Here is a 134,994-nt window from a genome sequence, read left to right as displayed (position 1 = left end):
TCCCAGCTGAGATCCCCAAAGTCCTCGAAATACTCAAAAGAATAGGAGGCAAAGCATGGGAATAGGCTGCTGCTTGGGGACCGGCCCCGTCGTTAACACCGGTGTCCTAGGAAATGACATTGACAGGGATCATTAAAACACTGTGATGTTAACGGGGGGGCCGGGGGAATAATAAAATATCAGAAGTTAAGTATTAAAGTTTCACAGAGAAGTTCAGATTCATTGCTTCATCTTTTTGTATGCGTTTCCCAACAGTGACTGAAGTTCTAATCAAATGGTTGCTCTTTATTTCTTAAAAAGAAGAGGAAGAAAAAAAAAAAAATAGTTCCCCTTTTTTCTTAAATTTTGCTTAGCAATGAGCGCGCTCTCCCCAAAACCCGATGCCAGAGGAAAGTGTAACGAGAGTGAGCCAAGCCAAGCTTTCTACAAGGTGAAGGCGGCTCCTGCAGCTTTCGCATCAGCAAGAGCCGGGGTGATACAGGCTTCCCGCGGCAAAGGCTGCCTTAAGGGCTGACGCTCAAGGCCACGTCCGCTGTCGGGCAGCATATTAATGCCATTTCTTTCTTCAAACCCCATTAAGTCCATACGGCTTCACGGGAGAGGTTTGAAAATTAAGATTTTTGCGTTTGGTTTTTTTTTTTTTTTTTTTTGGGTCTTATTAATCCCTTTGCAGAAGGCGGACGCTTGGCGACGGCACGGGAAATAGATTAAGGCTCCCAATAAGCTGAATGAGTTACACGAGAATCAGGCAAGCGCGCTGACAGCCGGTTATTGCGACTCCTCGGCTTACGGGCCAAGGTACGAGTACGAAGGAAAACTGCAGGATCGAGTCAGATAAAACGAATACGTTGGTTTCGACTAGTCTGTAAGGAAGGGTCAAGTATCGGCTCGTTGGCGGGACCCGCTGCCAACGCGCAATGACGGGCTGAAGCAAAGGAGGACTGACATCACCTCGCCAAATTATAAATTCTGCTTCCCAATCTATCTGAATGGATTAACCTCAAAACATGAGATCCGGAATTTAAAGATTCAGAATTCAGAAGCTATTATGAGTCAAGAGCAGGAATTAGCATTTGAGTTATAAATATGCTCTAACAAACTGACAGGAGTCGGCTTGCCGTTCCTTCCCTTTCTTTTTTTTTTTTTTCTTTTTGAAGATGGTGGCATCGGGCTGGCAATATTTACAGATACAAACCTGGAAGTGATTTTCACATCCCGGCTGGATGTTAACGACGGGGCTTGTTGGAAGAACACCGCTCCTCGGCTTCTAACCGGTCCTACGGGGCAGCGAGCCATTATGGCCAGGGAGGGTGTCCCTTCCCGGCACAGGGGATGGGGTTTTTCCAAAGAAAAAGCACTTTCCCGGGACGCGGGATGCCGCCGTGAGCTCCTACAGGTCCTCACCTACCCAAAAGGCAGGCGGGAGAGAGGCAGACACAAGCACACCCTGAATAAACAGGAGCCACTAATATCAGAGAAAATCTCCAGGCAGTAAGTAATGAAGGCACTAAATAACTGTACCCGCTATTCGGATTTTCTGCCAAACATTAGCCAATTTAAAAGGCAGCAAGAGGCCTTTTACACGGGGAGAATTTCTTTTGAGCGCCGACTTAAAAGCTGAAGTTTGGCAGGAAAGTGTCTCGAGAAGGATGGGGGAGAGGTAAAAGCCAATTTTACCTGGTAATCTGCTACACTGTTTGTGTCCTGCCCAGACCACGCTTCATGCATTACCAACGCGCCGCGGCTCTGCCCTGCGCCGGGGGAGCGGAGGAGCTAATGGTTTCTATTACAGGCGGGAGCGGAGGGTGGCTGTGGCACGCACATCTGTCTGCAAAATAGATGTGAGCTTTGGAGGGGAGGAGGAAAAAAAAAAAAAAAAAGAAAAGAAAAAAAAAAAACAATAAAAAAATGCCGAAAACACCTTCGTTCCCCAGCAAACGGGGGACGGCAGCGGAGATTTTTCGGGCCCCCCCTCCCCGTCGGTGACAGGCGGGTGATTGACAGGGCTGGGAGCTGAAAGCCGGCACGTGCTCCCACTGTAAATAGTGATGCTTAAAAGCAGCAGCCCTAACAGAATATTGCCCAGACTTCAACTCAGTTTCTCTAATGAGGATTTCCACACACACACACACAAAGAGTCTACACATTCCCCGTGCAAAGGGAAAAAAACTACAGCAACCCCACAAAACAGCTAAATAAACAGCTGGTGAAGTGAAATACGAGGTTAGAGCCCTCTCTGATTCAAGAGAAGATTATTAAAACAGCTATAAAGATGGTGTTGGCATCTCTTGAAATGAGTTTGTTACATTCAGAAGAGGCAGTTACACATGACAAACCATTTTCTGTTTAATTAGAGGGCTCTGTGTGGAACACTTCCAGGCGGAGGAGGGGAGCAGATTGCTACCCAGCATCTCAATTACGGGACAGCGCCTGAACGATTCAACGTGCAAATGCTTTTAACTGACCGCAGAGAGAAGGAAGAGAGAAGGAAGGGAGAAGGAAGGGAGAAGGAAGGGAGAAGGAAGGGAGAAGGAAGGGAGAAGGAAGGGAGAAGGAAGGGAGAAGGAAGGGAAAAGGAAGGGAAAAGGAAGGGAAAAGGAAGGGAAAAGGAAGGGAAAAGGAAGGGAAAAGGAAGGGAAAAGGAAGGGAAAAGGAAGGGAAAAGGAAGGGAAAAGGAAGGGAAAAGGAAGGGAAAAGGAAGGGAAAAGGAAGGGAAAAGGAAGGGAAAAGGAAGGGAAAAGGAAGGGAAAAGGAAGGGAAAAGGAAGGGAAAAGGAAGGGAAAAGGAAGGGAAAAGGAAGGGAAAAGGAAGGGAAAAGGAAGGGAAAAGGAAGGGAAAAGGAAGGGAAAAGGAAGGGAAAAGGAAGGGAAAAGGAAGGGAAAAGGAAGGGAAAAGGAAGGGAAAAGGAAGGGAAAAGGAAGGGAAAAGGAAGGGAAAAGGAAGGGAAAAGGAAGGGAAAAGGAAGGGAAAAGGAAGAGAAAAGGAAGAGAAAAGGAAGAGAAAAGGAAGAGAAAAGAAAAAGGCTTTGTTTGTTCAGCGGGGTTAAGAAATAGGAGCTTTTTGCTAACCTTTTTGCAACCAAAGTTGGGCTTTCTCGCAATACATTATTGCGAAAGGTCTATTTCTGCCCCAAGAATGGCTCCGACTTGCTGGCTGAAAGCAACTTCTATGGGGGAAACCACGACAGAGATACCCCCGGCCGCCCAGACCCGCTTAAAAGCTTTCGATTCTTCCAAACCAGGTAAAATAATACGCGGTTCATGAATAGAGAAGGACCTCGGTATTCACACCAAAGCGCCGAAAGTAAGCAAGCGTGGAAAGGAAATTCTAGCTAATCCAAGTTAAATATAGGTTATGTTAGCTGCATTTTACAAGCACTGAGAATGTTATTGGAGAAAGCTGTCATTTTTAATGACAGCACAAGCTCCAATTACCAGATAGCTGATACACTTGGGATTTGGAAGGGTTGTTTTTTTTTTTTTTTTAAAATCACTTGAAATCTAAAAAAACCTTCATTATCAGCTTCTGAGCTGGATGTAAATAACTTCACCTGGTGCTAAGAAGTTTAACATTTCACAGGGCACACGAACAACTTAAAGCCATTTCTAAGTGTAGCTTCAGCTTCCTGGCAATTTAAACACCGTTTATGGCAACTTGAGCCGCAGCAGAGGAGGGGAGGCCGGGCTGGAAGCAGAACCAGCCAGAGAAGACCAAAGCTCCGGGTGATGTGGAGACCCAGAGGTCAGCCAAAACGACGGGGATCAGCCCCCCCAGGAACCTGGAGCAAGGCAGGAACACACACTGGGCTGCAGGTCATCTCTCAGGGCAAGGAGAAGATTCAATCATGCTGCTTGGCTTCAAAAAAAAAAACCAACCACTTTAGCTTGGAACAAACCCCACGTTATCACCTTGAGCCTCGACCAGAGCACACGCTCCCCGAGCGCGCCCAGGGGCTGCTTTAAAAACACAAACGCGGCTCCACCGAGAGGAAATCCTCTCCGGCATGGTACCCTCCCAGGTCAATCCGGGTGTCCCTTAGATTTCCCACGTTATCGTCGCTCGCCGAGATTCCCAAAACCAAAAGCGAGCCCCAAAAGTCTACAACCGTCCTTCCAAAAAGCTGGAAGAGTCCGGTTTGCCAGCGGCGAGGAGCGGCTAGACGGACGCTCCGTCTCCCAAATCTCAGGCGACGGGCAGCAAAGCTAAACGCTGGAAACCAAAGCTAAACGCTGAAAACGTTCATTTCTCCCCTCCCCTCCCCAGCTAATGTGAAAGCCTTACAGTCAGCAAGAAGAACGGCAGCCTCCTGGCTTGTGGCAAGCAGAAAGTGGGATTGAATCATTACTTGAAGAAGAACGTGTTTCGGTGGCTATAAATAAAAACCTGCGAGGCACGTTGCCAAAGAAGCGCAAGTCAATACAGCTTTTCTATATGCGCTGTCAAACTTTACTTTTAGACAGTATATTAATTACATAGTCAATAACTGTGGGTTTCATTAGTGTATTAAATACCTCAATCAATAATATTTATCCTTCTCAGAGACAGTCTTCACCAAAAAAATAAAAATAAAGGGAGGAGTGTTTTTTTTTTTTGATCCTGCAGTTCAAAAAGTCAGCGCAGCGTACCGGCAAGGCTTTAATGGAAAACATAAAACACTGGAAACAGACAAAAATCGGATTATTACTCTTATTTTTCAGCCTTTTGTACAATAAGCCATGAGGGAATTCCAAGAGCTAAACTGATGGCAAAAAAATTAGATTTCTCTCTCTTAATTGCTCAACGGTGATGTCAGAGTGGACATGACAAACGGTCACAGCTTTCATTTCTCCATCAGAGAAACCAGCAGCCCGGCTCCGCTCGGCCAACTTTCCGAGGAGAAACCCCGCGAAGAACCCATTTCTGGTGCCTCTCCGCGCCGCCGCCTGCTGCACTGCAGCTTTGCGGGTGCCTTTATCGTAACCTGGGAAAAATACATCCCGAGGAGAAATTCCAGACTCCGTGTGGGACCTTCACCGAGCCCGAAGGAAAATCACGTCGGGCAACAGAAAAGGAGCTCAGGAGGATTATTTTTTTTTTGTCTTTTAAAAATCTCCCTTTAAAGGGCAAGAGGTTTGGGACAAATTAAAAAAAATGCCTTTGCGAGTATCCAGTTTATTTTAAATAACTTGCAAGAACAGTTATACACAAGGATGGAAAAAGAGAAGTACTACAAGCAGCCCAGAAACACTCCCAAAGGCACGCTTTTGGCATGGCACGGAGGCTGAATTTAACAACAAATCAATGCACTATAAACAGGAAAAAACTAAAAACAAACAACACCCCACCCCCCAAACACAGACACCTAAGTATTCAAATAAAACACACAGAAAAATGCGTAACAGTCCTCACGAAAAAAAGAAAAATAATCCATCTGGCGAGTCAAACCACCTTTTGGGTTTGGTTTTTTTTTTTTTTTTAAATGTGCATATGAATGAAACGTAAAAATATAAACATGAAAAAACAGACTGGGAAAAAAAAAAAAAACAACAAACTAAGAGAAGGTCTGTGGGCCTCTTGCGTCCTTACAGATAATACATTAAAGAGAATTTCCACTCCTTGTAATGAGATTACTGATATTTACTGCGCGACTCCAATACTTGTAATGCGTAATGTGCTGCAGACCCCTCCCCTCCCCTCCACACGGGCTTTGGAAGTCGGCAGCCTGCTCCCTTTCACGTTTTCGGGAGCCTTTCCTATAAAAGCGATATAAAAAAATTTCTCTCTCTTTCCCATCTGAGCCACCTAAGCAGCCCCTCGGCTGCCCGCGAGGCAACTCCGGCCGTGGTGAGGACGAAGCCCTTCGGGGCGGCCGCTCTTCTCCGAAGCGGTTCCATCAAGGGCCAGGATAAAAAAAAAAAAAAAAAAAAAAAAAAAAAAAAGGCAAAAAGGAAAGATGACGAAAGAGGACGCGGAAGGAAAGTACGTCCTCCTCCCCCCCTCAAGATGTTATGCCGTATCTTGGGCAGCAGATGCAAATACCACCCAGAATCAAAACATCAGACTCATCGACTTCCACACTCATGCCCGGTGCACTAAAAGGACAATCCCGTGGTGCTGGAACACGGAAGCCCACACGCGCGCACACACACACACACTCATCCAAGCTGCCAGGCACAGCATACAACCAGCAAACACACGCACCGCGCTCGCTGCCGAGCCCAGCAAGACCACCGGTTATTTTTTTCCAACAGCTCTCAGAATATATTACTGCTCAAAGCTTTATTTGGGGGGGCGGGATACCCCACCACAACCAATCCTACCTGATGCACCTTAAAAACTCAAAGGGAATCTCCCCTCCAGAGACTCATAAGGGTCACTAACACTTAATTTAAACTTCCCGTAGGCTGAAAACATCGTTAAATCGTAACAGTGGGGGTTAGCACAAACAGCAAACTAGCCGAATGCGCGCTCCCCATCTTCCCTGGGCCACGCAGAACGCGCTGCTCTCCCGTAATTGCCCTCGCACCTGCCTGTTCAATCCCAGCAGCCTCCCCATTCCATCTTCGCTTTGCACGTTTAATTTAAAGCAAAACATCAGCAGCCACGGGAATCTTCACCTTGGCAGAGATCTAGTTGTGAAGGATTCCGGCATCCTTTCAATTGAGCAGATACACATTCAGCCATCCCGCCCGGATAATGGTTGAAGCCATCCGGCAATAACCTGGACGCTAGCAGGGGAGATTTATGATGAAGGGAAGGAGGACACCGGCTTGTTTGCCAATAATCCCAATTAGCATTGTGAGCCCACTCACTTCTCCTTAATTAGCACAGTCAAAAGAGCCCAGAGCATTCTGAAGAGTCCCGTTTGCCATAGCCGGTGTCAGCACCTACAGGGATATGCCAGGATTTGGCCGGTTGGCAATGGGGTGGGAGGAGAGAACGGAGACACCTCCACAGCCCCCCTGCCCTCGCTCCTCAGCTGCTTCGGAACCCCACTTTTTCCTGATCGACTATTTATTAACCTGTTACCTTCAACAGCGCTAGCCTAGGATGGGGGGAAAGGAAGCAAGAGTAGATATACGCATAAATATTTTATATAAGTGGGAAATCATATCACACACCACCCCCCCCCCCATCAGGATTCATCCTGCTAAATTAGCTCTTCCAGGCCCCTCCTAAAAAAAGATCTCCATTCTCCTACTCAGCGGTGTAGTCCTCCTCTGTGCTCGCCCCAGCTGAGATTCTTTTTTGCACGGATACGTAGCAGACCAGAACCGTACGCCGCATTCGAGATGAGATCTCGCAGCAGAGCCTTATATAATGCTATGGTGCTTGTATAGCTCTACTAGAAATACCTTGCCTTCCACAGCTTGATGTTTTTATCATATACTAGCTGATTAAAGCATGATTAAAACCCTCCAACTCTTCAGTCACTAATGAGCATCCACTTTATGGCAGAGGGTGGTGGGGGTTTTTTTTTTTTTTTTTATTAGTCCTCAAATAAATGTCTTTTCTCACAAACTGTTTTAAGTTGATTTTCTGTTCCAGCTCTCAAGGTCGTTCAGCTGATCCCGTAAAATACCTTAATACTCTTGAGTATTGATACCTTCCATCTCTCCTGCTCTGGCTGATGGGCACGGTAAACCCAGCCAGAGGGATGCAGAGCGATTCCCTCTGGGAGAATGAGCTGCCCCAGCAGAGGCGGGTGCGCGACATCGTCTCGTAAAGCTGCCAGCAAATCCCTACCGACAGGAACGCCCATAAAACCACTTCCTAGTCTATACAGGCACGAGAATTGGAAACAGCCTCCAGGAACATCTCGCGTTACCACTTGCTACCAGTCCCCTCAAAGCGGGATGGGGGGGACAGGAAGGGAGGAGCAGAACCAAAAGACTGGTTAGCAGAGTGGAAAGATAGATTATCACCGCTAACCTACCATTTGTCAATCCAGAACCGTGCTGAGGACTGTAATTTTCTAGTCAACGCTTTATAAGCAAGGTCAGAGGGAACAAATACTTCCATAAAAAAAAATTCAAGACATCAGCAGAAGAACCCAGTCGTGATCCTCAGAATCCAAAAAAAAGAGGAAGGGGTTGTTTGTGCAATTAATGGGCCCAGAATAACGTCCTTCACGTCCATCAGTGGAAGTGGCATTTACAGTTCCTAAACATAAAGACTTAAGATGACAAACAGGAAATCAGGGGAAATAAAAGGGCACGAACTGAATACATGAAGAAGCACTGCTCCAGAGAGCAAAATAAATAAATAAAGTTCAGCTTTGCTACCAGAGACCCACTGCAGTATTGCCTGGATGCTTGGAGCTGTGCAGCAAATGCCAAGCTGTGAGCTGCAGCCAGGGAACACATAATTAATGTGATTAGGAGCACACAGAGCTAGCATGCTCTGCTGACTGAAAAGCCCAGTAGCATAATTACTGTTTTCTGTACTAGCTCTATGTCTGAACAAATCTCAAAGCCTGGTTAGTTTTAGACTGCTGTGTAAACGTCAATAAAAATCCCAGAAGTGCCAGCTCATCAGCATTCTCAGGCACAGAAATGGTGAAAATATCACTGCGTTTCCATGCTGTTAACATCAGGCAAAGAAGTCTCCATTCTTCAGCCTAACCTTAAGAGTTTGTAATAAGGTAACATCTCCCCCAAGTGAATGCTTATTATGAAAGCTAATTAATTGCTTTCCGGTAATGAGAAGTCTTTGGTGTTCAAAGAAAGCAAAATTCACTACACAGGAATTAAGCAGTGTTTATTGAAACAAAGCTCCCCCCATTTAAAGACCTGTTTCTGATTAATGTCATTACAAACAGAACCCAAGAAGCTGAACATACAAACATACAAAACACGTATAGGAAGGAAATGTATGCTCAAACCAGTCAAAAACCCATAGTATTAATTGAAGAGAAAACTAAAGCAATGCTTTGTAGTTGCCTAGATTTCCCTGGGGGATGGAGAATCAATGCTTATCTGCCTTCCTCAGAAGAGACAATTTTGATTAATATCAGACCCATCTGACTCAGTCTATTAAACCCTGAAGGAAGGATATTCTTCAGATATAAGAGATAGGTCTTTGATTAATAATTCAACCATATTGCCATTCCAAGCATTAACAACTGCATGGCACCTGTGGAAAGGGAAAACCTTTGAATTCTATGGAAAGGAACTAACTTGCGCTAATAGACCTGTTCTCCTTCGTCCATTATCCGAAAGCTGCGCCGCACTGTTCCTCCTGCCCTCTGCTGAACAAGTCAAAGTGTCGAGGTTGTCATTAATTTCTTGCAAAGACGGCATGATGGTTATATAATTCAGCTTTACATACAGTAAGAAAGCAAAGTTACTTCAGACATGCTGAATGCTTTGTCTAAAGATCCTGGCTATCTGTCTAAAGACTCCTCTTTAGCGCTGTAGTAGAGCACAGCAGTCTACAATATCGTGGCCGTTAAGAGTGCACTCTTACCTACCAGGGGCATATCTTCAGAGAAGTGCATTAAATCACTTAGCCCACTATGCTGGTCTACCATGCATGGTGTAACTAATGCCAAGTTGTCACACACAGGGTGGGGAAAAAGTCAGCGTAATATCATCTATTGAGTTTTTCCTGGAAGCTCTAGCTTCTCTCAGTCAGCAGCAGCCTCCTCACTATAGCTGAGCATTTCTCCTGATGCTTGCGATCAACCTCTTGCTGTAGTCTCTGTAGTTCACAGGTTTGACGTCCACTGCTGTAGCCTTAATACGGGATTCATCCTGCGAAAGAGAAACACGGCATGTAAAAGAAGAACGCGAAGCACTCCAGGCTTTTGGTTCTAACCTCCTTCTGCCCCAAGTGACTTATTGCTCTCGGTATCGGGGTTGGCTGGGGGCGCAAAGTTGCCTCCCAGAGCAGCTGTGTTGTTTTCATTTGAAACAAGCCAGGCTTGATGAACCTGAGAGGGAGCAGTGTTAACGACAGCGCATCCCTCCTTCGGTGCTCAAGACTGACGGTATTTGTGTGAGCAAGTATCTCTGGAAACTTCTCCCCACAAACAGAAGAGGAGGAAGCCACCTCCCATGGAGACAAATAAAACTACAAAAGCCACATGCTACGTTCTTTGTCTTTTGGGGGATACTTACGTTGTAAGTCTCCTGTTTTACTCGGATCTTGAACTCGTACGTGTTGAAGTTTGCATTTTGGAACACTTCTTCAAATGCCTGCTCGTTCTGTGAGGAGGACAAAGACAGCTATCAGCTGCAGACACTCCCGGCTTCCAGCAGTACCGCGAACTTTCAGAACAGCTCACCTTTTGCTGATGTTGGCAAAACGGTGGAATCATGTAGGCAGAGCTGAATCTTCCAACAAATTTTAGATGCCAAAACCATAAAGTTTTTAAGAAAAAAAAAGTGTAGTTCAAGGTGAAAAGGTTTGAGCTACCTAAACAAAATAACCTGCAGTTGCACCGAATCTGCAACCAAGCGTACAGAATGAGAATACCACAAGTCTACACAAGATCCTCTTATGCTGCTGAACTGGCTAATTCTGATGCTCTGGTATCATCACAAACACTTGACAGAGTTAAATATTTCCCTATTAATTGTCTTGTTAGGCATTCTGTTTCTCTGCTTCTCCATCAAGGCTATACGTACCCTTCACATCCTGACACAGACCGATTTAAGAGAATGTTCTATAAAAAAGTGGATGCGTGTTTTGAACGTGCTTTTATAACCACTAGAAGACTGTCATATTTATAACATAAGCTGCTTCTAATTACCATATGAACACTAAACATCATTGTCATTTATAACAGACAATTTGTCAAAACAGTAGAAAAGAAGCAGGCAAGTTTTGGAGACTGTGGAAAAAAAGTTTATTTTTGTAAAAATACGGATTTTTTAAAAATTTTTTTTACCAAAAAAGAAGAAGTAAAAACCTTTGGCATTCCACAAAAATCCTGCAGCCCCATGATGATCCCGACAAGTAATTATTAATGCTGTAATCTACCAGATGCACTTGACTCGATCAGTCACTCCAGCAGCAGACAGAGCATCTGATCTGGAATTGAACCCATCTCAGTTTCACTCCTATTTCCAAGTGTTACATCTGCTGTTTTTAAATGCGCACAGCACTATTTTACCCTACACAGCGATCCTCCGAAGGTTTGGAAAAGCACAACAAATGAAGGTGAACAGGAGTAGCTAGTTTCATAGACTGCAAAATTTAGGCATATCCTTCCTGAATATCAAAAACTCCTCTTCTTCTGACCATCGTATGGATTAGAGGATAAAAAAACCAACTCACTCAATAAAGCATTTGGCTTCTGTTGCCAGCTCTGCCACAAACTATGCTAACCATTAGTGAGGGGAAAATGCCATTAGCATACCAGTCGCTGCCACCCTACGTTATCTCCTTTGCTAACACACACAGTGGAGAAGTAGATGAAAAACCGTGCATGCGTATCTACACTGAGCGCGGTCACTGCCTGTATGTGGACTCAACACCTACTGTGAGCAGCGGAAAGACTCCCACCATCTTCACAGGACACTGCATCAGGTCTTCAGAGAAAAAAACACTACGAAAAGCTTACTGAAAACGCATCAAGTACCATTTTTAAAGGCTCGTAAAAGTGTCAAATCAAAACCAATTTCTCCTGGAGCACAAAGCATTCCCGCTGAAGGGCTCATTCCATATTATGTTCCATTTTCTATCCTCAGCCATTTCCATTAGGCAGCTCTTCAAAAGACATTACATGTTTGTACTGCTACATCGGATCTGCGGTATCTCCTTCCCCATCCAGTTCTCTTCAGCATTAAAAGCGACTATGAAATTTTGTCTGAACTCTAGCAGAGATTAAGCATGAAGTACGAAAACATTGACAAGTTAAGAATGTCTGAAAACGCAAAAGCACAAGCATATCTAATTCAAATGCCCTAGCAATACATCTTCTTACAGAAGAGAGGTGTCCAGCCTTCGTAATATCACAAAGCCTTTTAGCATCCCCAGAACCTCAGACAGCCAAAGAGCAGGAAATTTCCTAAAAACATTCTTGTATGCGAGCTACGGGAAAACCAGCCCTGCTTTGCAGAAGCGGCTCACGACAGTGTCTACCAGGGCTACAGCCTCAACAGTCCTTCCTGCTTCATTTCCTTCCCACAGCCAAGGACTGTGTTAACCGACAGCTGCTGTACCTCTGGAGCGCTGGTGTCAACCACCCTTAGCCTGGCAGCACAGCAACGCTCATGTACTTCAAAAGCTTATTATGCTTTCTAGATCGTCATTTCCAAAAAAAAAAAAAAAAAAGGACCACAACAAGCCCCCACAGATTTTATATAGCAGACAACTTAAAAAAAAAAAACACAAACAAAAAAACCCAAACAACAAAAAAAAAAAATCAGGAAAATATTTTGGTAGGAAGAAAGGAAAATGCAGCAAAGAAGCACATAGTGACAAAGGGAAGAAAATACTGTCTGTTAGTCTTTAATGGCTTACAACCTTAAAAGCCATTCTAATCTGCCAAAGAAAGATCCCTTAAGCATCTCTGCCAACGACTCATTTTACATGTCATAGTTTTCATATGACCCACAAAGTTTCTAATTATATTTGGGGGGGGGGGGGGGAAATAGAGCCTTCAGAAGTGGGCTAACACACATCAGTTCAAAAAGCTTCCTGCCTACTTATAAAGATACATACAAAGCGTTCTGGGACTTTTTGGTTTGGTAAACAAATTTTTGGAACACATTAGGGCTAATGTTGTTAGCATTTCTTGGCTAAAACAGTTTTTTTTGCAGATTCTTCCAATCTAGGTAGAATGATAAAACAGTCTGTCCTTTCTATTGGAGTCAACGCGTGTTAAAGCTGTCAGCCCTCTAAAGGCTGTAGTACTACCGACAATTAATCAGCTGTCTTTTGAGGTCCAGGTGATAAGGACAGGCTGATCTCCAGCTTCTAACAGCCAAAAGAGCTCAGAGGTAGACAGACTGACTGTGGGAGCAAACTAGGGGGGAAACCAGGCAAATCTCTGTTCTCCAGGCAGATGGCCCGTGGAAAATAATCCTGAGGAGAGTAAACAAGTCCCTGCCAAGAACTTCAGGCTGGAGAGAAGCAGCGATTTGTGAACTTATAAAAGATATTGAAGTCCAACATCTGGAGAACAATCTGGGGCTGCCAGGCCCCTGAGCTGGCCTATCACTCAGGGAATGGGCAAGATCAAATTCCTGCCAAACAAAGCAAAATATCCCTTCCTTTTATCTGGCACTTCTGTATTTGTTTGAATCATTGAATCATAGAATTGTTAGGGTTGGAAGGGACCTTAAGGATCATCTAGTTCCAACCCCCCCTGCCACAGGCAGGGACACCTCCCACTAGATCAGGTTGCTCAGAGCCCCGTCCAGCCTGGCCTTAAAAACTTCCAGGGATGGGGCTTCCACCACCTCTCTGGGCAACCTGGGCCAGTGTCTCACCACCCTCACGGTGAAGAACTTCTTCCTAACGTCCAGTCTGAATCGACCCATCTCTAGTTTTAATCCATTCCCTTTAGTCCTACCATTACCTGACATCCTAAAAAGTCCCTCCCCGGCTTTCTTGTAGGCCCCCTTAAGATACTGGTAGGCCACTATAAGGTCTCCTCGGAGCCTTACCTTCTCCAGACTGAACAACCCGAACTCTGTCTGTCCTCATAGGAGACGTGCTCCAACCCTCTGATCATAATGCTGTTAATTTCCACAGCAACTACATGAACATAACCCCCTGCCTTTGCCACCTCTGCTGGCTTCGGAGCGCTATACGTGCGCACACGGGGATGAAATCATGCCCTCTCATGGATCAGCACTGGCGTTCCACACACACACACACCTCTTACATCTTTCTTTAAGTTGCCTTCAAAGTCAAGATTACAAGTGTATTTCCTTACCAGGTGGATCAAAAAAAGCAAGACATTTCAGGGCAGCCCAACAACAAGATGTGTGAAACACAGTTCAACTTCTAGACATTTACTAAAAATACAATAAGCTAATTGACTGACCTTTTCCTTCAGTTCTCCCAGGAAAGCTGCGTTTTGCCCAAGAATGAGTTCTGCTGTCTCTTGGAAACATGTCAGCCACTGATACTCTAGACTGTCTGCAATGGTCACCTAAAAAAACCCAAGAAAAAACCAAAAGGTCATTTCATCCAGTTGCCTCTTCCTCAAGGAAGACAGTACAAAAGAAACGTTCATTTTACAGCTATATAAAGTTGTAAGTCTCCGATAACTATCAGAGCCCTTTACACTGCAGGTACTTACCATCACTGAGGGTGGAAAGCAGTGACTTCCTACCTTTTTTGGGTTTTTTAAGCTCCCTAGAATGTCACAGTTAACACAAATTAATATTGACTTCACACAGGAAGAGGCCAACACGATCACAGTGGTACACTCTGATGGCTATTCAGCTCCGTGCCACTGTCGCTGATGAGCTGTGAGCGAGAACACGTAGCCCAGAAACATCTACCAAGGGGGACACCAGCAAGACTGCAAACTACATTTACTTTGTACATACCTGAGTACTTGAGCATAAACACACGTAATACTGTTACGAGGAAACTATCAAAACATTCAAGGACAAGACAGAGCAGTAAAAAGACCAAGTACTAGCCTCACATGCATCTCCTGGCTGCTTTGATAATTAGGGATGAGAAAACAGGAGAGACACGCTGTTCTGAAGCCCTTGATTGTACCCTCAGTATCCCCTTTATATTCTGCAAGAATGATTCTGCTATGTAAAGTAGTTCAGGCGTTCCTCGAAGTTATCCGCTAGAAATTATTCAGAAGCAGTTTGTGTTGTAGTGAGACTGCAGGGATGGTTCCCTTCTCTCTGCATGCCCACCTGGCACAGCATTTCTAGAGAAGCAGATACAACTCTAATTTATAATGTAAAACAGAAGAAGGTTCAACACTTATGGTGTAAGTGGGCATCACGATAATAATCCTCAGACAACTTTCTGACGCAGGCTCCATTAAAGCATGAGACAGAACAATACCTACCCCAAAAAAAAAATGTACTAAATATAGGTAGCAGCTGTAAAAGTGCAATTACTGCTCTCCAGAAATGCCATTTTACTTCAGTTTATCTTCACTACTGAAGAGGCGTAGGCCATCTGTACTCTGCACTGCATAGTACACTTGGAAACCAGAATCAACTGAGCTAGCATCAACTTTTTGGCAAAGAGAAAAGCTTTTAATTGGAGCACTAGGAAAACAAACTGCTAATCAGCTCAATGAAACATCCCTCACCCAGGTACGGCACGCAAGCCGTTTAAATACCCTCTAACCCACAGGCACCGCAGAGAGACAAGCAGCACTCTAGCACCCCGTTGTCTCCACAGATTTCTATTTAGACTGTACAGGGAAAACAGCGAGGAAACACGCTCTCCTCTAATCCATTTACTTACCAGAAGCATCATGCGGTACTTGAAGTTGGGGAATTCACGATCACACTTCTCACAACGATACAGCCCATTTTGTTGGTCTATCACTTTCTTATTGCAATCCTGAGAGGGACATGCCTGGTACATACAGTTCTCTTTGCGCAGATGTACTACTGTGGCCACACAGCTAAAATAATCCGCCTAGGAGAGCGAGTGTGCAACATTAGCCTCAAAATACTCAATGTCTTCCAATTCTGAATTAATCGCAAAGAAAGGCACCCTTACTTGGATATTTAGGATTAGAAAGCTTAACAGCTATGGATTATTGGGAAACTGTAAATCAACCCCTCTGTTGCAATCATTTTCAGGCTCCCATTATGTTAAATAAAGCCCCTACAGCAAGATTATTTTGTGTTTCCATTGCAGGAAACTCCAATTGCTATGTTTTCTTTAGATAAAGCATATTTGCTTCTCCATTGTGTCTGCTCAAATCTCTACTTTTTCACAGGATTAAGATTCTGCACTTTCCTATGCTTCTTTTGGGAGCCAATACAAAACCCAGAAAGCCTACTGTGTAGCATTACAGATAAGCGTTTGATTAAACTATAGCCCACAGAACAAAATACCCATTCACCATACCAAAATAATCATCCTAATGGTTTAAGAGCACGGCCAAGACTTTCAACAGATCAACAGAGGTTGCTTAAGAAGCACGTGCAAAAATTCTCACAGAAAATAGCTGAATTACAGGTAAAGTTTTTTTTTTTTTTCCCCTTGGATAGAAGTTCTTGTGTATCCCAAATGGCTTAGCACTTACGTTTGAAAAAAAAATATAATAAAATTTAAAAATAAGTCACGAAACAGTATAAGCCTAGAGAGGTTACTGGACGGGAATGCCAGAGACCTGGGTTTTATTCCTAGCTTTTCTATTGACCAAGTGTGCACCCTTGAAAACCACTTCCTCCTAATGCACCTATTTCTCCTACAACACTTTGTGCTATTTATATAAACATCTTTGGGGTGAACTACCCCCCTCTCCCCGCTTTATACAAGCCTTTGAATTCTCTTGCAAACACAGTATCATGTTGCAACACCAGCAACAAGCTTGAATTTATTGGAAATAAAAAAATAAATATTATTTAATAGCATAAATTCTGAGACATTAAGCACATACTGCTCAACAACCAGACTACTCCAATAAGCAGAATGCCTGCGTAAAGTCTAGCTTTTTATTTTCTCCCCAGTGCACAAGGCTTGTTCTCGGTGGCCACGCTTTACCTTATCTCCTTGTCCCAAGTTCTCAGATTTGGCTTCAAACAAAGTTTTCCAATTGGTATTCATCCCAGACGCCGGCCCACCCCTCACATCGGAGATTGAGGCACATTCCAGAAGCTGGCCCTCGGAGTCAAACCTGGAACCACAAAGATGCACGGCTATTTTTGGATAGCAGACCATGCAGACCTATCAAAAGCTTACATTTAGTTTCATGTACTTAATACGTGAGGGATTATTTTTTTTTTTTTATCAATGATTGCAAAGGAAACAATTACAGTAATTTGTGTATATTGCAAACAAAAATAGCATTTCAGAGTAAGTTAATAGTCCAACTTAATTAGCACAGTATTTTATAAAGCCACAAAAGCAGGACAGCTTTGTTCTATATAACTGCAATTTGTTTGCCAGCTAGTGGTCAAAGCACGCACTGCATGCTTCTTAAAGGCAGTCAGATAACAAGATTTAAGGGCATCAAGATATTTCCATAATTAAAATTAAATTACATGGTACCATTATCTTCGCAGCAGCTTCAAAAGCAAAAGCAAATAGCATTGAACAGATTACGCTTCCTCTGTTAAAATAAGACAGCACTGCTTTTCAGCACAAGGTTGTACTGCCATCCCATTCTGGTGTTTTTTGCGAGTTGAGAAACACACCAACAAGACTCAAAAACTGAACTTAATTAAAGTGTGACAGTAATAGCTAAGATCCAAAATCAATTTTATCTTCAACAAGCCTCTGAAGTGCGGGAGAACCACAGCTCGACGACAAGTGGAGAATGCCATTATATTTTATCCATGTTTGGGTGATTTTACCAGAACCTGGAAATCCAGGATTCACAAATCTGATGCTGTCAGCACTTAACCCTATTCGTACATACGCCACAGCTCACCACATTAGTACTTACAGACAACAATTTATCATCTACGAAGCAACAAACCACCAAGAAATCACTTTGGTTTCCTGACAACAATAGAAGTGTTATTTTGCGATCTGGAAAATATCTGGTAAGGAATAGACACTGGAAGAAGTCAACATAGTTCCTCCAGTCCATGCTAACAGAATGCATATCAGATCGCACACAATGGAAAAAGCCTGTGAAAAAAAATACCGTTCTCTCAGATAATGCCTCAGAAAGCGGAGCTGGTCAAGTCTGATTTCATGCTGCCTTCCGAGGCTTTGGGTCAGCATGCACTACTCCTACTTCAATTTTTCAAGGTCTGTCATGGAATTATAAGTTTTTTGAATTGAACAACTTAAAAAGGATAGCTGCTCGGGCTCTAGCGCTTTCGAGGAGGAGAAGTTTCTATAACCCTGGAACCCATTACCCTCTGCTACCTTTCTTTAGTATATACAGACTGACAAAGTACAGACAAACAAAATAAAAGAAATACTCCGCAGCAGGCTGGAATGAATCAACATAAACACAGGCTCATACCATCCTCGGAGCTTAAAAGCCTCTGGGCTATCAGGGTTGATGACAACTGTACTTGAGGACAGGACAGACAGGCTTCTACCACCAAAATCAGAGACTCGGGCTCCTTTGATGGCTATCACAGGTTGTCTAGAACCATCAAATTGTTCTGCCTGCATGTGTGAAAAAACAGAAAACATTAGTAGCATGCTACAGTAAAGGTACTGAACTTGCGGTCAGAATTCACAGATTATGACAAGAGACCAAACCTGAACCAAACTATCTCACTGTATTTAGAAGGTAAGGTTTTAAACGGTATCACTAGGAGTTTACGAAAAGGCAGCTAACAATTAAAGTCATAATCCGAACACCCCAATTCCCGAGGAACCAGAGAATCCTTAAGTCACACCACTGGTTTGGTAAAAAAAATAAAATAAAATAAGAAAATTGGTCCCCTCCATTAGGAGTTTTACACAAGGATTTTAGAAAGGGAGATGGGTTATGGGAATGTAGCTTTTTACAAACAGAAGAAATTATTCGGTCAGCTTAGACTCTTCAGGAGATGAAACAACTCAGCTTGACCGAGCCAATCATGTCTATTCTACTACAACTTAAAAAGCAGAAGTGTAGGTATGCCAGCCAAATGCTTTTCCTCTACTTTCCATTTTCTGTTATTAATCTCATAAAGCTGCTATAATCCTGTTCAATCGCCATCAGTTTGTTATCTGAGTAAAGCCTGACACAAACAGAACCTCTTGGCATGAGAGAGGTTTTGAAAGGTATAGATTTTCTGGACCCCGCATCACTTTGCAAGCAAGGGCAGGATCATGTGCTTAAAGATTACACATGAGCTGGAGTTAGCAGCGCCATTCGCTGTATCCATGAGATACAAATAGACCACAAAACATATCCCAGCACTCAGGGCAACGACTGTTACGAAGGAGATACAGGTTCTAACCCTAACTGTGCCAGCTGCAAGCCAGAAGTCACTTCCCCTCAATATTTGTTGCTGTCTCTATTCTACAAGCAAGCAAACCGACTGAACTTTGTAAAATGCAGACCCTGATCTCTGTTGGAAGAATTATATCAGGAATTAATTACCAGTAGCCTCTCCTACAACAACGTGCTTCAACCTCAAAACTTTGTGATATTGAGCTCCAGTTTACTTCATTTATATCAGCAGATGGTTAATGCTGTTTAGCTACCTACAGTATCAGCGCACTCGATCATTTCGCCATAAAGCATCACTGTCAAGCTGGCAGGATCACTCCCATTTTATAGACTGGGACATAAATCCCTAAGTATCTACAGCATTGCTGGAAAACAAAGTAGACTATTAAAAGGACAAAGAAGCAGTTTACTGCAACTACTCAAACTTTCAATTCCAAGGCTCTAATGCTATAAACTCCTAGTCTGAGATACAGCCTCTCAAGCCCCTAGTTATGCAGCAATTTATGCAGGGTAACGTGTATCCCACCCTACGAATACAATTCATCTCAAATGAGACAGCTGTAGCCACCGGGCTTTTCCATAATCAAACTGCAACTCGGATCCTTTCCTAAACTAGGAGCCTGTTATCTTCAGTCTTTGGGCTTGAGACATAATGTCTGCAGTTGTTCAGAACACATTAGTCAGATCATGTCAGCAGTTTGTCAGAGAAAGGTTAAGAACATCACACCTGAATGAAACCAGACAGTCTTTCACCTTCTCTCTGCCCCTGATCCTTAAACGCCCAGGACTCTGTCTCAGCGCTACACCCATCTCAGATGACAACAGCACTCTTATTTCCTCACCCTACACAAAGGAACCTTTGCTTAAGAACAGGTAAGAGAGCACATACCTCGTGTCCCCATAGCGTAGCTGTCACCAGTTTCCCTGATGTATCCATCAGATGCACGTTCCTCTTCGATACCTCCCTATTGTTAGCTTTCACTATAATTTTAGTGACATCTTCATAGCTCTTACAAATTCCAATTACATCTGAAAAACAGTTACAATTTAGTTAGTTACACAAGGGTCACAATCGGGGAATACAAGATCACAAGAGAAGAATTCAATCCTAGTGTCAGATTTTTACCTTGTATCCTAGCTCCCTATTCAAATCAAATCTGATATGGAAATTAAGCGTATTATGGTAGGAATGCTCCACTACAGAACTCTTCAGTGCTTTAATTTTGTTGACGAATTCATTAAGATATTCATGAATGCAAGCCTCACCGCATTAGCGAGATCAAGGCATTGTACTATCTTTTCCCATCACATTCTGTCAAAGGACTTTAGTCCTGATCCTGTAACACACACTTTTGCTGTTTAAGCCCAAATGTCTCAGGCAAGGGGTTTCAGAGTGACTGCAACACAATGAAGCAAGTGGCTAGAGCCTTCACTGTAGCTCCACGATTGTAACCTGCAACTTAAACAAGTCTGCGTGTTTGGGTAGTAAGAGTAACACAATTCCCTTTGCACTCGCTAAAAATATATCGGTTTTAATATTACAGATCTACCTTTAAAATTCCCAGCTGAATGCCTCTGAATCACAGGCATCTTGTGCCTGTGAAACCTGAGAACCCTCGCCCCCACCCAAGCCTCTGATTTTTCCGGAGTACTCTGCCCAACAAATTACAGAAAAACAAACCTCCGATACTTCACAAAGCAAGCCAAAACAGTCATGCAACTTGGACTTGAATGCAATGAATTATGCCAGAATCACTACGGCGATAATTAGATAGTGAAAGAAAGCAAGATCACGGAAGGTATGAAATGCACACGTGCTGAGCAAGGACATTTTTCTTTCAGCCCTTTTCTATGGAAAACAATGATCATAGTACAATAAACAAGTATCATTTACTGCCTTTAGTCTGAAGCACAAGTTTGAAGAAAAATCATTATATATTGTTAGCAGAACTTAGCAAAGACATCTTAACAGGAAAACTGCCTGAGGTATTTTTAATGGCAACCATGACTGGATAACTTCATTTAAGAGATCATAACCCTCAAAGCGCTGTATGCTCGCTACCTCCCCAGCATTCAGGACATAAAAGTAAAACTTGAAAGCTTTAGAGCTTGCCATTTTGTTACTTAGACTGACCAACAATTGAGTCTTTGGGCTTGTTCTCCAAGTCAGAGATGGATACAAACTCAAACTGAACAGATGGAAGATGCTGGGCATCATCACAGGGCACAACTGAAGTCTCATTAGTGAATGTAATCTCATAGTCATTCTTAACAGCTGTATATTGCTTGTTAGCAGTCTTCAAATTGCCTTTGGTAAAATAATATACCTACAGGAGAAAGCAACGAAACAGAGGATATTATCAGAAGTCAGACAGAGAGAATAGATTGTGTTCACCTTTAAAAATCCTTGCTATGCTGAAGTTCCTCTTTTCTAGCTCACGTCAGTCTATGAAAGCACAATGCTACCGTACCTTGTTCAATTCAATGAGTGGAAAGAACTTGTCTGCTTGATCATTGAATGCAGTCGCTCTAATCTCACCCTGCAGGAAAATAGGAGAGCTGGTCAAAACTGAAATTCGGCATGGAAAAAAAAAAAAAAAAAAAAGCCTTTGCAATGTTAAGTGTCATCAGTTCTACAGACGCAGCGTGCTCTGCCAGGCTAGCTCCAGGCATGCGAGAAACAAACAACACTCTCCTCGCATTTGTAGTTACAGCTAAAACAACATATTCTACACCTGACCATCAAATGTCACGTTCAAGTCTCTCATTAGCGCACCTAGAGCTTCAGAATGAAATGCGTAAGAACTACATATATCCCAGATACAACTCTGAAAAGTACTCATAAAACTGGCGTTAACTGTTTTTACATGCAAAAAATATTTCAAACAGATCATGCAGCTCGACAAATTAGGACAGTGATACTTCCTGCTCATACATGTCAAGTCTTTAAGTAAGAATTAAGAACAATTATAAAACCACTAGATATAAATATTGGGTTTTTTAACAAAATGAATACAGACTGTATGCAGAGAAAACAAATGGCTGATGACAACATGTTACATTATTAACCTCACATTTTATACTAAACATAATCTAGCAGAATCTTGTTTGTTTTCACGACAGAAGGCTGTAATTTGATAAGAGGTTTGACAAACTGCAAGTTTAGTTGGATTAACCAGATACCGCTCCCCAAACAAACCACAGATGAAATTTCCCAGTATTACAATAATTTGTACTCCGATTTCCTCATGAAAATGAAAGTTTATAACTTGGAGGCAATGCTCCACATCACAAAATAACGTGTATCTAAGCCAGGATGAGATCTCATTCTCAATCTACAGGAAACCACCACAAACCTCAGTATTAGGTTGTCAGTTTCCATAAACGACTATATTTTGAAGCAGCAAAAATTTAGTCACACACTATAGACTTTGATGAAAAATAATCAGTAATGCCATACATTTAAGACTTCGTTCTGGATGAAAACTGGGTCGTTGATGCTCAACTTAATGAATACAGGAATACGAGCTTCAGTCGTAATAAGAAAACATTTCCTATAATACACTTTATTTCCTCTATTCTGTCTTTATGAAGGATTCATCAGCATCTGGCATACATTATCTTTCTCTCAATATACGACACTTACACTTTCATCAACTAGCTCTATAGAAAAGAGCTTTCCTTCACCACGGGAGTTGCTCCACTGGCGGATCTGGCCTTTTTGGGTAACACGAGCACAAATGGTCCACCTGAAATCGTGCAAGAAATCAGCGGTTTGAGTCTTTTTTTTTTTTGAAGAAGAAGAAGAAGAGATTGAATTGACAAACCTTTGGAACCGGAATGTCACTATTTAAAAGCCAGAATCTTTCCACTGCACCTCAGCAACTCTACCTGCTTTTCTGCTGCTTTCTATTTTAATGGCCTCCACCATTAAAGGCAGAAAGTTGTAGAGAAAGCAACAAAGCCAGCTATAAAGCATCTAGTACGATAATAGCAGCGAACAATCCTTCTGCACAGACGCAAGGCCTCAAATCTTTTACTCTTCTGGGGTACATTTCTCATACAGCAGTTTGCCTGTTCTGAAAAGCCATGCTAGAACTCAAGAGCTTCAATTATAGGATTCGCATTTAACTTGGGTAATCAAATCAGTTTGCATAACTTAAAAATGTCATTCACGAAATAATTACATCCTCATGCTTTTCAACAGAACAGTAGCCGAAGTGAATAGCTTACTGAGCTATTTTGTCATTAAGTTACCAAAAAGAAGGTTGCTTGAAGAAAAAAAGAGAAGTCAATTGATTTTCAACTAAAATATTAAAAACCTATCAAGCTCAGCAGGGTAGCTTCACCAAGACAATGCAAAGGCAAAATCTCAGATTGTCAGTGTTGATGAAATTAAAAAAAAAAAAAAAAAAAAAAAAAAAACAAAACTCACCACCAAAAAAACACCCCACACAATAAAAAACCACCCACAAAAACACCACCAAAAAACAAAAACAAGAAACAAAGAACAAATCAAAACCTATACAGTTGTTTTTATGGAGAGGGTTTTTTTGTTGTTCATTACTTTGGGGTGGTTTTGTTGTTATCGTTGGTTTTGTTTGTTTGAAGTTAACCAATAAACTCAAAAGAATTCAAAGAATGATTTGACAGAGGTTCATACATGAGAACGCAAAAAGAAGCTATTGTTCCTTCATGCCTGTGACATTGAGTAATCCCCGGCAAGCCACGAAAACTCACTTAGATTGGTATGGGTTCAGGCTGGCAATCGGCACTACTTTGGCCTGCGATCCCCCTGGTGTCTTCACCGCACTCAGAGCACTCGCTTTACCGAACTGGTTTGAGGGAGCATGGTACTTCGGAGCAGCAGGACCTTTCAAAAAAAACCACATCAAAGCATACAGAATTGCAGCCTTGCAGACAAGAGCCAGGTTAAAACCAACTCGTGGTGCAAGGTCAGGCAGAACTTTTCCCACCACGCTACGGGGAGCTGCGCAGAAGGTTATACTTAACGCTGGGTAGGCACTTAAAGTTCCATTTGCCGTGCTGTGTGGGCACCACAGAGCGGCCAAAGTTTGTTAAATCACTTCTGCTCTTGGTCACAATTATTTTCTAGGCTGCAAGCTGCTGCGGAAGAGGCACTCTCAGACCTTTAGAGCACTTACATTGGAAGTGGAGATGTGCCCCGAGTCAATCACTTAAGCACGGTCTAAGTGGGAAACAACTAGTTAGCAGTAAATTCTCTAAAATACGGCACATCGAGCTTTAGATCTAAACCATTTGGGCAAACAACTAAGGAACGGTACCCCACAATCAAGTAAATTCCTGCCATAAAGCAATACTGCTAATTCTACACTGAATCTTGTTAATGTATAAATGTAGAGCTCATGATCGGCTTTAAGTACAGGAAGGAAGAGCTTGTTTTCTGCTGCAGTAAGCAAGTGTCAAAATTTTGCTATTTCAAAATATTTCTTAAACACTGGAGTAAAGAATACAGACAGGTTAAAGCAGTACCAAGAGCTAGGGCATTGACAACTCTCTTGCTTTTAAAAAAAAAAAAAAAGAGTCTACAGGCTGACATTTAAATTGACTGCCTTCTTCAGCATCTCACTATTTAAAGTCTTGGTTAAAAAAATGCATTTATAGATGTACTATCAAAATTATTTCAGTCCTGTACCAGCTAAACTGTTTGGCCTCAATATCTCAGCACCGATAACACACCTGTTGGTCAGCTCTGGGTGTCCACAGAGCACTGGTTCAAGGATGCAAAACTGCATCAGATGGGATGTTCAGTTCACAATGCTTTGTTGAAGTGGTTTCTTTTTTTTTTTTCCCCCTTTTTTAATTATTAAATCCAAGCATACAGTAGCCTCTTGAAAAAATTCACCCTTTTAAGCTATGGATTAGTCTTTAATGTAGTGTTTCTCGTGCACCGCCGTTATAGAAAGGATCCTGTTTAATTCTAAGCTGTAGTTTTGTACTGCAAAAATGGAAACCAGAATTCCCGCCCAGGATTACTCTTACCTGCTACTGACAAATTGCCATTTTGTTGCTGCGGTTTGCTGGGTGCTGGATTTGCAGCTGGAGCTGAAGAACGTTGCTGCCCTTGCCCTGGTAATCAAATGGAAAGAGATGTACGGTACAGTAGGGAGCACAGTAATTAAAACTACCCTTAAGCCATTTTAGAAATAAGCCTTGCATGAAAAAAATAATTTAAAACACAGAGAACACACGCTAAAATTCAGGTGTTATAAGACACAGCAGTAGCAAGCTATCTGTTGAACAATATTACTATGGAGGAATTTCAGTCAGATCTCTTTCCTCAAGCAACTGCTTTCTACTTTGAAGGATTTCAGGGTTGACAGTTATTTAAAAGGACAGCACTGAAGTAATCTTGACAACTTCTCAGTTTTTAATAGGCTTCTATTGCTCTGACAGGTAGTTTCTGCTACTACCTAACAGTTAAGGTAAGAACTACAGGAGAATTCCCTCTTAAAACTCAAAAAAGGCCAAAAACCCACTGGGTAAAGCCAAACCTGAAGTTAACACAAGAGTAAGAAAACACCTGCTATGTTATATTTTATTTCCAAAATATTTAATGTGGGGGTGATGGAGTCATCATTTCAGCATTCACCAGGGACTCTCTTGGGACACAGCAGTGTACTGCATAGGGAGAAAAGTGATGCCATAGAAAGTACATATTGTGCATTTTCTTTTTTATTCCAGGACTTTTACTGGCCTTATAGCAACAACCAATTACAAGAGAAAGAGCTGAATGACGTATCTAGAGAAACAGTACATTGAAAGACTCATCCACAGTTCAAAAATTTGAATTCCTCTATAGAATAATTGTCCTATCATATTTTGCCTCCAGATGAGAAAATACCCAACCTTTTCCTCTTTTTAGATGCAACTAACTCTTTAAGCCATCAGTTTGCAAGAAGCCCTAGGCCTGAGCGGGCAACCCCCCCCCGATTTGGGGTATGACAAGAAAGACAGTCAAAGGAAGTGGAAAATACGGGCAGAGCAAGCCCATAAGCATCACGAGGAACAAAAGCAGAGAATCCCAGAAGAGAATGGCAAGGAAGGATGGCACAGAAGTCAGGTAAAGGAGCAGAAGCAACACAAGGAGGCCCTGATGTAGCGTTGCTTGATGTTCTATAGTCTACAGAGGGAACTGTCTAATTAGTTTTAACCCAAAATAAGGTCCTTGCACAAAAACCAATCTGCTCCTCTAACTTGCCGCAGTAGTCACATCGGTGAACTGGTGACAGCAGTCTCCCTAGCAACAGGGTGACGTCAAACAGCGATGTGTATTTACTGCAGAATCCGCTAGATGGAGAAGCCAGATTTCACCCTGCTCAGCTGCCTCTGGTACTTGGAGGACCCAGTTAGGGTCAGTGCTCAACACCTCAAATTCATTTTGTCTAAGAGGAGAAAAAGACCCCACACCAAAACGTGTTAAGAGAAAAAAATATGTCTGGGCAGGAAGAGAATATTCAAGAACAGGAACGTGCATATGGAACAGCAAAAGACTTCCTGGCTACTTTTGTTCTACATGGGTTTTCCCTAGGATTTTTAAATTCAAAAAACTCAAAACAACAAAACCACACACTAAAAACCAAATAAAAGCCACCACATAAATTAGAAGACCTGTGTATTATGAAACAGGAAATCATGTTTTAATGGTTGCCTACCCATAGCCTGGTGTTTCTCAATAGATTAAAACTATATTAACACATCTATGCATGTGCTCAGTACAGAAGTGGCAGAAATATCTCTCCAATTTTCTCTCTTCTAGAGTCTAGGGAATCCTAAACTATGATTTTTGGTGGCTGGTAGCTTACAGATCACTTAGGGTGCTCAGAAAATTTATTCCTCTGCCTGGCTTCCACAGTTAGTTTTTATTAGCAGAAGTTGAAAAAACACTTAGAATACCTGATCGCATCTCTGCTATATATACTGGGTTAGTCAAACCCAAGACCTTTGGCCAAAGCTAGCCTACCGCTACAGTGCCATGGCGACAGAAGACCTGTCCCAGAACTGAGAGGCAGCACGGGGGGAGGAAGAAGAGGAGAGAAAACACACTTTGAAGGAATGCACAGCAAAAGGCAATGGTGGGAAGGGAAGAAGAAAGAGTTGATGTGAATGTATAAGTATACAAACGTTTCAATGCTAAAAGATTAATGACAGAAGTTAAACTTAAGTAGCAAGTAATTGTCATAGTAAGAAGAAAGTCCAGCATCAGAGTAATCTGAATGAGATTAATGACAGTAATAACGTTACCATCTAGTTTTCAACAAGAACTAAACTGTTCAATCTTAATTTTCAATACTATTATGAAGTGCTGCCTGAAAAGTTTTTATGATATGTATTAAGAAGATTGTGTCTCCAGCTTCCTTGTTAGACAGATTAACCACCTACTGCTCAAGCATAAAGTGGCCAAAAGTCAGCTTCTCACTCCCCAGATCCTACTGGGGTATTACAGTCTGGGAAAGAATATTCCTTAATCCTAGATGTAGCAATTTGAGGTCTGTATTTCAAGGAAGACCAAAAGTAGGACTAATCATTCTTTTTGAAATATTTGAACTTTTTTTTTCCCCATGAAAACCACAAAGTGCTCTTAGATACTCATTCTGCATTAGCTGAGTGTTCCTCAAAAATATGAACTCTCAATATACACAGGAACTTAAAGAATTTGCACCTTGAAGTACACCTCTGCCATTTTATCAAGGCCTTCATGACAAATCAGGCAGCCTCGCAGAGCAGAAAAGCTGGGTTAAGCTTACCTCATCTAAACTATTACCGTCTTCTGTAACTGAAACCTTATTTAATACCAAATAAAAGGGTATGAAGTCTAGAGAATAACACCAGTGTTAAAATGAAATACACATCGGATCAAATTTGACATCTCCTAACTACCTAGTGCAAGGCCACACTTACTACAATCAGAGACCTGTGACATCTCCAAAAGCATTTAAGATTTGAAAACTTCATTGCCGAGTACTTTAGTAATCCCAAATGAAGAACACAACTTCAATCAAAGTCATGGTAATTTTACCAAAATTTATACTCTTAAAGGTATATTTTCAGCTCAGTTCTGCAAGATACCACATTCCCAGTCGTTTCTAAGCAACAATATGACAACTGAAAAACATGATAGTTCACAAGCTCTTGTGTCACACAAGCAAGGGGAATGAGAGAAAGACACAAAACAGTCTGCTCAATAGCTATTCTGAAAATCTTGGTCTCTACAGCAACTGTGGGATCAAACCATAAAATCTGAGATGTCAACACATTTTTTAAACAGCAATTAGCTAAGTAACTATCAAAGGAACAAAGGATTCTTTAGGCTCATTTAACAAACGCCCCTCTAATTCCCTAGGAAAAAGAAAAGTTAATGAAGAAAGATGTCTTTGCCTTTGCAACAAAGTCTAATTTCTACTTCGATTAGCAAAGTAGATTTTTAAGCAGAATGGCAGTGTACCTACCACCCCCGTTTGTCCAAAATATCTTACAGAAAATTGTTGCCACTAGCGTGGGGTCCCTTAGTAATAAAAATATATTAACTCACTTCCACGAGGAAAAAAAATAATTCAAGAAGAGCTATTTGCTATTAAATTTCAGCCATTATCTGTACATACATCAACAACAGAGCTGTTCAAATATTTTAAGTGCTTATTATCCTCTGTCTTTTTTAAAGATGAGAACTGGAAGAACAGAACATACACTTGAACGTATCTCAGGGGGGGAAAATATATTAATTCAAAAAAACGTTAGCCTGAGAACTGTAAGCTCAGCACATGAAAATTAAGAACAATTACTTACGCAACATAATAAAAACCAAGAGATTCATGGCAGGTCAGATTAAAGTCCACTCAGCGCACCATCATTTTTCAGACGGCAGGGTAGGAACGGGTGCTTAGGGAAGTCTGTATGCCAGCCGTGTTTTCATACCGGTCTCTCATCTATGTACTTTGAGCAATCTAAGTTTTAGTGCTTCCTGAACCTAACATTCGTGCAGAGGATGTATTGTTATGTTTAACAGCCTTTAATGGATTTTCATGTCTAATTGCTTTTTGAACCTGTGCCAATTTTTGGCACCTACCTCAACAAGTTCCATAATTTAACTATGCACTGTTTGGGGGTGAGGTAGAGCCTTTGTTTTATAACCACTACCTGGCAATATGAGAACTAAAGAGCATCAAGTGAATGTAGAAGAGAGAGAGAGATCCATCATTCTTTATTCATCCCCTCCATACCATCTCATAGTTTCACAGATCATTATTACATCTTCCTCCTGCTGTTTTCTTTCCAGACAGAAGAAATACTAATCTATTTGGTTACTCATTATGAAGAGACATAGAATAGCTTCCGCGTACTTACTGGAACTCTAGGTAGAGACCACTAATGCACAATAAAAATCTGTCGATGTTGTCATAAGGTATAGATACTACCCAACACCACGTAGAGCCTGAAGCTTCAGTCATGGTACAGAGTTTATTAAAATATAAGCAAAAGCCATTTTGTATTCCACAAATAGAAAGGATTTTTAAGATCTGGATGTCACTGTTCCAGGCATAAGAAAGCTGAGTATGTCTGACTGCTGCTTTTTAAGTGAAAGAAACAGACAGCTGAAAGGCTATCATAACAGACAGTCTGTTGAGAAAGGTATTTGTTTACAGAGAACACTCACCTTCATTGTATGGCACTGGATTGCCAATATTCCCACCAACCTTATCAGCAGTTTTCAGAACATTTAAATCCATCAGTATAACCACTCTCCTACAAACACAGAATAGACAGCAATAAAAACTTTCACTCCCTACGCAAGTCTGTCAGACTCTGAATATCCTTTGCAGCCAACCATTAGGGGGCGATTCTTTGGACAAGGGATCTGGAAGACAAAAGCTCTCCACTGTCAAGCCCCTCATGAGGTACGAGTAAGCTTGAAACAGTATCACATTGCATCAAGGACAGCCGATGGCAGGCTGAATGGGCACACAAAAATGACTTAAAACAACACACTGTTTTAAATTCTGGCATGGTTTTGATACTTTTACAAGAGAGAATATATTCCCTGCCTCCCTCCACAAAAATGCTGAATAAAAAGATTATGAACCTCAGTTTATTTTCTCCTAGACATATGCATAGTTTTTCTATAATCGCTTCGCTCAGTTCCCTACTCATTTTGCAGCATCCTACCTCCCTTCTCTCAAATTTTCATAAAAGAAAGACCAGGTTCCACAACACCTAAGTAACAAGAAGTCTTCGCTGCTTCTTTTCCACAGCAGATAATTTTAAGTGAATTTTAATGAAGCTTTGTACAATTTATAGTATTCCAATTGGAAAATTTAAATTACTAAATCACTGCACTAGACAAATCTGAACCCACTGCAGTCAGGTTCTGTAATATTTTTTTTTTCTGCTACTGCTTGTGCTGTGTACTTTCCCTCCTGCACCCTGGAAACTGAGTATTTTCAGAGAATCCCAATCGAAAGCATTTGGCCTCTGCTTAGCCACAAAAGACAGAGCATCTTGCTTGTCACTAAGGACAATGCAGCTGCCTTTCTGTAGAACCGTACTTTGAGAAACATATATACCTTCCATCTTTCAGGCTGTTGACAATGAATCTGTTAACCTGGCAAATACACTGGGCTGATAAGCGTTCCTCTTCCACCAGAGAGTTCAGCTGCGTTGCCAACATGAATGCTGCAGAAACAGAATTAAAACACTGACATAATTAACACACACTAGCCTTAAAAGGGGCTGCCGTGGCTGGCCACAACTTTTCCAGCCAGTCTAGTGTTGCATAAGATCTACAGCTTGCTCAGTTAGTTAATACATAGGAAACAGTGTAACCACTAACAAGTCATCAAAACTGAGCATAAACTATACTGTATTCAGTCCCCAAACCAGAGAGCAGTAACAGCTGGAATGATTGTATATCAAAGAAGTCAGAGAAAGATTAAGCTAAGTTACTTTAAAATCAGTTACAAAAACATATATAGGTTTCTATATTTTCACTACACCCTGTAGCGAATTAAATGCTTAAAGCTCACAAAGAAAATTCCAGAAGAGAACTTTTGTCCATGTTAAAATGCAGTCGTACACTTCAGGGCCTGTGGTTCCTGCGTATGCCACATTCTCCTTCAATACTCATTTCATCACTATACACCTAAACACTAGACCTGAAACTTTAGCACCATTAGCTTCTCCATACTTATAAAAATCTCACTACAGCTTGTCATACTCACAGGAGAGCGTGTTAACTCCATCACTCATCAACACTCGGTAACGGGGTGGCCCATTTCCTGTAGCAATAGCCCGTGTATTCTAGGTGGAAACAACACATTATTAGTTCTCATTTGTTCAGAAATTCTTCAAAAACATAAAGTGACGTTGTGTCATGGTTTGGGTTAGACTGGCCCTCAAACCAGGACATGTTGTTGGCAAATGACCTAGCTACTCAGATTTTTTATTTTTTTTTTTGAGCATTGACATCAACAGCGTAGCCCAAGTCACGTAAAACGAAATTACGAGTACATCAGCCTCGCTGGCCTCCTTCAGAGGAAGTCCGGCTGCACTCTGAAGCCTGCGCGGAAGCGCGCGCAGTCACTAGCGGGGACACAGGAGGTAACGGGGAGTACTCACGATGACCTGCAGCACGGGCTTGGAGACGCACTCCCCCTGCATTATCGCCTGGAAAAAAGAACAAGAGATTCTCACAGGGGTGCCACCACCTCCCTCAGGAACGTTTCAACACCCGCTGCTGAGGCGCAATTGGCACAGAACGGCCAAAGACAGCGGAACGGCCGCCACCGCAGCTAGGGCCCTCCCCGCCTCCCGGGCCCAGGCCCAGCTCCGGGCCTTCTCCCGCCCCTCAGGACCGGGTGCGTGCCCAGACCCCTTCTTCCCGGACCCAGGCCCGACCCAGGCTTCACTCCCCGCTCAGGGCCGACCCCAGCCCCGTCCTGCGGTGCCCGGGCCCCTCACCGCGATGGCGCCCTCACTCAGCTGCACGCTCATGATGCTGCGTCTACCCGCCGCGCTCCGCCGCTGCCGCCAAATCCTCCCGCCGCCCAGAGCCGTGCCCCCTCCTTCCGGCGCGCCTTTACGTCACACGGCAGTACGGCGCTTCCTATTGGCTGCCCTGTGCCCGTACGGCGGAAGTGCTGCTGGGCGCTGCCATCGTGAGGTACTGGTGATGGCGCTGCCAGTGGAGGAGTGGCGGCTGTGTGTCGCCCGGCGCTGGGCCGCGCTGGAGCCGGCGCTGCGGGAGCACTTGGCAGCGGCGTCGCTCCACGACACGCTGCGCTTGGGCTGCGGCCTCCTCCGGTGAGCGGCGGGCGGGGTTGGGAGCGGGGCGGAGCGGAGTGGGGCGGGGCGGGGCGCCGATCTGAGCCCCGTGTCCCGCAGGCCCGACGCGGAGGTGGTGGCTCTGCGGCGGTTGTGCCGCCGGGCGCCCGCGGGTAAGGAACCGGCGGCCGCTCGCTTCTACCGGGAGGAGGGAAACCGGCTGTTCGGCCGCCGCCAGTACGGTGCCGCCGTGAGGCTCTACTCGCAGGTAGGCGGCTATGGGGGGCGGCCCCTCACGGTGAGGGGGCTGGTGGGGCCCAGCGTGAGGGGATCCCGGGGGCTGTGGCCCTGAGAGGATCTCGGTGAGGGACTCCGTAGCTCTCCCGTCTCTGCAGGCGGCGTCCCATGAGCTCCCCGGCAGCCCTGAGGTGTCTGTCTGCTTCGCCAACCGCTCTGCTGCCCTCTTCCACCTCGGACGCTTTGAGGTAAGCGGTGGTGGGGCAGCGGGACCCACAGCAACACGGTCCGTCCCCTTCTCTCCGGGGGTCTTGGGTGCCCCCCGAGCCAGTCTGCACACCCAGAGGGTGGCCTGAGGCCTCCCGTGTAGCAGGAGCTGGGGACTGGGGCAAGGAAAAGCCCAAGCACCGTCTGAGGTGTTATCGTGCAATGTTCGCACACAGGGTGCTTCTGCAAACCCCACAATAACAGGTATTTGGCTGTTAGAACAGGAGACCATAGATCAGATGTGCCTCCGATGCTGTGCTCAGAGCATCCATTGTTGTGTAAATTTTCTGAAGGGTTCCTGCTTTCCTTCTTCTGCGTCAGAAGGCTTTATTTGGCCAACAGATTGGCCGTGCACCTGGAATTTCCTGATTGACATAGTTTTATTAAAATATTCTGCATCTTGGATGGAATAAAAGAGCATGAGTTTCAGCTAGTTTTTGCAGAATCACAGAATGGTCGGGGTTGGAAAGGACCTCTAGAGATTATCTACCAACTCCCCTGCCAAAGCAGGGTCACCCAGAGCAGGTTGGACAGGAATGCATCCAGGTGGGTTTTGAGTATCTCCAGAGAAGGAGACTCCACCACCTCTCTTGGGCAGCGTGTTCCAGTGCTCTGGCACCCTTAGAAGTTTTCCTTCATGTTCAGATGGAATTTCCTGTGTTCCAGTTTGTGCCCGTTGCCCCTTGTCCTGTTGCCAGGCACCACTGAAAAGAGTCCAGCCCCGTCCTCATGCTACCTGCCCTTTAGATATTGATAAGCATTGATGAGATCCCCTCTCAGTCTCCTCCAGGCTAAATAGACCCAGGTCTCTCAGCCTTTCCTCATAAGATTGATGCTCCAGTCCCTTGATCATCTTCATAGCCCTCTGCTGGACTCTCTCCAGTAGTTCCTTGGGATTCTTGAACTGGGGAGCCCAGAACTGGACACAGTGCTCCAGATGTGGCCTCACCAGGGCAGAGCAGAGCGGGAGGATGACCTCCCTCAACCTACTGGTGACGCTTTTCTTAACACATCCCAGGATACCATTGGTCTCCTTGGCTACAAGGGCATGTTGCTGGCTCATTCAAGTACATTTAAAAGGCCTTGTCTTTGTTTCTAGGTTTGCTTGGAAGATATTGCTAGAGCTGAAAGTCATGGCTATCCAGACAGGCTGCTGCCCAAGGTCTTGCTGCGGAAGGCTGAATGTCTGCTGTGTTTGGGGAGGTTACAGGATGCAGCAAACACCCTCAGCGTGGTGGAGAATAAAATTGCTATGGATGGGATCATGACTAGTGCTGCACACCAGACACTGCTAAAAAAGTTAAGTCAACTGAAGACTAAAATACGTGAGAAAGAGAGCTGTCCAGAGCCTGCACGAGAAGCATGTGGTGACATTCAAAGAAAGTCAGAGATCTGGGAAGAGAATGACAGTATTTCAGGTGCATCTTCATCTTTGAGCTTGAATTTTGATATAGAGAGAGGACGTCATTTGGTGGCCATCCAGGACATCCATCCGGGACAGAACCTGCTGAAAGAGGAGGCCTTTGTAAGCGTGCTCTGCCCAGGGGAGAGCGTTCTTCTGCAGGACAGTGATGAAACAGCATGGGATACTCGAGTCACTAACGCAGATCTTTATTGCCACCGTTGTCTTGTGCAGCTCTTAGCCTCAGTGCCTTGTCATGGGTGCAGTTATGCAAAATACTGCAGCCAAAACTGTGCAGACGTGGCATGGGAGCAGTACCACAGGACAGAGTGTTCCTTGGGAGCCCTGCTTCTCACATTAGGGGTCTTCTGCCATGTTGCCTTGAGGACTGTTCTGCTGGCGGGTTTTGCAGAGGTTAGCAGGCTGGTGGAAGGGTCCCGTGATAATGACAAGGACCTTCATAACCCTGAGGCAAGATGTGAACGTCCCAATGAGGCACCAGATACAAGAACTGGTACCAGAGGTATCCCTGGTTGTAATGACAATGGTCAGTACCAGAGTTCTTACCAAGCTGTCTTCAACCTTCTGCCACATGCTGAGAAGCACAGCCCTGAACATAAGTTCCTTTGCGTGCTGAGTGTAGTTGCTATATGCAAACAACTGCAAGAAGCTGGTCTAGAGGCTGCTGTTTTGAATCGGGAATCATCTGAGAAGTGCTCCAAACCAGAGATATGTGAAAAAACATTGGGTGAGTTGTCTCCAGAGCTAAAGATTATGGGAGAAGCGATGCTGAGGCATGTGTTGCAGCTGCAATGTAACGCACAAGCGATCACTGTAATGCAGGAGTCGGGTAAGTTAAAACCTTTTAAGCACTTCTCTCTTGTCCTTGCTTATCTAGCTTGTGTGAAGAGATTGAATTATCAGTTGTAAAAAGCTCCTGTTGCAGATAGGAATGACTTGCTTAAAATTTAATGGCCTCTCCCATGCTGGCCTGTTCTTTGGTGCACATGTAGAGAGTATTTAGCTATTATTTATCACAGCAATGTACCAGAAACCTTTCTACTGCTATCTGCAAATGGTCACAGTGCCCGTTGCATAAGTTGCGTGGGTTACTGAGCATTTGTTCTCAACCTGCTTGTTTGTCTTTAGGGTCCGGAGATGGTGCTGTTGTAAATAAGAAGCCTGTACGCCTGGCGACAGCCTTCTTTCCTGTCCTTAGCCTTCTGAACCATTCGTGCTGTCCCAATATCAGCGTGTCATTTAGTGGGACAGCTGCCACTGTCAGGGCATCACAGCCAATCCCAAGCGGCCAAGAGATTTTCCATTGCTACGGTAAGTATTAACTCTGTTTGTCTCAAGGTACAGACATCATTTCACCTCTACTTGGCGTGCTAACTAATTGCTATTAATATCATAATTCCCAGTATAATGTTGCTAGAGTCTTTCTTTTTGTATAAGCCTTAATCAAAGATATCAAAGCAAGAGTTTATCTCCTGAGCCCACTCTTACGTTTTCAGTCTCCAGTCCTCTCCAAAGGATGATATATCTAGTCTCAATTGTAACAAAGACAGGTTTAATCTGATGTTAAGAACTGTGCCTGTTCAGTGATTTCTACCCTTGCCATCCCTTTGCAGGGCCTCACCGATGCAGAATGAGGGTTGCTGAGAGGCAACAGCTTCTCAGTCAGTATTTCTTTAAGTGCCGCTGTCAGGCATGCCTCGATGAGTTAAAGTCTGACGTCAAGAGCGTGGTGTCCATGAGAAACTCATTCCTGTGTCCTAGCTGCCGTGCTTCAATGCAGGTAGTTCTTCCGTAGTTATGGTTGTATAACTTACCGGGATGTGTAACGTTTTGGTCTCTGGGAAATTCAAGAGTTAAAGACCTGAGTCCATCACCTCTGCTCAGAAGGCAAAACCCCCTGTCGAGTCAAGAGTGTATCTCACTGTTCTTAGCAGCTTCCTTGTAATGTCCTTGTATGTCAGTCTTCCACTATTATAGGGAAAAAAATTGCCTTTAGTATCAAGTTAAAATTCCTTTGAACTTGCTGAGGGAACCTTAGAATATCAGACTGGGGGAAGGGGGATATTTAGGAAAGAAAATGGAGGCCTGAAGTCTAGAATAGAAAGTGTGCTTACAGGGGCTATACGTAGCGAGAGTCACGCTCTCTGCAGTTCACAGGATGTACATGAAAACAGCAGGTACCATGGGTTAGATGAGGAGACGTCAACATAGCATGAATCTTGTATGAACATTAGTTGTGTGCTACGCGACCCTGCTGTGGCCTAATCTATAGCTCACATAGTCATAGATATTCCTGGAAGTTTCTTATAAAATCAAATAAGCTAATAGCAATTTACGAGCAAGCCACTTAGTTTCTCGGTTGCACTCATTAAACAATTTAGCGTATCTGTAACATGATATAGAGGTAACAGAGGTGGAAAGTAAGCTTTGAGTGAGCAGGAATGATCACAGGGATGATTTCTACAGGGAGAAGATGTGCTTTGTTGTTCAAATGAAGCTTGTGCAATCTCAGTCAGCAGAGAGAGCTTGTCACGCCGTTTACAGGACCTTCAGCAGCAAATCAAGAAAGCATTAGAACTGCTGAAAGACAGGAAGGCAGGTAAGGCCCAGCTTTCTGCTTTAAGGTCAGCAGGTAATGAGTGCACATCGGGAGTCGTAGTTCTAGCCATGAGATGGCACTGTTGCTTATGCAGTTGGGGTTTCCTGGCATGCAGCCTGGTGTCTCTGGGGACTTGAGCTTTAGGTTTTTTTATACCCCTGATCCGCGTGTTAATCTAAGTCACACGTTGTTCCATACTAACTAAAAGAACTCAGGGTAACATTGGAGTTACGCGTTCCTAGGCCTTGCTTTCCTGGAGTGAGTCTGGCCAACACTGCGTTAGAATAAGCAGGGTTGCAGATGAAGTCGATGTTGAATCCTAACTGAATCCAAATCGAGCTGTGTAAGATGCAAAGATGAGATTGGACTGATTTTATTTCATGGATCATGGAAAGCTGGAGACTGGCCAGCAGGATGAACTTTATACCCTGTTTTGCTATAGATCAGGCTATCAAAATGCTCCTGAAGTGTCAGACGGATGCTGGAAACTTCTTGTCTCCAAAGCATTTGCTGATGGGAGAGATGGAGGATCACCTGGCACAGGTCTATGCTACTCTTGGTATGGCATTGTCTTCTCGTTATCTTTAGTTTTGTGAACTTTGAATTTAACATGACTAGCCTTTTCCCTGACTAGGCCTTTCACTTTTCTCTGACTGTATTTGTCTAGTTTTGACAGCAGGGCGCTCAGAAAGACTGCTTTAGCCAAAACTGCGTTCCCAGCAGCCAGGGAACAGTAATGTGATCTCATGTTCTTGTAGATTCTCTGTCCTGGTTCTGAGGTCAGCAGCCTCCCAAGAATGCTGTGGATATAGTTCATCTTGTTTTGCATAGTGCTGTCAAATTCTTTGGGTGGCAGTAGCTCTAGAAAGTATTTCTTCGTGACTCATTTTTTGGTTTTTTTTGGTTTTTTCCATCAGGGAAGTGGCAGGAAGCAGCCAGACACCTGAAGAGAAGTATTGAGATTGTGGAAGCGCATCACGGGCCATCAAGTGTAGAAATAGGTCATGAACTTTTCAAGCTGGCACAAATTCTCTTCAATGGGTAAATTTGCTTTCATTCTCTGTCCCTTCCCTGCCACCACTTCTGTGTGGCTGATGTGATACCATGGCAGGTGGTCTTTGGCACCTTGCAGGGTGTCTCGCAGGACCCTGGGCAGTCTGGCACAGCTACAAAAGTTGGCCCTTACTCAAGTGCAAGTTCATTAACCCCACTGGGGTTCACTTTTACCTCATGACTCTCTTTGGACCCATTACTCTGCTTTGTGCCTGTCTGTTCTTTTCTTCTCCCTAGCTCCGTTTATTCCCTGTCCCATTGCTTTATTTTGACAACTAGTCACCCTTGGTGTTTATACGTCAGTTGTATAATGTTACTGACATTTTTTCAAAGGAGGAAATAAAATCCTCTTGCTCTATTTTGTCCCTCTTGGCAAGCAAATCCCCTGACTGCTTCTGCAAATCTAACAACACCCCCCCTTAACTGAATGAGTTTTAGCAGGAGCTGCAGTGATGGAAGTGGTGGGTACCTATGTTCAAAGAATGTTTTAAGTTTTTGTCCATCTCCTTACCTTTTCCCCCCCATCATCCCTTTGCAGCTGAAGCGCACGCTGTTTGCCTGGCGCTGAAAGGCAGTGGAGGGTAGGATCTGTACCCATGAACAGGGTTAGGGTTTTGTTGGGGAGGGGTTGAAGGTTCTGGAAGTCAAGGGAGCTGAATTAAGTATGTTGTATACTCTGTTCTTATTCTTTTCCAATTTCAGATTTGCAGTTTCTGAAGCTCTGAGCACAATTCAAAGAGCAGAGAAGATTTTGTCAGTGCACTGTGGTCCTCAGAGTACTCAGATCCAGGAACTACAAGAGATGAAGGCCTGTCTGTTAGAGCTTCCCAGAAGCATCCTTCAGAGGACTTAATTTCCCAGTCAAAGGAAGCTGCAATGTGATCATTCATCAAAGCTAAGTTTCATGTGGTAAGGTAGTCATGTAGTACAAGCTGGAAGATCATGTGTAACAACTTGAATGAAATCTGAAATGCTTTTTAGTGAGACTGATGTAAATAAAATGACCAATTCTAACATGAGGGGTCTGTGTGTGGTACGGTGGGAATAGATGCTGTTGTATAATTTCTGCATGTGTGTTCAAAGCAAATGTTTGAGCTGCTCGTGTATGGGTGTGTTTCTAGAGATGTGACCCTCCTGTGTGTGGTAGCCTGTTGGTCACGGACATCCAGACCATGCTGCCTTTTATTTCTAATGCTATGAAGCACTTTTCTTCTTGCCAGCATGAAACCTAAATGGTTGGAACGGGTGAGGCAGCAGGCTGGGAAGTGCAAACTTACAAGCTTTAAGAGGGGGCACTACAGGACTTGGAGGGCTACCAACACAGGCCTGTCAGTGATGAGGAATTCAGTTTAAATAAGTGGTGTCAGACTGGAAGACAGGATAGGAAAAAATGCAGTATACGTGAGATGATGCTTGCGTGTAGGATACAGAACTGCATTGGGGCTCATCTGGGGAAAACGGGAGCGTGAAGGTGTACGACGTAGGCAGACAGTCTTTCAAGGGAGAATACTGGGGCTTGCTGAGATTAATAGCAAAAGCTCTTTTATTGCAGCATGAAGGCATAAGATTTGCAAGTTGTGTCTTTGTGCAGCAGAGCAGGGAGCCAGTATCCCTCCCAATACCACCCTTTCCATTTGGGCCCTACCATTGCTGATTATTGTGAAGGGATCTAAACGCTCCTGGGATCCAGGATCTTGCCAATGAAGAGGAGGGTTCCAGTGGTATCATCTCGCAGTACAAGAAGGAAAGGTCTGTCCACGTGATATTCTATGGGGAAGGTCAGACGAGCAGCGTTCACCCCAGGATTTGGTGTGGACTTTTCCCCATCTTCACTAAGCTCCAGAACTGCCTTGTGTTGCACATGCGATAGCTTAATAGGTTTGGCAGACATCTTGGTGAAATCTGGTGATGTGAAAAGGGATTGGAGCCCTGGAGGAAAGAAAGAAAATTCCATTAGCTGAAAGCATAGACTGCAGGTGGGGGAGCAGTACTGCTAATGCTGTGGTCCAGGAGGGCACGTAGCTGCTCTGGTAGAGTTTATCGGGGGTAACAGGGAGAAGAAGCTTACGTCTGTTTGTACTGAGCTTCTCTCTCTCAATCTCAGAAGTGTTGTATGAGCTTGGTGGAGAGATGTGATAAAAAGTTGAGGAGTCCTGGACCAAGGTGATTTAATTGCTGGTGACATCTCTACAGACTGACAGCAGGACCTAACTAATAACCCACCAGCTTCAAATTCTTCTGAGAGCAGGAAGCAACTTGCCCACTGCTTTGAGCCCTGGCAGTCTGCAGAGGGTGTGTGAGATACATACTCGTCTCCTTTAGTGTGCTGCCAAGTGCCTCTTCGTAGTTCAGCTTTAGTTTGGGCAAGCTTAGCACAGCGTGGACTGTCTTCAGCTCCTTGTCTACGTCGTGGACAAACTCAGAAGTAAGGCTTTCCTCAATCAGAGTCATGTTCTGGATCACCTTCGTAGGCAGGAAGAACATGGCACTGATGCCCTCGGTCAACGGCAGCTGGGCAATCTGGAAGGCCAGTTACAAATAAGAAAGATTCACATCAATAATAAACAGTTCTACCCATCCCGTACCAGGCACGGGCCTGAATCTCGACTGCCTGGTCAGCCTTTCCAGTTAACATTTGGTCTTCTTCCCTATTTGCTTTTCTCAAACATGATGGTTCCCGACCCCTCTGGTGCCCAGGCTTTCATCAACCCGTGCCGCGCTCTTTCTGCTATTACATGGCAAGTGCTTTCTCTCACCTGTTGAATCCTGTAAAGCAGTATTGCTTTGGGGGATTCTCAGCTGGAACACCTTTGGGCTCATGCTACAGTGAAAGGTTTGTTGAAAGAGGTAGAGATGGCAAAATTTTGAGGAGTGTGCCCTCCCTTCTTTTCCCAACTTTAGGTCAAGCAATATCGGCTAGCAGGGCCTGTGCATTATTTAAATTCTGGACCGCTTGTCACATAGCCAAGGTAGAAGAAGGATATTCTAAGAATCGCCACACTGCCTTTCAAAATAGGGATTGCAAAAGTAGCCTGATGGGAGGAGCAAGGCTGTCTTCTGGAATGGGTTAGCAGGTAAGTGTAGCTGAGCCTGTTCCTCAGTAGGTTTAGGAGATCTTGTGCAATATGTGCTCTCTGACCTTGCAGTTGAGTTCTGAGTCAAAACCGTATCGCAGTATGGCTTTGGGGTCTGACATCATGGACACCTTCACAGTTCTGTCCTCATCCAGATAGAAGTCCTTCAGGGCAGTCTTCTTGGTGTCAAACTTGGTTTTCCACACCCCTATTTTTTAAAAGATAAAATGGAGGATTTTCTGGAATAATAGCGTATGAAACGGGGCTTGCGTCTGTGGCTGAGTAGTCTTGCGCTTTGTGTATATATACAGTATTTGTGTGAGGCATAACTGAATGATGATAGAGATGGAAATAGCCTGATCAGAGCTACTGATTTTCTGCCACTCTTTGGCCCCTCCTTTGCATCTGAGAATTGGCTAAATGGGAAATAAAAAAATCAAGCCAGCGTATGGGTGGAGTAGCTATTGGGAAGTTGATGTTTCCTTATGTAATTGCAAAACTATTTTAAAGGGTAGCAATTGTGTCAATGCATATAAAGTGCTTCTCTCCCCACCCTTTATTTCGCTCCTTGTTTCTAAGCAATAATTCTCCAGGACACTGGCTGATGGCACATTCTAGAACAGCTCTCTACTATCTCCCTCCATTCCCTCTACAGTGGTAAAAAGGCTCAGTACACTCTTTAAGCTGTGCTTTCCCTAAATGGTAATACTCTGCCTCTTGCCGTGGAGTTTTGTGAGCTTAAACCTTCTTCTCTGGTCTCTTACTGCAAACAGGTCAATTCAGCTTCTCAAGAGTAATAATTTCTCCCTCGAGGACTATTTCTGTTCAGGTAGTGTGCGTTTTTTCTTCCTTACTAAGCATCCTCAAACACTTTCTTCTTACACTGTGTCTCTTTGGCAGTCTGTTTGCTCCATTGGAAGTGAGAACATTCCCTCACACCTCTTCTAATAAATGCTTAATAGACCCTCTCTGTCACCAAGTACACAACATTCTTACCCTTGAAGTAAGCAGCCCCAGCAAGGAGAATACTGACATCTGAGGGCAAGTCCTTCATAAACCGCATAATCCTTCCCTTTGTCTGCTGTCGTACCCAGTTGTTGATTTCTTGGAGGTCTAACTGGGTATTGCCACTTAGTGCCCTCAAACGCATCTTGTAGGACTTCTCTAGTTGGCTGTGAAAACCAGGCTTCACCCTCAATCCTGGGAAACAAAAAGATCAATATTGCAGCGAGCTCCCTTATCAAAACAATCTCGAGGCGGCAGATTGCAATCCAAAGCCCAGAAGCACTTCTCTCATAAAACATCTGTGGCTGTGTGTATACAGAAACCTGCTTTGAAGAAGAATGACTGAAGGCACATGGAGGAAACTGATCCAAATCCTATAGCCACCCATGCTGGGAGTATGGGATAACTCTCTTCTGAAAAGTAAAGGAAGGAGATAAGAAAAGAAGACTTGGGTACAGCTATTCCTACACCAGTCTCTCTTCTTTCTCCAGCTTGCTTTATGAGTACGGCTTACTCAACCTATTGGATTCTTGGAACCGGCAGGTTCCAAAAGATAGCTCTTAACTTTTTCAGCAGATGTTTATTGCATGCCGAAAGCAGACATTTCAAATAGTTCTGCAAGGAATTAAACAAAGGACTGTGGCTGAATGCTATCACAAATAGAAAACGTGATTTGTGGTTCCTGGAAGTTAGCAACACCTGCCAGAAAATCTAGAGTGAAGGCAAAATTTTCAGCAAGTTTCTTCAAGGTCTTCAGCGTGTGAGCTGCTCTGTCACCGGTGTCTCTGTGTGCATAAATCTAGTCTTCTATCTGTGCGCACACAAACTCTCCAGGCTTTTTCTGGAGCAGCGACAGCATTCCATGAACTGTCTGCGTCCTGTCTCAACAGTATGTCAGAGCCAAAGCTGTTAGTGTGGTGTTATTCAGCGTGTTCTACCTGCTGCTAGTTAGTTAGTTAAAATTTGATAGAGGGGAAAAAGGACTTTTACTTTTCTCCAAGATGATGCGGGAGGCACTTTTCATGCTTTTCTCTGGTCCAATCACGCTGGTCAGGAGGTCCTTGTAAGTGTTGTGGACCTCAGCTTTGTTAAGCAGATCGTAGAAGAGAGCGCGAGAAATCACATCTTCTGTTCGTTCTCCAGCCCCTGCCAACAAGAAGGCCAACAGCGTGAGGGAAGGCCTGTCAGGCCAAAGAGCGTGTGAGGAAAAGGGGCAAGAACTCACCAAGCGAGAGACCAGAAAGTGCAGTAGCCAGGCTGAACGGAGACAGTAGCACGTTGGCAGTGGCTGTCCGGCTGGATTGCTGACGGTACAGGTCATAGCCAAAGTTGGAGACTGCAGCTGCCAGCTTGTTTACAGGGCTCTTATAGAAAGGATCTTCCTCTTCGACCTCGCCAGCATTAGCTCCATCAGCGGTGGCAGAGTTCTAGCAGGTACAAGGAGTGCTTTGGTTAGACTCGCAGTTTACATAGGATAGATCCAAGGTAGACATTTTGAAGGCAAGCAATCTACAGATACTCTCCTATGATCTACAGAAATACTGGCTTCATCTTACTAGATTTACTACTTACTTACCACTAGAGAGGACAGGAACAGTTACTTTACTTTAAAGTGGCAGCACTCGGATTGGAATCCACTATTTCTGCCCCATGTTCATCCCCTGATGTAACGACTGTGGTTTTATCTAGATAAAGCAGGAGTTAGTCTCATTATGTTGCTAAATAAAATCCTAGTAACTTAGGAGGGCAGTGCCTAATCCTTGCATAGGATGCTCTAAAATTAAATTCCCTACTCCAAGTATCTCTCCCTCACGCTCTGCACGTTGTCTCCTACTCACCTGCTCAGTAGCCGAGTTCTGGGATCTGCTTGGGACAGTTAAGAGACCCAGGAAAAGTAGAACCACTGGGATCTGCATGCCTGAACCTACCGAGTAAGAACATGATACAGGTAGTTTGAGCAACCGAGCAAATACACGTCTGCCGCTACTGTTCGCTGTGCCAGGGACTGCAGTGACACGTGCTGCTGCTTGTCCTTCCCAATTGTGAAACACACACCTGATCTTAGCTGGGTTTTCTTCTCCTTCTTCTCCAGTTTGAAGTATAGAGCCAGCCTGGCCCCAATGACTTTAAAATTGGGCAAGCACACATGCCTGGGTGTGCCTGAGCACAAAAGCAGATGTGTGTGGCCCAAACCACACCGATGCTGGCAATTCCTGAGGGCCAAGGTCCAGAAAAGCACTGAATCATATATTTTGAGTCTTAGACTTTAAAAATGCAATACTTCAGCATTTAGAAAAGGTCACAAATCTGTATTGTTGAATAGGGCAGAAGACAAAACTGCCTGGTTACTGCTCTGCTGTACAAGTTACCTGCCTCATGCGGTCATGTTTCTTGTGCCTGCATTTACCTGGAAGGCTGTACAGCCTATACGCGTCATTTGCTTCTTATTTGCAATTTGGTAAAGTAGAAGAGCTTTCTTGAAAGACAGGAAGGAAGCGGGCTGGGAGTAAATACCTAACGCTGGGACAGATCTAGAGAAGGAGTGAAAGACAGAGCTTGGCTTATTCAACATTTTTAATGGAGGTGGGAGAAAAGTACCAGACTCCCCAAAGCTGCTCCTTCTGTGGAATCCACTTTGAATCACTCCAGTATTGGCATGTGTGGCCCTTGCAGACAGATCTGTCTGGTCCAAAGGGCAGCGCGTAACCCAGGGTTTCACTGTGGGTAAACCAGAGCTACTGCACAAGTGTCATGCCCCCGAGAACAGACGCCACTGAGGCTGGTCTGAAGCAATGTTTATATAGATTCCCAGAAATTAAAGGAAGAGGGTTGTATTTAACTAACCCCTGTGATCCAGGCAGCCAGTGAAGGAGGAGAAAGAACATGTGTTTCGGATTAACTTTGGCTGTAAAGAAAACATGCCTGCTGGTAGAAATACAACTTAAAGCCACGTGGCTACAAGAGCCCCAGTTCGGGACCCAGTCTGTTCAGGCAGAGGTTTTACTTCAGTGAAAGGCAGTCCACTGTTTCCCTTTCCTGCCAAACCCCTTTTCTTCTGCAGGTAGTTCTGCCTTGGAGAAAAAGGTGTCGCAGTAGAGGTTTTAAGTTTTCATCTATGTTTAGTCAGCGTGATGCAGAAGTGGTACCCTCTTTTCCCTGTGCACTTGCATCTTGTGACCAGCTGCTATCCTAGCTGCCGAGCAGGCGAGGTATTCTGGTGCAGAAGATGCGTATCGAGAGGTTTTACCGTACTGGAACAAACCAGTGCGTTTGGTGGTATGATAGTGGATCAGATGTTGGGATTGCTCTTATCATTGCAGAGTTTTACAATGAATAGGCACCACGCTGAAAGAGAGATGACAGAAGCCCCGCGCGAGTCTAAGTTAAACGGGTCTTAGGGAGGGCTTTGTGAGGATGCCTGCACCAAGCAGTACCCTTGCACGCTGAGCGGAAGAGATTTGCCCCAGTCTAGTTTAGAGATGGAGGTTTTCCATGGAGCATAACCTTTTCTCTGAAAAGAAAAAAAAAATTAAATAATCTCAACACAACCTCTGCTTCCAACTACACAGAGCTCCTGGGAGCATGGGAGCGGAGATTGGTTTTGCAGATTTGTATTGTTTTTGCCAGTACTGTCACCAGCTTCATATTTCTCAAACTTTGCCAAAAAGCAATTTCCATTTTAGAAAGACAAAGCCTTTTGCGTTTGAATTGGCCTGAACATCTGGATTCTATTTGCATGTCTCTCAGCACGCAGCCAAAAATGCAGAGAAAAGAATTTGGTTGGAGCAGAGGTGGGATGGTTTCGGGCACGATATTAAAATCTGTGGCTACCTTTAAAGAGAAGAGAAGGCGCGACAGCATGCAGCATGTGATGTTACAGTCGGGAAGGTACAGGAAGAAAACTTTGAGAAATGAGCTGAGAAGGAACTTTGTGCCTGGGAGTTGTCTATTTGTGAAGGCCTGCAGGTGCAAAGGAAATATTTTCCTTTCCTTCTATAGCGGTACAAGTCTCAGGTCATTTATAAATGCTCCTGATTTTAGGGGTGCTACGAAACGTCACCCACGGGTTCAGGCTGTTCACTGTGATTGCTCTGCCCCACAGCACTAACTCCTTCTGAAGCACCTTGCAACCGCTAGCTCCACAGCATTTGACTATCGCCAAAATTGTTACCGTCGCAAAGAAAAAGCGTGTTCCCGGCTGCAACACAGATGGTAGAAGGGCAGAAAACCACCCCGGTTCCCACGCACGGTTCAAAGAGGCAGGCAAAGAGGTGCCCTGGGATGCTGGTGGCTCTCAACCCTTGGTGAGACCCCCTCATTTGGTGGGAATCCCACCCTTTACCACCTGCCGAAGAACCTTTCTTCCCGTTTCCCAGGTGCTCCGAGAGCTCCCCAGCCTCAGCCCCTGCCCTCCGCTGCCCTGGCCGCTGGCGGTGACCGCGGCCGAGCTGTCCCTTACCTCGGGCTCCTCTCGGCCCTCGCAGGCTCCCAGCGGCTGCGGGTCGGGGACAGTGTGGGTTTGCTGCGGCCACATCTGCTTTTTGCTGCTTCCCCCAGCCCAGCCTTCGGCTGGCTTCAAGTTACAGCTTCCCAGGGCTCTCTTAAAGTGCTCTGCTCCCATTTTCCGCTGCTGCCACCCTCCTGCTGAACTGCGCTAATTTTTTAATAATAAATTTACTCCCAGCGATCGGGGCGGTTGGGTGGGTAAAGCACCGCTCGGAGGGGCAAATGCTCCCTGCCCTGTTTGAGCAAGGCTTTTATCCCCACAGTTTTGCCGTATAGGGAATTTCTTCTGTCTCAGAGGTATGGTTAATGCAGCAGCGTTTAATAGATTTATGGATTTATGTCCAAGATTTAACGGAGAGACTTGTAAAGTGGAAGCAGGATTCCGTTGCTGCTTAAAGCCGTTAAGGGGAAGATGTTCAGAAGTGGTTCTGTGCAGTGATAGTTACTAGTTAACAAGAAGTTATTAACATAATTGGCTTAAAGTTTTTTGGCTGAAAAGAAAGAGGCTAAAAAGCCAGGGATTCTTGGTAAAAAGAAAAAAAAGAATTAACAGAATGTTGTAGGAGCTTACTGAATGATAAATGATCTGGAGAAGGGAAAGGGGCAGAGGGGTTTCATTATTTTTTTGCATGGGGAGCACCCGTTTCCATCAAGAGAGTCTATTTTTCATAAGGATTAAATTGTAAAACTCATTGTAACTAGATATTGCAGAAGATGAAAAATAAATAGATTGGGGAGGGGAACCAACCCAAACCAAATTAGTGGAAGACAGGTCCACTGAAGGCTAACAATGGTCGGATGTAACGTCAGACTCGGCAGCTGGGCGATGCAACAAGAGAACAGTTGGTTTTCCTTGTCCCTAGTCCTTCTTGGCTTTATTTCGCATCCCCCCACCGCCCAGTCATTTGTTACTGGCTGCTGGGAGAGCCAGGATACTGGTCTGACTGGACACGTAGCCTGATCCAGGGCAGCTGTTTGTCTACGTGGAGATGCTGAAAGTAAACTGTAGTAATGTCAGTGCCCCTGGTGTAGGCTTGCACTGGGACATCTCCTTTTTGGGCTGCCAGCCTCCCTGCTAACAGGTAACGGGGAGTAACTCACGCTTGCCGGCACTTTTCCTCAGCAAAGAGGAAAGGATGGCTTTAGAGGAGCAGTATCTGCTGGTTTTCGAGCTGGAAAAGCAAATCGGGTGGTCTGCCCTGTGACTAGTCTGTGCTTCAAAGGTGACCTTTTCTCACAAGAGGAGCAACAGCTCTGCTTTCAGCTGCTTCCCAGCCTGCTCTGTGAGAAAGCGTCTGCAGAGAGAGGTTTGTACTTGTTAGTCTTCCATCGTCGGCCCGAGCATGGGGGTGTTGGCTGCGGAGATGGCTTCTGGTGGTTTTCGTCTCTCTTTTTATACCTCCTTTGTGGTATTAAAATGCCCTTTATGGAAGGACCACTAGAGGAGTTTTTACATCTCGTCTGTATCTTCAACTACATCTGTTTAAATACAGGTTTGGTTTTAAACCATTTAAATCAGCGTGGCAGCTGTATAGAATGTTATTATAGACCAAAGGGAGCTTTGTTCCTGTAGGTGAAGGGAATCCCTGGAATGGTGCATTATACGCGCTTAACTCCACGCAAGGGCTTAAATGAGTTTTGTTAAATCAACACAAACATTTTACTGTTGTTGTGGTTTGGGGGGAAGATAGCAGGCAATACGCTGTCTGAACAGTGTTCACCTCTGCTATGGAAGAACTGAGAACGAATTTGCTCTAGTAAGGAAAAAAACACATTAAAGATCTTGAGACATTTGATATTCTCAGCCAGTTGTGCAGATGAGCTGTAGAGCAGACGCCCCGTGCTAGTCGTGTCCTTTCAGAGTAGAGCTCAGTCAAAATGAAAGCTTAGCAATGCAAAGTGGAAATTCCTGAGCAGAGACATTAATACTACTTTGCATTTTACAAACTGGCTCTTCTGGAGAGTCGGTGGAGTGAAAAAGAGTCTTAAGGTTGGTGTAACTGATAATTTGTTGAGCAAAGCACGGTCATGGAGTGCTGCTGTACTGTCAAGTAAGATGAAATTAATAGTTTGACAAGAATAGCTTGGAGGAGGAGGGATGGCAGAAAGACAGAAAATAGGAAATAAGAACCAAGCCGTTCAGGAAACTGAGAATAAGGGGGAAAAACTTTATAGAAGACGGGGAGCTGGAGGGCAGAGGCATGGAAAGGAAGAGCTGCTCTTCCAATTTTGCACAGGTTGCAGTGCAACAGGGTGGAATTCAGGGAGGCTGGCGCCGAGATTGCGGTAGCCAAAGCAAGACTTACCTAAGGCACGGGATGGTATTTCTGAATGTTAGGAATGAATCTGTATAAATAAATAAGCTAAAATGTTCCCTGTGGGCTAGAGCTGTGCCCTCATAGTAGGACTGAATTCTTGTGGGTTTACTTGTTAAAATTACACGGCCCCGTAATTACACCCTCTTTTTGAAGGGTACGTGTCATTGCATTGGTTAGAGGGGTAGACATTATCTTTAGCCGTTCTTCCCCTTTTAGACTGCAAGAAATGTGTAATTGCAGGTTTGAGCCAGGACTTTTTATTCCCCAAAGTCTCCTGCCTCCCCGAAATTCATGGTTAGTGAGTCAGTCCTTCTCTTATTCCAGCAGATGGTGCAGACTATTCAGGGACGGAGGCTCCCAGAAGCATTATGCTCCTTCCTTTGAGGGAAGGCAGACTTCCTGAGTGGGGAAAATGCTGCCAGAAGGATGGGCCTTGTGCTCTGTAACTGCTATTCCACAAAAAATAGAGCACCATGCTTTTTAACCAGAAGCTGAGGGAGATTGGAAGCAGAATCTACTATGGACAGCAGTTGTTTTGTACAGAAATAGCTGCGGCACGGCAGGCTACGGTGAGTTAGACTAATATTTTTTAAGCGGTAGGATGGCTTGGTTGGGTGGAGGGGTTCCCAAGAATCTTTCACGGTAGCTTATTATTTCAGACGTGTGCTGCTATATCAGAATCCAGGGAGCTGTGCTCATCTCAGACAAAAGTGATGCTGTAACAGGACATTGGCTTTTGCCAAAACAGGGCAAAACCAGTGACATTCAGCTACAGGCGTCAAAATCTGCCCCTGCTTCCCCTGAAAGCTGTCCCAACCATCCATAGCATTGTGCTGTGGAGCCAGGAGTATCCCAATAGAGGAACAAATCGTAGAGAGCAGAAGCCAGATCAGCACCTTCGAATCTCCTACTAGATGCCAGCAGTGGTCAGGTTTTGCCCAAGAGGAGGTTAAGGACTGTCACATCCCTGCTTATCGCTGCATTGCTGCTCACAGGCAGAATACGCTCCTGTCCCCGCGCCACTGAGATCGTGCCCGAATTCAAGGAATTCTGCAAATTTCACAAAGCCAGCTCTGACCCAGTGAATGTCCCCTGCACGCTCTGCAGCTGAGATGCCCAAAGCTTATTGGACTCGGTCCTTGGACAGTCTTTAGAGATTTGCCATTTCACCTCATAGCCCCTGTTGTCCTCCCTGATAAGGTGTAGCAAAAAGCAGATCCTTTGCAAGAGCCTCTCCTCTCTTGCCATCTGTCACACCCAGACTTTTTTCCTCCCCATCTTTGCAATTATTCGAGTTGCGTGCCTTTTCCCTTTCCCTGTTGGGTCTTTCAATGCAACACCTTAAGCAAATATACTCTGCTTTACTCTTTATTATTCTGCCAACATAAAAATTACTAAAAAACACTTTATAAAATACGTCTCCAAAAAATCTAGCATTACCCAAGAACTTAATGTTTCCCAGGAAAAGGGCTGGAGATGAGGATCCAACGGGGTTTCCCACTGCAGACCCTCCCACATCAGATCCCAATAGTTGACAAGTGGGAAAAGAGAATCTTTGAAAAGAGCCTGTGCCTGGAAATGGCTGTGACGTAGAGAAGACAACTGGTTACTAGTCCAGTTGGTCTAAGAGGTCGTGTTCTAGGTGGCTACAGAGGGTTTTCAGAGGAACACTTTGAGGGAGACATGTTCACAGGAACTGCGGAAGGAAGAGCCATATTAATATCTCTGGCTGTTGTCCAAGCTGCCAGATGCTGATGATGATTCCAGGCTACAGGGGACTCTAATGAGAGCTTAATAAAGACTCTGATAAGAGTCTGGGGACACGGAAGTCTCCCTTCCAGGACTGAGAGCCCTGGAAGGGAAATCCAGGCAGAAAAAGCTTTTCAGGTTCAACAGGGGGGAACCCCAGCCTGGAGAAGCTCGTCAAGGCTGGAATGGGCTATCCCAGGACTGGTCTCTAGGGATCTGTAAAGGAAAACAGCAAGGGGTGGCCTCAGAGGGGAGGTCTCCAAAGACAAGCGGCCTCTCTTAGCTGGTCCAAAGGGTCAGGAAACAGTCCCAGAATGCCGAGGCTCTGCTCCTCTCTTATTTGGGCATGGGGTACTCATTGACATTTGTCGCTTCATGTGAGTCCCGTGGTGCTTTTATCTGGGGAGCAGCGTTGGGGTTAGGGTTCTGCACGCTGCCTATAAAGAGCGGGATGCCTGTTTCATCTTCAAACATGATGAAGACAAAGGGCCGGTCAAGGCTGAAGGCAGAGAATGAGCGTGAAATCGCGACGCCTGTAGCACCAGATGCTTCCACCCCATCTTCTTTCAGCTCCAGGGTAGACTGATGCTGTATACTAGATACAATGAGAGGGTCATCTGTGATCTTCTGGAGATCCGGGCTTGTGAACAGCTCCTGGAGGCCTGCAGAGAAATGAGACTAAGTTAACCTTTCCCAGTTGGTGCCACCAGCACTGATTTTTCTCAAAGCTATCCGAAGAAAGCAATTCCCTGATCTGTTGCTACATGTGTTGTCCACCACAGAGGACTGGAGGCAACAGAAACAAAAGCTACAGTACAGCCAGGTTCCCCAGTCCCTTTCTGTTTGAAGAGCTGAGGGTGCCAAAATCACAACAGTTTTCACGTGCTTTGTCCACCTTGTTTAAAATAGTAGTGTAAGGACTTAAAGCCTTCCTTAAAAAGCAGCGGCAAGTCTGAAGGCTCTTTCTTGCTAGGCTGGAAACACTTTTACAGAGATTTTTATTTTTTTTAAGCAATTCTGCAAAACAGAGTGAACTCTTAATTTATTCTCATCTGGAAACGCAGTGCGTGGTGTTTTGTTTCAGTAAGCTCTCAGTTCCAGGTTTTGTGGTCTGCATTCTCTCTGTTGGCAATTTCTACGTGCTGGACACTATGTTAAATGACAAAGTAAGAGATAAAGGTTGGTGCATGGGAGGAAATTTGTCTTGGCAACAGATAGGGGAATAGGAAGAACTTGTAAAGATTGTGAGGAACTGTGAATGCTGCCTTCTCTATAGTATCATCTTGTTGGAGCAAAACATTTGGCGCTAGGCAAGCAAAGAATAAGGAGGAGGAGAGGAATAAGAGTTGAAAGAGTTTGGATGTTATCTGGAGCAAGCTGTGAGGCACAGCTTTAGAAACAAGGATGGCAGTTTTTAGTGTTAGCGAACAGATGCCGTATAGATTGATCAGCTTCACTTATTCAGCGCAAATCCTGTTAGAAGCCTTACCCATTTGACTGAGAACCTTGTTGAGTTCCAGCTGGTAGTCCAGTTTTACTTTGGGGACCTTCACTGTGGTGGGTACCTCTTGGGGGAAAAGCTTGCATAGTTGTTTATAAGGGAAGTTCTCCAGCACGTGAGAGGTATTCCAAGTATACTGGTTTGGTACAATGGCCACAAAACTCATGTTACTTTTAAAGGGAAACTTGGCCACCTGGAAATAAAACCAACCAGAATTTATGGAAGAGAAAGGAAAACGATGCTTTTAATTTAGTCTTTTTCTACTGAGCCGGTCTAGCTATCGGACAAAAACAGCCTGGTGGGAAGGAGGTATCTGATTTCTTCAGGGGAGAACGCTTGTTGGAATAACAGCATCAGATTGTAGTATTTAGCCACTGACCGGTAACGACTGAACACATGGTGGGGTGGAAGCCCACGTGCACAAACGTTGTACCCGCTCTGGCAGTAGCTGTCTCCTGAAGGGCTCCAACAGTACATTGCCTGCGGGAATTCCTTTCCATATTTCCTCATTTATCTTTAACTCGGGGCTTTAAATCTCCATTAATTCCCACTTAGTGGGAACATCTCTTTGTGGTTTTTCCTAGAGATTGAGAGGGAAGGTTCAACATTCTTGCTAGAAGCAAGGACAAAGGATGCTTATTAAATTTTTGTGTGTTATGCCTTGTTAAAAGACATTTGTTTTTTTGGAGAGAATAGTTGCAGTCAGTGAAATACAAGAGCAAGAGGAAATTCCAATCAAAAACTTGTAGTGCTCCTAATAGAGCCCTACCTGAATGTCCTGGGACTCCAGTGTAAACCAGCTCAGGGAGTACTTCTGGGCCTTCATCATCTCAACTGGCACCACGAACTCATTGTCAAGGTGGAATACATCTGTCCCGGTGAAGCTAACATCAAACTTATTCCTCCAAAACCCTATCAAAATAAAAGTTTAGAATTCAACAAAGTTAAATTTGGGTAGGAAAATGAGAACTGCCTAGCTGACACTCCTCCTCTCATGAGTTCTACAACAAGGCAGATAGCGACCAGGCAAGTAGAAACACAGCAACGAGAAGTCAGTACCAAGGCTGGAAGAGCTCTAGCAGCAGGAAGCTCTTATCTCCCAGAGAGGGGCGACGGAATAACAAAAAGAAGGAGGATTAATACTCATGCCTCAGCGTGGGAGATTGCTGAAGGCTGTGAAGATAAAGTATGGACGTTTGTGCTTTGAAAAATGAAGACCCTTTGTGCTGCATAGGGTGAAACATCTCCGGTGCAGATTTACCCCAGGAATAAATGTTTGGTCTGTGTTTCCATGCCCATCCCTCGGGGAATTCAAAGAGGAAGGTGTGCCTGACCACTGTGCTGCAGTCAGAGATCCACAGAAGCTGCCTCCGAGCTCTGTGGTCGGGGTGCAGCGAGTTGCCCGTGACCTGGTTAAGGTAATGGTGATGTGCCGCCGTCTGGGATCCTGAACCACGAGGCAAAAATACTGCAGGTTCCACCTGGTGCATTCTGGCTCTGCTGTCAAGTAACATTTTTAGCCCCATGTGAAGCAGTTGGGAATCATGACTGTAAAGAAATCTAAGCAAGAGGAATGGCAGATGGACACGAAAAGAACAAGCAGATTGACTAGGAGGAAGCAAGGAAAGGAGATGGGAGGTGCCATTCAGCTACAGTGCTGGCGGAAAACTAGGAGATTTCAAACTGTTCCTCTGGATGATCAGGCTTGAAAAGTAAGGCCTGTGGAGCTCACCTTGGAAATGGATTGCATTGAGCAAGAGCATCACTGTGTTTTCAGGGAGCTGCTGTAGGAAGGTGGGTATTTGCCCATTAGTTGCTTCCTTTACCCACTTGTTTATGGCTGCGAGGTCATCCGCACTCATCCCAGAAAGCGTCATGGGCTTTGCTCCGTAGAATTTCTCTGAATCCTCCAGGAACTTCTCTTTCACCTCAAATCCTGGCAGAGGGGAAGAATTCTATATGAACTCATCAGACATTAAAGAAAATTTGCCGAGTGGCTCAGCCAGTGGCATGACACTCCCCAGGAGGAGTGCTTAGGGAACGTCTCCCAGTATGGCAGCGTGCTTCCGTCACTCTCTGTCACTGAGAGTTTTATCCCGCACCAGCACAGCTCCCCCCCCCCGGCCCATGCCAGCTCTCACCTTTCTGCAGGTACAGACGTGACGCGAGGCTGAGGGTGGATGCTGTGAGCCTTCTGCGAAGGGCACCCAACATGTGGTGGAGACAGGGCACCGACCCCAGATGCATCGCCTCCAGCAAATGCTTCTCTGTCTGATTTGCTGCTCCTAAAAAGTAAAAGCAAATTCCTGTTCGGCCATGCCCACGTACTGGAAAACAGGGAGGTTTCTCCAGCAGCCTCGTGTTAGAAACACACGGTGCCTCACCAAAGAGGCTGGAGAAACCCGAGAGTAGGAGCCTCGGTAGGGCCACGGAGGGCAGCTTCAATTGTAATTGTGTCTTAATTAAAGCTGCAGAAGTAAGAATAAGTGGAAGGTGCTGTATTTAATCCTTGCATTGTGCACATCGGTTCCTAGTGCCTGCGGGAGGGGGCACAGGGAAGGGCAGGAACTAGTGCTTTTGTAAGTAAGAAATTACCCAGTGCCAGGTGAGACAAGGCGAGGGCGATGCTGAGGGGTGACAGGATCACATTGCTTCTGTTGGACTCCAGCTGGACCTCTCTCAGGAGATCGATGCTGAATCTCATCAAGCCATCTGCTAGCCGGTGGCTCTTCTTCCACCTCATCTCGCAGTTTTCATGGCCAGCCTCTCCTTCCTCTTCAGAAGAGGGAATTTCCCCAGAGGGTTGCTGTTCACGACAGCCCTCAGCCCCAGCTACGGCTTCATCTTCTGGGCTCCAGTCATCCCTCATGTCTGGCGGGGTGGTGGTGAAACGTGACATGGGTCCATCAATCTCCTGGAAGCTGTCATAGGTAAAGTCTACCAGCTCTGTGTTCGGCAGGGTTGCGATGTCTCCCGGCAGAGCAGCCTGTACAATTCCAGCACTTTTCAAGTCCTGGGAAGAAACGAGAAGGATAGCGCTGGGAAAGCAGGAGCACGGCGCTACCCTCCCTCCTGGGTTTTACTGCACACCTAAGCGGGGTGAGAAAACTCTCCAGCTTCTCTACTCTGGTGGTGTATTCGCTTCAGTTTGCCTCTCAACCTTGAGGTTAAAACCACCTCGAGGAGTTTGGAAAACAGAAAGTCTTGTATCCTGGGAAAATGGACCGAGTGAGCGGCTTGCAGTGGTTCCTCCTCCACTTGCTCTCAGGCCCTGCCCCAGGCAGACCAGCCCAACAGGCCTGCTTTGAGGGCAAGAACCACCACCTGGCTCAGCGCGTCTCCTGTGCCTTCACCGTTTATAGACCCATCATCCTCAACCTTGATTTCACCTCCTCCTCTCGCATATTTTAGCGCCGCCGATCTGCCTGGCACGTCGGTCAGCACCCCCTGCTGCTGTCACAGCCCCGATCCATTTTGCCTCAAATCCTCCTCCAGGCATCTGTCTCTTCTTGACTTGTCTGTTCCATTCCATCCCTCTTCTCTCCAAATTCCCTCATTTTTCAGTTTTCTAGGCTTTAGCCTGTAGCACTGCCGCTACTGTCCTCACATTTGCATGGACTTAAACACATGCTTTTTTCCTCAGATCTCTCTGTTCCCACCCGCAGACGGATGACATTCCTCCGCTGCAGGAGTGCCGCGCTGTCAGAGCCAGGCTCGATGGGTAGCACCAGCTACAGGTCTTTCTGCCTGTCACCCTCATAGCTATTTGTTTTCCTCACCTTCCCTTATCAATCAGAAACTAAACAATCCACCTGCCAGTCCCTGTGCACGCCAGCGGCTGATGTTTACTCCGTACGCTGCCCGGTTATTTAGGCTGGAGCTTCCAAGGCAAAGGAGCACAGCGTCGGCGGCAGCGGGGGGTGAGGCAGGGAGAGAAGCCTGCACAAAGATGGACTTTCTCATTGCGCTGCCTGGACTCATCCTGTCTCAGGGCAAACTGGAAAACCGTTGCAAATACCACAGCATAACTTCAGTCCCCGTGGGTGGAACCAGGCGTTGCTTACCTTCAGCTCCCCATCTTTGTCTAAGAAGAGGCGCTTTTGCTCAATGGCATGTGCCGAAACAAACTGTAGGGAGGGGGAAAAAAAAAACCAACAAAGAAACAAAGTCAGGTCCCAGGTAATTTCCTCTGAATTTCCAGAGTCAGACTTCTCTGCCCCCACTCCTAACGCCTTCCCGTACAGCCTGGCTGTGGCCGTCCCGGCATGGCTGGGGCACAGGGAGGGCTTTAGGATGCAGCCCCAGGGGCGGTGGGGTCCTCCGTGGGGAGGTGAAAGCGAGCCGGAGCCGTGAGAGACTGCAAAGGCTGGATTTGTTTAGAAAGGGGCCAGGTCAGAAGGGTAGAAAATAATGTATCCTCTAGAGAGCCGGCACTGCGGTTTTGCAATCTCCGATCTGAAGGGGATCCAGATTTAAAATGGGGAGAAGAAAAAAAAAAAAAAAAAAAAAAGAAAAGCTGTTATTAAACAACCTCCTGTTAACCCCTGAAGGTCACGGTCACTAAATAGAGTTGAAGCCAAGTTTCCAAAGAATTGCTACAGAAATCCACTTGAATAATGAGAATATCCATAGCTTAGCTATAATATCTGGGGAAAAGGTTAGAAACCTTGCTGCACCTAACCCCATAGCAGAGAAGCCACGTCCTCCACCGCTTTGCCTTCCAGGGCTTCTCACGCAGAAGCACCGGGTGGTGTTTGCCCCGTGGTCTGGTGCAGGAGACCCTCCTCGCTCCCCTTGCCTTTGCTGTCTGGGGAGGGGGTTTGCTCACCCCGCAGAGCCCCCACCGTCGCTGGAGTGAAGCGACTTACCCCCAGGTGACCGTGCAGAGCAGGTAGGCAGAGCAGCCACAGACCCCAGAGGAACACCATATTTCTGGAACAGAAGGACCAGCCGAGAGAGAAGTTATTTCCAGCTGCCTGGCAGCAGCAAGCTGAGCCTATTGAGGTCTACAGGGAGAAAATTATCAACCTGGCCAAACAGGTTGGCGCAGGAGCTTGCAGAAAGCAATAGGGAGATGAACAATGCTGCAAAGAAACAACACAGGACTCCTGGGTCCAACGCCAAGGCAGCGAAATCAGAGAGGAACAGGGACCCGCACCGGAGCAGGGCTGTAACCGCAGCCAGGCTCCTACACGACGCTCCCCTGCTTGGATCCTGCGTTTCCGACCCTGTCTGCCCTCATTTCTCTGGATTGCAAATGGTATTTCCCTAATCAGTCCTGCACACGCTGTGCCTCTGGAAGAAGACAAGAGCCTCTGCTCCTCTCCTGTGCAAACCACCGAAGTATGGGCACAGCATCCTCAGCTGTGCCCCCGGCCCTGGGGAGAAGAGGTACTAACCTGGCTCAGAGGGGCTGCAGGCACTCAGCGAGTGCTGCCCGGGAGGGACTTTGCAGGTAGAAAATGCAATACCAGAGCAATTTATCAGTAATACGTCCTGGAATAGAGAGTCCTCCCCTTCCCAGCACTCACCTTCCCCCTTTGCTGGCAAACCCAGCCTCTCCCACCCCCGCACTCTGGTTCCTGTATGGGACGGTGGGAGCAGGGCTTCCAGGGCCACGGATAAAACCCCACCCATTCCCTGGCCACCGCTGCACCCAGCCACTTTCCCCTTTTGAACAGAAATAACGTTATCTTCCTCTTAACATAAAGCCTCCATGACAAAGCCCAGCCCTCGGCACGGCTGCCGTGCGCTTAGTTCCTGGGGCTGCTTTCCAGTCTCCGAGCAGTCCCCGCTCTCACCCAGAACCGCTGGGCTGCGACCCCGCTCGCCAAGTGGAAGAAGCAAAACTTGAGGCCGTTTCATTCCCCCTCCTCCCTCACCCCAAATCCTGCAGCCACAGATAACCCCGAATACCCCTTTCCTCCCCGGTGGTGCCTACTATCCTTTAACCCTCTGCCAAATTCACCCCCCTTTCCCGGACAGACAACATTCCTTATTGGAAGAGCCCCCGTTTACCGTCAAATCCTCATTTATTTGCCCCTTACCTGAAGTTGTCCATGTCCACGTTGGAGCTGGCACCTGCGTTAGCCCAGCCGATAGCTCTGCGTGGGGCAAACCCAGTCTCTTGTCCAGCCCCCCCCCCCCCCCCCCGCCTCCTACCCACCAGCAGTGACCTTCGGCACCACCCCCTGTTTGAGAATTTGGCAGGCAAATATTGACCCACAGCGTCCGGTTAAACATTGGTTTGGGGGATAAGAGTGAATTTGTGGTGCATTTGGAGATGAGGAGACACTTTGGGCTGCTGTACCCTCAGGACAACATTAACACCGAGTTTACCAGCTCCAAAACTCCCATCAGCGTGGAAGTCAGTTGTCCCTAGCAGTGGCTCTGCTTTCCACGTACTCCCTGTGCTGGGAACACGCTCTTTTATTCATAACCTTTAGTGAAAACGTCGGGCTTGGTATTTATTGCCACAGGGCTCACTCTGTTTTTGGAATTCTCTTTGCGGAAAACCCCAGATATTTACTCCCTGTGTGCCAGCTGCTTCTGCTGCAGCGAGCCGCGAGGCACCGGTTTTACACAGATGGCTGGTGCCCAAGGGCCCGCGGCCACGTACCCCAGAGCGGGAGGCAGCGATGCACAGGCTGGGCTGAGCCAAGAGCAGCTGGTACCTCCCCCGGGGCACAGCACGTACCGGAGCCCTGCCGGGGGAGTTGGCCCCGGCGCCGGGCTCCACGGCACGCACACATCGCTGCGGCACCGAGGAAGAGTGTCGAGGACGGGCAGAACTCCAGCAGTCCTGTCCTGCGCCGTTTTGTGCCTTATGCGGAAGTGATGGTGATCCTTCCTGGCTCTGCCCGTGTCCTCAGTGTGACAGGAGTCACTAAGGAGCCGTGGGAATCACAACACTCGCAGTCATCCGTTCCTTGCAGCAGCTCTTGGCTCCCAAATTTACCCCAGACACTGGGAAGGAGCGGAAAGGAGACAGGTCTGAGCTCTGCAACCACAAACTGCTCTGGGATGTGCCACTGCAAGATGGGGAGCCACTTCCCCTTGGAAAGCAGATCCAAATCCCCGTGCAGCAGAGTCCTACCTTACATCCAAGGCATTTTCACAGCATCCCTCCTCCAGCTCACCCAGGAACACGAGAGGTGCCCGAATGCAGAGCGTTGGCTGCCAGAACAGGAGTGCTGCCGCCAGCCCCGTACCGCGCCTGGGCCCCTCCAGCACAGACCTGCCCCACACACCCCTCTGCATCTCTTCCAAAGAGTTTATTAGAAGTAAATATTTACATCTATTGCAAATGGTTAATAGGCAACACGGGACTGAGAGCTCCCCTTGGGTAGGGAAGGGTAGCAAGGGCCAACTTCACCTCCCCACCCTCCCCAGAAGCGGAGGGCAGCCTTCCCGGCTGCAGGTGGCTCAGATGAACCGGCAGCTGGATGAAAGCCCTTTCCCCTTCCAGGACAACCCACAGCAGGCTCCTCCTCCGCCCAAGACAAGAGCTTCCCGCTCCCCCTGACACTGGCTCTGACTAGGCTGAAGGATGGATGGGAAAAGGGCTGCAACAGAAGTGAGGCAACTGCTCCTACTGCTGGGTCAAAGAGCGCTCTCCTCGCCTTTGGGGTGGGAACAGACGGTGCTGTCCCGAAGGGAAGGTCAGGAGACCATGCTGGATCACGTCCCCTGGCAGGAGGGGACAAAACTGAGCACCTTTTTGCTGTCCTGTCTTTCCCAGGAGGCTGACCAGCACAAAGGAGGGCGGAGAGGATTAGAAGGAGGATTTCTTCAGGAACGCTGCCAGCGCGTGGCACGCAGGGCATTCATTCCTCACCCCTTAGATAAACACGGGATGCAGTGCTGCTGGGGCAGGAACCAACAACAGTCCATCCCTACCCTACTGCTCCAGAAGCCAAAACCCTCATGGAAGCATCTAGTTCTGGCCTCCCTGGAGGGTCACATTCCCATCCCAAACTGTCCCTCTGCAGCAGCCCATTCCCAAATGAACCAGCGGAGCCGATGGGGTTTGTGCCTCGGCCGACTTCCATCCCAGTCTTTGCCCTGGAGCCAGTAAGGCAGCAGAATTGCTCTAGTTAACCTCTCCTCCTCTCATACAGGCTCAGACTCAGCCGGCAGCACCTAAAGTTTTTAAGAGTACACCCTCTGGGTCTTGAACACAGACCACGGGAGGAGGAGATGCCTGGCACCACGCAGCTCCGAAGGCGGCAGTTCCCAGGCCCAGCTCATGCTATCCTAGCAAGACCGTTCAGTGGTTCAGGAGTGGACGGGAAGGGTAAGTGCAGATGGCAGTAGCTATTACTGGTGTTTTCTTGTCGAGGGGCAGCTTTAACCCCTTTAACTGAAAGGGGGAGGATACCTGTGGTCCCTATTACTCTGGAGGGCAGCTCACAGTCCCCTGGGGATCAGGCACACATGGTACGGAGAGCTCCAGGCCTCTCTGCAGGGGTGACAGTGACCTACAACGCCCAGTATTTCTCCCAGCAGCAGTGGAGGTTTCTCAGTTATGGCTTTTTTCTTTTTAAAGATACAGAAAGAGGTGAGAGATGCTTTACCGAGTGCTCACTAACAAGTACACCTCCCCCCTGCATCCTCTGTTCAGAAACATCTAACTCTGCCTTTTCCGTAAGCAACGCTGCCGGCTTTCAGCTCTACTGCCAGCGCTGTGGGACAGCCACAAGCTCTTGGACGGATGTCACTACGCCAGGAGGCGTATGACGCCGTTGTCCGAGCCCAGCAGGAGGTGGCATTTTGTGGGCAGGACCGCCAGGCTGGTCAGCGTACCCCGAAAATTCTCCGAGCTCAGCTTGGTCGTGCTGGTGGGCAGGGCTGAGGACTCCAGCATGGAGTAGACGCCAATCTTGTTGGCCACAGTGCCAGTGACCACTTCGTTGCCGTAGAGGTCAAACGCGTGGATGGGTTCAGATGCAGATTTGTAGTGGTGCAAAGGTTTCTGCTCCAGTTCCTTCCAGACAGTCAGGGAATGATCCGAAGAGGAGCTGATCAGCACGTTGCCTTCTGCAGCCTGCAGGAGAGGAGAAGCCAGTGAACCACCACTGCTGCAATAAAAACTCCCACCCTCATCCTGCAAATGAGATTAGCAGGTAGCTGCCAATAATCCAGCGGTCCCAGTACCATCCCTTGGGACAGTCCCAGCCATTTCCAAGCAACTGATGGTACTGAGCAGTATTAACAAGGCATCCGGGCGGACGCTGGAAGCTACAGGACTCTCTGGTAGCTGGCAACCTCCCCTAGCGCTATCCTCCAAGAGGTGTGCTGTGTCTCTTCTCAACAACATCCTGATACTCAGCACGACTCATTTATCATCTGTTACTACTGCAGTGGGTAACGAGATTATCATGCGGTCTCCCTCCCCATCAAACCAGCTGCCAAATTATTTTCCTTCTCAGGCAAAGGAATCGGGAGGCTCTCTCGCGGTAGAAAACACTGCTGAGGGTAGGAGAAGCCTGGAGCTGCTTATTAGCAGAGCTAGTGAGAGGGTAAACAACTCAGACCGCTGAACTTTGTTTAACCTGCATTTGGGTCGAGGACACTGGAGCCCCGGCGCTGCTGCCTAAGGGCGGGTAAATATGGACAAGAGTTACTCATTAGAGCGACGCTCTCCCAGGGGAGCCGAGAGCCCTGTGGAGAAAGCAACACATTCGCTTCTTCCTGGGAGATGCGTCTCCTCCCTGCCCCTGCTGCAGACCTGCTCGGCAGGGACCGACGCCTGGGAGGGCTGATCTCCCTTCAGCACAGGTTGGGCCAAGACCGGCCACCCGCAGGTCTAACCGTGGGGCAGGAGAGCTTGACGAGCCTCTTGGGGACACAGCAAGGGATGGAGGAACACCCGGATTGTGCAGACAAGCCCTGCCAAGCAGCGCGTGCCAGAAGGATGCTTCAGGCAACCTCAGTGGGTCCATGAGGCCCACAAAGCAACCCCCTACCCTGACCCCAGCCGGACTTCGCACCTTGATCTGTAGGATGTCTCCCTCGTGGGCAGGCCACCCTCGCATGATGAGTCCTGTCCTGGTGTCCAGCAGCACAATGAAACCAGAGGAGAAGCCAGCCATAACGCTGCGCCCGTTCGGACTGACAGCCAAGCAGCGGATGAGCCCAGCGCTCACCCCACTGGCCAGGCGAAACTCGTGCTGCAAGAGAGAGAGTCCAGCTATTGGGGACGAAGATCAGGGGATCTGGCACTTAGGAGACAAGAGACCTTGGGGTCCAGCTGGCTTTTGGGGAGTCATCACAGCTGGCTTTGGATCAGCTGTGTTCAGGTGTCCCTGCCCAGGGCACGGGGGTCGGAACCAGATGATCTTTAAGGTCTCTTCCAACCCGAACCATTCTGTGATTCTATGATTAAGCACAGGGATGGAGGAGGGTGGCTCGCAGAGCGCCAGACTCCCTACCTGTAATCCTGGCTTCCTGTGGTCGATGAAACGCAGCACGGAGTCTGCGCTGGCCACAGAGATGCTGTGATGGGGAGGCGGCATGGTGGTCACAGCTGTGATGGGGACTTTGCTGTCTAATTCATCAAACGTCCGGAGAAGCTTACCTGTGAAAACACAACGGAGAAGTTACAGCAGTAGATGTACGGAGAAGGTATACACAGCAAATCTCCCGTTCTGCACTGTTTTTTAGCGGGAGCCACCAAAACTCAGTATGGCCCCTCTCGTCTTTAAGGACTGGACCAGTTCACTCCAGCCAGCCCTCACCCTTTCCCTTCTTACCTGTGAACTGGTCCCAGATGTGTACGGTCCCATCACAGCTCACCACGTGCTGCGATGCCTCCAGCTGGCTCACGTAGAAAACTGACTTCTTGTGCTCGGCGTACGTGAAGCGCGGTGGCACCTCGCTGGTGCCATCCCCGTAGTTGTACAAGGGCCAAAGGCGGACAGTTTTGTCCTTGCTGCCACTAAGAAAGAAGTCCTCGCTGCTGAGCGGTGCCACGCACTTGATGGCCCCTGAATGCCCTGAGAAACTCTGCAGCTTGATCTGGTGGAAGTGGAAGCGGGGGTCGTGTTGGCTCACCCCAATCTCATACTGCCAGTAGGCCAGCCAGTTCCCACACAGCATGTGAGTGCTGCGAGGAAGGTCGTGCTTCAGGGCATTCTCCTCGCTGGATGAGCTGGGAATGAAGCCATCGGTGCCAGCACTGAGGCGAAGCAAGCCAAGACCCTCACGCTGTGTGTCCACAGGGACCTGGATGCGGTTCCCTACCAGCACGCTCCCAAAAGTACCGGAGTGACTGTCCTCGTGGTGGCTAGAGAAGGGCTCGGTCCCTCGCATATCTTGGTCTGAGCCCGCCGCACTCGGTGTTTGCTCCAGGCTAACCACCTGCAGGCTCTTGGGGTTCACGTTCTCCAGGTAGAGGCTGGCCAGCTTCTCCACCAGCGAGTGGTTGGGCACCACCATCCGGATAACATCACCTGAAGGGAGAAAAGGTGGCTTCAAAGGAAGGGATTTCCCCATCATCATCATCCCCCACCATCACCAGAAGAAGGGTCAGCACAGGGCTGTGAAGACAATGTCCCCCACAAGCCAGCCACACGCTGCTCCCAGCCAAAGCAGCCTGAAGCCTGGTGGGCTCCCAGCCCAGCAAGCGGACCAAGCCACAGTGCAGAAGCTGTGAGTTTCCCCCAGCAGCCCTAAGCCCTCTGACTTCTCCCGAGCTCAGGTCCAGCATGCGTGCACAGAGCACGGAGCTCTCTCAGAAATCCCAGGAGATGGTGGCCAAGCCGTACCTAGCAAGCAAGAGAAGGGGATGTAGGTGATGTAGGCCATCTCAGGGTTAAACACCTTCTGTAATTCCATCAGCACGGCCGGATCCAGGGCCAGCATCTTCCCATCTGAGAGGGGCACCTCCATCACCGGCACCTCACAGCTGCTCACCGACTCCGCCGTCAACCCCTGGACGAGAGAAAACAGGAAGATACACAACATCAGATGCGCTCACCACATAATTAATTACACAAATACAGCCTGGGCTGGGCACTGATGACACCAGTACTGGTGTATGCAGGTATGCCCACCACATTCCCGCAGCGGGGTACTGGGGGATGGCAGGAGGACCTCTCCCACATCACTGACCTGGTCCTGCAGCTCCTGCACCAGTGAGAACGCCCCAAAGAAGTTTCTCACTGTGTCACTCAAATGCTGCTGCACCATCTCCTGCCCAATCCGCAGGCAGATCAAGGCAATTAGGCTGATTGTCTTAACGCACAGGACAATACGGGCCTGGGCACCACTGGGGAAACTGAAGAGGACATCCATTACCAGCTTGCCCTCCACATATCCCTTTTTCCCCTCTGCTTCATGCTTCCTGCCTTGTCAGTGCTCTCAGAAGGCCTTGATCAGCACAAGCTCTACGTGCATGCTGTGTACCAGCGCAAGGAGGTGCACACCACGGCAGGAGCAGCCCCACAACCCCAGAAGCATTAAGGTTCCCACAGAACCATTTCCAAATCCCCCATTTTGAGTTGTGACGATCCTGGCTGAAGACACGGCAGACTACAGCACTTACCCGACGGCCGGCGAAGTGAGGAAGCCCAGCACCGGGAGCAGCACCTCCTGGCTGATCTTGGGGAGAATGTCCATGAGCGTGGTGTCCGAGAGACACACCACGATCTTCTGAGTCAGCGTCACAGCGGCCAGGAGCCCTGCCTCCTTCCGACTGTTCAGCCGGCCACCACCGGACCCGCCGCTGGGCGCAACCTGCAAAAGGAGTCCTCCAGTGCCAGGGCCACCATCTTCCCAGCAGGGCACATCAAGGGTGAGCCCAGGATCCCCTGAGCTCAGCCTCAAAACCCGGCACCGTAGCGCTGGTCACAGCCCCTGGGAGAGGAACCTGAGCACCGAGTCGTCTCAACGGCAGCTCATGTCTCACACTCAAGGGATGAGCCTGAAAACTGATGGACGGTTGTCAGCACAAGAGATGAGCCTGGAGAGAATGGGGCAGGGCATCCTCAAGCTCACACGTGTCCTCTGGAGGGCATCTCCCTGCAGGATGCTCCCACAGCTGGGAAACTCAGAGGGGAGAGAGGCAACTCCGGACTGGTCCAGATCATCACCAGCCTGGACACTGCAGAGCATCCTTTGCCAGCACAGGAAGAGGGGAAACCTATGACGTACAAGCGACTTAAAGAGAGAATCAGTGTCTTCATCCCATGCCATGTTCAGCCCGGACGCACAGACTGCAGAGGAACAGCCCTTGCATGAAAGATCTAATCACAAATTATGGGCAAACCTGCTGCTGACTTCTGGAAGTCGAGCTGCTCATAACTTCACGAGCAGAAGAGCACATCCTTTTTTGCTGACAAGGTACCGATGCTGGTTACAGCAATGCCAAAGAGTTAACAACATCCACAGCAACCCTGAAAGATTTCCTTCTAGACCGTCCCATTTCCTAACTCCTAGACAAATCAAACACCCAAGACAAGAGAGCCAATAGCAAAAACCACAAACAATTCCCAGTTTCCGCTATATTTCTTGTCCACCTGCCATCTTCCAGCTCATCACAGAGGCTCTTCCTCTCACAAAATATCCACTCTGCCAAATCCTGCAAGAAGGATTGGCTTTATCCTATTTGTGACCCGCAAGTTTCGTCGCTTTAATATCAGGTTGCCAAATGCTGTTCACGGGGGTATTAATTCCCCCCCGGTGCCCCCAAGCAATAAGTTAAGTAAAGCAAAGCAGAACAGCTGGAGCTATGATTGCAACTGGGTGGAGAATGATTTTGCTGAAAAATGGGATTTTTTCCCCTGAAAAATCTCCCCTTCAACACTGGAAAAATTGACAATGCCCTTTTGTTTTCTTCAAATGAACAGCTGTGGCCTCTTTTCCTCTACGTTTATACTATCAAAAAGCTATTGAAGTTTTCCATTTAAACAAGAATCCATAACCAAAGTGTTTATAACCACTAAAAAGGGAGCAATACGAAAAACAAGCCTGTTTAAAATATTCAAAGACTTTTTTTTTATGAAAAATTGGTTTGTTTTTCAACCAGCTGCATTACACGCATTTTCTTCTTGCTGTTCAGCTACGAATTTCGAGCTGAAGAGTTTGTAAGTCTTGCCAGTATTTTTATACAGTTGAAAAACCTCCTTTAGTCTCTCCCCAGCTCATGCCCTATCTACCCATACAGACCTCTAAAAAACACTCGCTCCAGCAATCCTGCAGCAGCCCAAGCTGCTCCGCCTGCCCGTTATCACAATCCCACCCTTGTGCCAGCTCCGTTTTCGGCACGCTCGCCCAGCAAAGCAAAAGAAAACCTTTTTCTCTGGCTTCCGCGCGTGCCAGCACAGGGTCTGGAGAGGGAAAGCCCGCAACTGAAAGGGGGAAGGAGGGGATGCAGCAGCCCAATGCAGATCCGCGGTGGCCGAGGCTTGCTAAAGAGCAAAGCCCACGTACGCAGCCGTGCGCCTCTCTGGGAGAGATCCAGAGCTTCTGGCTGGGGGTGAAAGTGTCTCTTCTGGCTGCATCAGCACAGCCCTGCCCGGCCAACACAGCAAGAGCTGCTCAGCCCACACTGGCCCAGATGGAGCTCAACCGAGCACAAATTTTTACGCAGGAGGCTGCTGGCAAGCCTGGACTATTTTCTGTGCCACCTCCTTTTGTGCCTGCACACGGCTCTCGCCCCAACGCGTGCGAGAAGAGGAGAAAAGGCAATACTAACCAGGTAGCTGATGTAGGGCAGGTACTGGTAGGTGAGGACGGGCTCTCCGTACAGGTACGCCACATGGACGAGACAGGCCAGCACTGGCTTGGACACCTGATCTCCCAGCACCGGCCGTTTTTGGTAGATATTTCCTGTACTCAGGGGACTGTTCTCATCGTTGGTTGGTACAAACTGCTGCCTGGTGGGGCCTGCCCAGAGACAACATCATGAGCCGAAGCAGCAGGCTACACCCGGGCCACCAGGCACCCCAGCAGACCGGTTTGGGACCCTGGGGTCCCAGGAGCAGACATTACCGATGTAGCAGGAGGTGAGCAGACGGAGCAGGGTCCTGGCGATGAAGCGGGACGTGACAGTAGGGCCCAGCTTGGCTGAGAGCCACCTCACCATCTTACAGGCTGTGTCTGCAAAACAAAAACAGTCGCAAGGACAAAGCCCGGCACGGCGCAGATTAGCTATCACCCGGCTGCTCCCCGCAGGCAGCTCCCTGGGTCTCAGATCCACAGGCTTCAGCGGAGACCTGGCCTTTTACACTGGTTTCATCACTGTTCCCAAGCTGGGACCACAGACACCCCCAAATCTGGACCCACTTCTTCCCAGGCTCTCCCCTTCTCCCACTCACTGCTTTTTTTTTAGAGAACAAGTCTTATGAGGAGCAGCTGAAGGAGCTGGGGGTGTTCAACCTGGAGAAAAGGGGGCTGAGGGGAGACCTTCTCGCTCTCTGCCTGAAAGGAGGGTGTAGAGAGGTGGGGGTTGCTCTCTTCTCCCAGTTAACAGGCGATAGGATGAGACCAAACGGCCTCAAGTTGCGCCAGAGGAGCTTCAGGATGGATATTAGGAAAAATTTCTACACCGAAAGGGTTGTCAAGCATTGGAAGAGGCTGCCCAGGGGAGTGGTGGAATCGCCATCCCTGGAGGGATTTAAAAGCCGGGCAGACGTGGTGCTGAGGGACACGGGGTAGTGATGGGGTTTGTCAGAGTTAGGTCGATGGTTGGACTCGATGATCTGAAAGGTCCCTTCCAACCTCGACGGTTCTGTGATTCTATGATTTACTGGGTTTGCCACGCTCAGCAGAAAGGCTCAACGCTAGCAGGGTCTTACCCAACAGAATTGTCTGCTCTTTGTCATCCGAGTGATCCGGCAGCTCCTCTCCCTCTCCATCCTCTGGCTCGCTGCTGTCATCAGCCAGGGTGACATCCACGGAGGCACCAGCATCCACGGCCACCGTCAGCTCCGCATCAACCGTGGCATCATCGTGCTCCTCTTCATCATGCTCCTCTTCCTCCTCCTCCGAGTCCTCGCTCTGTTTCAAGTCCTGGCTGCTGTCCATCGACTTCAGGCTGCTCTTGTCCTTCTGGGAATCCCCGTCCGCAGGTCTGTCCTCTCCCAGGGACACCTCGCTGGCGCTGCTCTTGTCACTCAGCCGCCCAAGGCTGAGCGATTCCTGCTCCTGAGGCTGAAGAGTCTCCCCGACATAGAGGCCGCTCTGGAAGTCCTCGCCCTCGGGCAGGTAGGCTTGGTCATGGAAGCTGACACCAGAGGTGTAGTCGAGGAGATCGAGTGCAGCGGAGCCATGCTCTACATCCATTTTGATCTCCTCCCCAAACACGCACGACACTGGGCTTTCCCCTCCACTTTCATCATCTTCAGCTGTGCCGAGGAGGGATTTGCTCTCCTCCCGTGAATTCTCGATGCCAACGAGAATCTGCAGGATGTGCGGCAGCAGGTTCAGGAGGAAGGATTGCAGCCCCAGGCGCACTATCAGCTGGGCGACAAAGCAGTCTGTGTAGAGGTAGAACCTGCCGTGGCGGTAGCAGGGGGTCTCATATGCTCCAATCAACGGCTTGAGCAAGTATTTATTGGCATTCTTCGGACCTAGGGATTTAGCTATAGGTTCAAAGAGATACCACGCTGCGTAGACAGCAGTATTCTCCTCGGACATCAGAGACAAGATGAAGGGCAGCAGAATCTCCAAGCCTTCAGGAGTGATTTCAGAAAGGATCCCCTCCAGCTGCTGCCACAGCTGGAAAACAAGTTCCCGGCCCTGACCTTCATCCTCTATCTTCTTTGCCTGATAGGTGAAAATGAATTTGTGGAGGGCTGGGAAGTACGTGGGGAAGGGGACAATAGAGCTGTAGGGACTGAGGAGCTGTGTGGGACAGGGTGGGGGGAGGCCCTGGGAGACGGGTTTGTATTCAAACAACTGCACCATGCCCTTGCCCAGCTTGGTCTTCAGGAGCTTCTCCACCGGCACACTCAGCTGCAGCAGGACGTGCAGCACGTGCTGGAGTGGGGCCGGGATCTCCTTGGGGTGGTAGCGACACAGATTACGCACCATCAGGAACCGCTCCAACAGGGATGCGTCAGGCTTCGAAGGACGAATCCTTGGTGCAAATATAATCTCAGCTACCAGAATGCCCAAAGCTTGCATGTCCCTCTGGAAGAGGTCCGAGAGACCCAGGGGTGGCTCTTCCCACGGCTGCTCCATTAGCTGCATCTCACTGCTTAAGCCTTTAACCAAGAAATTGTCCAATTTCTCCAGTTCTTCCAGGGCCTGGAGCGGATTGAAGCCTTCAGGAAGCGTGATCTTCATGTCAACCTGATCCACAGCACCTGTCTTGCTCCGACGGTGAGGTCGGACACCTGAGGTTTTGCCTTCAGTGGCATAAGCAGGGAGGGTGGAGGGCTGTGCTGAAGGCACAGTGGCACAGGGCTGATCAGCAGCTCTACTAGTCGCAGAAATCGAATCCAGGGCTTCCATGCCTTGCTCTAATTCATCCTCACCAGCGACGGGTTTCTCCCCAGACCAGGTGGTTTCACTAGGAGTAGCCTCCAGGACCAGCCCATTAACCGCATCTGTCACCTGGCCTTGGATGTCCTCCAAAAACACAGTCTCCCTGATGTTCTGGAGAAGGGGCCGGGCAATGGCTGGAGCTTCAGCAGGCGTGTAGGCAGGTCCCACCATGCGCCTGGGATGCGGCTGGTCAAAAAGTTGCACGACCCCGTACGTCGTCAGATGCGTGTGGTTGTCTACTAGATGGAGGCAGACGTTCTTCTCCTTGACAGCATCCTTCCCCAGCAGCTTGTACCCAAAAGTGAGATCAATCCAGTGGTGGAGGTCCTGAGAAACTTCCCGGCTCTCAAGCAGCATGCGGTGGACTTTGATGAACTCCTCGTAGGAGCTACACCAAGATGGCACGTCCAGGTCGGGCATGTCTGGATGGATGGATCGGAAGATGGAGGGGTCCGTATAAAACTCTGGGATGCACTCATCTGGGGTCCAGCTCTGCATGCGCTCCATGCTGGCTGGGTACTCATTGGGCTCCCACTGGGACCTCACGTGGCAGCACAGCACTGCCTTGGGTGTCCTCCGAGCTGTGTACACATAGTAGGTGATATCCGAAAGGACATCGGAGATGTGATGGGGGACGTGGAGCTGCTCCCCGCTTGACCCACCAGCAACAAACGCCTGCTTGGTCATCTCATAGGTGAAGTCCAGCTGCTTGTCTCCCTTGTTGAGTCGGAACTTGGATTTCCTTAGGTCCCTGAACTTGCCGTTTTTGGTAGTGAAGTCCACCACCCATGGAAGAACTGGGTGATAATTGGGGTCTCCCATTCTCCTCCCAGCCAAACTGTTTAGACGCATAAGGTAGTCAAAGTTGCTGACCTGCCCATGTACCCACTGTAACACCAGGTCTCGGAGGTCCTTCTGGCAGGCGGTGCACCTCGCCTCCTGCCCTCGCACACCAGCGCTGTTTTGCTCGCTCGTTTGTTCCAGACCAGCCTCCAGATTCACTTCCTCTTCCTTCGGTCCCTCGTACTCTCTGAAGTTCACACGGAGCCGGCTGCACAGCTTCTCGTCCACAGCCACATCCCGAAGGGAAAAGGCGCCGCAAGCCAGACCCGCCTGGTGACAAGCCTTCATGGCCTGGAGCACGTGGAAGAGGAGGAAGAGGATTTTGGCATGGCTATTGGTGAGCTTGGCTGGGCTGAAAGTCACGATGTCATGCAAACAGTACTGCACGTAGGGGTAGACGACGTACAGCATGGTGGCCGACTCCAGCAGAGCTTCGGCCTGCAGCACGTTGGGGCAGGAGGGCACCCCCTTGGTGGCCGCCACGCTCTCCTTGGCAGGGGAAGCACCGGGCGCGCTCTTGCCCACCTGAAGGACGGGGCAACCGTAAGCCTTCTGCAGGGCAGCCCGCAGCGCATCCAGGGCCGGCACGGTGGGCGGCATATCGGCATGGCGGTACGGCCGCACGTAGAGGCAGTGAGCCCGACCCCACAGGTTTCGGTAATTCTGGGAGGCGACACTCTGCATGAAGCCGTGCAGGGTCTCCACGCTGCCGTTACGCTGGTCGGAGGCGGGGGGCTGCAACCGCAGGGGGTACGCCAGCCGCTCCTTCCGCAGCCCGTGGATCTCCACCCGCGTCCAGCCCGCCGGCAGCTTCTGCACGGAGTGCTGCAGGAACGTCCTCACCTCCACGTCGCTCAGCCCCTCCGGCCGCGGGCACAGGCCGGGCAGCACCCGGCGCTCTTTGAGGCTCGCCAGCCATTTCACCGGGACGAAGGCGGTAACGTGGGTCCCCTCGGCAGCGGCGGCCAGCTGCCGGCGGTCGATGTTCAGGTCCTTCTCCACGCTCTGGAGGAAGCCGTCCATATTGGCTCCTGCTGGGAGAAAGAGGGCCCAGAGAGGCTGTGAGCGAGCGGAGGAACATGGCCACGTCCCAGCCCTCCCCTCGGGAGCCCCAGTCCTCCCCCGCCGAGCAGGCGCCGTGCAGCAACTCTCACTTCCCCATTACTACCCAGGGGAAAAAAAAGCTGGTTTTAGGAGCTGGCTCAAAAGACACTATATCAGGGAGGGGTGGGGGTTTAAAAGGGACCAGCTCTGGCTCGGGGGGACAAGATGGGACCCCCACAGCCAAGGAGGGGGACACGGTGGGACATCCACAGCCCCAGGGCCAGGGAGGGGGATACGATGGGACCCACACAGCCACAGGGTTGGGGAAGGGGACACGATGGGACCTCTGCAGGCCCAGGGGGGACACAGTGGGACCTCTGCAGCACCAGAGACGGGGAGGGAGGACATAATGGGACTGGTGGGGGGACACAATGGGACCTCCACAGCCCCAGGGCTGGTGGGGGGGACACGATGGGAACTCCGCAGCCCCAGGGCCAGGGAAGGGGACATGATGGGACGAGTAGGGGAGGCATGATGGGACCTGCACAGCCACAGGGTTGGGGAAGGGGACTTGATGGGACCTCTGCACGCTCAGGGACAGTGCGGGGGACACAATGGCACCTCCATAGCCAAGGAAGGGGACGTGATGGGAAATCTGCAGCCCTAGGGCTGGCGGGGGGGGACACAGCGGTACCTCTGCAGCTGGTGAGGGTACGTGATGGGACCTCCCCAGCCCCGGTGCTGCGGGAGGAGACACGATGGCACCTCTGCAGGCCCAGGGACAGCGGGGGGACACAATGGCACCTCCACGGCCAGGGAGGGGGACGTGACGGCACCTCTGCAGGCGGTGGGGGGACACGATGTCACCTACAGAGCCCCCACGATGGGTAAGGGGGCATGACGGGCCCTCTGCATCCCCGGTACCGGGGGAGGGGACACGATGGGACCTCTGCAATCCCAGGGCCAGGAAGGGGAGACACGACGGCACTGCCGCAGCCCCGGGGGGTGACGCGGGAGGATGCCCATCGGCAAGGAGCGCGTCCCCGGCACCAAGCAGGTGAGGCAGCCCCGGGCACCGGACCCCAGCCCCAGCCCCAGCGGGCCCTCGCTATCGGGGAGGGGCGGGGGGGGGGGGCAGAGCCGGGCTGAGCCCCACAAGCCCGAGGACTCGTCCCGGGGGTCCTCGCCCCCCCACCCCGGGTTGGGGGGAGGGAGGGCGGGGGTGTCCCCCCCCTCCCCGCCCCGGTGTCCCCGCGGCCCGGCGTTACCTGGCGGCGGCGGCGGCGGGCTCAACCGCGGCGGGCGGCGGCCCCGGCCATGTTGGTCAGGTGACAGCGGTCACATGCGGCCGCCGCGCCGCCATGTGCCCGGCGGGAGGGAGGCGGGGGGGGGGACGAGGGGACACACACACCCCTCCGAGCCCCGGTGGCCCCGGGGCGGGGACCGGGCTCCCTCCAGCGGCCGCGGGGGCGGGGAGGAGGGGGGAGTGCGGGTTGCGCAAGGCCGGGGCGCGGTGCCTATACATGGGCAGGCGGCGGGGCATGACGCGGCGGCGCCGGCTGAGGTCACGGTGACGTCAAAGGCGCTCGGCGCTGTCAGCTGGAATCGGGCGAGCCGAGCTGACGAGGCAGCCGGCCTTAAAAGGGGGTCGCCGCCGCGGCGGGAGGCGGCAGGTGGACCCCACCGGCGGCCAGGTGAGTGCCGGGCCGGGGGAAGCGGGGCCAGGCCGCCCCCTCACTCCGCCCCGGGGTTCTCCCCTCCACGGGGCTCTGCCCGGTCACCGTGAACCGGGACGAGTCCCGCAGCCGCCGCCGGGGCTCTACCGCCGTGCGCGGCTCTGCCCGGTCACCCTCCTGCGGCCGGACCTTCCCTCTCCGCCCCGGCCCCAAGCGGCCCCTTTAAGAACGCAAAGAAGGGAAGGGGGAGCTCCCGCCGGGCAGCGCCGCGCGTGGGAGTCACGTGGGCGGGACGTGGAGGCAGCCCATTGGTCCCCCCCGCCCCCGGCTCGCTGCAATCAGCTGTTACTGGGGCGAAGGGCAGGAAACGGCCTTAAAGAGGCAACGCCGCCGACGACCCGCGGGTCCACCATGCTCTGAGCTCGCCCCGCAGCTGCCCACGGGGTCCGGGGTGGGAGAGGGAGCGCCGCGGCTGCCGCGAGCAGCCGCGGCGCTCCCGCTCCCACCCCGGGCCCCTCCGGTTCTCCCCGGTGGGGTGCGCGGCCCCTTTAAAGAAGTTGTCCAGTCATCGCGCGGGCGCTGCCAAGTCATCGGGGTCAGCCGAGTTCCCGCGGCCCCGCCCCCCCCGTCGCCCGCCGATTGGTCGGCGGCGGCCGGAGCTCTCACTTCTGATTGGGCCGCCGACTTCGAGCAACTTCTGGGAATCGGGTGGGGGGGGACTCTGCGTGTGTGTGTGTCCCTCCACAACCCCCCCCCCCCGCCCCCCCAGCCGGGGAAAAAAGGCGCCGCCCGAAAGGTGGGAAGGGGCGGACGGGGGAGGCCCCACCGAGGAGGGGCCGGGCCCTTTAAGAGCTCCCCCCCCCACCGCCTCCTTCTTCACCCGCTGGAAAATGCCAACTCACAGCACGCGGGGCATGCCGGGAGGGCCGCGCTGCACTACACTTCCCGGCATGCCCCGCGGCGGGGCGGGGCCCCCCGCCGTTTCCTAGGCAACCGCCGGTTGGCCGTGGGGAGAGCCCAGCGCCGTCGGCGGGGTGGGCGGGGCGAGAGCGCCCGCTTTGCTTTCCCATTGGTTGGGCGGCGGGCCGTGCTGGGCGGCTATTGGCGGGAGGGAGCGGCAATCGCGCCGGGGGGGCGGGAGCGGCGGGGGCGGGGCGTGTGCCGCCCGTGCCGGCAGGCGATTGGTCGGGGGTGGGGCCGGTGGGTGGCTGCGTCATGACTTCGCCAGCTGATCCGAGACGGGAGCCGGCGCGCGCGGCGGCGGGGGGAGGCGGCGGCGGCGGCACCGGGCCGGGCCGGGCCGGGCCGGGCCTCGGCGGGGCGATGGCGTCGGGCCGCGCCGCGCAGGTGGGTCCGGTGCGGCCGCGCTGGGGCGGGCGTTAAGGGCAGCCGGTGGCCGCCGGTTCGCCGGGGGTCGAGGGGCCCGGCAGCCCCGCCGCGCCCGGTAGTCCCACCGGGGAAAGGTCACCTTTCCCCCGGGTAGGGTGGTGGCGGTGGAAGGAGGGGCTCGGGTCAGCGCGACCCCTCCGGGGCGCCGCGGGCGCCGCCTGGGCCCGGTGGCCTCGCCCCCGGTGGCGGCGGGGCGGGGTGTGGGGGGGGCGGGGGTTGGGAGCGGGACCGGGGCGCGGTCCCCGCTCCGGGGGGTGCCGGTGGGGCGGGCGGGGCCGCGGCCGGGGCCACCCCGCGACGGGCGGTGGCCACCCCGGGGGTGACCTTCACTCCGGGACCGGGCGGGGCAGACTTTGACCCGGGGCCGCTCCCCGCCGTGATCACGGACTGGAGCATCCCGGGCAGCGGAGCGGGCGGGAGGCCGGCGGGGTACCCCGCGGGGGACCGGAGGGACCGGCTTTACCGTGGAGCGGCGGCGGGGAGCTGTCTCCGTTAGCGGGGGGAGGGGGAATTGGTTTTACCCAGAGGGGGACGGGGGGGAGGGAGGGATGACCCGGTTAAACCGGGAGGGGGGCACCGGTTGCGGGTTTTATTAGCGGGTCGAGCTCCCACTGGGGCCCTCCCCGGTGTCGGTAACGTCTGTCGGTGCCGAGAAGGGGTGGAGGGGATCTCCCGTTACCGGCAGGGTCCCCCCCTCGTCAGCCCCCGGTACTGGCAAGGGCCCCCGGTGCCGGCGGAGCCGGGGTGCTGATTCACGGGCCAGCGGGGGTGGAGCAGGGCCGGGACCCGCTCGCTGGAATCCGGACCAGATGTACCCGGCACGCCAGGAATGCTCGGCATCCCCGCCAGGCCCCGCCGCCGCTGCGCCCCGCCACCACCGGCCCCGCAACCGGGAGCCACCCCGCAGCCTCCCGCCCCGACACCCACCGGGACCCCGGCCTTCCCCCGCCACCCGCGAAGGTTCGGGGCCAGCCGGGATCCCGAGTGCCTTGGGGGTGACGCCGGCAGGAGGGATGCTGCGGGGCAGATGGTGTGGTGGCCGGCTGGGGGGGGGGTCTCCCGGGGCCATCTGTCCCCCCCAGCAGGGCTGGACGCCCGGGGCTTTCCCAGAAGTCAATCCCCACAGCCAAAACGCTGGGCAGTGCGGAAAAGGGGTTTTTTTCCCGGGTGGAATGGGCAGCAGTGGGGTCCCACACCAGGCCCCCGGGGTTGGCGTCCTCATCCTCTGACAAAATAACACGGAAAAAAGGCTGCGCTCCCCAAAATTCTCCCGGCGCGGGCTTGGCAGCAGCCGCCTGACAAAGTGTCTTCCCCGGCGGCAGCTGGCCCCCGGCCAGGTGGGACCCTGCCAGCGTGGATGCCCGAGGTGAGTGGGGAATGCCTTAACCCCTACCTGCAGTGGCCTCCCTGCTGCGGCCACCGGTCCCTGCCGGAGCAGGCTGGTTTATCTCTTATTTTTCCGGCAGAAACGGCCTTGATTTCCCTGCCCCGTCACTCGCGGTTTAGGGCCGGCTGCAGGTGCCAGAGCCGATGGACCATCTGCTTTGGGAGAGGGGAGGGATGGGAAGAGGCGAGGTCGGAGCTGCCTCTGGATCCCCTGCGACAGAGGGGTGATCCTGTGGGATCTCAGCCCTCGGGGGGAAGGACGAGGCGGTGGATCAGGGCTTAGTGCTGGGGTGGGGGAGAGGAGCAGCTCTGCCGCCGGGGGTGGCAGCTGTGGGTGATGGCTCGGCTCGGCACGATTCCATCCTGTCTCTGATGTGTGTGTTCCCTTCCCAGGTGCTGCTCCGCCGCCCCGCTCCTGGCTAACCAGCACCAGTTCTTCAGTGGCAAGCTTTATGTCCTTCTCTAGTAGCTAAAGCTGCCAGTTGAAGAACTGTTGAATGTAGCCACTCTCTTCTCGTCACCGGGACCTTTGGATCTCAGCCGGAGCCGTGCCCCGAGCGACTGGGAGGAGCCATTCTGCAGCGGCCTGTGGATTTGAGGGCTGAGGATGAGCCTGACCGGGATGAAGAAATCTCCTCGCTGCCTCCAGACAGAGCTATGGCTGGGGGATTGCCTGGCAGCCCTGCCAGCGGGGCTGTCGAGCGGGGTCGTCGCCCGCCCTGCTGGTAGGGTGGCATTTAGCTGAAAGACTGAAAGAGGCATTAAACTTTCTGTTTTGCTCAACAGTTGAGTTTTAGGAAGTTTGTTGCCTGTGGGGTGCCCGGATCTGCCTGATGGGAGGATGGTGGGTGCTGGGGAGGGGGTGTAGAGTCAGAGCTCGGTCCCTGGCTGATGCTGCATCAGTCCGTGGGTGGAGGGTTGGTTGTTCAAGTCCCCTTGGTTTGAGCAAAAGAGGTGACCCGAGGCGGGGTGTAGCTCGCAGGACTGACCTGCTGCTGAGCTCAGGAGCAGGATTAGTCCTGCAACACGCTGGGCGGTGGGATGGAGCCGCAGGAGAGGGCTGTCTCCGCACCCACGCTGCCCTGGTGCTGGTTGGGTGCGGTGGGGCTGGGCTGCTGGGAGCGGGTGACTCAGGGCCGAGTCACGCATGGATCCAGACGTCTGTTCCAGAAATCACTGTCCTGCAAGGCCAGGCAGCCCCGCCTGTGGCCAGCCCTGGGGCAGCACCAGGATTCCAGGTATTTGGAGCCAGCAGCGCTGAGAGGGGCCCAGGTGAACCTTGCCGGGCTCCTCCACGGTCCAGGCTCTGCCTGGCTGTTGGACAGAAGCAGAAGATGGCCCCAAAGGGGACTTGGAAGCTGCTCTCCAGGGATGGAGACCCCCCCGGCCTTGCACTGGGCGAGAGGGGAGCTGTATGGCTCCCCTATGGCTCGGGGTAGGGTGAAATGTCTCTGTGTGGACCCAGCGAGGGCTCCTGGGAGCCTCTGCACCCATGGAGCTGCCTTTCCCATGGGGCATGGGGCTGCTGGGACCACCGGCTCCCAGGTTGCCTTGGCCTTGGGAAGCAAAGGAGTGTCTGGGTGCTGCTGCTCGGGGCCTGCCAGAAAGATCACAGCTCATTCCAGCTCCGAGGGCGGGCAGGGAGGAATGGCCCTGTGCTGAAATAAGTCTGCACAGTTTCAACTAAATCTGCGCCTCTCCAGGCTCCAGCCATCCAAGGCATGCGACCAAATTTTAGCTGCTACCAAATTTTGGCACCTAGTGATGTGCAGGAAGGGGCCTGGTGTTCATTAAGGGGCAGAAGTGGAGCAAATCTGTTGTCCTGGGGGGTCCTTCCCTCTTACATAAAGCTGCTCTGCTTGCTGGGTGCTTGCTGATGGCTGCAAGGAGCTGAGTTTCTTTGGGGTTGCCATCCCCCAGAGGGAGCGGGACTGCTGAACCGCCTCGGATCGCTCTCCGAGCAGAAAGGACCATGGATGAACACCTCCAGCTTGAGGCCGAGCCTGTCTCTTCCACCGCAGCTGCCCTGCTGCGAGTCCATACAAAATCGCTGGCGCTTGCTCGGTGCTCAACAAGTCCTGGAGCGCATCGAGAGGGCAAAAACTCCTGGGGGTGTGTGTGAGTGTGCAGGATGCTCGAAGGCAAGGAGGAGCAGCTCCTGGGCCGTGCTCCCCCCTCCCATGCGTCACAGCGCGGTGCTGTCGATGCTTGATATGGAGGGGAGCTGTGTGCTCTGGCCACCAGCGCCTCCGCCCTTGCGTGCCTCAGCGTACGGGTAATGCTTACGTTTGCTGCTTCCTCCTGCCGTCGCGAAGGACTGACCCGCTTTGCTGAAAACCAGCTCTTTTCCTGGTAAGATGTGGCTATTTCAGGGCAGAGGGTTGCCCCGAGCAGCAGCACCGAGCCCCTGGGGTCAGGAAATGTAAAAATCCGTATTTCGGGTCAAAGAGAAGGTGCCAGAGTGCAAGTTTGTGTGTTTAACACAAAAGCAGCGTTGCAGCGTCTCACCTGCTGAGCAAACAGGCTGGGGCTCTGGCTAGCCCGCGTTTCAGGTACGAGCAGAGGGTTTTTAGGCTGACAAAGTAAGTGTCCCTGTGGGAAGTTGCCCGGCTCTCAGGGTTTACCCTTCCTCCTGCAAAGCCCCATGTGACCGGTGAGTAAGTGCAGTGTTTCCTGTAGAAAGCACAGCCTTGCTCGCTGTTGCCTTGCAAAAACCTAGTAACTCTTTCCTCCAGCGTCGAGGCTGTGTTTCCTGCAGTATCTGGCCACCTCCTCGAAGCATCCAGGGACACAGCAGGAGAGGGGACGCTGGCAGGGGCTGGGATTTCTCTGCTGGAGGCTGGCTGCTGGCAGGGGGTGGGAAGTGCTGGCTGCAGCAGCTAATGCAATATTCAAGGCAGGTGTAAGCAATGCCAGCAGGTGCTGCTCGCTCAGAGGTCGGATGGCAGCCCTCTGTCCTTAGGGGTAGGGTATTTCGTGCAAGTTCCTGCACAGAGACTATCTAGTTGCCAGCTGGGAGAGCGGCTTGTCTCGGTCACAGCTCCCCTTGCTGGGAAAATGGGCTTTTGCAAAGCAGAAGGTCAGCGTGACCGGTGTGCTGAACCAAAGCTCCCTGCCAACAGCCAGCGAGAGGAGCAGGAGGGGCTGGTGGATCTGTGAACATGTGGCTGCTTCTGCCTGCTCAGACCTTCAGCTGAGCTCCAGGACATGGGCATCCTCCTCATCTCCAGCGCAGCAGATCCCCATCGAGAAGAGGAGAGGGGGAAGCGCTGCTTCGCTTCGCCCCAGCGTGCAAGGGAGCAGCCGAGGGCTGTCTGCAAACACAAAATGCAGGCGCTGGGTTCAGCTTTGCTCATGATTTTATTTCTCTTGTGCCAGGACGTGCCATTAACAGCTGTGGAGCTGTTAACACTTGGTTGACTCTGTGCCCCTCGCAGCAGGGCATGTGCCGAGCTTAGGTTTCTGCCAGCAAGGGCATATTGTTGATGTCGCAGGCCCTGCAAGGGAGAGGTACGTTGGGGATTTGCAGTAAATCATCTCGACTTTGTGTCTCTGGGTGGGCTCTGCTGGCACGGGGAACACAGCACAGAGCCACCCACCAGCTCGGTCAGGGTGTCACTTACTCTGCTTCTTCTTTAGAGATTTGTTTCCCTGAGCATAAAACTTCTGCAATCAGGGACACCATGGGGTCACAGTTCAGGCTGGCAGCTGCAGTCACGAAGCCGTCCCTGAAAGGGAAAGCGGAAGAATGTGGATCTCTTCAGCGTACATAACTCATCACGGCAGCATCCCTGTGGCACCCTGCCTTGGGGGGCCAGCTGTATTTTGGAGGGCTCGGGGCAGGGTGGCTGGTGCTGCAGGGTGCGCGGGGACTCGCAGCAGTTTGGCTGGCACCGCTGGGAACTGGGCACCGAGCCTGGGAGCAGTGGGGCAGAGGGAGAGGAGATGTGTCCCAGGCTCCCTGCCCAGCTGGTGTCTTCATCGAAGCTTGTCCTCTCCTCCTTCCCTGCCCTGCTTTGGTTTTCTCTGAAACCACCTTGCTGCTGGTTCAGCGGCCAGCAGCTGCCTGCGGTGCGCAGCCGTGGGAGGTGACGTGGAGCCTCTGCGGGGGCTCTGCAGGCTGTAGGGGAGAGGACCGTGCCCTGTTCCCAGGGCGCCGCCATGTCAGGACACAGACTGGCCTCATGTTCACTCACCTGATGTAAAAGATCAGGAACTTCTGTTGCTCCAGGTTGCCCTTCACAACAGTGTCCGTGTATCCCTTCCCGCAGCCTGCGAGAGAGAGCATCGCAGCCTGCTCGGGGAGCCCTGACACAGCAGCTGCCACCCATCAGTGCCATCACAGGGAGGGGCAGAGGGGACAGTGACTGGCTGGGACAGGGATCCGGGCTGGGACAGGGATAGGGAGCAAGTATGGAAACCCTGGACAAGCAGAACTGGCCCAGAGCTGCAGGAGCGTGTCATGACCCCGGGCTTCTCCTTGGCTTGGAGAGGGAAGTTCTTCCTCCTTTGTGACCTCTAAGCTACTGGAGATCAGCAAAGAACAAGAGCTCTGGGTAACCTGCAGGGTTCACAAACCCACCATGGCAGCCAGTCCAAATCCTGAGCTGCTGCAGCTAAACTCGGCAACCGCCGTGTGTTTACGAGCCCTAGAATCGGATGAGCAGATGGGCTGGGCAGCAGTTGGGCTGTTCCCATCTCTCTGCCCCTTCCTACCTGCGTAGCGGATGCTTTTCCCAAGCATCGTGGTCCAGAAGAAGGGGACAGTGCGCAACTCCTTCTCTTTCTTCAGCATGTTCAAGGCAGCAATGTGACCTGTGATGAACCAGCAGAGGAAATATTTTTCTTGTAGGTCCTCAAAGTGTCCCCTGCCTCTTGCTATCCTGCTGTCCCTTCTGCCCTGTTCCCTGGATGCCCGTCTCCGAGGGATGGCAGAAAGTGAGGTGGCTGCACTGTCTCACCGTGGGCCTCGGCCACCTGTTGGTGATGGATGCTGGACCGGTCCCCATTGAGCAGCGCTACAGGAAAGGAGACCACATCCCCCGCAGCGAAGACGTTTGGGATGTTGGTTTGCATGTGCTAATGGGACAATAAGCAATTAGTGCAATTGATGGGAGGGGTGGAACTGGGGGTGGACCAGGGGTACTCAGCTGGCACTTACCAGATCCACCAGGATGGCACCTCTGTCATCTCTGGCGATGGAGGTGCCCTTCAGAAAGGCTGAGTTGGGGAACACCCCTGCAGGGAGAGGAGCAAGGACAAAGACAGCAAAGCTCTGCAAAGGCAGGGAGGAACCTTGACCTCAGCCCTGCAGCGAGCACGCGCCCGCGGTGCCGGTTCAGCCTGCTTGGGGCAGCGCGGCTCGCAGCAGTGACCAGCGCTTGGGCTGGTGCTGAGCTAATCCAGGGGCAATAAAACCAGAGCCCAGAACAAGCCATGCTCTGATAACACGGCAGGGAGCTCAGCCAGCGTGCCAAAGTCGTAGTGAGAGCGTAAGTAGCTCCTTTCCTCCTGCCGTTGCTCATGGGCTGCTGACTTTCTCCAGGTGTTCGGGGCCAAGATGTAGGGTTGGGTGATAATAGAATGGGAAAAAGACTGCAGGGAATGGTGTCCTAGGAATGCACTGGGATGCTCTGGGCTTGCTGGCTCTTCTTCCCATTCCCAAAGCCACCTCCTTCTCCCAGCTGGGGTCTCTTACCTATTCCCGCCACTACCACAGCTGCGGGTAGTTTCTCTCCACTGGAAAGAACAGCTTCTGTGACCTAGGGAAGAAGCAAGAATTGTTAACAAAGAGTTAAAAACTCTGTCCTAATTCCTGCTGCCTCCCTGCTGCCTCATTCTCTGCTGTCTTTTTTCTTCCCCAGGTTCAGATCACCTTGTCCAACTAATGTGTGTTGCCAGGAATGTAAGAGAAAATCGTGCTGTTGTCCCCGAGATACGAACATATACTGGTGCCCTTTGAGGCCAGAGTCGTTCTCAGTGAAAATAATTGTGAGGGTTTAGATGTGGGAGAGGAAAGCCTAGACATAAGCACTGGGTTATGCCTCAGTTTGGGGTTTTTCCCCTAAAATTAGCGGTTCAGGGATCACAATAGCATGACTGACCTTTCCATCCTTTCCTTTCAGCTCAGAGAGTTCTGTTTTCATGTAAAACTTCACCCCTTTACTTTGCAGCATCTGAAAAGGAAGAGGAAGCTGGTTCGAGTATTCACTAGGAAATTCCAGGCTGTACTGCTGTAAAAACAGCCGTACCCAGCCAAAACCCAGGCAGGCAGCTTAGCTGCTGCTCCAGGCTGCAGAGAGGTTTCATTTGTGTCCCCGGCTGGTGCGGGGCGCCAGGAAGCCCGGCTTCGCTCTGCCGTCCTGGTCACGTCTGGTGCGTGAGGTGGGTCTAGGATGAAGCAGGGCTTGGGGATGAAGCTGAGCTGCGGAGCGTAACGTGTGTGTGAGGGAGGTTGGGACCAGCCAAGTGTGCAGAGCTCCTTCAGCGAGCTGTACGGGAGCAAGGTGGCTGGGCACGCGGGGGCTGTGACTCAGCACAGGGGCTGGATTTCCTGGGCTGTTGCAGATCGTGGGGCTGCTTGGACAGCAGGGGTTCTCCATCCTAGAAATTAGCGTCAGGTTTTGCTAACCTTCATGGCGACACCTCCGACCTGAGGACCCAGCACATGCTGGAAAGGGAACTCCTTTTTTTCCACCACTGAGATGGTACCAGCCTTGTCTGAGAGGAAGGCAGCTATCTCCATTCCTGCAAGGGAAAGGCATGCCAAGGTAAGCCTGCTGCAAGCATGAACCTGCACCCTCCTCCTTGGAAACCTTTTCCCCTTCCAGGTGAGGAGAACAAATCTGATGCAGTGCCAGCGCTTAATCGCTCTTCTGTGCATTTCTGGGCTGAGGTATTTAGCTCCCCCCGGTTCTTTGTTCTCATGCGTTATGGACCTGGATATTAGGAAATGCAAAGAACAGCTCCTGGTTGCGCACAGAGTTGCTCCCTTTCCGCGGCTCACTCCCTCACTTTCCCAATGCTTCTGGGGAGCCCAGCTCCTCTGAAGGACAGTGACCTTTTCATAAGGCACATTTCCCTCTGTCCTTCTCCAGGAACTGTTTATAGCTCTCAAAGTTTCTGGGAATCAGAGGAAAGAGTGAGTGCGTGCTGCGTAACGCATACCCCACCAGCTATAGGGCTCCAGGGAGGAACCCAGCCAGGCAGTGAATGAACATCCCTTCCCCGAGGGCCTCTAGTTAATCTGCACATGCAGCAGAAGTGGGTTTCAAAGCTATCACTGATGACTTGATACCCACTCCAGCCTGGTACCTACGAATGAAGCTCCTACGATCACCAGATTCTTCCCAGTTGCCAGCTCTAAGATCTTGCTAGAATCTTCTGGGGTTTGGAGAATGCACACGTTCTGCAGGTCTGCACCTGGGACTTTGAGGGAGCTGGAACTGAAAGAGGGAGAATCCAGATATGTCTCATGATTAGAAATTAAACAGAAAGAATCGGGGGGGAGGGAGCACAAACCCATTCTATCTCTTGGCTGTGGCATCCCATCCTGTCCTTTTATCTCATCTCCTACCACCTCCCTCTCACGTGCCGCTAGAAGACCTCCAAGCCCTCCTGTCCTGTCTAAAATTTTGTGCATGGTAAATGCTTTATTCGCTCACTGGCTGCCTGTTGCGATGAGCAGCCGATTATACTTCTGTGAGGACCCGTCCATGAAGTGGACCTTCTGCTTCTGGAAATCCACCGACGCTGCCTGCAGGAGAAAGGAGGCAAAGATTAGACGGGTCCCTCTGGTCCACCGCCACGTCAATCCATTCTGCTTGCCTGTGACCGCGTGCTCTACTCCTGGACATTCAGGTGAGATGAGAAATGCTGGGGTCCTCTCTCTCACTCCCTACAGGTGCTTTAGGAGCACGGAGTATGACAGCACCACATCTAGGTTCCTCTAAGAGGTGTGCAGAAGGCTAGTTTCAAGGGCCACCCTCTTTGCATGTGATGGACACATCTGTCCACGGGTAGCACAGGCCAGTGTTACACCCAAGGCACACACACCATCCCTAGCACTGGCCTTAGAGCACTGTCCCGGTAGATAATATGTGTATTTAGGCAGAGGCCTAATATCTATAAATGTAGCGCTATGCCTGCGGGTGTGGGAATCCCCTCCCCGCAGCAGGAACGGGACCACCCATTGAGGACTGAGCTCAGCTGCTCTTGTACCTCTTTCTCCGTCCAGAGCTCTATGCCATGAGCAGCGAGGAATTCAGGTTTCCTCAAGTAGATGTCCTCAGCTTTCAAGTTCATTTCCTGGAAACAAAACAGAAATCTGATGAAATAAAGCACTTCTAACAGACAGCAATACTCTTGTAGTGTTTACTGGGAAGTAAGTTTGTATAAGAGGTGAATTTTGCATTAGTAAATCACAGCTCCCCACACTGCCCCACCCCCATCATCTCCTTGTTCCCCCTCAGAAAAAAACCATCAACTTAAACTCTAGTGGGAAGAACTCAGTGAAAGTGAATAAGACCGTTAGCTTATGGTGGACTCTGATCAAAGACTTTCTGGGAGGAAGAAGTGAGATGTTAGCTGGAAATTATACCCTTTTTCCTTGTGCGTGCCTCAACACTCCTTATGCTTTGCCAGAAGAGCTCACTCAATTGCTCACTCTGTGTTCCTAGTGTTGGCCATGTCCCTAGTTCGAACATGGTACCCAGGTACAGTCCTGCCCTTCTCACGTACGAACCTTGCTCAGTTTGGACTTGTCGTATGGAACATGTTTCTCTTTGGTGGCCATGATGATCCTGCCAGTAAAGCCCTCTTGGCGAAGTGTCTCTGCACACAGCAGGGCAGCCACACCTACAAGAGATGCTCATCTCAGCCATCTTACACGTCACCATGGAGTAGGAGGAAGAAAGTAAGTCCTCCCTGGAGAAGAGAGTGGCAGCTCACAGCATCTGTGGGGAGGGCACAGCACAGACCACTTCACTGACCTCCCCCTAGAAGCAGCATCGTGTCCCGGTTGAGGTGGCATCGCTTGCTTGTGTCCTTCATCCTGACGCTGCTTTCAAGATCCTAGGAGAAAGTAAGTGAGAAATGCTGAAATCATGCCTAGCCCAAGGTGCCGCTTGTGCTTAGTGATAGCAAGTAAGGTCAGTACCTTCTTTTTTGCTGTAACGAAGACCTTTCCATCTTCCACCTTTACCTGCAGGGGTAAAAGGAGAGTGCGTTTAAGTGCTGGATTCATGAGGCTGTGGCAGGAGCTTTCCTGGGAGGGTCTGCTCCGGTGGGCCATCTGTCTCTGATACACTGAGAGCGACTTGGAGGGGTCTTGGGTGTCAAATGATGCTAGGGAGCTCCTGAGCTTTTCTCCTCGCCCCAAGGGCACTCAGGGAGAGGTGTAAATCCTTTTTTCTTTCCAAAAGAGCTGTGCTGGCTGCGATGCGTAGCAGGGTGTGTGGCATCACCTTTGACTGAAAGGAGCTTTAGGACAGGGAGTTACATGATCCCAAGAAATCATCCCACGTGTAGCTCTGCGTGACCTGGACCACGGAGCCGTGGTCCGGTCAGGATCGTTTCAGTTGGTGTTGGGAACATGGAGCTTGTGGGAGTGAATGAATGCAAGTGGTATGGAGGACGTGGCCCAAGCTGGGAGGAGGAAGAGACAAGAAGTCACCTTAAAGCAGGGAAGGCAGTCCAGAGAAGGGTATTCCTCGATGTCTCCGGTTTTGATGTTAAAGCAGGCGCCGTGCCAGGGGCAGCGCAGCCTCTCCCCTCTCAAGACCCCTGCAATAGAAAACCCCCCCACAAGCGACCAGCGAGAGCCGACCTCCCTGACGTGGTTGCTCCCCCTGCCCGGCACCAGCCTTACCTTTGCTGAGTGGGGCACCTTGGTGGGGGCACTTGCTGCCCAGGGCGCGGAACTCCTTCTTGTTCCTCACCAGCAGCACCGGGTAGCCAGCCACCATCACCTCCCAGAGCCTGTGGGAGAGGTGGGTGCCCCGTGGAGCCGAGGCTCGATGCCTCGCAGCCAACAAGCTGCTCCCTCGACCAACAACATGGCGGCTGCCAACATGGCGGCCACGAACATGGCGGCTGTTGCCATGGCGACGCCACCCCTGCTTGCCTGCAGGCCTCATGGCGGCGGCCCAGGCCCCAGCCTCCCCACCACCGTCCCCTCCACTCACTCTCCGTCCCCAATGTCGTCCTCCTTGCAGACCTCAGCAGTGACGGTGTCGTCGCTGTTCATGCTGGTGGCTGCGGGCGAGCACAGGGAGGGGATGTCCGCCACAGATGCTGCCTTCTGGATTTGTTGTCTTTTGCCCCTTGGCAGACAGTCCTCCCCGTGCACCCTTGTGCCGTCGCTGCAAAATCCCACCCCAAAATATAGAGCCACCACCGCCCCGGCTGGGAGCAGGTCAGTGCCATGTGCTCGAGGGGTCCCAAACTCCCGGTACCGCGGGAAAAAAAACCCACAACTGGCAGAAAACACAACTTTCCCCACTTTTTCGACTTCGTCTTCAAGCCCAAAGCCCATTCCTCTGGCCTTTTCTCCTCTGGCTTAACCCATGTTTTTGCATTCAGCCCCGCGTCCCATTAAACTCAACTGCAGCACGAGGCGAGCGAGGAAACGTGATTTACAGCAGTCATGTTGTAAGTAAACGCAACTATTTACAGCGAGGTGCTGCTTCTGTAGCCTGCGGCTCCCCCAAACTGGGGTCTGAAGAGCTGCTTCAGCCCCTCCAAAACCTCTCCAACATTTGTGCAGATATGTTATTTGCACTAATTCCCATGAAAGCAGTAATTCCTGCCCAAAATGTTGCTTGGGCTAGAAAACAGCTGAAAAAACTTGGTCTTTAGGGCTGTCCCTGCCTTAGCAATCAGCTGAGAGGCTGGTTGGAAAATGTCCCTCTCTGTTTTGGAGCAAAAAAAGCAAGAAATGGAGCAGAGGAGGGTTGCTGGAGGCGGGTTTCTGTGCAGGGTGGTGACTTGCTCCTGCAAATCCCCACCGCGTTGCTGAGTCCCTGAGGAGAAGCGTTGGTGGGTACTCACCCGGTCCTGCCGTGGGGGGCTCCAGTGCCCGTCCCTCAGGTCGGAAAGCCACCGCCGCCACTGTCCGTGGGTTTCTCCTCCGCCGAGGTGACACCCTCGCCTCTTACCGCAAGCGCTCTCCTTGCCGCCAGCCCACGGCTGGGTGATGCTCTCCCCGAGTTGCACAACGTCCCCATCCGTCAGGAGACGCATCTCCTGGAAGCCAGCTCGTCTTATCTGATTTCTGTATCTGGTCTGCGCCTAGTTAAGTGCATTTTGCCAGGGTTTAAAATTGCAAAAGAATTAAGGGCACGTAGGAGTTATGGCGCAGGTGTGGTCTAAAGACCAGGTACGTGGTGTGCAATGTGAACAGAAACTTGAGTGGATGCAGTGACACCCCGCTGCATCTTCCCATCGCCCCTTTTCTTGATGGAAAACAGTCTGTCTCAGTGCAACGTGTTTTTGCAGCACCTTGTAATGCTGTCACTACTTTTTATATAGTTCGACAGCATTTTAAATGATTTAATTTGGTCTTTTTGTAAGAACTCTCTCCGTTGATTTTAAGGAACATGAAGCGTTCGGAGTCTCTGCACGTGCCTTACGTCCCAGCTCTGCTTCTGGTTCGGCCCACCGATGTCCAGGCATGCGGTCCCATCGTTGTTTGGTCCCCAAAGGATGGCACAGAGCAGCGTGCTCCTTGCTGTACTATTTTTGCAGCAGAGTGGGAGTTGCAAAAAACCGGGAGTAACGCCTACGCTGTTTGTGTCTACTCCAGCTCTTATCTCTGTTTCACAGCCAATATGTTTCGCAACCTTAAAATATGCCTCAAAATTTTGGGGGGGGGGGGGTGGGAAGTTACTAGCAGGGTGCTTCCATCATCTCCCTTGTAGAGCCGGAGCTTCGCAGGGACCGGCTTTATGCCGCTCGGCGCGGTCCCAAATCCAGCGTAGGCAGTGGGGGGATAAAAATCCTTCGGTGGGCATGGCCCGGAGAAGAAGGCACGCGGAGGGATGCTCGGTAAGTGCAAGACGGCTTTTTTGCGAAGCAACTCGCTTCATCAGACCCACCAAGCCCTGAGCACACCTCCCAGTGCCGGGGTGCTGCCGTGTTAGGAGGGATTTTGGCCCACGGGCGATGCACGCCCATGATGGGCGCAGGTGTGAGGTATTTTCTCACAGCGCCGATGAGTAGCTTTCAGGCTCTGCCTCCCTGGCCAGCCGCCTGCATGTGAAGCAATTTGGCTGCCGAATGTCCCTGTTTAAACTCTTTGTAATTATTCCCCAGAAGCGTGTTCCCACGTGGAGAAGTAGCAGCCCTTGCGGAGGCATTCTCTGACTCAGCAGAAATTGCTGAAAAACGTTGTTTGCTTATGGGTGACAGCTTCAGCGTGCCGGCAAAGTGGCAGGTACAAAAGCGTGCAGCTGTAGGAGGCTTTGGGATGAGCTGGGCGGAGCCGGGTCCGGTGCGGGGCTGAGCAGCTGATTCGGCTGCTGGATGCTGCTGGATGTGGCCGAGCACCGGGTGAAATGCTTTTGTAAAATGCAAAGGGAGAAAGGTGAAGCGAAATCCCCACTTCTGATGAGAGAAAGGTGATGGCAAGGGATAGGGAGTTGCAAAGGGCGTTGGATGTAAGAGGGAAGGTTTGGGTTAGCCGCAGGGATGCTGCGTTACTGCATCTCTGAGAGCAAGCACCAAGGAACATGCAATACGCCCTCGAGGGATTCAGGCAATGGGATGGTATTGGAGGCAGGTTTTCGGGAAGATGGTCTGCAAGCAACTTTTGGCCTTCTGTTAGGTAACCCAGCGCCAGATGCTCAGAGTGGTTGAGACCTTTGCTTGTGACGCACAGCGGGATCAAACTTGGGAAGGGAGCGAAAGGAAGCAGTGCCCTCCAACGCGCACAGAGCCCAGGTGGGCATCGGAAATCTCCGACCGGACCGGCCGCCCATGTTGGTGCTGACTCACACGAGCTGCTGAGCTGCCGTCATATTTTATTGGATATCTTCACTTTTGCTGAGTGTCTCTCCGGTGTTGTCATCACCCCAGAAAATTCAAGTTTAAAGGCAAAGATTTCATGGGGGTAGCTCTCCTCCCTTCAGCTCCCTACTACCGCACATTTTTTGATGCCGTAGTGGAGCCGTGGCTGCATCCTTGTCCCACCTTTGCTCGCCCCCGGCTTGCTCAGGTCACTGTCCTTCCCTGCCCTAGCAGACCTGCCGAATTTTTAACCGAGCGTTACCCACAGAAGCGAATGTTATTGAAGACTGTTCAGGCGCAGGAAGAGGAAGCGAGGTGAAAACTGCAGCAGAGCTAAAATGATTAATGGGACACGGCTCTCAGAACAGCTTGGTTTGTGATATTAATAACAAGAGAATTCAGGAGGGAACCTAACCTGTTCCAAGCTGTGGAGCCGGCAGCAGCAGGAGACGCAGTTCGGAAGCGCCTGTGCTTATATTCATAATGCAGGAGGAAGCAAGTGGGCTCAGCAACGTGTGTGGGTGGAGGGGCTGAGACGTGCTTCCACCTGGCAGGGCTCATTCCGAACCCGTCCGAACCGCAAAAAAAAGCACGCGGTCATAAATACGTCATGATACAACCAGAAAGCACGTAGATAGCTGTTAAAAATTACTTCAGCTTGAGAATGGTGAACTAAATGGGGAAAAAAAAATGATTAACCCACAAGGGAAGAAGACATGGAAAAAGAAGTATTTAGTGGGAATGAATTTGCTTACAAGATAAAAATATTTATGTGTGCTGTTTCACATTTTCTTCCTAAGCATTCGTGTCTGGCGATGGTGAGGGATTGGACACAGGCTGGGCAGAGACCTGCCCCCACGTTTCCCTGTTCACCGCAAGGAAAGAAGGAACCCGAAACCTTACTAATAGCAGCAGATAAACAGTTCGGCAAGCGCACAAATTTGGGGCATGTCAGCTACTGAAAGCAGAGGCGAAATACAAGGAACTGCCCGCGCTGCTGCGCATGAGGGGGTTTTGCCAGTCAATGAGTCTGTCAATGGATTGGGTTTTTTTTGTCCCGCAGTGTATCTGTGCGACTGGAGTGAGAAGGAGAGAGCACATCCTTTGCACAACCAAATCGTGGCAGCTGGTCCAGCCCAACCCCCTGAGACACAGCTGAGCCCGCAGCATCCTTAGGGATGTTGTCACAGGTTTCTCCCGCAGCATCCTTAGGGATGCCGTGCTGTTGTCACAGATTTCTCCTACCTGTCCCTTGTGCCAAATCCTGAGGGGCGGGGGGGGGGGAAACCCAAACAAAAAAAACCCAAACAAAACCAGACTTCCAGTCCTGGCAAAAAAGGAAGAAGGCCCAAAGCAACCTGCCATGGGGTTGTTTATCACGGGGGCTCCGGCTCCCGGGGGAAGGGACAGGAGGCTGTGCCTGGCCAGGCAGCGGCTGGCAGCTGGCACCAGGGCATCCCGGTGCTGCGAAGCTCCCGGGAGACACTGTATTATTCGAGGAATGATCTCAGGAAGGGGGACCAACCTGGGCAGCAGAACACCTGCAGGGCAGGTCAAAACGCTGGGGGAGGGAAGGGAAGAGTCTTTCCCTTGGGAGGCCGAGCTCCAAGGATTGAGCAGGGTGAATGGACGGGCTGCAGGGCAAACGGTGATTTCCTCTGCCGGATGAGGCCAAGTCCTGAGGTCAGCGGTCAAGTGATGCACACTTTGGCCTTTCTTGCTTTAAATCCTGGGGCTCTGTGTGCGTGTGAAATGGAGCTGAGGGCTGGGGAAAAAAAAGGTAGTAAAAACCTCTCTGTGCTGTCAGTGCTAGCAGACACCCTTCTCCTGCTCACCGCGCCAGCAGAGAGTGATGTGCCTGTCTCCTGTGTCTGCAGCGAGTATATCCCCGGTTCCACCTGGAGAATATCCAGCTTCCACATCAGGAAGGTGTTTCTGGCTGGAAGGGGTGGGCACTCGAGTTTGCGTGGATTTCAGCTCCCTTCACAGCTACCTCTGCAATGCCTGGGCACACTTTGCCATAGACGGCGTGCATTTTGCACAGCAGATCCTTTCCTAAGTGCGGAGTTACAGACTTTCTGAATGAAAACGTGGATACATAGAGCAAAGCATTTCTGTATCATCTGACTTCCTACGGCCTAGCAGACAGAGAAGCAACACACTTTAGAGGGGGACAAAGACGACAGCTAATTAAAAGTTTGGAAGCCAAGCTGCTTGATTTGTTTTGAGATCTTGGACTCCTCAAATTATTTGAGGTGTGAGCCAGCTCTGGCATTAGATGAGCAGATGGGCTTTATGCCTCCCTGGCTGGAGAGAGGCAGATTAAGGGAACAAGGCTTTCCAAAAACAGAAGCGTGACTTTTGCCAGAAGGACTTTGCCGCGTCAGAAGCTCCCACATCTGCTGGCTGTGGCGAGCCCCGGGTTTTTGGTGTTTGGGGGTATTTGGGAGCAGAGCGGGCTCCTCCTTGTGTAAAGGGATGGGGAAGCTGTGAAAGCACACCCAAACCCCCGTCCAGGAGTAGTTGGGAGCACCTGGGGGAGGACGCGGTTTATTCGACAGAATTTATATGGGGGATTATCAATGAAGTGCCAGGTCTTTATTGCGCAAAACGGGTTATCTCTCCCAGATGGGCTGCAGAGAAACTCCAACCTGTGAGTTGGAGAAAAAAGCCATTGTCCAGTTGTTGGAAAAACTGCTGGACCCACCGTTTACCCCCCAGCTGCTGCTGTAAAGCCTCTGCTGTGGGATTAGCTGTGGCCCCCCCAGCGTTACTGGATGGACCTAGGCACGTCCTCGCTGACATCTGGAAGGAGCCCCCTGCCCTGCTGGGAGCAGGCACCGGCGGCGACCCGTCCCCAGGCTGAGCTGCCTCCCTGCAGAAAACCAGGCCGTTTGGGGACTCTTGGAAAACTTCTCGAAATTGGGGTGAAAAAAAAAAAAAAAAAAAGGCAATATCTCCAAATAAGGTGTGAATGAAGAGTCCCATCAGATCGGGCAGCTTTGGCCGGCTCTCCAGCGAGCGTGCAGGGACCTCTTGTGGCAGCTGCGCCCCAGAGCTCCCATCCCTGCTCTTCTGCGCGACTTCTCTTGGGACAAACCTGACCTCCGAGCCTGGGGGATGTGGCTGAATATTTGGCCTGAACTGGTGTCAAGGGACCTGTTTGTAACTGGGCTCGGAAGCCTCCAGCTCCGCCAACTGTCCCCAGTTAACGCCGTCACTGCAGAGGAAGGAAGACAAGGAGAAAAGGCTGGAAACAGGGCTTGTGAGAAACTGCTGCCCAATGGCAAGTCCTGGTAAAATTAAGTAAAATCTGGGCTAAAATTATCCAAAAAAGTAGTATATACGTTGCTGTTGCTAGTGCTCTATCAGCGGGATCAAAGCCTCTGAACCAGGGGCTCAATTAATCATGGCTTAAATTCCTCCCATGCGGAAGAGGTAGGTAAAAGCTCTCCAGCGTCCAGAAACATTTTAACTATTCCTGTCCTCAACTTGAGCCTGGCCAAATATTCACCTTTAGAAGAATTAACATCACAAACGGAGGAGTCGCTGGGACAAACGGGGCCGGGCTCGCAGGCGTTTCACGGGGTGGGACTTTACCCGCAGGCAGGTGAAGGGCAGGTTGTCCCCACGGAAAGGGGCGGTCGAGGTTTCTGAGGCTAAAACACTGCAGATGATTCCTCGTTAGGAATCGGCTCTTTGCAAGTTTATACTGCAATTAATTGTTAAATGCTTTTTCTCCTCAGTGCCCTGGGCAGCCCGACACCTCTCCAAGGCATGTTTCCCTTTCCTAGGCATATCTTATGTCAAACAGAAATGTTTTTGCATTTGGCCTTCTCAGTAACAGATTAGCCTGTGTGATCCTTCAAGTCTTAATACACGAGATTATTTATAATCCCTCGAGCAGTCAGGTCTGCTGATTACTTCAGGCAGCGTCTGCCTGCCACTTAACTGCTATGAAATTACATTGTCTCGTCCGGCTTTTAAGCAAATTTCTGCAGCATGAACGGATGCTTTTCTATCGGTTGGGGCCATCTCACCCCAGATCTGATTTAATCGCTCCCCTCCTCAGCGTCCCTTCCACCAGCGTATCACTTGTTGATGGTTTAGCGTCCATCACCCCAGCCAGGACAGCGGCCCGGGCTCCACACGTTTCTGTTTTCGGCAAAGAGAAAGTAGAAAATTTCATCCAAATTTAGTACCTCAAAGGAGAGGCAGAGTTTGACATTAATGAGTGTGTACACGGTGACTCATCCCGTCTGCAGAAGGTCTGTGCAGCAGCCACGCTTCTGGTGGCGACATCAAAAAGCACCAAGGGAGCGATCAAATTACGGGAAGTTGGAAAAGCAGCATAGTTGTAGGATGGAACTAAAGAAATTGTGAGTATGTGATTCTGAATTCCCATAAACCTGGACAGCAGAGCTGGGGTATCCCAGACATCGGGGAGCTCCTCTCGGGACCAGGCACGGGATAGGGGGGTGGAGTACAAGAGTGCTGGGGGCAGAGTGGGGTTTTTTGGCAGGGCAATTGGACCTTCTTGCTTGCTTGATGTGCAACCGGGTCTGGCAGAGCGTGCGTCTGTGCGAGGGACAGTGATGTAATCGATGGCATCAATGATGGCATCACGCATTGGGGATGCTTTGGGGCGAAGGACCACCGGCTGCATGGGTGAGGCGTTCAGCCGTGGTGGAGGAGGAACCTCAGGGGGGGACGAGGAAGGTGTCCCCAACTCCAGCACGGTGATGGGACACCCAGGCCCCAGCTCTGTGGCACGCTCGCAGCCGGCTTTTGGGCTGGCTCTCGTTTCTGGTATGTGATGCCCGGGGAAGGCTGACGCACACCCCGGGGTGCCCATTTCCCATTCCCCCCCCTCCCCACACCCCGCTCCCTGAGTCACACGCTCCCCGGGGCAGCGCTGCCCCTGCCTGGCTGCATCTCTGCGGGGGCGAGATGCGGGAAATGCCGGCAGCGGTGCAGCCCACCGGGCCCTTCCCCATGGGGACGATGCTCGGGGCGGGGGGTGGACGGTGTTCCCCCCGCCTCCGGGGCTGAGCATCCCCGACCGGGGGCAGCGAGGCGCCGGCACGGCGGGCGTGAGGAGAGGCGATGCCGGTGCCCGGGGCGGTGGTGGGGAGGTGCCGGTGCCCGGGGCGGTGCCGGTGCCCGGGGCGGTGGCGGGGCGGTGCCCGGGGGCGGTGCCGGTGCCTGGGGAGGTGCCCGGGGCGGTGCCGGTGCCCGGGGCGGTGGCAGGGCGGATCCCGGAGCCGGGCGAGGCGGAGCCGTCGAGCAGCGCGACCGGTGCCCATGGGAGCCCGGGGGCCGGTGAATGCCCATGGCTTTCAGCCCGGGGCTGCTGTTGGTGGCCGGTTCCTTCGCAGCCTTCCGCTTGCTGAACCGGGGGCTGGAGCGCTTGGTGCCGCCGCCCCCCTCGGCCCGCCGCAACCGCTGGAAGTGGCGCAACATCTGGACGTCGTTGGCGCACAGCGTGCTCAGCGGCGGCGGGGCGCTGGCCGGGTGAGCGGCCCGGGCACCGCGGATCCCCGGCGGGAGGGGGGGCACCGGACTGCCGGGGGAGACCGGAGGTGTCGAGGGAGGGATCCCGACGGGAAGCTGTGGCCAGGGGGGTACCGAGGGAGATTGAGCCCGCCGCGGGGGTGGGGGGATGGAGGTGATGGGGGAACCTGTGGGACATTGGGGAGGGTGTGGACCTGGAAAGTGGGGGGCATTGAGAGACGGAGGAGGGGTCGAGGGGGACAGGGGGACCAAGGGATAGGGAGGCACCAAGGCAGCAGGGGATGGGACGCTCCAGGGGAAACAAAAGGACGGGGGTGGCCATGGGGGGACCAGGGGGACAGGAGGGCTCCGGGGGGTCAGCAGCACCAAGGACCCTGGAAGGGAACTGGGGAACCAGAGGCACTGCCTGGCACTCACAGCCCCTTTCCCCGCAGGTTCTGCCTCCACCCTGGGATGTCCGAGGACCTGGTGGGCACGCACCCACCTGGGGCACACAGCCTGGTCGCCGTGTCCGTAGGTGAGGTAGGGGAGCGGGGCTGCACCTTGTTCTGCCCCCCTGGGGGTCCCCCAGGACTCGTCCGTGCCTGACACCAGCCCCTTGAGCCACGTCGTGGGCAGCGATGTCTCAGGCACCCCAGACAATCGCCCTATTCTTGGCAAAGAACAGTGGCTCCTTTCTGTCCCACGGCATCCGCAGCCAGGAGGTACTGGGCACCAGGCTGCATGCCACCATCCTTGTGGAGCAGGCAGGGCTTGGGGCATCCAAAAAGTGCCCGCAGTATGGGGTTGATGCAGATCCCCCCAAAGCCTTGAGCTAAACCTGCTGGCGTGGAGGCCAGGAGCTTTGAGTCCTCTAGCTGCGTGAAGCCTTTCCTCCCCGCTTGCCTTGTCACCTTCTTGCAGATCTGCCACCAGCCCTGTGGTCCATGCTAACAGGCTTCCTGGCATGGCTACAGCTCAGCAAGGAGGTTTGAGTACCTAAAATGCCGACGTGGGGTTGGTTTGGCAGCAGCAAATCCTGCAGCTGTTAAAGGCTCCAGGCTGAAAGGACTTGAGGTGGGATCTGATCCTGGGACGGTAACATGGGTGAGAGTCTGTGTGCTGCCTTTGCTCTCACCCTTCTCCAGGAACAAATCCAAGTAAGTGATCAGTTGCTTAGTGCCTCTCCTTAGGAGCACGTCTTACAAAACGATCACAGGAGGGACCCAAACCACACCAATTTCCTTCTCCTGCTCTGTGCGTGACTCACCACCCACCCAGGGCTTGGGCTGAGCTGTGCCCATCACTTCCCTGAGGGGCTGCCCAACCCAGGGGGGTGCAGAGCCTGCTGGGGCAAGGGAGGGTCCCTTGGCACATCCCTTCCTGTCTCCATCTTTGCTCACAGCCTCTTTGTTGCCAGGTTATTTCCTTGAAGACTTTGTGGACATGTTGTGCAATCAGAAACTTCACCAGTCCTGGGAGCTGCTTTTCCATCACTCCGTGGTGAGTCCACCGGCCGCTCTCCGAGGGACAGACCCTGGCACTTGTGCCACCAGGGAGGCTGGGGCTGGGGGACCTGAGCAGGGTGACTGCTGTTGCTAGTGAGGGTGTTTGCTGCCTGTTACAAAATCTGATTTGTCAGCCTGCGGAGAGGAGCCCGGCAGCCCAGACAGCACAGCCTGGGGCTCCTCTCGGTCCTGTGGGACTCGTGTACTCTTTGAGGCTCTGCAAAAGGGTAACCAAAGATTGGGTAGGAAAAAAAACCCAAGTGTGCACAGAGTAGAAGGGCAGAGAGCTGGGCTGGGGGGATGATCCATAACAGTGGCATGGACAGGCAGTGACCCAGGTGTCCCCACTGGCACGGGCAAGCAGCTCAGCTCCTGCCAGCTCCGACACTCAAGTACCTGCCAGGAAGGGCTGCACATCGCCTCCTTCCACCTCCCGCTCCCCGGGATGCTTTCCTCTCATACGGGTCAGAGCCATGGCCATGGGGCTGGGGTGGCTGGAGCAGCTGTGGTGCAGGAGCCCCCACATCAGTGCCCTCTGCCTGCCTTGATGCTCCCAGTGTGGATTTCTCTGGAGCGTTGTGGCTGCTGCAGGGCAGGAGGGTGGCACAGCACAACCCGGAGCTGAGCAGCAGAGACGCTGCACGGTACAGGGGAGGCACAGGGGTCTGCTGGGCCTGGGGATGGGGGAAAGGGACAGCGCTGGGACCTACCTGGGATGAGGCAGGGGAGGCGATCGTCAGACCTGCTGCCTCGCAGAGCCCAGCGAGCCCCGCGGCTCTTCCAGCCGCTGCTCACGAGTCAAAAGGTCATCTTCACAATAGAGCTAATTCAGGCCAGGACAGTGACTTAACAAGCAGGGAGCAGATAATCTCATTAAAGACCCAATACAGAGAACAGCATTAATGGTATAAACTGAAGAAAGGACTGAGTGTGCTAAAGCGCAGGCCCGCAGAGCCAGTCGCCCTGCCTGGCAGGGAGGGTGTGGGGCAGGAATCACATCCGCTCTGCCCCCAGCAGCCCTGACCTCTCCTGCGGCATCCGGCAGCCCCGGGGTGCTTCATGCCAGGCTTGGGGCATCCCACGGGGCTCAGATGCACCAAAACTGCTTAATCCCTGCAGTGTGCCTGCTCTTGGGAGACTCCCTGAGACAGCAGCAACCGTAGCCCTGGGCTACATGTCTCCCTTCCTGCCCCATTCAGCCATTCACTGCATGTGGAAAAACCTGCTGGGCCACAACCAACTGCTTTCTCCAGGCCACAAAAGCAGGGTTAGGTCTGGCTGCTGTCTCCTCTGCCAACCTGGAGTTTATAGAAATGTTTCCCTCCCCTCCCACAGGAAAAAAAAAAGCCCTGCTCAGGTTTCATGCACCAGTGGGGAGGCTTTATCTCATGCCCGAGGCTGCAGCGCTGGCTGGAGGCTGCCATGCTGCAGAGATATGTGTGGGGTGATGACCAGTGGTTTGGCACTGGTGTGATAACCATTTCCGACTCTGCTCCACACTGCGCCCAAGCATGGACGGCACCAGCTCGCAGCAGCTGAGATCAACCAGCTCCCAGGCTCAGCCTCTCTTCTTTCTCCTTCCCAGGTGATTGTCTGCTTTGGTATTGCAGTGCTGCTCCATCAGTACGTCGGGTTTGCCCTCGTGGCTTTACTGGTGGAGATTAACTCCATCTTCCTCCACCTGCGGCAGATCCTGCTCATGGCCAACCTGGTGCACACCACCTGCTACCGCCTCAACAGCATCATCAACCTGGGCACCTACGTGGTGTTTCGCATCGCCACACTGGCCTGGATGACCCGCTGGCTCTTCCTCAATCGGGAGAACGTGCCCCCGGCAACGTACGCTGTGGGCACGGTGGGCATGGCAATCATGACGCCCATGAACATCATCCTCTTCTACCGCCTGCTGCGTAGTGACTTCTTCAAGTCGAGCCGGGACGTGCAGCGGGAAAAGGAGCAATAGCCCCCTTCCCCGCAGGGTCTGGGGCATGAGCAGCCCCGAGCCCGTGGAGGACAGCAAAGCGCAGCAGAGAGCGAACGTGGCTGTTTCAGTACCTTGCGCGGAGGATCCACACTAACAGAGCATCTGGGCTTTTCTTGCGGCTGCAGATCCTGGACCCTGCAAAGCGGAGAAGGTGCTCACAGACCCAGGCACTGGGGCTCTGCTTCCCCCGCACCTTTGGATGACGTGGTCAGACGATCGGGAGCTGCTCCGAGAAGCCTCGGCAGCTCTCGCAGCTCTCCAAGGCACCACTAGGATGAGAAGGGAGCAGAAGAGCACTGTTTCCCCACTGCTTTTCTGGACATCCAAACACCACAGTGTGTTTCTAACTCCTTTGGTGCTGCAGCCCACAGCGTCCCATCGGCCAGGGGACACTGTGCTCAGCCCTGCGTTCTCTGTGGCACTTCCTATGGGAGCATGACCAGGCAAGAGAGGCTCCAAGGCTTTGCCCTCAAGGCCAAGGCCAGTAAAAGCCAAATCCTGCATTCATGAGTCCTCCCCGAGGAGATTGTCCCAGGTGGGTGATGGAGGGAGAGGCTGAGACCTGGCTGGGTGGGGGTCCAGGTGAGGGGCAGAGCACTGGGCAGCAGGTGCTGCGGCGCTGTGCTGGGAGACGGGTGGCCAACTTCTGACAACTGGAGCTTTTTCCGTGTCGTTTTGTTCCCAGATATGTTAAGTGCCCATAAATGAGCGTGGGAGAGCGTGAGTCGCTGGCCAGGATGATGCTACGTGACGGTCACTTCCCACAGATGTGGAGTTTTCAGGCATAGGCATCTATTAGGATTTAGGCATCTATTAGGAATGAAAAGTTCTGCTGCAGAGCCCAACGTTACGCTCTTACCTAGCAGCAAGAGCTCTTACTAACACAAGCTTTTAATAAATGGCTGCAAATGAAACGGCTTGAGGGGAAGGGGCTTAGACAGAAAAAGGCACTCAGCATCCCAGGCTGCTCCAGGGTGTCACTGCTTGGCACAGTGCTTCTTATCCTATGTCTCCCTGCCGCGGAGTAAAAATACACTGTACACTGGCACACTCTACCTCTCTTGGGGTTTTTCCCCCCCGCCTCCTTTCTATGGAGGAAGATGAAGGTTTCTCCTGTTCCTACTGACACTCTCTTGCCCTCCTAGGCAAGGGGAGGCTGCGCTTCCCTTGGGACTGGCAACTGGGAGGCTAAACGGCAGCAGGACGAGCGCCAGCTCTTGCTGTGGCTCTGCCTTTGGCCGTGCTGCCCCGAACTGCTTGTGACCTGCGGGGTTAGGAAAGCGCCGGCTGTGAAATAGGGCAGGCTGCAGGCAGAGCACCCACCACGTGGCTTCGCTGCTTTCATTCCCGATGCTGGATGCCAGATTGCAGCAAAGATATGATCCTTGTGGTTTGCTCTGCCTGTCCCTGGAGCCTTCCTAGGACAAGGAATCAGAATTTTTAAATTTTTTTAACTCCACATTTCCTTTTCCCCACCGATTCCCACACACTGAACTGTTTCCCAGCAGCCCAGCACTGTCTATAAAAGCAAGATCATCCCACTTGGGGTTAACGTGTACCGGTTTTGAGAAATCTACTGGATCTGTCATGCTTTGTGTGGCAAATAACCTTTAACTCAAAATCTCTCCTTTGGTTGGAAAAGCTGGGGCACAGGCTGAAATAACGCACTGCTCGGAGTGGGCGGCACTTGTTTCGAGGCGGAAAAATAAAGGGAGCAGACACATTTCTGCCTGGGCAGGGAAAGACGAGCGATACGTGTGGGCAGTGGGAGGCTGGAGATGACTCGTGGCCAAAGCCGCTTACGTTTCTATTTGTGGAGAGCGCAGGGAAGCTTGCAGGTTCTGGAGATACCTACTCCGTGTTTGGGTTTGTCATCTCAAGCGGTATTTAGGTGTCCATGTGCCCCTCGCAGCTCCTAGGTGGAGCGGAGCTGGCAGCCAGGGCTTTCTCTTTGGTTTGACCCATTTACACCCAGTTTTTGAGGAGCTGCTCCACTGATCCCTGCCCTTAGTCCAGCCTCTGCGCCCGCTCAGCAGCGCTGGCTCTGTTTCCGGCCTCTGCCCACACCAGGGACATTTCTCAAGACCTGGATTGTGTTCCTGCATTCTTGCCGTCACGTGGATGCCATGTACCCCAGGCACGCGGGGCTGAGGGCCTGGGAAGCCTGTTTTGGTAGCCTCTAATCAGACGTGATTTTCCCACAGTGCTATGGTGGGATAAATGACAACTTTGCAGCTCACTGCAGCTGGATGTGGGGTACCCTGTGTTTGTCCCTCCTGATGGAAAATGCCACAGCCTTGGCTTGAAGGGCTTTGGGAAGGGACCAGCCCCACTGATCCCCCCCATACAGGGGTTCACAGAGCTAGAGGGAGCATCTCCATCAGAGAATCACTCGCCGGGGAGCTACACCCCACCCACACCCGCTTCAGCCCCGTCCCACATCCCAAGAATCCAGATCCCCTCCAGCACAGGCCCCTCTCCCCATGGATACCCCCCAGGGAGCTCCCACCCTGCTGAAGCCCTAAGGTGGGCAACTGTCCAGCTACAGGGAGGCCCGTGGCGATGGGTTGAGCCCGTTTGTCTGCCTGCAGAGAGCTGGATGGTGCGTTTTCACAGGGCGCCGGGGGAGCAGAGAAGGCTGGGGAGCTCCCTCGGGGGTGCCTGGAAGGGGTCACCAAGGTGGGTGGCTACCTGCTGAGGCATTACGGGCCGTAGTACGGCTATGGGGGAAGGTGTCGCTCCCTGGGGTCTCCGGGGTGCAGCATCCTCCTGCCCTGCCTGGGGCTGTGGGGTAGGCCCAGGCCTGAGGTGGGGCCCGGGCCCGAAGCGGGTGGGGGGCGTCACAGTCCCTGAAGGGGGCGCGGGGATGGCCGAGGGGGGCACTGTCCCCACGGACGGTGCCTTACAGGCCCTGCCCCACGGGGGATCCCCCCCACGCCGCCCCGCGGAGGGCCGCCCCCGCCCCACACGGCCCCACGGCGTGGTCCCGGCCCCACACAGGCCCCCCGCGCCTCGGGGCGCCGCTTGGCCCACAGCGTCCCCTACAGGCAGCGTGGGGTGATCTCCGCCAGGCCTTGTCCAATCAGAGCCGGCACCGAGCTGTCACCGCTGCCTCTCTCCGCCAATCAAAAGCAGCGGAGGGCGGGACCGGAGAAGGCCGAGGACCCCGCCGGAAGTGTACTCCAGGAACAACTTCCTTTCCTCTTCCGCCTCCTGCCCCTCCTCTGCGTTCTGATGGGCTGTGCCTGCTGTCTCCGAGGCTGCCCGAAAGCTGATTGGACAGCCCTCCCGCTTGCTCGCCCCGCCCACATCCGGGTCTCTGAGGCGCGGTGGTGACGGCGCTGGGCCGCCATTGTGGTGGGGGAGCGCGGGGCGTCGCGGCAGCCGGTGAGGGCGGACGGGGGGCGATGGGGATCCGGGGGCGGGCGGGGGGTGACGCCGGGGATGGCGGGGCAGAGGTCGGGGGTGGCTCCGCCCCCTCCCTGAGCCCTTCTCCACCTCCCGCAGGTGCGTCGCCATGGCCGCCGTCTTCCCGTACCGCGGCGGTTGCGCGCCGGTGCCCACCCCGCTGGCGCCGCTGCCCGACTACATGTCTGAGGAGAAGCTGCAGGAGAAAGGTGAGTAGGCCCGGCCCCTGCACCCCCACCCTCCCCAGCGGGACCGGGCCTGACCCCGCCACCTCTCTGTCCCTGCAGCCCGCAAGTGGCAGCAGCTGCAGGCCAAGCGCTATGCGGAGAAGAGGAAATTCGGCTTCGTGGACGCGCAGAAGGAGGACATGCCCCCCGAGCACGTCCGGAAAATCATCCGTGACCACGGAGACATGACCAATAGGAAGTTCCGTCACGACAAGCGCGTCTACCTGGGGTAAGGGAGCCCCCCCCTCCTCGCTGTGTGACGCAGGGGGAGCCGAGCTGAGTCCTCCACTGCTGCCCTGTCAAAGCTTCTCGTTGATCGTTGGAGGGAGAGCCTCCTCGCCAAAGGGCTATGTCAGTTTGGCATGCAAAGCAGCATAATAGCTGGGAGAGGATGGGATAACCAGTTGCACTAGGATAGCAATGCACAAGAGGATAAGTAAAGGAGGTTGTTCAGAATTTTTGGGAAAAGTATTGCACTGGAGAACACAGCTTAGAAGGAGTTGGGGAAGAGCATGAAGTAGTCAGCATATGTTTTTTGCAAGACTAAAATGCATCATGAGTGCTTCTTTGCTCTTTGGGTTCAGAGAGCTCTCTCATGTGGATCATGATCCATTGCACTAACTTACCGCTACCCGTAAAAACTCCAGAAGCTCATTTGAAGTTTTTCATTTGTAACATTCTTAACGTGTGACAGTCTCTTGGAAGCCAAATTAGTAGAAAACATCTTGGTAGTCTGGTGCATGAAGCACAAGGATAGAATAGGAGGTTTGTGAATTTGTCACTGGGTGCCTTTATGAACAGGTTAGATTAGTAGTTTTCAGGAATGAAAGGCATAAAGGTAATTGAGCAGATGGATGGCTATTTTCTTGAGATCCCTTCCAACCCTGATTTTCCTTGATTTCTGATTGTAGTGCTTTGAAATACATGCCTCATGCTGTTCTGAAGCTCTTGGAGAACATGCCCATGCCCTGGGAGCAAATCAGAGATGTTCCAGTCTTGTACCATATCACAGGCGCCATCTCTTTTGTGAATGAGATTCCCTGGGTCATAGAGCCAGTGTACATTGCTCAGTGGGGGTAAGTGCCTTCCTTCGCCCTTGTGGGAACTTGTGAGCAAACACTCGTGCATCCACCGTAAAAGCGATGTTTAACGGTCTCTGGTTTCTGCCAGGTCGATGTGGATTATGATGAGGCGAGAGAAGAGGGATAGGCGTCACTTCAAGAGGATGAGATTCCCCCCATTTGATGATGAAGAACCCCCTCTGGATTATGCTGATAACATCCTGGATGTGGAGCCCCTGGAAGCGATTCAGCTTGAGCTGGATCCAGAGGAGGATGCCCCCGTGCTGGACTGGTTCTATGACCACCAGCCACTGAAAGACAACAGGAAGTATGTGCCACAATTCACTGGGCAGGGGGGGACACAAATACACTACATAAGTTACATATACATAGCAATATATAGCCTTTGATTGTGTTATGTTGGGCTGCGTGTGATGTTGGTGGGGAGAGAAAAACCTTCCCTCAAGGATGGGGCGGGGAGAACCTTATTGTTGGAAGGCTATAGCTCTTGTCTTCAGCATCCAGCGAGGGATGTTGCTGTCCAGGAGGGCTGCTGCCCAGTTGACTGCTAAAACTCTGATGTTACCATGCCATAAAGATGACAACCTGGATTGTCTAGTTGGAATTTCAGTTAACACTTGCTAAGAGTGCACTAACGTTATGTATCAGTTTGGATATGGAGGAAGAGATTAACTGGAGCAGTCAGTATTTTCTGGGTAGATGTAATCCGTAATGGTCTTTAGCAGTCCTGCAGTCTTTCTTTCTGTCTAGAGAGGCCCATGTGTTAGCTGTCCTTAATATTTTCAGCAATCGATGGGCAGTGAAAGGTATTTCGCTATTTCTGGTCCTTTTGTAAAGGCCCAGTTGTCTTTGGCTGCATAGTGAGTGTCTGTGCTTTGTTCTTTTTCAGGTATGTAAACGGTTCAACGTACCAGCGTTGGCAGTTCACTCTCCCGATGATGTCCACGCTGTACCGGCTGGCCAATCAGCTGCTCACTGACCTTGTGGATGACAACTATTTCTATTTGTTTGACCTGAAAGCGTTCTTCACCTCCAAGGCGCTGAACATGGCTATTCCTGGAGGTCCCAAGTTTGAGCCTCTTGTGAGAGACATCAATCTTCAGTAAGTGTTGGTTTTACGAAGAAAGATAAGTGGTTTTCTGGGAAAAGGGCTGGGCAGGTTAACATGTTATCAAGTGTCTGCCTTGGGTGAGCAATTTCTGGGTGTTCACTTTCTTTAGCATTAAATCTGTGATGTGCTCGCTGCTTTGGACACTGAATGGTTGTTAATGTGAAGGGAAGGTGAATGGAAAAGCACTGATATCACGTCTTGAGACAAAAATGTTTGCCTTTCTGTCCTCCTGAATGCTCAAATAATATTTTCTTTTTGTCTTATTTGAGGGATGAAGACTGGAATGAATTTAACGACATCAACAAAATTATCATCAGGCAGCCGATTAGGACAGAGTACAAAATTGCTTTCCCGTACCTGTACAATAACCTGCCACACCATGTCCATCTGACCTGGTAAGTGCAGCAGCCTCAAGAGCAGGGTGAGGAGGGGAAAGCTGTCAGGATGTTCTAATACACATGGTGTGTTGTAGGTACCACACTCCGAATGTCGTCTTCATTAAAACAGAAGATCCTGATCTCCCAGCTTTTTACTTCGATCCACTGATCAACCCCATTTCACACAGACATTCTGTCAAGGTGAGTCACTGTCCGAGAGAGTCTGTCATAAACCCTACTTGTGGAGGTGATGGGGCTTTGGTATCTTGTTTGTAACTTTGCTTCTGATAGTGGCACACACACGTGGGTATTTCAGGAGAAAGAAATAGCCCTTTCACAAAAATCCCACAGTTGTGATTTGTAGTCTTTTTCTACTTCTGGGGTTGCACAAAGCTGTCGCGTCTGGTCTCTGTAAAGCCCAATACATAATTAACTGTTATTTTAGAGTCTTCTGATAGGTTATTTATCTTTTTTGGTTGCCCTTGGCCTATTATTGAGCTGACATCTCCCTTGAGTTTACCTCCGTAACACCTAGCTCAGGGTCTAGTATCCAAAGTTAGTTCTCAGGCCCATTGGGACCTTGTAGAGTGTGCTGCTTGTTTCTCTGATGCTCAACACTCTCACGCTTCTACCATGAGAGCAAAGAAATTATTTTTGCTTGGTTAAGTCTGAAAACTGAGCTGAAGCAACCGGGAAACTGATGTTGTGGGATGTTTTTGCGTTTCAGAGTCAGGAACCGCTGCCTGATGATGATGAAGAGTTTGAGTTGCCAGAGTTTGTGGAACCTTTCCTGAAGGATACCCCGCTCTACACAGATAACACAGCCAACGGCATTGCCCTGCTCTGGGCCCCACGGCCCTTCAACTTGAGGTCTGGGAGGACTCGGAGAGCTCTTGATATCCCACTGGTCAAGAACTGGTGAGTTCTTTCCTGGGGGAAGGGGTATTCTAGTGATTGTGACATTATTATCTTGTTACAATGACAATAAAGTAAAGACATCCTGTTGTTTCTCGAGATTTTAGGAGAGTTTCTGGAGTAAGGAATGTGAGTTACTTGAAAAATTGAAATATGGTTTATCCCTAGGTATCGTGAGCACTGCCCGGCAGGCCAGCCAGTGAAAGTGCGAGTTTCCTATCAGAAGCTACTGAAATATTATGTTCTGAATGCGCTCAAGCACAGACCCCCCAAGGCCCAGAAGAAGAGGTAAGTGGGGGTCTGTTTGATGGTGAACTGCTGATCTGTGTAGAGGTTTCAGCTGATTATATTCCCTGCTGTCTGCAGGTACCTGTTCCGCTCCTTCAAGGCTACAAAGTTTTTCCAGTCGACAAAGCTGGACTGGGTGGAAGTTGGCCTGCAGGTGTGTCGCCAGGGCTACAATATGCTGAACTTGCTGATCCACAGAAAGAATCTGAACTACCTTCACTTGGATTACAACTTTAACCTGAAGCCCGTGAAGACCCTCACCACTAAGGTATTGGTCCATGTGCTGTTTTACTCAAGAGTACAGTTTAGCTGAAGATTGTTAAATACCCAGCGTGGTAAGAGACCACAGTGCCTCAACTGTTCAGTTGTTGTACAGACTGACCAAATTGGAGAGCTGTTTCACTCTTATATAATGTTGTTACATAAATCCTGGATTTTTGTCTCTTCCAGGAAAGGAAAAAATCTCGTTTCGGTAATGCTTTCCATCTGTGTCGAGAGGTTCTGCGGCTGACTAAGTTGGTGGTGGACAGCCACGTCCAATACAGACTTGGAAATGTGGATGCATTTCAGGTAGACTCATTTTTATTTTATTTTTTTTTTGAGAGGAGGGGTGGAATATCTGGGCAGGCTTAGATAGGATGCACAAAATAACTGAATGTTGCAGTGTGACAGAGAAGAGGGGGAACAATGAAAGCATGCAGCATTGCATGAAATTCTGCTTTTACCCTAGTTTATAAGAATTGATCATTGCATGAGTCGGTGTTAGGAGCTTTGTATGGCGTAATACGCTGCTCCTGGCTGTAAAATAAACCTGGCCGCTTGAGGCAATGTACGTTCTGTTCATTGTTATCTCTGACTGTGCTTTCTGTGTTTCAGTTGGCAGATGGCTTGCAGTACATCTTTGCCCATGTGGGTCAGCTGACAGGAATGTACCGGTACAAGTACAAACTGATGAGGCAGATTCGTATGTGCAAGGACCTGAAACACCTAATTTACTACAGGTTTAATACAGTAAGTTCCACCTTTCCACGTGATGGTGACCTGATGTAAACTGAGCAACAAGGGAGGGATTCTGGAGTGTCAATAAGTGACCTGCTCTTACCACGTCTCTCTTCTTCCAGGGGCCTGTGGGCAAAGGTCCTGGCTGTGGCTTCTGGGCTCCAGGCTGGAGAGTATGGCTGTTCTTCATGAGGGGCATCACGCCACTGCTGGAACGCTGGCTGGGGAATCTGCTGGCCAGGCAGTTTGAAGGTCAGCACACTATGTAAATCTTGGAGATGCGAGGAGTGTGTGGTAAAGATTAATACTGTTTCCTTGCCAGTTTGAACTCCAGTTTTCTGTTCCAAGTGGTGGTCTGTACCCATGCTCCATATCAGTCCCAAGAGCTGTTGACCATATTAGAGCTTTTACAAGACTAGTGCCCCCGGGGTAGATGCCAAACGGACGTGGGATTCCCCATTCCATAGCACTGTGGGGTTCACAGCCTCCTAATCATCTGCTCCAGACTCATCGGTGATGTTGTGGCAGAGTAATTTTTTCAGGCATCCTGCACCTCTGTGCACTCCCGTATTAGGAAGAAAGAGGAGTACTGCCCCATAATGTCAGAACTGCTGAAGTACTTTGCGTTTTCCAGGCCGTCACTCAAAGGGTGTAGCAAAAACTGTCACGAAGCAGCGTGTGGAGTCTCACTTTGACCTGGAGCTGAGGGCAGCCGTTATGCATGACATTCTGGATATGATGCCAGAAGGAATCAAACAGAACAAAGCCAGAACCATCCTGCAGCATCTGAGCGAGGCCTGGCGGTGCTGGAAGGCCAATATCCCCTGGAAGGTAAGTGTCTCGCTTGGCCTTTCGGTTCAATTTTAACATCTCCCAAGTAGAACTGCTCTTCTCACTCCTGCTTCCCTCGCATTATTGTCCCTACCCAGGTGCCGGGGCTGCCAACTCCTATTGAGAACATGATCCTGAGGTACGTGAAGGCAAAAGCCGACTGGTGGACAAATACAGCTCACTACAACAGGGAGCGGATCCGTCGAGGTGCCACTGTGGACAAAACTGTCTGTAAGAAGAATCTGGGCCGGCTGACCAGACTCTACTTAAAAGCTGAGCAGGAACGGCAGCATAATTACTTGAAGGTACTTCTGTCCTGCCTAAGGTTGCCCACATTGGTGCTGTTTTCATAGAGAAGCTTTCACTGACTAATGCTGGTGGTGTGGTTCTGCAGGATGGGCCTTACATCACCGCGGAAGAGGCTGTTGCTGTGTACACAACCACAGTGCACTGGCTGGAAAGCAGGAGGTTCTCACCCATTCCCTTCCCCCCACTGTCCTACAAGCATGACACCAAGTTGCTCATATTAGCCCTGGAGAGGCTGAAGGAAGCTTACAGGTAAGCTGGGAAGTGACTGTTGTGCCAAGGAGCAGACATCTGCACTGGGAAAAGCTCCTGAAGCTATTTTGTTATCCATTATTCCTGGAATTGAGTATGCCGTGAAACTTACCCTGATGGGCTGGTAACGGCTATGGGTTGTGGTACTGCCAAGGCCACCTGGGGGTTCTTCATGGACTCTGCTACTTGGGACAAAAAAAAAAAATACCATGCTTGTAAGGGTCATTGGGCATTTTGGGGATGTGGATTGTGAGGAGTTGTGGATCTTGTCTTGATCTGCTTGGTTGAACAGTATCTTTCATCAGTTTAATACAGTGGCCATTGGTTTGTTCATGCTTGGGTGCGTGAGCTGTTCTTTCTCATTTTCAGTGTGAAATCTCGCCTGAATCAGTCGCAGAGAGAGGAGTTGGGCTTGATTGAACAGGCTTATGATAATCCTCATGAAGCTCTGTCCAGAATCAAACGACACCTTTTAACTCAGAGAGCCTTCAAGGAGGTAAGTGTCCCGGTGAAAGCCAGGCAATGCTAAAAGTTATGCTGCATTCAGGAGCTAAATGGTGCTAAGTCTTGGTGTTCTCGTCAACTATAAGCCTCGGTTTTGCCTCTTCTTTTTTAGGTGGGTATTGAGTTCATGGATCTCTACAGCCACTTAGTTCCCGTTTATGATGTTGAGCCCTTGGAGAAAATCACGGATGCTTATCTGGATCAGTACTTGTGGTATGAGGCTGATAAGCGACGACTTTTCCCTCCATGGATCAAACCTGCTGACACCGAACCTCCTCCACTGTTGGTGTACAAGTGGTGCCAAGGTTAGTAGGGTCTTGTATTCCATACAAAAATGAGTTTTCTTCTCAGGAGCTTGCTTCCTAGAAGTCCCCTTGGGAGCTGAGTTTTCATATTTGCAACTTGCAGTCAATAGTTGTTAAAATAAGAGGCTGTATTTTGTAGGTTAATATATATGTATATACTGGAGGAGGGGAACTTCTGTATCGTTTGTGGTTGGTTACATATTTCTGTTCCAGTTTCTGGATAGACTGGAAGGACCAGAGGCTGAAAAAATCAGATATTACGGGAAATATGCCTGTGCCCAGAAGGGTGCTTCTGCACTCTGAGAAACGCATTGTGGCAGGTAACGTGGCAAGCTTGTTTGTCTCCTCAGGCATTAATAATCTGCAAGATGTCTGGGAAACAAGTGAAGGTGAATGCAATGTGATGCTGGAATCTCGATTTGAGAAGATGTATGAGAAGATCGACCTGACGTTGCTCAACAGGCTGTTGCGTCTTATTGTTGATCACAACATCGCTGACTACATGACAGCCAAGAACAACGTGGTCATCAACTACAAGGTGATGATTGCTGTCAGGAAAGGGGGTGTGTGGACTGTAAGGTGGAGAGGTTTGGGGCCCATGGGGGAGGAGGGGACACAAGACTTGCCAGAGAAAGAAGTGATGAGGGAGTAAGAAAACCCTTTTGGGTCCTGCGAAAGACCAACTGCTCAGGTAAAAGGCCGCTGGTGTATTGTGACAGTCAGGTTCTCACAGTTCCCCTTTGTTTCCTCAGGACATGAACCACACAAACTCCTATGGCATTATTCGCGGGCTGCAGTTTGCTTCCTTCATTGTCCAGTATTATGGGCTTGTGATGGACCTGCTGGTGCTGGGTCTGCACCGTGCCAGTGAAATGGCTGGGCCTCCCCAGATGCCGAATGACTTCCTCAGCTTCCAAGACATTGCCACTGAGGTGGCCCATCCCATTCGCCTCTTCTGCAGATACATCGACCGTATTCACATCTTCTTCAGGTGAGAGCTCTGGGGCCCTGCTTTCCTCAGCTGGACTTTTGTTCTGGCATCTTGCAGCAGATGCTGTGAAAGTGGGAATTAGTATGCTCCTGTTCCAGGCTTTTGTTCCCTTTGCTAAGAAATACCGGGAATACTTGAATTAACAGACTTCCTAGAACAACTGGGTGTCCATATGCCTCTTGCTTTCTCAGCTTTTCTACAGCTTCACTGGACCAGTAGAAAAGCAACAGTGTGAAAAGTTAAATTGTTACAGATTTTCCACTGGCAAAATAAGCCTTTTTATGGCTTTCTAGCAAGAGGACATAAAATTTCCTGTCTGTCCATGGAAAGATAACCCAAACAGTCATGGGTTGCTCTGCGCTAATGAAACTGAAGCCCCCTTCGGTGGGAGGATACAGAAATTGGATAGTTACCTTCAAATATGCTATGGCGAACAGCTATCTATAAGCAAGTCATTATCTGTTTGGGCAGATCGGTGTTCTGAGAAGCTGGTCGTGTAACTCCAGATCCCGTTCTGTGCGTTTCCAGGTTTACAGCAGATGAGGCAAGAGACTTGATTCAGCGGTACCTGACAGAGCATCCAGATCCCAACAACGAGAACATTGTAGGCTACAACAACAAGAAGTGCTGGCCCCGGGATGCTCGGATGCGCCTCATGAAACACGATGTGAACCTGTAAGTGCTACAACCTGGGGAAGAAAAGTGGCGGGAGAGTGGGAAAATTAATTGTAATAAATTGTTGGAGATTGATAGGCAGATGCTCAGTAAGAAGAGGTGAGGGGTCTGTATTGTAATTCTTGACGGTGAGTGATGGGTGTGAGAGACGATGGTGCTAGAAAAGCACTGAGAATTTGCCCGGTTTCTGTTTCCCTTCAGTAACAGACAGCCTGTCACTGTGCACATCTTGTTTTTCAGTGGTCGTGCTGTATTCTGGGATATCAAGAACCGCTTGCCTCGATCAGTCACCACAGTGCAGTGGGAGAATAGCTTCGTATCCGTTTACAGCAAGGATAACCCCAATTTGCTGTTTAACATGTGTGGTTTTGAGTGCCGCATCTTGCCCAAGTGCCGCACCAGCTATGAGGAGTTCACCCACAAGGATGGTGTCTGGAACTTGCAGAATGAGGTAGGGTGAGGGTTTGACAGGGTGGACAATCCCTTCTTGGCCTGTACCTGGCATCAAAGCAGGGTTTGTACCTGCTGGGACCACTAACAGGTAGTTAAAATGAACTGTGCATGAACTTTCCTTCCTAAGAGGGGTGGGAAATCCTTGTCTGGGGATGAGCCGGGACCTGAAACTGTAGAGGGTGCTGTTCAGCCGCTTCTCTCCCCGTGTTTCATAAATGCCTGATGTCAAGAGCTCACCTTATTGCCCTGTGTTGGAGAGAGGGCTCCCAGGAGGGAAATGATGTCCCTCTGCTCTTGTAGGTCACCAAGGAGCGCACAGCTCAGTGCTTCCTGCGTGTGGATGATGAGTCTATGCAGAGATTTCATAACAGAGTGAGGCAAATCCTCATGGCATCTGGCTCTACAACCTTCACTAAGGTAAGGTGGGAGGAAGATATGTGCCAGAGCTTTCTGCAGATGCTTGGAGAACGGGCTGAGAACTGATCCTTTGCTTTCTTTTCTAGATTGTCAATAAATGGAATACAGCTCTGATCGGCTTGATGACATATTTCCGGGAAGCTGTTGTAAATACTCAGGAGTTGCTTGATTTGCTGGTGAAGTGTGAAAATAAAATCCAGACTCGAATCAAAATTGGTCTGAATTCCAAAATGCCCAGCCGTTTTCCACCGGTGGTGTTTTACACCCCTAAAGAGCTGGGAGGGCTGGGCATGCTCTCCATGGGCCACGTTCTCATCCCGCAGTCTGACCTGAGGTGAGTTGTGCTGCTCTGTCCTAAATGCCTACATGAGTTGGGTGTTTTCTTAGACACTCTTTCCCATAAAAATACGCGAGAATGCTAAACCATGCCTTGCTGTAGAGATATGTTGCCTTTACGGTAGGTCGTGGCAGTGTGACCTGTGAATTCCTGTTGCTCCTACTTCACTCTTGTGCCTCTTTGCTGCAGGTGGTCCAAGCAGACAGATGTTGGCATCACTCACTTCCGCTCAGGAATGAGTCACGAGGAGGACCAGCTCATCCCAAATTTGTATCGTTACATCCAGCCATGGGAGAGTGAATTTATTGACTCTCAGAGAGTGTGGGCAGAGTATGCCCTCAAGCGACAAGAGGCCATAGCCCAGAACAGGTGTGTTTCCGTGTGCAGTCACATCTCTCTGTGTGTGGGGATAGGCAGTGGGGGGGAAGCGTCGCGCTGTCTCAGGGTTCTGGAGACCTTGGTGGGCCCATGATCCATGCTACAGGCCACCCGCAGAGCTGCTGTCTTACCTCTGGAGGAGGTGCGGGCTCTGCAAGCAGATACTACGCCCGTGGCACGGTTTGAGGGAAATGGTATGCCAGGTGGTGCCAGGAAAAGCTGACATCAGACCCATTTGCAGTTAGTTCTGCGCACTTACAAGGGCAGACTTTTCCTTTTGGCGGTTTGACATCAGCGTGTTCATAGTGATGGCTATAGACACTTTGCCGAGCCTCTGAGTGCTTGGCATTTTAGAACATCTCATGCCAGAGCCCTGAGGTCTGTATTATTTCTGTGATTTGATCACCTGAAATACTCATTAATGCATTGCTCTAAAGTTGAGAGGTAACAAAGTGTGGGGATTTTTTTTCTTCAGGCGTCTGACTCTGGAGGATCTGGAGGACTCATGGGACAGGGGAATTCCTCGTATTAACACCCTTTTCCAGAAGGACCGACATACCCTGGCTTATGATAAAGGATGGAGAGTCAGGACTGACTTCAAACAGTATCAGGTATTGACTGGGAATTTCTCTGGCTGAGCATGAGGTTCAGACAATGTCCTTTCACCTTGCATTATTGTGGGTGCACTGCCTTGTCTGTCTGCTGTAAGAAGAACTTAAAGCCGTGTGTTGGGACTAGTAGAGGCTGCTGAGAACCAAATGCTCCAAAATCTGTATGTAGCCACTTTTGAAGCATTTCAGTAGATTGGAGTGTCTTTGGGAACACCATGCTTAGTGCAACTGAGTATTAAGAAATCAGTTCTGAAGAGGGGAAAAAAAGATCCCAAAACAAACATTCCAAAATCTTAAGTTTTAATAACAAAGGAAAAGTTTATTATTTAAAGCCTCTGATGGTGTCTTTGGAGAAGGTCAGTCCCTGAAAGATAAAAACTTCATCTTAGAATTCTAGTCTGAGTTGTATAGTAGTACTGACTAAACTCATGTTGTAGATGAGCTGTGTCCTCCAGGACTGAGGGGATGAGGCTTTTTACTTAGCTGATGTCATCATCATCATCTTGGTTCCTAAAATAAGTGTAGCCAGGTTAAACGATCTGAATACAAAGCTGCTCACTAGTGAACTGTTGTCTCTAGGTCCTGAAACAGAACCCGTTCTGGTGGACACATCAGCGCCACGATGGGAAACTCTGGAACCTGAACAACTACCGCACAGATATGATCCAGGCACTTGGCGGAGTGGAAGGGATCCTGGAACACACTCTCTTCAAGGGCACTTACTTCCCCACGTGGGAGGGTCTCTTCTGGTAAGAGAAACCTTGATGTGGCCTTGCCTTGCAAACTGGAGCTTAGTGGTGCACCAGGAAGAGTCCTCGGCTCAAGCTGTACTGGTTCTGTTGAGCCTTTTCCATTTTTCAGTCCTTGAGCACGCTGTATAGTTCAGTTGTGAGGGCACCTGGGATTGGGCTGTCACTGAACTTCAGCATACAAACCCATGGAAATGTCTTTGCATGAAACGATCTTCCCCTCTCCTGGTGTGTGTGTTCCCTGCCTCTATTATACGTGGCACGTGGCAGTCAGCGGAGATGAAGGACATCTTAATGCAATTGATTGCCCTTTCTAGGGAGAAGGCCAGCGGCTTTGAGGAGTCCATGAAGTGGAAGAAGCTGACAAATGCCCAGAGGTCGGGTTTGAACCAAATTCCAAACAGAAGATTCACCCTGTGGTGGTCTCCTACCATTAACAGAGCCAACGTAAGTACCTGGAATTTGTATCTGTAGAAACTCGCACTAATTGAGAGCAGTGAATTGATCTAACTAATTCTTTCAGAACGTCTCTTACAGATGAGCTAACTTCTTAGCAGTAGCTCTTCTGCTTTCCAGACTTCACCAGTTGTGCTGTTGCATGTTCTCACAGCTCCTTTTCCTTTGCAGGTATACGTTGGGTTTCAGGTGCAGCTGGATTTGACAGGCATCTTTATGCACGGCAAGATCCCCACGCTGAAGATTTCTCTCATTCAGATTTTCCGAGCTCACTTGTGGCAGAAGATCCATGAGAGCATTGTAATGGATCTGTGTCAGGTGAGCAGTGTGTTGACTCCATTTCTTTCTGTGCAATGCACACATGCTCCTTGTGTACCACCAGCCTCCTGCTAGCAACAGAGATTGTCCCGGGGATTGTAGCAGGGCTCCGCTTCTTCAGCAATCTGACAGGGAAGGAGAGGAAACGGGATTTTCTTGGGTGCCTCTTTTAGCTCTGTGTTGAGATAGATTCTTTAACTTGTGTTGCTGGAACACAACTCAGCTTTGACTGCCTTCTCCCCAGGTATTTGATCAAGAGCTGGATGCTCTGGAGATTGAGACAGTGCAGAAAGAGACGATCCATCCCAGGAAGTCATACAAGATGAATTCCTCGTGTGCAGATATCCTTCTTTTTGCTTCCTATAAGTGGAATGTGTCACGTCCATCATTGCTTGCAGATTCCAAGTGAGTGTTTCCCTTTCCTGCTCCTTGATCTTGCTGCAGAGCAGAGCTGCTGAGCCAGTCATCCTGAACCAAAGCCTGTATCTCTTGGGCAGCCGGGGTTGGTTTTTTTTTTGGAGACACAGGAGGACACAGTTGTGCCTGGCAAAGTACAGGGCTCGTTTGGGTAGATGGTTGCAGCATCTCCTAGCACTACCTTCTGCAAAGTACGAAGACTGTCTTTGCTGCTGTTCTCTCCTCCAGTTGATCTTTCCCCTGAGCCAGGGCTCAGAAGCTCTGAAGGGTTCTTCAGAAAAACCCACAAAACTGGGCTGCCCTAGGGCCAGAATCTGGAGGGAACTGGACACTGTCTGCACCTGTGCTGTGTTCAGTTTGACCGAATCTCCACCAGACAATCCCCGGAGGAGATTACCCTCGTGACTACACAGTAGAGGAGTAACCGTGCTGTTTTGTTTAAACCTGCAGCTGAACCCCGTTGGCTGAGGGTTTTTCTTAACAGCCTCTGCGTTCAGCTGCTGTATGAAGAGAGCAGTAGAGTCCCTTTTCAGGATAGTATGCAGATAGTAGCTGGCTTCAGTGTTCGTGCTTGGTGGCAGTTACTCTCTGTCAAAGACACGCAGCAACTGCAGGAGAGTTTTGCACAGGATTAAATTGTTCTGGCTTGCTTTCTCCTCAGAGATGTGATGGACAGCACCACCACTCAGAAGTACTGGATAGATATCCAGCTGCGCTGGGGAGATTACGATTCCCATGATATCGAGCGCTATGCAAGAGCCAAGTTCCTGGACTATACTACCGACAACATGAGCATCTATCCGTCTCCTACTGGTGTGCTCATTGCCATTGATCTGGCCTATAACTTGCACAGGTGAGATCTGCACCTTCGGTATTTTATCTGTGATTGGCATTTCGTGGCTGTGTCTTAGTGCGTTTCCAAACTGGGTTGTGTTCTAGGCAGGAGAATGAGGGGAGAAGGCGGAACCGGGTGGTATGCAGGGAACGGGACAGGGCATCTAGGCAGTCCTTTCAGGTCGCCTGATGTCTGCTCCTTCAATAATAATGGTTCCATTCTCCCAGCTCACTAATCATTTGTTTTCTTAGGAGATTTCTGTCCAACTCTTCTTGGAGCTAAAGGACAGGCTTTGTTTGAAGGGCCTCTATAAGTGGGGACAACTGTTCTTCGCTAGAAAACTAGGGGGAAAGTGCCAGCAAGCAGGCCTCCGCTCCAGTGTGCTTGTTAGAGAAAATGCAGCTTTTTGGGGAGTGCTGTGGCTTCCCACTGAGAGGAGGGAAGAGCCATAGGAAGACTTGTGCGTGCGTAGCTGTTGTCTCTTCATCTCAGAGCTGATGGCAACAACTAGGTCTTCTGTTTGTTCTCCTCTGCAGTGCTTATGGGAACTGGTTTCCTGGGAGCAAACCTCTGATCCAGCAGGCTATGGCCAAAATCATGAAAGCAAATCCTGCGCTGTATGTGTTGAGAGAACGAATCCGCAAGGGGTTGCAGCTGTACTCATCTGAGCCCACAGAACCATACCTTTCCTCCCAGAACTATGGCGAGCTCTTCTCCAACCAAATCATATGGTTTGTGGATGACACCAATGTCTACAGAGTGACCATCCACAAGGTGAGGCCAGGGGGAAAGGATAGGGACTGTACGTGTCCTGTGGTTGTGAAAGCATGTGTGATGGAAAACTAGGGATCGACATGGGCCCACATTTTTGTAGTGTGCACAGAGGAGGTCTTAAGTTTCTGGTACAGTTCCTGCTCAAAGCACACAGCGAGTCGGCTGTGTGTGGACAGGCTGCATTCATCTCATGTACTTTTCACTTTTGCTTGTTTTCTCAGACTTTTGAAGGGAATTTGACCACAAAACCCATCAATGGAGCCATTTTCATCTTCAATCCCAGAACAGGACAGCTTTTCCTGAAGATCATCCACACGTCTGTGTGGGCGGGACAGAAGCGTCTAGGACAGGTAGGGGCCTGGCTGCCTGCTGTGCTTCGGGCTGTCAGCTGGGGGTGGGCTCCAGCTGCTTCGGATCCTCACTTGAGCGGAAGATATCATGAGGGTCTTCAGTTTCCCGCCTCTCGACAAGTTTAAAACTCCAATTTTCCCGTGGTAAGCTACGCTCAGGCAAGCGTTAGCATGGGATATGAAAGTAAGATTGTGCGAGCATTGATGTTGCATGGTTTTTGAGGCTCTGCGGTGTATGGAGCTTACCTCTTCAAGCGGGACTTGAGAAACGGTGCGGTGCTCGCTGTTAACACCAAATCACGTTGCACTTGGCCGTACATCCAGTGCAGTGGGAGGGCTCTCAGGTGGCAAAGCCAGGGAGGCGGTGTAGCCAGCTATTTTTTCTGAGCCAGTCAGGAGTAACTGAACTCCAGGAATGGGAACTGCCCTCTGTGATCAGTAAGAAGGAAATGCTGGGCCTTGTCACTGATCTGGAACAAGCCATAAATTCCAGTCGTATTTTTAGAATTTGGTTTGAGTCTCTAATTCCCACACGCATGGAGACGGTGCTGTCAGCAGAGAGATTTTTCTCTAACCCTGCTGTCTTTCTGTAGCTGGCCAAGTGGAAGACTGCTGAAGAAGTGGCTGCCTTGATTCGATCTCTTCCTGTGGAGGAGCAGCCTAAGCAGATCATAGTGACGCGGAAGGGCATGTTGGACCCACTTGAGGTACCAGTGCAGATTCTGCTGCGGGGGCATTGTAAAATCTTTGGGAGATTGCAGAACAGTCCCGTGTTCCTGTGGAGGACTTTATCTGGGCTGATGTCGTGCAGTAGTTGTGAGCTAATTCCTCTTCTTGATAAACTCCAGGTACACTTGCTGGATTTCCCCAATATTGTGATCAAAGGCTCAGAGTTGCAGCTGCCCTTCCAGGCCTGTCTGAAAGTGGAGAAGTTTGGTGATCTCATCCTGAAGGCTACTGAACCCCAGATGGTTCTCTTCAATCTCTATGATGACTGGCTGAAAACCATCTCTTCCTACACGGTAAGCACAGTGTGCCCAGTCTGCGTTTTGCTTTGCCATTGTTAAATGAAGCAGGAGCCAAGGCTTCAGAAATCCCTCCCAATTTGTTCCTTGGGAGCGCTTTGGTCTGGGTCTGCCTGGATTTTCCTTCATATTGATTCCACTGGCACTTCCCGTGCATTGTCAGTGTGCCCAGACAGAGGAGTGCTCTACTAGGGCCTTGTATATTTGGTTTCCTTCTTTCGGACTAACTGCATCTTTTTTCCTTCTCCAAGGCATTCTCTCGTCTGATTCTGATTCTCCGGGCACTACATGTGAATAACGATCGAGCCAAAGTCATTCTGAAACCAGATAAGACAACCATAACGGAGCCTCACCACATCTGGCCAACCCTGACAGATGAAGAGTGGATCAAGGTGGAGGTGCAGCTGAAGGATCTCATCCTCGCTGACTATGGCAAGAAGAACAAGTAAGCAATAATCCTGCCAGCCTTTCCTTCCTGCTGTGCGGCCACCACTCTTGTGGAGAGTAGATGACTTTCAAGGGCCTTTGGCATGAACTGTCAGCTTTGTAGGGAAGCTGGTTATTATTACTAATTGCTTTCTAGTAAGGCAGATAAAAATGTCTGCACCAAACCTTTTTTGATCTGTGCATCATGTGATTTGGTCCCTCCTCTTGTCTAAAAAGTTGTGGTTTCATTTTTCACAGCGCCCTGAGTGGATGTTTTGAGCTTTCTTGGTGAGAAGGCTCCAGAATGTATTTTGAAATGCCTGACTTGGGTGGATTTTCTCTTTCAGTGTGAACGTTGCATCCCTGACACAGTCAGAGATCCGAGACATCATCCTGGGCATGGAGATCTCTGCCCCCTCTCAGCAGAGACAGCAGATAGCAGAAATTGAGAAGCAAACCAAGGAACAGTCACAGCTGACGGCCACGCAGACCCGCACTGTTAACAAACACGGGGATGAAATCATCACCTCTACAACCAGCAACTACGAAACCCAGACTTTCTCCTCCAAGACTGAGTGGCGAGTCAGGTAGGAAAGCAGGCAGGGCAGTTGTGCAGGGAGGAAGGTCCGAGTACTCCCGGAGGGATCTGTGCACCCTCTAATGGTTGTCTCCTCTTCACAGAGCGATTTCTGCTGCCAACCTCCACCTGCGAACAAACCATATTTATGTTTCATCAGACGATATAAAGGAAACAGGCTACACGTACATTCTTCCCAAGAACGTGTTGAAGAAATTCATCTGCATCTCGGATCTGCGGGCCCAGGTGAGTGTGCAACGAGGGCATTAACAGCCGTAGCCCACGCTGCTGGGGCACACACCAGTCCTGAGCGGTCAAGATCTAGTGGCAAAGGGCTGGAACTTGTGAAGCCCTCTGTGCTCAAGACAGACACGGGCAATACGGCTGAGCACGCGAGTTCTGGCCAGGTCCTGATGGCTCCTTGCGGTCCAGACTTGGGGGGAGACTCAGCACTGAACAAAACTACGATGTTCTTCTCTAGTGAGAACCTGCCGGACAAGAGATACTCTCCTTATGAGCTAAGGGCAGGGCCCACCCGCTCTCACATGGTTACAGGAAGGTCTCTTCTGGGCTTCTGAGGCTGGTGTCTGTGTTCCTAGATCGCAGGTTACCTGTATGGAGTGAGCCCTCCCGATAACCCCCAGGTGAAGGAGATCCGGTGCATTGTGATGGTGCCCCAGTGGGGAACACACCAGACTGTGCATCTCCCGGGGCAGTTGCCGCAGCATGAATATCTCAAGGTGAGTTGAGCGTCTGCTCCCGGTGTGGGTGGAAGATCGGGTGGAAGATCACAGTCTCCAGTAGCGGGGACCTAAGGTGGTGGGGCAGCTTCCCTTGTTCTGCTGTAGATGTGGGACTTCAGGGCTGAGGCTGAAGCCCCCCTGATTCAGGATCAGGTGAAAGGGTCCCTGGGTGCTTTTTGCCATGCTTGAAGCAGTCTTGTTTTAATGGGCTTTAATTTCTCTCTAAAACACTCTCTTTTTGTCAGGAAATGGAACCTCTGGGGTGGATTCACACCCAACCAAACGAGTCCCCTCAGCTCTCGCCACAGGATGTCACCACCCATGCCAAGGTCATGGCTGACAACCCCTCTTGGGATGGGGAGAAGACTATCATCATCACCTGCAGGTGAGAGGCAGGGAGGCCTCTGTGTGCCCCCTCTGGCAGAAGGGGAGCGTTTGCTCGTTTCTGGTTTCCCTCCTGTGCCCCGGATCAGTCTGACTTGCCCCATTTCTCCTTCATTTCAGCTTTACGCCGGGCTCCTGCACACTGACAGCCTACAAGCTGACCCCGAGCGGCTACGAGTGGGGCAGGCAGAACACGGACAAAGGGAACAACCCCAAGGGCTACCTGCCGTCCCATTACGAGAGGGTGCAGATGCTGCTGTCGGATCGCTTCCTCGGCTTCTTCATGGTCCCAGCACAAGGGTCCTGGAACTACAACTTCATGGGTGAGCTGCCCCGGGAAAGGGAGAGGAGGGGGAGGCAAGGTGAAGAGACGGGGGAGGAGAAGGAAGTGGCTCCTCAGGAAAGTGTTCCGTACCCATTCTGAAGCTTGATCTTCCTCGGAGCGCTGGCAGGGATACCAGCATTGTGGTCTGACCGTTCCTTGGTACCAGCACTGGGATGTTGGTTCTTAATGATTTTTTTGGTGGCAAGACAGCAAACTCTGATAGAGGGGAGAAATAGACGTCTTGTCTGTCTGGATTGTAGTGTCTGGTGTATTGCCACTGAATAATTAATCCCTGTCAGGCAGAAGAGATGATAATGGAAAATGCAAGAGAAAAGCTGTGCCCACTAGGGATGAACCACAGACAGCTGTAGATGGGAGGAGAGTGGCAGACGAAACACGACTAGCAGAAGGCGACTATGGGGGCATTGCTCTGTAAATCTCTAGGGGGAGGACCCTAAAGGGTGACGATTTTTACAGAATGGTTCGGGTTGGAAGGACCTTAAAGATCATCTCGTTCCAATCCCCCTGCCCTGGGCAGGGACACGTCCCACCAGCCCAGGTTGCTCCAAGCCCCGTCCAACCTGGCCTTGAACCCCTCCAGGGATGGGGCAGCCACAGCTTCTCTGGGCAACCTGGGCCAGGGGCTCACCACCCTCAGAGTAAAGAATTTCTTCCTTGTACCTAATCTAAATCTATCCTCTTTCATTTTAAAACCCTTCCCCCTCGTCCCATGGCTCCCCTCCCTGATCCAGAGTCCCTCCCCAGCTTTCCTGGAGCCCCTTTAGGGGCTGGAAGGTCTCCCTGGAGCCTTCTCCAGGCTGAACCCCCCCAGGTCTCTCAGCCTGTCCTCACAGCAGAGGGGCTCCAGCCCTCGGATCATCTTCGTGGCCTCCTCTGGCCCCGCTCCAGCAGCTGGAGGCAGCACTGCAGGGGGGTCTCCCCAGGGTGGAGCAGAGGGGCAGAATCCCCCCCACCTCGCCCTGCTGGGGCTGCAGCCCAGGGTGTGGTTGGCCAGCTCGTGTTGCACTGTGGGTTTAGCACTCTCTCTTCTGGCATGGTCTCCTAAGGGTAGAGGGCTTCATTAGGCTCCTCATCAATGGCAGGAGGGTCTTTCAGGTGGGTGATGATGGCCTCTCTCTTCCAGGTGTTCGCCACGACCCCAACATGAAGTACGAGCTGCAGCTCGCCAACCCCAAGGAGTTCTACCACGAGGTCCATCGCCCTTCTCACTTCCTCAACTTCGCCCTGCTGCAGGAGGGGGAGGTCTACTCCGCCGACCGGGAGGACCTCTACGCCTAGTCCTGCCCTCGCCCCCCACTCTTAGTACTGTTGATATTCAACAGCCCGTGTCTCCCCCGCCGCCTCTCGCCCCCGCGTAGCCCCCCGCGTCCCCCGTTGTTGTACCCCATCCAGTCGCTCAATAAATTTTGTACGAACGGGAGCGTTGCCGGTGAGATCCCGCCTCGGCGGGGGCGGCCCCGGACGGGGCGGGACGTGGCCGAGGGCGGGCGGAGCGTGTGCGGGGCCATGGCGGAGGCGCGGCGGGGAGCGGAGCCGCTGTGGCGGACGCCGCCGGGCCGCCTGGCCCCGCCGCACGTCTACCGCATGGCGGAGGCGCTGGGCGCCGAGCTCCGCCGCCTCTCCGGCCGCTTCGGGCCCGAGGCGGTGGCCGGGCTGGTGCCGCCCGTCGTGCGGCTGCTGGAGCTGCTGGAGGCGCTGGTGGCCCCGGCGGGCGCCGAGGGGGAGGCGGCGGCGGCGGCGGCGGCGGCGGCGGCGGCGGCGGGCGGGCGGCAGGACGCGGAGGTGAGCGGCGAGCGGGGGGGGCTCGTCCGACCCTGCTTCCTTCGGGGGTCGCCCGCGGGGTGGCACTGACCCACGCTTGTCCTCGTGGGGTCACCGTGGGGACCGCGCTGACGCGGCTGTCCCCGTCCCCCTTGGGGTCGTTCTGACACAGCTGTCGCCGTTCCCCCCGAGGTGGCTCTGACCCGGCTGTCCCCATCCCTTGGGAGGGCTCTGACCCGGCTGTCCCCATCCCTTGGGAGGGCTCTGACCCGGCTGTCACCATCCTCCCGGGATGGGTCTGACCCGGCTGTTCCCATCTCCTGGGATGGCTCAGACTCAGCTGTCCCCATTCCCCTAGGACAACACTGACCCGGCTGCCCCTATCCCCTGGGGTGGCTCTGACCCGGCTGTCACCATCCCCCCGGGATGGCTCTGACGCGGCTGTCCCTGCCCCCCAGGACCCCGAGCAGAGGCTGTGGGAGGCCGAGCGCCGGGAGCGAGCCCTGCATGGCTGCCTGGCCCGCCTGGAGGAGCAGAACCGGCAGCTCCTGTTGCAGCTCGCGGAGAGCCAGTCCCAGGAAGGTGGGTGTCCCGGCGGGTTCAGGGTCCCCTGCCACCATGGGGTGTTCCCATGGGGGACGGTAGGCTGGGTACGGGGCTGAACGTGTTCTCTGTGCTGCCCAGCCCTGGAGACTTATCCCCCCAGGGAGCGTGAGCGCTGTCTTGTTCTGCAAACCACAGGGTCCCCAAACCCCCAGAGCACCCCCCAAGGGCCCCAGAGGGTGGTGGGGACGGACACAGGGTGTGGGCTGCCATTGCAGGGCAGCCTAAAGCTCTCAGCTCCCCTCTTTCCTTCGCTCCTACTCTGCCGTCTACTAGAAGCAACGGTAGAAGGAAGCTTTGCAGAAGCATCAAGGAACCCCTTAGTGCCACGGGGTCAGGGGAGTCCTTATGTCCCGGGGGCCACTCACGCCTGTCCCCCCCCCACTGTGTCTGGGCTCAGACAGCACGGCGCGGAAGGAGCGGGAGGTGATGCTGCGGCTGAAGGAGGTGGTGGACAAGCAGCGGGATGAGCTTCGTGCCCAAGCCCACGAAATCGTCTGCAAGAGCCGAGACACGGAGGCGGTGAGCGCGTGGGAGCTCGCGGGTGTGGTGTGTGAAGGGCCTGGGGACCTGCTTTCATGTCACCTCGCCCTGGGGCTGTCGTGGTGGCTCTGAGCCTGCTGGGGCAGATGCCTTTCCCGTGGGGCTGGTGTCCCTGGCTGGGGGCCCAGAGCCGCTGCTGTGCCTCACCCTCGGCTGCCCTGGGCCCTCCAGCTGCAGGAGCAACTGCATCGCTTCATGGCCATGAACGAGGACCTGCGTCACAAGGTGGCCATTGTGCAGGCTCAGCTCAAGAGCGCGCTGGAGAGGAAGTCAGACCTGGAGGCCGCAATGCTGCAAACCCAGAGGGAAATGAGCAGGAGGAGCAGGGCCAATTCTGAGACCCAGCGGCCAAAGTCCAGCCTGGTGAGTCCGAGCCTGTGGCCCCACTGCCGCAGGGCATGGCTAGCACTGGCCCGACCTTCCCGTCCCTGCACGGGGTTCCTGGCACGCCTGGACCCGCCGGCTGCCAGCAGGACACGGCCGCTCGAGTGAGCCCCACTGCTGGAAATCGAGCGGTGCGGTGTCTGTGACGCCGGTAACACCTTGTCTGTAAAAATTGGCAGGAGTGGAGGCAGGACCGAGCGAGGTGAGGTGGTGGGAGGAAAAGCTGGGTGGGACTCGGAGGATGAGGGGGGGTTTGCCACGTGTGGCGACGGGCAGCGGGTCCTGGGGAGCCACAGTGGTCCAGGGAGGGCTGCAGCGGCGCCGGACCAGCAAACTCCTTCCTGAGACTTTTCCATCTCTGCCTGTGTGTGGTACCCAGCCTTGGGGCGGGGGCTTCGGGGTCTGCTGATTCGTTCTGTCCCCCCAGGAAGGAGATCTGTCACCCACAGAGGAGCCGCAGCACCAGGACGTGGATGCGGGCAGGAGCCCTGCTCTCTGCTGCTTCTCCAAGGAAGAGCTGCAGGAGATCCTGCAAGAGCGGAACGAGCTCAAGACCAACCTGTTCTTGGTGCAGGAGGAACTGGCCTATTACCAGCGGTGAGTCCCGCTGCCACGACGTGGGGCAGCGAACCGGGTCCCTCTTGTCCCTGCAGCCACCCATGACCCATCAGAGGCTGCTCCTGGCGCGGTCGGGGCAGGATTTCTTTGCCAGGCTCTCGGTTAACCAGCTGGCTGCTTTTTGCCCAGGGAGCTGCTGAATGAAGAGCGAGTCCCCGGCTTCTTCTTGGACGCGATGAAGTCGACTATCAAAAGACAGCGAAAAAAAATCAGAGCCAAAATGCTGGGAACGGAGGAGGAGTCGGCGAGCAGGTGAGTCCTGCTCACCGGGAGGGAGGACCGGGAGCCTCCCATGCAGGGTGGATGCCAGCTGGCGGCCCAGGAGTTTCCATGTGGTTTGATGCCCTGGAAGGGAACTCCCCCAGGCCAAGAGCTGCCCTTCTCCTCCCTGCCGCCTTCCAGAGATCAAAGGTTTATTGTCACCAGTGGATGTCTCGCTCTGGCTTAGCCCTGGGAGCGCCGCAGGGGCTGGGCTCTTCTTTGCTGCCGCTCACGTGTCCCTGTCACCAGTCACAGACAGCCCGGCCAAATGTCCCTCGTCCCTGCGTGGATGTGGCAAAAGCGGGGTGAGGTGGTGGCACGGGGACCACCGGACGGGGCAGGCTGGTCCCCGCGCTGTGCGGTTAGAGGCTGTCCAACGGAGAGCCTATGAAGATGACAGTAGAGATGTTCCCCGGAGGCTCTGCAAGATGTTCATGGGCAGCGTTGGCTCCAAGAGACTTATCACGATGGGGAAGGGAGGACCCTGCCGGGCAGCAGCGGTGGCTCTCCGTGTCTGCTGGGGGGTGGGGGGGCGAAGCCTGGACTAAAGCTGCTCTATGGCACGGCGGGAGCTGGATCTCACTGGCTTTTAGGGGCTTTAATAAAGGTCTGAAGGGGGCTGGGCTCTTCTGGGCCACTGAAACCTGCTGCTTGCTTGCATCGGGGTCTCTGCTGGCAGCGGGGGGGGTCTGGGGGTGTTGGGTCCCGCCTGCCGAGCATAGCCGCTGCCGTGTGAACGCTGCCCTGCGGTCACCTCTCGTGCATCACCCCGCTCCCCTGCGAGGCCTGGCTGTCACCTGCCTCTGCCCTGAGCCGCAGCCGGCGGTTCCAGTTGTCAGGCTGTTCCCCTGGAGAAGCCCGTGCTTGCCGTGCGGGGTGAGACGCTTAAAGGCTTTGCTGCTGCGGCAACCGGGGCTGCAGCATCCGCTGAGCAAGCGCCGGGGGTTTGAAGCCGGTGTCTGAAGCGCCTTGTGGCTTGAGATTGCCGAGCCGGGGCTGGGCTTGCCGTGAAACGCGGCTGCGTCTGGGACACGAGCGTCGCTGCGGCTGGCTGTGGCTTTGTGGCGCATCACAGCCCGATGGCGCTTTGCGGGGACAGCAGCTCCGGTCCGTGTGGCCCCGGCTTCGCAGCTGCCTCCGCACGTGCAGCGCTGCGGGGACGCCGCTCAGCTCGGGAGGGAGTCCCAGGGTGGCTCTGGCACTTGCTCGTGGCGAGCCCACGACTCAGCACGGGTTTTCCCTCCCCGCTCCTTTGCGCTGCAGCGATGAAGACGAGGGCTCCTGGCACCCAGCTCGTGGCGCAGACTGCGTGGATGCTCAGCCTCCCGAATCCAAAATTAAGAGCTTGTAAGTTCGCTCCCATCCTCCGGGGCTGCTGGGGACGGGGGGCTCTGCCGGCAGAGGTTTGGGGTTCAGCTGTGGAGCCGGTGCCCGCTGAGCTTGGCGCCTGCCCTGCGGGGTGCGACGGGGACGGAGCCGGATGCCACCACAGGAGGTTCGGTTGTTTCGGGGGGGGGGGGGGGGGGGGGTCTGCCTTGCAGGCGGGCAAGGGCAGGCCTGGCTGACGCCTCAGGGATGCTGCACGCTCCCAGGGGCTCACAGCCCGGCTGCGTCCCGCTGCTGCCACCAAACGCAGAGGGAGGTTGGGATCTGGCCACTTCCCTGGGAAGGCTCTTCTCCCCCACAGCCGCTATCTGCTCTCTCTGCAGTTTCGGGCTGTGGTATCAGGGCGGCAGCAAAGAATCCCCCGCATCCAGCTGCTCCGGAGCCTGGGAAATCATCGACTCGCTGGACACGCAGCTGGAGCCGGAGGGAGAGAGCAAGCCGGCGGCCGGCTCCCCCGACAGAGCCACGCCGCCCCCCTGACCCCACCTGAACGGCAGCCGGATCTGGCCTCGCAGCAGCGCTTCCCGGCTCCTCTTCTCCCGGCGTCTTCGAGAGCGGCACAGCAGCCCCCACCGCTTCCCCGTGCCGTGCTGATGGCGAAGCCGCAGCGTGGGCAGCCTTCCTCCAACCCGCGGGGATGCTCGGCCGAGGGGTGCCGGCCTGGCATGGGACAGCTGGGCACCTCCGGGCGTCACTGCCCGTCAGCCAGCCTTTCACTGTGCCCGCACCCGCTTGTCCCCACGGCTTAGCCACGGGGGGGTCCCGCACAGCCACGCTCCCCACTTCTTCCTGCTCGCAGTCCAGCGCGGCGGGGGTCTGCGCCTGTTTCCCCCTGCCGCACCCCCAAAGGGGCTTTTTCCGCCACACACCTCTACTCGCAGCGCAGCATCCCGTCTCTGGATCCTGCCCTGTGGGGGTATTTCACTTCACCCCTTTCCGTTCACACCTCCCCCCATCCCTGCAATGTGAAGGTGGAGTTGGGGTGTCCGGTCCAGCCGGCTGGGCACTGGCCCGGGGTCACGGCGCGGCTGGAAGGGGCTGAGCACACTGCACCGGGTGTCTGGGTGCTCCCGTGGCTGGGAGCAGTCGGGATCAGCACCGCCAGTGCCGCTCCTGCACTGTTCGGGCATGGGGTGAATCGGTTTTGTACTGGGACCTCTTCCTGCTGCTACTGGGAACTGGAAATCTGGGACAATCCTCGAGTTCACAGGGGCGAGTCGGTCCCCTCGGGTCAGGTACTTTCTAGCTCTAGAACTGGAATTGGAAATAAATCGGTTTCGTTTCTCCTCCGAGGTACCCACTGCAGCCTCCGCTCTCTCCTCACTTGGGAAGGGCTGGGTGATGCTGCGGGGCTTCGGTCGCAGTTTTCCAGCGTAGCCGTCGCTTTTCCTGTGCTGATGCAAAGGGCTGTGGCCGGCTGCGTCGTGCCAGACCCCGGAGCCCTTTTTGGGGGTCAGCTACGATGGGGAGCAGGGCGACAGGGGCCGCAGGGCTGGGTGCGATGGAGTTAAGTTCTGCATGGTGGGGGGAGCAGCATACTTCCAGCCCGGGGCCCCCCCCCAGGCAAGCTGGCCTTGGGTAGGAAAAAGGTGTTTCCTGTGCATCTGCTGACACAAAGCTCCTGGGGAGACGGCGCGGTGGGATGGCAGCCAGCAGCGGTTCAAAGGCCAGCCTGGGGAAGGCCGTGTCCCCATGGGGAACGGAGAGATCCCACCTCTTGGCTCCTGCCAGGGGTCGGCAGCGCCGTGGGGCAGCTCGTGGGGGTCGGGGGAGGAGGAGGCAGTGGACACCTCCTGTGGGTTGGGGGGACGTTGGCTAAAACAGCTCTGAGGGTGCCGGAGGATGGCACAGGGGGAGCGGGATGACCGCAGGTGAGACGTTCAGGCAGGCACCAGCCCCTGCGTGGCTGCGCCGAGCCCCCGGACGCCCATTTCTGCTGCTGGGGTGGCAGCAAGGGCCAAAAATAGCCCTCGAGGCAGCATTCCCTGCCTCCCCTTCCCCGCCGCACCCCTGACGTCTGGATCGGGGTGCCTCCTCCCACGTTTCCTCAGGAAGAAACCCAAGGCTGGCGGGAGGAAGAGGCCGCACCACAGGAGGGACGGGACGGGACAGACGGACACCGGCGCGGGACTGAGGAGCTGCTGGGACTTGGGCTGGGATGGGGAGCGCCCGGCCCATCCTCTGCCTCCAGCTGTGGCTGTGGGTGCAGAGCTCTGCCCAGGAGCTCGACCCCGATGGCAGGAACGTCTGCAGGTAGGTGCCGCGGGGGGGTCCCTGCTTGTGCCCCTCCAACTCCTGGGACCTCTCAACAGCCCCAGGGGGGGTCGTCGTCTGTCTGTCCTTCCACGGCCGGAGATCTGCAGCCTGGCATTGAGTGGGCGCAGAGAGTGGGGTGGTGCCGGGGAGCGCGCTTGGGGCACGCGTGGGCATTTGGGGCACCCAGACCCCCTTCTCCAGGGGTCGTTTCTCGTGCACCCCCAGGGCGCAGGGTGATGGGGGGACGCGGGAGTGTTGGCAAAACTTCCACCGTGCACCAGGTGGGAAAGGCAGTCGTAACAAAACCCCAAAGGGCTTTTGGAGGTGCCATCCCCTCCGCTTTGCTGCTACGTTGCCTCTCCCATTAGTCTCGCCATCAACGGCAGCGCCTTTTGTTGCCTTCGCTTCGGTGCCTTCGCTCCGGGTCACTGGCAAAGCTTTGAGCTGCTCCCAGAGCATCGGGGACCTGGCACGGGCTCCATGGCGGCCGAGCGGGGCAGGTTTACCCCGCTGCCCAGCCCCGCCGCCCACTCGGGCTGCAGCCTCTTAAATTTCCTTCTATTTTGCTGGCTTCCTTCCGGAGCGATGCCCCCGGGGCCGCGCTGCTTCCCCGCCCGCCGGGCCCAGCCGGGGCAAACGCCCGCGTTCGCTTCGCCTTAGTCAAAGCTGTGAAGCCACGCCGGCCCCGGCACCCCCCGCCCCGGCTGATGGCCCCCGGATCTCTCCCGCAGGCTCCCCGCCGGCCCGGCGTGCTGCCCCGGCTGGAAGCAGGAAGGGCGGGAGTGCACGGCTGGTGAGTGATGGACGGCGATGAAGCCCAAAGTTTGGTCCCCGCGTTCGGTCAGGGGGCTCCTCCGTGGCGCTGGGGGTTGGGGGGAAGCCCTACAGCTCTCCTTGAGCAGCGGCGGTGGGGTGCTGCACCATGGGGACCCCCAAACGCCCACTGAGCAAGCTGCTAATGGTGCTGCGGCTCGGCCGGAGGGATGGAGCGGGAAGCGGGATGGCGGCTTCCCTGGGAAGGCTGCCTCGGCAGGAGGTGGCCGGTGGTCTGGCAGTGGGATGTGAGGCCGGGGGGGCCGTTGTGCGCTGATGTGTCCGCCCTGCCGCTGACAGCTCTCTGCGAGGGGGAGGATGCCTGCAGGGAGGACGAGGTGTGTGTGAGACCCGGGGTTTGCCTCTGCAAACCCGGCTTCTTCGGAGCAGACTGCAGTTCCCGTGAGCATTTCCCTAAGGCTCAGCCCTCGCCATCTCCTTTGCCAGCCTGGCCGCTCGGGGTGCTGCCAGGCTTCTCCATCACCCCCCCCCCGCCATCCTCACCCTCTCCTTCCCTTCACAGGCTGTCCCGAGCAGTACTGGGGTCCCGACTGCAAGCGGAGCTGCCCCTGCCACCCCAACGGGCGCTGCGACCCGGCGAGCGGCAGCTGCACCTGCGACCCCAACCACTGGGGAGAGCTCTGCCAGCTCCCCTGCCACTGCGGCCCCCACGGCCGCTGCGACCCCCTCACCGGCGCCTGCCACTGCGAGCCGGGCTGGTGGGCCCCCACCTGCAAGAAGCAATGTCAGTGCAACCCCGCCGGCTCCCACTGCGACCCCCTCACCGGCCACTGCCGCTGCCTGCTGGGCTGGTGGGGCAGGAGGTGCAGCTTCAGATGCTCCTGCAACCTCTCGCCCTGCGCCCAGGAGACGGGCAAGTGCGAATGCAAGGCTGGGTTTTGGGGGCCGGCGTGCCAGCGGCACTGCGACTGCTTGCACGGCTCCTGCAGCCCCCTCAGTGGCCACTGCAGCTGCAGCCCCGGCTACCAGGGCAGGAGCTGCAGGGACCCCTGTCCGGCGGGGAAATACGGGTCTCAGTGCGTGCACAGGTGAGGTGGGGGCAGCGGGGGGGGATCCAGCGGGTACTCAGGGGCCGCAGCCAGACAGAATCACAGAATCACGGAATGGCGGGGGTTGGAAGGGGCCTCTGGAGATCATCCTGTCCAACCCCCTGCCAGAGCAGGGTCACCCAGAGCAGGTGGCACAGGAAACCTCGGGGGGAAAAGTCATCACGGCCGTGTCTGTCCCTTTGGCTGGACAAAGAGACCCGTCCTGTGGGGTTTGAGCATCCCTGGTTGGATGCAGCATTAGCGTTGTCCCAAAAGAAACGTCGCATTAATGCCAGCAGAAAGCACTGGTGTCACCCCAAAATGCGGTCGTCCTTGGTCCCACTCCCCAGGGTGATAAAGCAGCATCTCTCCCTGCTCACCCCTTGCCCTCTCGAGAGCATTGGGCACTACAGGCTATTTCCCCGTGGTCCAAACTGATGCTCAGTGCCGGTGTGGGGCGAAACCTGCATTTTGGGGGGGTTGGGGGTGGGTGTCAAGGCCTCACTGCCGCTCTGCCCCTGCAGCTGCGGGAGCTGCAAGCGCAGCCAGCCCTGCTCGCCCGTGGATGGCTTCTGCCTGGCCTGCCAGCCCGGCTGGAACGGGACCCTCTGCAAGGAGCCCTGCGCGCCCGGCTTCTACGGCGAGGACTGCCTCCAGCCCTGTCCCCGCTGCCGGCGCGGGGAGATCTGCGACCCAGAGACCGGGTCCTGCCCGCACTGTGAGCCCGGTTGGACGGGACCCAGGTACGCCCAGGATCAGGCCGCCGGTCCTCGTGGGGGGGTCCCTGCTGTGGGGCGCAGCGGGGTGATGCTTCACGCTCTGTCTTGGCAGCTGCAACAGCTCCTGCCCCGCGGGCACCTTCGGCGATGGGTGCCGGTTCCTCTGCCCCGAGTGCGTTGCGGGGAGCTGCGACCCCGTGTCAGGAGCTTGCATCTGCCAGGCCGGCTACTGGGGAGACAGGTAACGCCGGGAGTGGGGCAGGGTGGGGGCCCCTGCTCTCCCTGCCGGCATTTCCCTCCTTTCCTCTCTCTTCCAGCTGCAACGACACCTGTCTGGAGGGATATTTTGGAGTGAACTGTTCCTCGCTCTGCCAGTGCTCCCGGGGGACCTGCCACCCCGTGCGGGGTGACTGTGTGTTGAGTAAGAACAACCTCAAATTTACTCCTTGGGACTGGAACGTGCTTGCTGGGGAAGGCGCCGAGAGGCTGCAATGTCGCCCGGTCCCACCTGGTGCCTCCTGGCCCCACCGCGAGTCGCCAGCTCCTGCGCTCTCCGTGCAGGGCGGCTCTATGGGCTTGGCAGCCACAGGACATGCCGGACTCAACCCATCTTCTCTGCACAGGTCTTAAAGACCACGGAGCCCTCGCAGCCGCCATCCTCGTTCCTCTCCTGCTGCTGCTGCTCTGCGTCGCCTGCTGTTGCTGCGGAGCCGGCCCAGCAGATGCTAGAGACAGGTATTTTTTTTTATATTTTGCAATTTTCCATGCAAAACCCTGTCTCCCATGGCCGTTGATGCCCACCTCCCCTGTGCAGGGCGGCCGTGCCAGATGACGATGTGGTGGCCAGGATGAAGCACCACGTGCGGGGGGTGCTGGCGAACCTCAGCGCTATGATGCCTTGCTTTTCCCTGGGTGGCTACAAACTTCCCAAAGTCACAGGTAAAATAAGTAGAGCTGCCGACAGCCCTTCCATGGTGTCACCCCCCCTCTCCTACCCCAGGCTCTCTGTATCGTCACCAGTTTTGGCGGGGGGAGTCTGCAACCCCCCTCGCCCCACCGCATGGCTCGGGGGCAGGCGTTGCTCGCCCACCCCAGCCCTGAGCAGCGCGGCGTGCCTGAGCTCAGCTGGCTGTGTGCCATCTCCTCCCCAGTTTCCCACCACGACACGGAAATCCCCTTCAACCCCAGCTTCATCGAGCCGCCATCGGCTGCGTGGGTTTCAGACAGCTCCTTCTCCTCCTCCTTCGACACCGACAACGAGGGACCCGAGTACTCCGTCCCTCCCAGAGAAGGTGATGTCCATGGTCGCTCCTCCTCTCCCCGGCTGCCCACAGGCCTTTTGGGCTGCCCGGGGTCAATCCTGCCCCGTTACCGACCTTGCATGTCCCAGGGACGGGCGCTGGGCACAGGCACATTTATTTTTATACCCTCATTTTCCTGCCTGCAAGGACACACCAGGGCTGTACTTGGCCTCGCGTGATGGGACATGCCTGGCGTGGGCAGCCCCATTTCACAATGTCCTCCCGTGGAAAGGGACAATCCTGTTGCATCAGCCACTGTCCCAATGTCCCCCAGCGTGTCCCTGGGCAGGGGGTTAGCTCTGGCAGCCCTAAATCTCGTCCTCTTCTCCCGCAGGCATCCCGCTGCTGGGGGGGGCTGAACTGCAGGATGGTGCATCCCCCCCTGCTGAGGCGCTCCCAGACCCATCTGCCTTCGACTCTGAGGACGTCTCGCAGCCCTTCACCATCCCGCGCACCTCCAGCATCGCCAAGGCCAAGCGTCCCTCTGTGTCCTTTGCCGAGGGGACAAAATTTGGGGCGGTGGAGACCCCCAGCCCTGGGCGGAAGCCCAAGACCCCATGGGGCCCATCCAAGCTGTCCCCGCCGCCGGGGGATGCGGCAACTGAGCCCCCCACTGAACGACCAGCCAGCGATTGCTACGAGAGCCCCGAGCCCCTCAGCAAGGCGGAGGAAAGCCACCGGCCATCACCCCGGGCCACCCCGGGGGGACGCCGGCGGGTGGTCTCCGGCACCAGGCACGTGGCCCAGAGAGTGGAGGCGCTTGAAGCGGCTGCAAAATCCGGCAGCTGGGAGGCGAAGGGGAAGGACCCCAACGTCACCACCATCTACATGATGGTGGGAACGGCCGGGCAGGACCCCAAGGCGGAGGGGGGTGGCGAGGGACCGGTCCAGGCCGTGCTCAAGCGTCTGGGCAGCTTGCAGAAGGGCAAGTGGGGTGCAAAGGAGGAGCCCAAGGTGAGGAGGAGCGTCGAGGCCATCCAGAAACCGCCCCGCCGGGCCCTGGCGCAGGGCAGAGACTCGGTGAATAGCTGCAAGCAGAGGGAGAGTGTCCCAGGGCCTCCCGCCGAGCCATCCCCTGGCAAGCACCAGCATCTCCCCGGGAAGAGACGATCCTTCCTTTTCGCATCCCCCTCGCTGAAAAGCACCGGGGCACAGGATGGGGCCGTCGATGCTGCAGGTGCCACGGAGAAGGGCAAAAGCCCAGAGTTAGTCCTCAGCCTCGAAACGAAGGGACAGGCTCTCCCAGAGGAAGAGCCGAAATACGAGAACGTGACCAACAGCAGTGCCGATTTGCCCCCTGGCTCTGCTGAGGAGCCACCGGCCACCCCTGCAGCCACCTGAGCCACCGCAGCCTGGGCTGGGGCAGCGGGAGCCCAGGAGGCCCCTCCGACCCCAGCGTGGGGGGAGCCAAGGTCCCCTTCTGAGCTGTGAGCTGGACACGCATCAAGCCTTCCCGTTCACCCCCTTCCCTCCACGCCGTGTTGCTGGCATGGACCCTGGCTGGCTGTGACAGCCGGCAGGACGGGTGACGCTGAGAGCCACCGCGGTGGCAGCCCCACAGGGTTGCGGTGCCTCAGGGCTGTTTTCGGCCCCCCTCTGACCTGCGCATCCCATTTTGCGTCTGCCACAGTCTGGAGGGACAGCGATGCTATGGACGAAGCGGTGGCACCTTCTAATGGATGAAGTGGTGGCACCTTCTAGTCCCTGTCGGCACTGGGCTTGGGGACACACATCCTCCTTGTAAATGGAAGCGGGGCTGCTGGATGCGCAGGAAAAAAAAACAAAACCAAAACAGTTTCACGCCATCAGCTTTCACCTTCCCCTGTCCCAGCTCCAGTAATGCTGCTCGGAGCCTCTTGCTGTAAAGGTGCTTCTTGCAGAAGGGGATTATTTTGTGGAGCTGAGCTGGGGAGAGATGATGGGCTGTCCCGAGTAGCTTCAGCGAAAATTAATTTTAGCTGCTTATCTCGAAGGGTATCTGGGTCTGCAGGGGTTTATCTGTGTGGCTCTGGCTGCCTTCGTTTCTATGTATGTGCGTAGCACATGAGAAAGCTCATGGCACGGCACGGGGTTTATCGACGGCCTTTTAAACTCCACGCGATACCAGGCTGCAATTGTGCAAGAGGCTGAACGTGGCAGCTGGGCTGTGACCGTCAACCTGTGCACCCGGCGCTGCGCTGGCCCTGATAAGGACCAAAGTTAGACAGAAAATGGGATTTCCACGGATAGCCGAAGCTCCTGCGCCTCATTCCTGCTGCGGCAATGTGTGGCTACGGGTGGCTGAGATGCACTGAAGATGCTGCAGCATCGCCAGCGCAGCCGGAGGAGCGCGGGCGAGACAGGAATGAGTTCTTTTGCCGCCCGTGCAAGGGAGTCAAGGCGCCAAAGAGGATTTGCAGCATGAGCTGGTTTTTTCTATGTATCTAAGTGGTAGAAGTTTCTTGTATCTCTTTTTTTTCCTGTTCTTTCACGTGGCATGAAAGCCTCGGAGTGAAAATTAAACGTTACCAAAGCCCTTCAGGAGCTGAGTTTCCCAGCTGCCTTCCGAATCAAAGGCGTGGTGAGAAATATTCTCCAAAGTGCGGAAACTTGTCGGCAGCCTTAGGCTTTCAGGGGTTTGGGGTTTTTTGGTTTTTCTTTTTTTTTAATTTTCTGCTTCTGTTGAAGTAATTTTGAACTCTCGCTTACGCAGCTGAGCCCAGAGCAGTGCCGGAGACCGGAGGGCAGCGCGAACGTGAGTGGGCTGTGAGCGTCCAGAGCACTTCCATTGCAGGCTGCATCTCACGCAGAGCTCCGTGTGAATCCTTCTTCGGGTCTGGCACTGCCGAGTTGGGGTTTAGGGTTCGGAGTGTTTCAGAAAACAAGAGTGGGTTTTGCTTTATCCCTTTGGGTTTTCGCGGGCGCTTCTCCACAGCGCAAGGCGCAGAATCCCCACGGTCCCACGTGGCTGAGGCTTCCAGTTTTGCGGACCGCATGCAGCACTCCTCCCCGCAGCGGCATCGCCCACTGCTGTGATTATAACACCAAATATTCTGCTGTCCAAACAAAAACGCTCACCCTGGCGAGACTTGAGCAGCAGCCTGGCCCGACCTCTGTGCTGCACAGGCTATTTTTTTGTTTTGATGCTATTTTATTACAGCGGCAGGGACGGCCCCACATTTTATTTATAAGCAGCCATTTTTCCCTAATTGGTTGGTTATTTTCAGCCCGTGAGCCGAGCAGCACTGTGCCAGAAGTGAACGTCACGGGAGCCGATTCGCCCTGGGTCTGGCATGTAAATAGCTGACAACAACTTGAGATCCTTCCCTGACATTGAAACGAGCACCCAGCTTTGAGAAAATGCTGCCGCGAGAACCTTTCCCGTTCCCGGGCTGAGCTGCGAGGCAGGACGTTTCCCTCCCTGCTCGCAGGTGAAGCATCTTCACCCTGCCCGGGCGGCGCGAGGAAAACAAGCAGTGGATTTTCGGCGCCTGGCCGCCCATGCGCGCGCCTGCAGCGTGGTTGCGCTGGTGTCTTCTTGGCAGGGATGCTTCGCTTCGGCTTCTCTTGTGGTTTTAATTCTGGGTGCGGGAGGTCTGCGA

The 134,994-nt window shown here is 52.0% G+C and overlaps 10 protein-coding genes and 1 long non-coding RNA gene across 17 annotated transcripts; 6 read left to right on the top strand and 5 right to left on the bottom strand.

Moving 5' to 3' along the window:
* Positions 1–8,718: 8,718 nt before the first annotated feature.
* RPA1 (replication protein A1) lies at positions 8,719–32,198 on the bottom strand. The gene is made up of 17 exons (XM_074595460.1): positions 31,997–32,198; positions 31,655–31,702; positions 31,258–31,336; positions 30,604–30,712; positions 29,697–29,785; positions 25,025–25,111; positions 23,741–23,873; positions 22,647–22,749; positions 21,472–21,540; positions 21,135–21,327; positions 19,890–20,029; positions 18,074–18,222; positions 16,639–16,771; positions 15,385–15,561; positions 13,982–14,089; positions 10,101–10,187; positions 8,719–9,734 (listed from the first exon to the last, which is right to left on the bottom strand). The coding sequence occupies exons 1-17, from the start codon at positions 32,027–32,029 to the stop codon at positions 9,630–9,632; spliced, it is 1,842 nt and encodes a 613-aa protein (XP_074451561.1). The 5' UTR covers positions 32,030–32,198; the 3' UTR covers positions 8,719–9,629.
* On the top strand, positions 32,197–38,892 carry SMYD4 (SET and MYND domain containing 4). Its single transcript, XM_074595459.1, has 10 exons — positions 32,197–32,338; positions 32,420–32,567; positions 32,695–32,784; positions 33,903–35,055; positions 35,355–35,537; positions 35,840–36,006; positions 36,693–36,825; positions 37,268–37,384; positions 37,743–37,866; positions 38,581–38,892. The coding sequence occupies exons 1-10, from the start codon at positions 32,208–32,210 to the stop codon at positions 38,729–38,731; spliced, it is 2,397 nt and encodes a 798-aa protein (XP_074451560.1). The 5' UTR covers positions 32,197–32,207; the 3' UTR covers positions 38,732–38,892.
* A 506-nt stretch (positions 38,893–39,398) lies between these two features.
* Positions 39,399–46,528, bottom strand: SERPINF1 (serpin family F member 1). The gene is made up of 8 exons (XM_074595462.1): positions 46,417–46,528; positions 43,796–43,881; positions 43,183–43,384; positions 42,948–43,103; positions 41,949–42,152; positions 41,018–41,160; positions 40,188–40,398; positions 39,399–39,807 (listed from the first exon to the last, which is right to left on the bottom strand). Exons 2-8 carry the CDS (start codon positions 43,871–43,873, stop codon positions 39,548–39,550), a joined length of 1,254 nt encoding a protein of 417 aa, XP_074451563.1. The 5' UTR covers positions 43,874–43,881; positions 46,417–46,528; the 3' UTR covers positions 39,399–39,547.
* Positions 46,529–50,133: 3,605 nt separating this feature from the next.
* Positions 50,134–58,158, bottom strand: SERPINF2 (serpin family F member 2). 3 transcript variants are annotated; one of them, XM_074595456.1, is made up of 9 exons: positions 58,079–58,158; positions 56,900–56,963; positions 56,096–56,158; positions 54,627–55,044; positions 54,173–54,316; positions 53,764–53,967; positions 52,801–52,943; positions 52,020–52,224; positions 50,134–51,192 (listed from the first exon to the last, which is right to left on the bottom strand). In XM_074595456.1, exons 1-9 carry the CDS (start codon positions 58,090–58,092, stop codon positions 50,867–50,869), a joined length of 1,581 nt encoding a protein of 526 aa, XP_074451557.1. In that variant the 5' UTR covers positions 58,093–58,158; the 3' UTR covers positions 50,134–50,866. The 3 variants fall into 3 exon arrangements, with proteins under 3 accessions (XP_074451557.1, XP_074451559.1, XP_074451558.1); XM_074595458.1 differs by lacking the exon at positions 58,079–58,158 and adding an exon at positions 57,563–57,578; XM_074595457.1 differs by lacking the exon at positions 58,079–58,158 and adding an exon at positions 57,431–57,556.
* Positions 58,159–59,286: 1,128 nt separating this feature from the next.
* Positions 59,287–72,803, bottom strand: WDR81 (WD repeat domain 81). Of its 3 annotated transcripts, none has more exons than XM_074595453.1 (11): positions 72,680–72,803; positions 67,832–71,398; positions 67,026–67,133; positions 66,730–66,920; positions 64,579–64,769; positions 64,146–64,311; positions 63,800–63,965; positions 62,786–63,484; positions 62,465–62,610; positions 62,024–62,203; positions 59,287–61,077 (listed from the first exon to the last, which is right to left on the bottom strand). In XM_074595453.1, exons 2-11 carry the CDS (start codon positions 71,388–71,390, stop codon positions 60,751–60,753), a joined length of 5,733 nt encoding a protein of 1,910 aa, XP_074451554.1. In that variant the 5' UTR covers positions 71,391–71,398; positions 72,680–72,803; the 3' UTR covers positions 59,287–60,750. The 3 variants fall into 3 exon arrangements, with proteins under 3 accessions (XP_074451554.1, XP_074451555.1, XP_074451556.1); XM_074595454.1 differs by having other exon boundaries at positions 67,832–71,401; positions 72,680–72,781; XM_074595455.1 differs by lacking the exon at positions 72,680–72,803 and adding an exon at positions 72,106–72,210.
* A 1,511-nt stretch (positions 72,804–74,314) lies between these two features.
* LOC141746592 (uncharacterized) lies at positions 74,315–76,645 on the top strand. Its single transcript, XR_012588411.1, has 2 exons — positions 74,315–74,434; positions 76,256–76,645. It is a non-coding gene; the product is annotated as an uncharacterized LOC141746592 (long non-coding RNA).
* Positions 76,646–79,206: 2,561 nt separating this feature from the next.
* LOC141746384 (apoptosis-inducing factor 3-like) lies at positions 79,207–87,019 on the bottom strand. 2 transcript variants are annotated; one of them, XM_074594761.1, is made up of 19 exons: positions 86,912–87,019; positions 86,047–86,223; positions 85,731–85,840; positions 85,536–85,645; positions 85,020–85,064; positions 84,853–84,934; positions 84,606–84,718; positions 84,083–84,169; positions 83,527–83,618; positions 83,177–83,307; positions 82,494–82,609; positions 81,967–82,038; positions 81,561–81,624; positions 81,024–81,100; positions 80,824–80,941; positions 80,579–80,677; positions 80,059–80,134; positions 79,486–79,590; positions 79,207–79,359 (listed from the first exon to the last, which is right to left on the bottom strand). In XM_074594761.1, the coding sequence occupies exons 2-19, from the start codon at positions 86,106–86,108 to the stop codon at positions 79,317–79,319; spliced, it is 1,602 nt and encodes a 533-aa protein (XP_074450862.1). In that variant the 5' UTR covers positions 86,109–86,223; positions 86,912–87,019; the 3' UTR covers positions 79,207–79,316. The 2 variants fall into 2 exon arrangements, with proteins under 2 accessions (XP_074450862.1, XP_074450863.1); XM_074594762.1 differs by having other exon boundaries at positions 86,047–86,116; positions 86,912–86,994.
* Positions 87,020–94,082: 7,063 nt separating this feature from the next.
* On the top strand, positions 94,083–100,101 carry TLCD2 (TLC domain containing 2). The gene is made up of 4 exons (XM_074594415.1): positions 94,083–94,381; positions 94,816–94,898; positions 95,781–95,863; positions 97,454–100,101. Exons 1-4 carry the CDS (start codon positions 94,194–94,196, stop codon positions 97,829–97,831), a joined length of 732 nt encoding a protein of 243 aa, XP_074450516.1. The 5' UTR covers positions 94,083–94,193; the 3' UTR covers positions 97,832–100,101.
* A 1,010-nt stretch (positions 100,102–101,111) lies between these two features.
* Positions 101,112–121,139, top strand: PRPF8 (pre-mRNA processing factor 8). Its single transcript, XM_074596032.1, has 43 exons — positions 101,112–101,239; positions 101,360–101,469; positions 101,548–101,716; positions 102,399–102,563; positions 102,658–102,876; positions 103,459–103,671; positions 103,950–104,075; positions 104,153–104,258; positions 104,785–104,975; positions 105,141–105,260; positions 105,339–105,528; positions 105,711–105,830; positions 106,137–106,271; positions 106,382–106,511; positions 106,894–107,090; positions 107,189–107,395; positions 107,485–107,648; positions 108,018–108,144; positions 108,265–108,457; positions 108,808–108,995; positions 109,210–109,448; positions 109,977–110,123; positions 110,364–110,574; positions 110,877–110,993; positions 111,080–111,327; positions 111,520–111,699; positions 112,184–112,319; positions 112,899–113,068; positions 113,386–113,515; positions 113,696–113,842; positions 114,087–114,247; positions 114,921–115,112; positions 115,631–115,868; positions 116,090–116,218; positions 116,812–116,925; positions 117,067–117,240; positions 117,495–117,688; positions 118,017–118,256; positions 118,351–118,492; positions 118,846–118,986; positions 119,235–119,374; positions 119,494–119,696; positions 120,843–121,139. Exons 2-43 carry the CDS (start codon positions 101,370–101,372, stop codon positions 120,995–120,997), a joined length of 7,008 nt encoding a protein of 2,335 aa, XP_074452133.1. The 5' UTR covers positions 101,112–101,239; positions 101,360–101,369; the 3' UTR covers positions 120,998–121,139.
* On the top strand, positions 121,073–126,571 carry RILP (Rab interacting lysosomal protein). Of its 2 annotated transcripts, none has more exons than XM_074596035.1 (8): positions 121,073–121,501; positions 121,939–122,062; positions 122,484–122,605; positions 122,798–122,989; positions 123,438–123,607; positions 123,758–123,880; positions 125,153–125,236; positions 125,599–126,571. In XM_074596035.1, exons 1-8 carry the CDS (start codon positions 121,226–121,228, stop codon positions 125,753–125,755), a joined length of 1,248 nt encoding a protein of 415 aa, XP_074452136.1. In that variant the 5' UTR covers positions 121,073–121,225; the 3' UTR covers positions 125,756–126,571. The 2 variants fall into 2 exon arrangements, 1 of the variants encoding a protein (XP_074452136.1); XR_012588501.1 differs by having other exon boundaries at positions 121,109–121,501; positions 124,031–125,236.
* A 567-nt stretch (positions 126,572–127,138) lies between these two features.
* Positions 127,139–133,933, top strand: SCARF1 (scavenger receptor class F member 1). Its single transcript, XM_074596034.1, has 11 exons — positions 127,139–127,528; positions 128,263–128,324; positions 128,645–128,746; positions 128,868–129,393; positions 129,918–130,136; positions 130,225–130,353; positions 130,430–130,533; positions 130,736–130,847; positions 130,927–131,051; positions 131,264–131,404; positions 131,748–133,933. The coding sequence occupies exons 1-11, from the start codon at positions 127,434–127,436 to the stop codon at positions 132,752–132,754; spliced, it is 2,622 nt and encodes an 873-aa protein (XP_074452135.1). The 5' UTR covers positions 127,139–127,433; the 3' UTR covers positions 132,755–133,933.
* Positions 133,934–134,994: the final 1,061 nt, after the last annotated feature.

Source organism: Larus michahellis, chromosome 7, assembly GCF_964199755.1.
Source record: "Larus michahellis chromosome 7, bLarMic1.1, whole genome shotgun sequence".
Taxonomy (NCBI): domain Eukaryota; kingdom Metazoa; phylum Chordata; class Aves; order Charadriiformes; family Laridae; genus Larus; species Larus michahellis.
Note: the sequence above shows the minus strand (reverse complement) of the source record. Positions and strands in the feature narration are given on the sequence as shown.

Excerpts from the sequence above, each read along its gene's own strand:
- RPA1 (XM_074595460.1), bottom strand. The coding sequence starts at position 32,029 with ATGAGCGTGCAGCTGAGTGAGGGCGCCATCGCG. Across the intron at positions 22,750-23,740 it reads CTGAACCCATACCAATCTAA|GTGGACCATTTGTGCTCGTG; the intron begins GTGAGTTTTCGT and ends GCACGATTTCAG. Across the intron at positions 20,030-21,134 it reads GCCCAAAGACTCAATTGTTG|ATGTAATTGGAATTTGTAAG; the intron begins GTCAGTCTAAGT and ends ACTGTTTTTCAG.
- SMYD4 (XM_074595459.1), top strand. The coding sequence starts at position 32,208 with ATGGCGCTGCCAGTGGAGGAGTGGCGGCTGTGTGTCGCCCGGCGCTGG. Across the intron at positions 36,007-36,692 it reads GCTGCCGTGCTTCAATGCAG|GGAGAAGATGTGCTTTGTTG; the intron begins GTAGTTCTTCCG and ends TGATTTCTACAG. Across the intron at positions 37,867-38,580 it reads GCACAAATTCTCTTCAATGG|ATTTGCAGTTTCTGAAGCTC; the intron begins GTAAATTTGCTT and ends TTCCAATTTCAG.
- SERPINF1 (XM_074595462.1), bottom strand. The coding sequence starts at position 43,873 with ATGCAGATCCCAGTGGTTCTACTTTTCCTGGGTCTCTTAACTGTCCCA. Across the intron at positions 42,153-42,947 it reads CCGCATCATCTTGGAGAAAA|GATTGAGGGTGAAGCCTGGT; the intron begins GTAAAAGTCCTT and ends TTTGTTTCCCAG. Across the intron at positions 41,161-41,948 it reads TGGGGCTGCTTACTTCAAGG|GGGTGTGGAAAACCAAGTTT; the intron begins GTAAGAATGTTG and ends TTTAAAAAATAG.
- SERPINF2 (XM_074595456.1), bottom strand. Across the intron at positions 52,225-52,800 it reads TGGAGTCCCAGGACATTCAG|GTGGCCAAGTTTCCCTTTAA; the intron begins GTAGGGCTCTAT and ends TTTTATTTCCAG. Across the intron at positions 51,193-52,019 it reads CAAGGTTCTCAGTCAAATGG|GCCTCCAGGAGCTGTTCACA; the intron begins GTAAGGCTTCTA and ends ATTTCTCTGCAG.
- WDR81 (XM_074595453.1), bottom strand. The coding sequence starts at position 71,390 with ATGGACGGCTTCCTCCAGAGCGTGGAGAAGGACCTGAACATCGACCGC. Across the intron at positions 63,485-63,799 it reads CCCCTTCTCTTGCTTGCTAG|GTGATGTTATCCGGATGGTG; the intron begins GTACGGCTTGGC and ends TTCTCCCTTCAG. Across the intron at positions 62,611-62,785 it reads CATCTGGGACCAGTTCACAG|GTAAGCTTCTCCGGACGTTT; the intron begins GTAAGAAGGGAA and ends GTGTTTTCACAG.
- LOC141746384 (XM_074594761.1), bottom strand. The coding sequence starts at position 86,108 with ATGAACAGCGACGACACCGTCACTGCTGAGGTCTGCAAGGAGGACGAC. Across the intron at positions 84,719-84,852 it reads GATGCTGCTTCTAGGGGGAG|GTGTGGCTGCCCTGCTGTGT; the intron begins GTCAGTGAAGTG and ends CATCTCTTGTAG. Across the intron at positions 81,101-81,560 it reads TGTGGTAGTGGCGGGAATAG|GGGTGTTCCCCAACTCAGCC; the intron begins GTAAGAGACCCC and ends CTCTCCCTGCAG.
- TLCD2 (XM_074594415.1), top strand. The coding sequence starts at position 94,194 with ATGCCCATGGCTTTCAGCCCGGGGCTGCTGTTGGTGGCCGGTTCCTTC. Across the intron at positions 94,899-95,780 it reads CCTGGTCGCCGTGTCCGTAG|GTTATTTCCTTGAAGACTTT; the intron begins GTGAGGTAGGGG and ends CTTTGTTGCCAG. Across the intron at positions 95,864-97,453 it reads TGCTTTTCCATCACTCCGTG|GTGATTGTCTGCTTTGGTAT; the intron begins GTGAGTCCACCG and ends TCTCCTTCCCAG.
- PRPF8 (XM_074596032.1), top strand. The coding sequence starts at position 101,370 with ATGGCCGCCGTCTTCCCGTACCGCGGCGGTTGCGCGCCGGTGCCCACC. Across the intron at positions 104,076-104,152 it reads CACCATGTCCATCTGACCTG|GTACCACACTCCGAATGTCG; the intron begins GTAAGTGCAGCA and ends GGTGTGTTGTAG. Across the intron at positions 108,996-109,209 it reads ACGTGGTCATCAACTACAAG|GACATGAACCACACAAACTC; the intron begins GTGATGATTGCT and ends TTGTTTCCTCAG.
- RILP (XM_074596035.1), top strand. The coding sequence starts at position 121,226 with ATGGCGGAGGCGCGGCGGGGAGCGGAGCCGCTGTGGCGGACGCCGCCG. Across the intron at positions 122,606-122,797 it reads AGAGCCGAGACACGGAGGCG|CTGCAGGAGCAACTGCATCG; the intron begins GTGAGCGCGTGG and ends TGGGCCCTCCAG. Across the intron at positions 125,237-125,598 it reads GAATCCAAAATTAAGAGCTT|TTTCGGGCTGTGGTATCAGG; the intron begins GTAAGTTCGCTC and ends CTCTCTCTGCAG.
- SCARF1 (XM_074596034.1), top strand. The coding sequence starts at position 127,434 with ATGGGGAGCGCCCGGCCCATCCTCTGCCTCCAGCTGTGGCTGTGGGTG. Across the intron at positions 128,325-128,644 it reads AGGGCGGGAGTGCACGGCTG|CTCTCTGCGAGGGGGAGGAT; the intron begins GTGAGTGATGGA and ends TGCCGCTGACAG. Across the intron at positions 130,137-130,224 it reads CCCGGTTGGACGGGACCCAG|CTGCAACAGCTCCTGCCCCG; the intron begins GTACGCCCAGGA and ends CTGTCTTGGCAG.